At 42.0% G+C, this 144,179-nt stretch overlaps 4 protein-coding genes across 6 annotated transcripts; 1 reads left to right on the top strand and 3 right to left on the bottom strand.

Annotated features, from left to right (window-relative positions):
• Positions 1 to 14,729: 14,729 nt before the first annotated feature.
• LOC147640394 (homeobox-leucine zipper protein HDG2-like) lies at positions 14,730 to 22,337 on the top strand. 3 transcript variants are annotated; one of them, XM_086780083.1, is made up of 11 exons: positions 14,730 to 15,415; positions 15,637 to 15,842; positions 15,945 to 16,062; positions 16,335 to 16,517; positions 16,894 to 17,412; positions 17,536 to 17,637; positions 18,283 to 18,492; positions 18,562 to 18,739; positions 19,265 to 19,521; positions 20,305 to 20,397; positions 21,098 to 22,337. In XM_086780083.1, exons 2-11 carry the CDS (start codon positions 15,646 to 15,648, stop codon positions 21,482 to 21,484), a joined length of 2,244 nt encoding a protein of 747 aa, XP_086636209.1. In that variant the 5' UTR covers positions 14,730 to 15,415; positions 15,637 to 15,645; the 3' UTR covers positions 21,485 to 22,337. The 3 variants fall into 3 exon arrangements, with proteins under 3 accessions (XP_086636209.1, XP_086636200.1, XP_086636217.1); XM_086780074.1 differs by having other exon boundaries at positions 14,787 to 15,415; positions 15,652 to 15,842; XM_086780091.1 differs by having other exon boundaries at positions 14,806 to 15,415; positions 15,631 to 15,842.
• A 22,411-nt stretch (positions 22,338 to 44,748) lies between these two features.
• LOC147640392 (ubiquitin family protein) lies at positions 44,749 to 118,474 on the bottom strand. Its single transcript, XM_086780070.1, has 6 exons — positions 118,150 to 118,474; positions 104,749 to 104,893; positions 47,408 to 47,522; positions 47,271 to 47,334; positions 46,947 to 47,112; positions 44,749 to 45,233 (listed from the first exon to the last, which is right to left on the bottom strand). The coding sequence occupies exons 1-6, from the start codon at positions 118,437 to 118,439 to the stop codon at positions 44,991 to 44,993; spliced, it is 1,023 nt and encodes a 340-aa protein (XP_086636196.1). The 5' UTR covers positions 118,440 to 118,474; the 3' UTR covers positions 44,749 to 44,990.
• Positions 93,321 to 94,534, bottom strand: LOC147640393 (uncharacterized). The gene is made up of 2 exons (XM_086780058.1): positions 94,011 to 94,534; positions 93,321 to 93,937 (listed from the first exon to the last, which is right to left on the bottom strand). The coding sequence occupies exons 1-2, from the start codon at positions 94,520 to 94,522 to the stop codon at positions 93,328 to 93,330; spliced, it is 1,122 nt and encodes a 373-aa protein (XP_086636184.1). The 5' UTR covers positions 94,523 to 94,534; the 3' UTR covers positions 93,321 to 93,327.
• Positions 118,475 to 133,890: 15,416 nt separating the features above from the next.
• LOC147640391 (trihelix transcription factor ENAP2-like) lies at positions 133,891 to 135,662 on the bottom strand. The gene is made up of 2 exons (XM_086780045.1): positions 135,187 to 135,662; positions 133,891 to 135,003 (listed from the first exon to the last, which is right to left on the bottom strand). The coding sequence occupies exons 1-2, from the start codon at positions 135,449 to 135,451 to the stop codon at positions 134,474 to 134,476; spliced, it is 795 nt and encodes a 264-aa protein (XP_086636171.1). The 5' UTR covers positions 135,452 to 135,662; the 3' UTR covers positions 133,891 to 134,473.
• Positions 135,663 to 144,179: the final 8,517 nt, after the last annotated feature.

Raw genomic sequence — 144,179 nt, 5'->3', positions numbered from 1 at the left:
TGACTAGATAATGGATTGAATTAAATATGAGAAATAAGCTGGAAGGTAAAACAATTCACATTACTAAAGAGTGGCTTCTTGGACCTTGGTAATAGTAGTTTGGAGTGAGTGGATTGTTGGAATTTCTAGATCAAATTTCGTAAGGCATAATATGTGCATTTGCTTTAATAAACTGGTTTTAATGCTCCCATTTAAGGTTTAAATGGTCTGCTGGTTTCAAGAAAATGCTAGAATTAAGAGCATGCTAGTCTTCTCAAAAAAAGCAAAAAATAAAAAAAAATGCTAGAATGAGTTGCCTAAGGTTGCAATTGGGACTTGTAATTTGTAAACCACCAAACACAAGACAATGTTTATTGATATTAGCTTATTGAACCAAAAAAAGAAATTAACTAGATGAGCATTAATAATGAAAATTTTCTTAATTTTACCACGGGAATTGAAACCTCAAAAAAATGGCTTGATTTTCGGATCAGATCGTCTTTAATTTTAAGGGATGAAATTTACATGTTTTAGTTATAAATCCCAAAATAAGTATGGTTTTTAGGGGATTTTTAGGTCAAAATCCTGGTTAGGTTTTAGGATTGCCTTTAATTTTCAAGGTTAAATTTTTTATTTTTTATTTTTTTGGAGCACTGCTTCGGATCAGTGTTCGAAAAAAACCCGGGTTTAGTGTAATTTGCACCTGCAACTTCTGAAAATTACCTTCAAATTTTTAACTTGAAGGTACAAAAACCTGCAAAATTTGGGAAATTTTAGAAGGAAAACCTCCAAAATTTGAGAAATTCTTCAATTAATAATTTCCCAAATTTCTAATGAAGGTTTTTAACTTTTTTTTTTTTAGCAGGTACAGGAAATTTTGTAGAAATACTCACACACACCCCCAACCCCCGTATGGTGGAAGGCACCCCCCTCGGGTATGGCACAAGCCGAGGCCGAGGCCGCCCACATATCAACTTTGGACTTATAAATCTCCCAAGGGAGATGATACCACATGAGGCCCCCACAAGATTCGAACTCACGACCTTGGGGATTAGAGTCCAACACTCTAACAGTTAAACTAGCGCTCATTGGTATTTTTTTTATTTTTTTTATTTTTTTTGTTTTTAACTTTTTGGCAAAATTATTTTTTTCGAACACTGCTTCGGATGCCACTCTTCACATGTTTGGAGATACCGCTGACACCACCTCCTGCTGCATTGAAGGGGGGCGCATTGAATTTTATATATATATATATATATAATTCATATATATATAAATTTCCCTGCTTTTATCGGGGATTTTGGTTTTGGATTGTTATAATAAAAAATTTACCAAGGAAAATAAAAACGATTTGAAGAATTACACAATTCACCAATTTCCAATCCAGCACCACCTCGTGCCATGTGCATTAAAGGCAGATGCATTTAATGCGAGGGCCCAAAAGTGGCCTCTCCATAATAAATTCTTTTCACAACTCCCAATCTCAACCCTCGTGTGTGCATTAATAACTTTTTTTTTGGGGGGATAAAAATACAGCTAGCTAGGCCACTTTTGCTGTTACACTCAAGGTGAAAAACAAAACATTTAATTTCCCTGGTATTTATTATATATATATATATATATATATATATGTATCCGGATGGTCAAAGATAATAGCCGAAAAAATCCCAGGTTTTAATGTCAATTCCTTCCTGATCTCCTCCAAGATAGCAGTGTAAATGCCATCATTTATCAGATTAAAGATTCAGCAACTTCTTTAAATTTGATTTTTAATTTTAATTTTTTGCATAGCATCTAATTTATTTTGTTGGAATTCGGAATGCGAATCGCAATGCATTTAAAGCGAGAGAGAGAAAAAAAAGATTAATAGAAATTTTAATAAAAATCTAGTTAGCATCTACTGACTAGCAAGGTGATGGTGGATGATTTGGACGATTTAAAAAAAGGATTAGTTTAAGGTAGGGTTGGTTTAGTTTTTCAAAGCTCGGTTTAGTTTTTTTAAAGCGCAGTGTTAATGGGGCGAGTGGTTTTACTGCTGGGTGGCGGATTGTAATACCGCCGTCATCTCCACAACTCTGGCCAACGATCTTAACTATGGCCTGCAGGCTGCCATGCACTTTCGGCCTTTCTTTTTCTCTTTCTTTCTTGCTTTCTGCAAGGATTTCTGATGCCCCCTTCCATCCATGCACGCTGCCACCTGCAACACATCATTTACATCTCCTCCAGTCATGACCAAGCTGGCTGATATATAGTACAAGTCTAACTGTCTACGAGTCTACACCATAAACCACCACCCACACACACACACACGGATGATTTTTGAGGGGCTGGTTCACCCTTCAAAATAATGGTCTTAGTAGAAATCATAGAAATAATGACTTTTTTTAAAGTAACAATAATAGAAATAATGACCCTTTTTCACAATCTAGTAATCTACCTTATTTTTTAAGACCTCTCAAAATAAGTGTGTATTTCACGGCCAAAATGATGACCCTTTTTTCACAATCTAGTAATCTACCTTATTTTTTAAGACCTCTCAAAATAAGTGGCTATATTTTACGGCCAAAATGTCCAAAAACAGGCATGACGCCCGTCAAAAACCAACCTTGCCCCCCTCTCCCCCTCTCTCCATAACAACAATAGCCTGTCTCCTTACATAAATCATACCACAAGCTCCTCTAGTTCTACAACATACAAAGAGTTGCATCTCCAAGGCTCTGAAAGTGGCCTTTTTCCATACTACTCACACCTCTCTTTTATGGTGGAGACATGGACATGAACCTTTCTTACACGCACGGGAGTACCACAAGGGGTACCTTTGCTAATAATTTATTAATGGCCTATCTTTTCTCAAAGTCTGACCTTTCAACCTTTCCATGCCTATGTAGTGTTGACATAGACACAAACAAAGATAATATGGTGATATTTTTACCAATGGTCGACGATGACTCATATGTGTGTGTGTGTGTGTGTGTGTGTGAGAGAGAGAGAGAGAGAGAGAGAGAGAGAGAGAGAGAGAGAGAGAGAATGCACTAACTTGAGTGCCATATGCATGTCGATGCATAACATGCTAAAACACTAAGGGACAATCTCCCTACAGCTACTTATGTAGTGACATTTGAAATGACTACTCTATCTCATTATTATATAGCTCACATTTGTGTTGGTGATTCACAATTGTTAAAGTCAAAGCTTTGATTTTCTTGGGTCTGGACACTTATGCATGAAAATGCAATGCCCATGGTTTTTTACAGAGGGTAGCTAAGGGTAAGGCTATGGTGAACAAATCTATAAAAATTGATACAAATAGCTTAAAATACTATACGAGCCCAAAAACCATCTACTAGGGCCTCAGAAACTGGCTAGAAAACTGTGAAAAAGCACGATAATTTCGTACCAACAAACAACCTTTCATTCTACAAAATTATCATGCCACATCTTAGCAATAAATGCAAGTTTACTTTCATTTCTATTTCTACATGAGAACATGAACAACAACACTTGCTATGAATACACACATTGGAGGTAGCATGTGAATAACTCCCTTGATAATAAAAGTGAACACCCATAGTACTATATGTACTAGTGTGAAAACCATGAGTAAACACCCTAAATGTTTTCTAAACTATACACCATAGTTACATCCATGTCCTCAAAGGTAGAAAATGCCCTTATACAATATCAGAGTATTCTAATTGGGTGTATAGTGATGTCATTACATGGATGTTATGGAAAGTTGAAGGGAAAAGCAAGGATGCCCCTAAACGACGTGTTAGCTTCATACGGATCCTATAAAAGAGCTTATAGATAAACAACATCAAGGATGCATAAATACATGTAGATGTTGTTTACCTTCTCCATGCATGTATCTATGTGTCACATGCAAAATACAAGCTCATACAAATGAGGGAATCTATGTTGTAGGGCCCAACTATTCATAAAATGATGCAGTAGTTGAGCCGCTAAGCTAAATGGTGGATATATGAAATCATATTACTTTTCTATTTAGTGTAAGCTAGACTTGGAATCAAGTGGATTGTATTGATAGACCCGATAAGTGAGAAAGGAGTATTTGATTCATTCACAAGAGATTATGTATCGCAAGAATAGATGCTTGATATGTCCTGAAAATGTTGAGAAAGATGTTATTTGAGAGCTTGTTAGCACATCCTTTACAAAGGATCTCACATGTGATTATTTCTATGGATGACATAAATGGTGTGGTTGTGCACGTTACATTCCATGCATTTGTTTATACCAGGGTTGTGCACATGCTAGGATTCTACACAATGTCTCGATTTAAGGAGAGAATTAAATTAACCTTAATCTAATAGCTCTCTAATCACTGCACATGGGATTATTCTAGTGCCCATGGATCCATGTGGTAGCCCCCATTAACATCTCATGATTTGTCTTCGTCTTAGCCCTATTTACAATGCTTAATTATTCATAATTTTAAAGCTTACACTTTTCCTTAGATTTTGTAAGTAAGAACCTATTAATATTATTATTTTTAAAGGTTTTTCAACATGGATTATTTAGCCTATCACTTTTTATTCAAAAGTGCTCTCGGAACTATAACGAGCACGGTTCAAACCCACAATCTTTGTATTAGGACTTCGACCCCCTAACCACTTGGCCACACAACAATGGACAACTTAATTTGTATACTAAATTTTGACAAATAGAATGCTCATTTAAAAAAATGAAAGCCATAAGGATCAAGCACATTAATCTTCCTAGGATTCGAGCCATAAATCTAAACATTCTTAGCATTCTTTATTTGTACTAGTGTGTAAACACCATGGCCACCCATCTCTCCACCAGTTTAAGGGGAATATTTAGGTGCATGTGCAAGATACTCCAAAATTATTACAAGAACTTCATGTTTTATTATCTTTCAAAGGCGATGAAATTCCATGACTACACTAATATGGAATGGATCATTTTGTGATATGGGGATGCAATTCCATGACTACTCTAATAATATAGAATGGATTGTTTTATGATATGGGATATCTTATATGGGATGGATTATCATTGCAATAGTATGGGGATGGATCATCTTGCAATATTGGGATGGATTATTTTGTAATGTGGGATTAGAGCATTTTTCTATAATGGCAAAATCCAATAGATAGGACTTATGCCATGTGTCTCACCTTGAGTACATCATGACAAATAAATGAGCTTGTTGATAATGCCTATGAAATCATGCCTTACAAGAGGGAGGTTGATTGATTGATTGATGGAGCTCAACTTGAATATGAAATACCCCTTTACAAAAAGAAATATGGAGCATCACGTAGCTAATGTAAATGAATGATCAAAAGTTTTCACACTTGCACTTACTTCATATGACATATAATGGTTGAAAAAATTTCTTGTTACTCCTATATTGATGCAATCCCCTAACAAGTTTTCCTTTTCTTTTTTGACTAAACAAATTTACCATGTTTAAAAAGCTAAATGCGACTTTTGTTGTTGTCAATCAAAGTTGCTTCTAAGTAGCAGCTTTGGGTTTCAATTGCTACATTTCATGGTCAATATTTATGTGTGTGTGTGTGTGTGTGTGTGTGTGCGTGCGTGTGTGTGCATGCGTGCGTGCGCACACACACACACACACACACACAAACATGCACATGTATATATGTGTGTACCATAAATGTTTCTATCCCCCCCCCACGCAAAAAAAAAAACCTAATATCATCGGGCTGTAGCTCAGTTGTTAAGGTGCTTCGCTGTCAAAACCCAGGTCATGGGTTCGAACCCTGCTGGCTACCCCGATTGATGCCTCACCCTTGTGTACCGATTGAAGCTTGCCCCTGCTTTGTGGGATAAGGGGGGTCCCATGGGTACTAAGCCCGCTTCCTAACGCCCAACTTTAAAAAAAAAAAAAAAAAAACCTAACCCAAAAAAAGAGAGCTCATGAGGTGCTTAACCCTCTAGTGTGGATCTTTTTTTTAAATGTTCACGGCACATATCAGCATTTGCATGCATAGCATGTAAAAGAGGTCATCAACTTTAACATGAGTTTTATTAACAGATTATTTACTTAGTATAAACACCGTATCTTAGTCTCCCTCATTTAATAAAGTTTCACTTAGTATAAACACCATACCTTAGTTTCCCTTATTTAGTACAATTTCAAAACTTATTTGGGGTGATCTCGAGGTGGTTATTTAGGTAGGACTTCACATTGGGAATTATACAGCGGTCACGAAAGGTGTTAAATAGGTGAAAACAATTGTGAAATAAGATGCATTGTTGATTAGGAGAGTTCTTTTACATACACATTCTTAGCCTGTGCTATGCTGTGTGTGTGTGTGTGTGTGTGTGTGTGTGTGTGTGTGTGTGTGAGAGAGAGAGAGAGAGAGAGAGAGAGAGAGAGAGAGAGGAGAGAGAGAAAGAGAGAGAGAGAAAGGACTATCATATTTGCACCTAAGCATACCATGGTCCAATAGCATGCCACCTACTTAAAGCAAGCCTCCTAGTGTCTACGGTTTCTCTTATGGAAGTAGGAGCATAATTTATTTGGTTGCCATTGATTTCATAAGGATTGTTTCTCATGTACAAAAAAACCTCGTTTCATGAATTTTTATATTTAAATCTTGTTTGTTGCCTTTTTTTGGCTTGATACTAGTCCTTAAATGGATCATGCTCATATTAGTATAAATTAAATTGATTTCCTTCAGTGCCACACTCTCGTCATAATTTAATAGGAATAAGTGGAAGAATTAGCTAGCTACTATTTATTGTTTTTACTAGCATTCAATTGGAAGACGGGGAGTCAAGGCTCCATAACCTTTAGATTTCATGACAAAATAGTAATTCTAAGCAATAAAAATAAATAATTTCCATCTGCTTTTTTCAATGATCCTTATAGTAAAAGCACCATATAATCTAATAAAATTAGTTGGATTTACAAAGTGAATTACATGTTATATGTTGAAACCCTACTTGCATTAGTTTTTTCCAAGTTTGGAATTAGTAATTACAATTTCATGTTCATGTATTATGATTCTTTTCTCATGTTACAATTTGCATAAGGCTTTATATAAAACAAACCATCACAAAATAAACTCTTACCCACTTGAGCCACAAAGCTTTCACCTTATTTTTTATTCTTTTAAAGGAAATGCCAAGACAATTTTGAGAGGGAGTGAAGGTGCATCATCTAGAAAGTACTTATATGAAGCAATGACGTCATTTAGGATGTAGCTAAAATTTTTGTCTCTTAAATTTTAAAGAGTCGTTCTTACTAGACACTATTTTCTTTAATTTAATCTATTAATCTATTTTTTGTATTGTTTACGCCCTCTATTATGTGACATGATTATTGAAAAAAATGAAGTATCTTATGCATCCATTTGGTGGAAAGCTTAGTATATTAGGGAGAGTTCCCATCGTAGCATTAAATGAAGAGCATCGTTGAGTATCTCAAATGAGGAAATCTAGCAAATGACATACTTTTGAAGGGGAAAACCCAACTCTACCAAGTTGGGCAATTTTTGAAAAAGCAATCTTCGTTGAACTATGAGGAAACTCCTTTACTAATGGAACATTTCCTAGATCCAAAGAGGACCATTATGTATGGGTTGAAGAAAAGAATGGTGTGTGTGCACATGTGCACCTACACGTGCATTTATTTTGAATCAATTTATGGGGATCTACATCTTTATTACTTAACCCCATATTAGGCAACATGGTATTAAAAAAATCAAGTATCTTATATGTGTTCTACCATGGCTGATCCTTAAGGGCAACAAAATCAAGTTTTTATATGTGCTATGTCATGGATCCTTAAGGGAAAAAGCTTACCATATTACTTATGGAAGTTTCATGGAGCCAATGTCTTATTTAATCGAAAGAGGAATAGCATGCATACATTGAAGAAAATACTAGTGTGTTTGTAAGTCTTTCTTTGTATGAGGAAGAACATCGAACTTTTTAAGTAGTTCTATACATATCAACCATTATAAAGATAACAATTTGCCTCTCTCTTAAGTATTTTCAATTTCAACCTCCAAATCCACGAGTACAAGGATACAACTTGTTTTCCTACCTTCACCTTGCCCAAATTTGCTTATCCTGAAGGATCCACTTGAGTGGTCTACTTTAGTGATGCAAGAAATTCCTTTACGTACAACATGTTTTGTGTGGGGGTAGACAAAAGGATTAAAGCATACATTGTCTAAAAAGACCAAAAAGTGGAACTCTAATTGTAGCCTTGATACTCAATTATGGAGAATCATACTCCTATACACAAAGCCACATATGTTAGGTTATACTTTCACAATACTTAGTTGGTGGCTTTATTGGTATGACCTCAAGTCCTGTTTTTCATTCGGATCCTGCTCAGGGGACATCATTCCAAAATCATGAATTTATTATACTTTATGCACTCTACATATTTGAATGAAGGCTCTCATTTATAAATGAGTGCCATTATGTTTAATATTCATTCACTTTACAAAAACCATTGAAGTTTAGTGTTAAGAATATATCTATCAGTTATGCTAGATGTGCACTTTAATTCCTATACACGAAGCATGTGGAGCTTATCTTGTGATTTAATGTATTTACAATCAACATGATGATTATACACCTTAACATGTAAGTGAACATATGTAACGAATACATACACCTTAACATGTAAGTGAACATATGTAACGAATACATATGGAAAAGAAAGTGGATAGTATACAAATTTTAGCCAATGGCATTACACTCTATCAAGTTCTATGGAACCATCCCAAATATACATTAGGCATTTAGGTTGGCATACACCTATGCAATTTTTGCGAAGTAAAGTTTACATATCTTGATGATATCAATAAAGATTTTAGCATGATTCTGAAAGCTATGGAAAAGCTATAGCATTGAACTTTGTCTATAACGTAGTCTCAAATTCTTATGTCATCTTAAACTCCTCTCTGAAGATCCCATTTAAGGCAATTAAGTGTTTCCACACTTCACTTCATGTTTTAGCACAAGGAAAAAAGGATGTGAGGGATAACATGGTATCACACGTTTTTAGTTTCATGCTTTAAAGTCGATAGGTGGCAAATGATTTAGATGATCATGAAGGCCTTGATAAAACTCATTCTCCTGAACACTTAAGAGGATGGGAAGGTTGATTTGGACAGCCTCACTCCTATGGAAAGCACCCGTGTGTTAGTAGTGTGCTTGTAATGGTTTTAAAAAAGTATGTCTAACTTAAATTCTTATGACATAGTTGAGATGGATGTGGGCACCCCTTGTATAAGTCAAATACACTAAACTAAAAAGTACGTGCATGGAAAATCATGCATTTGCTAGAGAGACACTCTTGTGGGTCTATTTTGTAACACTTAAAGTGCTTTAGCAACCACACCAATTCAACCAATGGAAAAGACTTAAAGCTTGCTCCATGGCAAAGGAAATGGAAATAAAGAGAAATATTCTATTTTTAGACTTAAATGATCAAGTACGAGTAAGCTTATATTGTCATGTATGGGTTTTGCAAAAAGAGGACAGCTCTACCCACAAGGATTGAACAATGAAATAAATCTTAGAACTTATATATAAATAAATGTCCTAACAAAGTTAGTGGCACTACACCTTGAGAACCAATTTTTACGACCTGGTAGTAGGGAACTCGCCCTTTGTATATTTAATATTCTGTTTGTTGTTCTTAACACACTGTACATAAGTACATGTGATGATGCGTCAATAATATCATCAACAAACTTGATTTATCAATAAGCACACTAGCAAGGCAATCACAATGTGTCAGTGTGATAGGTTTTTTGCTCCGTAGGTAAATATAAGTTAATTTTTAAAAGCCTAGGTTTCCTCATTTAGGGACGAGCACTCCTCACACTAACGAGATTCATAGTCCAAAAATGAGACAATCTCACCTTTTTTTTGCGTTAAATTACCCCATAGTCCATATAAATATTTTTTAGTAAAAGGGACTATATATCCCAAGATGGGGCACATTGCTTACACATGTTTTTGGCAACATAATAATTAAAAAAATCCCAGTTCATTAAAAAATCGTGTTTTGTGGGGGCCACCGAGAAATCCACTCTGTAGCAATCCATATAGGCAGACACATAAAAAACACTATTGATAAAATAGAGATTATAGAAAGGACCTCCAAATTAATACTATCAACATGATTTTATTTGCTAGTTTACATGTCAATTTTTGATTGAAACATCACTAATTAGTTTCAATAATGTGTGCACGAGTCATTATTAATAGTTATGTTAACAACACAAAAGCCATTCTGTTAGTGTGACCCCTAGCCACCCTTGAGGCTCTGCCGTATGGTGGAGGGGTTATAATACTGCCTATTTACCTAGCTTTTGATAATTTAATTTGTTTTGTAAAGGAAGGCTGTTTGCATCTAAGTTAAAATGCCATAATAGTTTGACAATTTAAATTTTTGTAAGAGAAGGATGTTTGTGTAATTGTTTGACAGTTTGCCAAAATATTTATTGGGGAAAATAAGGACCTCAAAAGATACTCTTCATGTGGCTAGCTTGGGATAAAGTTTGTCTTCCTAAAGAGTTAGGGGTTTGGGTTTCTTATTTATGCCTATTCATGCCGAAACTAGAATTCTCACCTTTCTTCCTTGATTCCTACTTCAAAAATCTGTTTAGACAAGGTTACTCACTTAAATAGTGGATGGATCTTCGATAAGATGCAAAGGGATCTAGAAGGGTATGACCTGATCTGACAAGGTCTTTTCTCATGCTCCTCTAAAGGTTGTAAAAAAATGGAATGGATCAGTTAGACTGACTAGAAACTCCTCTTCTCTACACTTGTGGTGGCCTCACTTTTTCCTTCAACCTCTTGCTTGGCTACATTAAATCTCTGCAAAGAATCTAAATAACAAAGGACTCTCTTACTTTGGGGACCTGTGGGGAGGATCTCTCACCCAGTTAGAAACATAAGAGTCAACTTAGGGACATGTTTAGCCTGAACAGTAAGGAAGCCAAGTTGGTAAGACAAATTTTGGCTCTTGTAGAAGACCTACACATTTCCACTACATGCAAACAGGTCTACCTGTCTAAAGGATTGGACCTAGACTAGTGGGGCCCCTCTAGACCACCCTAAAACTAGCTCAATTAATAAGTACATTGCTTCTAATAAGAATGTACTATATTGCAATCAGATTTGGAAGGTGATATGGGGCTTCTTCACTTGGGAGAAGAGGTGGAAATTATTGTGGAAGCTTAACATTCCTAAAAAGGTAAGGCTAAGTTCTAATGTGGGCACTTCCTTTGGATTCTAAATTAGTAAAAAGAGGCTTCACATCTGGAAGGTGCTTCATATGTTGTACTATGGAAGATGCATGGGCGCATGCCCATTTTTGAGGGGGTTATGGACTTCATTGAATACGTGGATTTCTCATTCTTTAGCATCAAGATAACTTGGTCCAACTGGTTAATTGGTAAAGAAGGAGTTGAGGGTAAGGAGATCACATTGATAATCACTCTAAATCACATATACATGTTTGCAGAAGTCTAGATTTCTAGAAATGCTAGAGTTTTTTCCTCAGAATCTGTCCAATTGTTACGTTGTGAACATATTAAAATTTTGTGCTAGGCTATTTGTTCTTTATTTGTAAAGTGTAACTTTTTGAATAACAAAGAATTCTTTAATTTGATTCTAATAAAATCTATGAAGAGAACTAGTTGTCTAATCAAATTAGGTGGGACACACTCATATACTCGGGGGCTAACCCATGGTTGTATCTTTTTCCAGATTCCTCCAAAGGTGCAAAGGAAAGTTATCAGCTTCAGAGTTTACAGGACATAAACTCTTTACCCAACTTTGGTCCTAAAACCTAGAGTTGGTATAGAAAGACCAAGTAGCTAAGACCATGCATCCACTGTACATTTTCTTTTCTCTTATGGAGTACCCTGCTAGCACAGGCCAAATGTCAAAGTTTGGATCAAGGAGGGTGTGCTAGAGGAATATAGACCTAAGGGCACTACCATAAAGTCTATGTTGCTGGTTGGGATGTAACTTGGATATCACATTAGCTGCGATTTGTCTAGGAGGATGATATGTGGAACTTCATATGTCAGCCTCTTGTAGTGTTTATACATATCCTAGAAACTATGACATTAAAGTGTTTTGCTAGTATTAGTAATGTATGGGGACTGATGAAGGGGTAACTTGATAGTTTTCAACTGATGTAATTTTTGATATAAAATCTAATGTAATATAGCAATATATACATTTATTTCAAAAAAAATGTTTGACAATTTAAATTGTTATAAGAGAAGGATGTTTGTGTCTAAGTTGAAATTGGGGTGATGTGAGAAAGTGGCAATTTAAGTTCACATTTTCTCACACCGTAAAGCAATTGGCCCCACCATCGATGCTCAATAGAGAGAAAAAAGAGCAAACAAATTTTGAAAAAGATGCAGTGAGCCACAAAGTGCCACATCTGAATATTCCAAAATCCCATTGGTGCTATTTTGAACCCGCCCTCGCAATGGGCCAGCAGTAGTTGAAAAGAATGAGAACAACTCGTTAGATGTAAGAGACTTCTACGAAGTTGTAGCAAGTATTTTTGAGAATGTGTTTTAGGCACACACAAATCAAATTATTGATCCATTATGGCCCTTTTCAACTTCACTACAAAATACATGGTTAGCAGGCTAGTATATGCATAAATGTATCGTGAAATTAACATAACTCCTCCATTATAGATAAGAAATGAGTGAGCAATGCATGCATCTACTTATTTCTCAATGAAGCGTATTACCAACTATTGCCATATTGCTTGAGATGAGTAAACAAAAATAACAATTGTGCTATTTTTAATTCTACAAAGGATAAGTGATTGTTATGGATGGATGAGTTAGAAACTAATAAAGTCCATGAGTAAAGAGTTAAAAGGGAGCTCCTCATCAAGAAAGGGCTATACTAGAGTAAGCAAGAAAAGGGAGCTCTATAGGTATGGGCTATACTTAGAGGCCGGCCTTAATAATGTATAAAAAGAGGATCAAGATAGTCAGAGTCTCATGGCTATTCTAGAGGCCCCTCTTAGGATAATACATAAAAGAGGGAGGATCAAGATAAATTCAGAGTCTCTCATGATGTCCTGGAATTTACACAATTTATTCTCTACCTAATGTGATGTAAATATCTCATCTTTTTGCATTTAAGTCATTGTAGATTCCTGTGTTGAGTGAAGTATTAAAAAAGGCCTTTTGAGAAGAGATGGAGCTCCATGGGAAAGGCTCTAACATTGAGGTCCATCTTAGAACTTAGCATAAGGGGGGTTGTGTTATGTAAATCCACCTTGATGGCTAGAAAATCTCACCTTCAAAGAAATTGAAATAGCCTAAATGAGTAGCACAGTTTTAGTTCTCTCTTAGGGGTACAAAGAAGCTTTAAGAAAAAGGTCTCTTTTTTGCACCGAAAAAGATGAAATCTAAGCACCTCATTTATTATGATATCTCTTCTTTTTTACATGCAGTTTATGTTAGTGCCTCTCTTACATGGCTCATAATTTAGTTCTCCATAATAAGTGGGCGCTCTTATTGGGGAACGAGCTCTAAAAGAGATGTTTGTCATGACACGTGTATGAAAGCTCCAAAGAAAGGATTCTTCCAAATTTTTTTGGGTCTGGCGGAAGGAAGGCCCTAAAGATACCCTTCCTTTAGAGACATTATAGCTCCATGATAAGGGCCAATTCATGCAAAGTAATGAGTTTTTGGTTTTCTTGAAATTGATTGCACCTAGGTTTTGGGAAATTTTTAGAGAGTTGTTTCTCATGAGTAGAGTTGCTATGGACCTTGGAAATAAAGACCGAACAAATGGACTTTTTCATAGTTAGGTTTTAGTATCAACTATCATTATGTGTTTTTCTAGTGTCTAACTACATTAAAGAAGGACATAAAGGGTTCGTTTGCAAACTCTTGGGAGTGAACCGAGATGGCCTATGGCTGCAGCATGGCAATGAACTTTGGGAGGGGTTGAGTTTTCAACCCAAACTTAGAATTCAAAATTGAAGGCCTACAAGGTACATTGGCCTTCAAGTGAAACCCATTACTCAACAAAATGTACTTGGATGACCTTCTATTGAAACCCTACTATCAAAGGTGGGTTTCATAGAAGGCGAAAATGGGCTTTAAAGCTTGTTGCATCCTTCTAAATTTGAGCATTGGGAGTGGCTTGGGCAAGCCAGAACCCAGAAAGTAAATGAGCGCAATTGGTTGCTCAAACAAATTTGTGCCTCTCACCCCACTCGCCCTTTAACATTGGGTGCGTGTGCTAGTGGTTGATGGGGGTGCCTTGTAACCTGGAGGTACCAAGTTCGATTCCCGATTGGACACCCGATAATTTCCTTGCCCTTAGCCAAAGAACCCTAAGAGGGGGGAGGGGGGCTATAGTGGCTTTGGGCAACTTGGCGAGGGCCAAGGCCTTTTTACAATGAGAAAATTAAGGCTGGATAATAAAAGCCATGACACATGCTCTCGCTCTTCCTTGTCCATGGGAGTCTGGGACAAGGGGGGGGGGGGGGGGGGGGTGTACGTTCTCCTTCCTTAATTTCGTTCGGGCTGCAGGCTGCTTGGAGGACGCAATAACTAGCCCCCTCACCCCTTCCCCTCTCTTTCTAGATTCTCTCTCTTGGGGCCATTAGTGATGAGTGATTAGTCCCCTCTCTCTCTCTCTCTCTCTCTCTCTCTCTCTCACACATATGGGCCATCGTCCCTACCACTAGTCAACCCCCTTTCCATGTGAGAGTTGACAGGCAATACCCTTCGTTTCTCCTTCCCCTCATTGTCCCCCTTGCCCCTTCCTTCTCTCTCTTCTTCTCCAGTGCCCTCCTCCCATACCCTTCCCCACCTTCTAATTTGATGAGACGTCTGGGTATATGATCACTTGTTCATTCTGGCTTCTTCGCCTCTCCTCCTTCAATCCCAGTCTCCAGACACTCTCATGTGGCTTTCTGTGTTACTTGTCTCTTCCTCTCTGCTAGTCTTTGCTATCTCTAGCTTCTACTCTATGATTTCTACTCAATCTTTGTCTGTGTAGAAGCTCATGCATTTACACTCTCGGAGCTGGATTTCCTCAGAGCAGAGAGAGAGAGAGAGCGAGAGGGAGGATTGCTAGCCTGCTGAGAATTGGTCATACCCTGTAGCCCCTTTAACTCTCCCTACTCAATCCCTTGCTCTAATCTCGAAGCTTTTTAGTAAATTTTCCTCTCATCTAGCCCATTATAGCCTTACATGGTAGTACGAGCCTTCTCTCCTCGTGAGCTGAGCCTCATTTACCACACATGAAAGCCTGCTTTACTTTAGTGGATTAAAAAATAATGCCAGCTTCTTTGCTTAACCCACCTACTTCACTCGCTCATCTCGCTATGGATATGTTCCCTCCCAGCATTTATTCCTCAGAAAGCCTTAAATCATTGTCTCCGGTGAGCTCCAAATCTTGCATTCTCGAGGACTCTACTTATCTCTTCGAACAGCTTTTTAAAGCTAGCCTAGACTCCATTTAAGTTCATGTTAAAATAAATGCTTCTGTTATGCTAGATTGTCCAAGCATTTTCTAGGCTATGGTGTAGATTTAGTTATTGCTTAATAACAGGTGTTAATGGATGGGTTTATGTGTAATTAAGCTGAGATCTTCTAGGATTAGTGTTGATGGATGCAGACAAACGGGTCAAATGGGAAGGCTCTGAAGGGGAAGGAAGGGGCTGAGCATGAGGGTAAGTCTGGGAGTGATAACAACATGGAAGGGGGAGGCTCGGGTGAGGAGCAGGAGCCCGCGGATGCATCTAACCCTGCGCAGAAAAAGCCGCGTTACCATCGCCATTCGGCTTTGCAAATCCAGCAAATGGAAGCGTAAGCTGAGATTAATTTGCACAATTTATAATTCTTAAAGCTTAATATATGATGCCCATTAGCTTAGCTTAAATGGATTAACCGTTGCCTGCTTGTGTACAGTTTCTTCAAGGAATGTCCGCACCCGGATGAAAAGCAGCGGCAAGAGCTTGGGCGGGCGCTCAAGCTCAGCCCCCGCCAAGTCAAGTTTTGGTTTCAGAATAGGCGAACCCAAATGAAGGTATTAGTAGTATATTCACCACAATATATTGCTTGGCAATAATGTTATTATGATTTTTTATCGAAGCCTTCGTATTAATCCTGGCAATAATCATATATCGTTCCTTTCTATTGTCCAATCCCTTGTTACTGTCGCTCTTGAAGGCATTAATTTCTTTGTAATTAAGCTTGGCGCAGCTATGGATGTATGCCTGTGTTCAGAGTCAGGCAAACGCATGACTTGTTTGTTAAGTATGAGGGTTTTATTATTAATCTTTGGTTTAATCATCTCAGGCTCAGCATGAGCGCAGTGAGAACTCTCAGCTACGCAACGAGAACGAGAGGTTGAGGATTGAGAACATCACGATGAGGGAGGCTATAAAGCATGCATCTTGCCCATCATGTGGGGGCCTTGGAGAGATGTCCTCTGTTGACGAGCATCAGCTTAGGTTGGACAATGTGCGACTTAGAGAAGAGGTAATTTTCATTTTTAACATTAAATACAAATCATTATCTTCACCCCTTAAAATTAATCATTCTATAAACTTCGTCACCTCTTATTTGCGTTTCTCGTTATTTCCAATAATACAGGCACAATAAGCGTTTTAGTGTTTAGTAACCCTGTGCTCATCACAAAAGACATCTTGCTGTATGTCTCAGTCTTCCTTAATCAGAGTCTAATGAGATGATTGTGCTGGTAATTGTACATATGATTAGATTGATCTCTTATTAATCGTAATATGTCGTTACCCAAGACGATAAGCACCTTAGAGATTATTAGGTTTGTTTAATTATCACATTACTTGGAGGTTTAATCCTCTTCCTGCTTAACCATTTTTTGTCTTTCATGCAGTTGCAACGAGTTTCCTCAGTAGCTGCGAGGTACTTTGGAAGGCCCGTCCCTCCGCTCGGGCCAGCGCCAGCGCTAGCGCCGCCACCCCCGCCCCCGCCCCCGTCTCAGCCCCAGCCTGCCCCTTTGCTTAGTACCTCATCCCTCGAGCTTGCGTCAAACGCCGCCGGAACCTCCACCTTCGGAATGCTCAACCCTATCGGAACCGACATCATCCCGGGCCCCTCCGTCGCCGAAGTGGCCCTCCGCCCTGGAGGGCTGACGGAACTCGAGAAGCCCATCGTCGTCGACCTCGCCGTCGCTGCCCTCGACGAGCTCCTACGCATGTTCCACTCCGACGAGCCCCTCTGGATCAAAGGGGGACTGGACGGAACTACAGATATTCTAAATGCGGACGAATATTTCCGCCAGTTCCCGGCAGGGATCATGCCTCGCCCTTTCGGGCTCAAAACCGAAGCTAGCCGAGAGGCAGGCCTCGTCATAATGAACGGAGCGACGCTAGTCGAATCTCTCATGGATGCGGTAAGATAACTTCTAGGAGAAAAATATTACTGTCCTACGTCGTTTCTACCGGACGTAGATGCAGCCGGACGTTTGATTTCTTCTGACCTTTATATCGTTGTCTCCGCCTGCGTTGTTTTGCAGGAGAAATGGACGGAAATGTTTCCCAGTATTGTGGCTAAGGGCGTAACTGTGGAGGTTCTATCGCCGGGCATTGGATCCTCCCGTGACGGAGCTTTGCAGTTGGTGAGTTAAAGACAAACATTGAATGCCGCCGTATTACGGCGACTAGCGGGTCCAGTAACACGTCGGGTGGGTCTGTGTCGGAATCACGTCTCCTTTCGCGGGATTTCCTGGGCTCAACTGTCGGAGATATATATCTTCACACTGCAACTGCCTTCATTAAGATCTTATTTTCAACGCCGGCACTGCCTCCGTTTCTTTCGTGTTCGCGTGTTTGCCGCCACCTGCTCTACGTTGTGCTTTGGCCGGCCGTTGTTGCTGTGTCGTACGTCTACATTGCTACTGCTAGATAAATTTTGACATGGTAGGGAAACTGTCTTAGACTATCGTTGCTGCTGCTGCCGTAGTTATACGCAAATTACGTCACGTGACGCCGGATTTTTTTGTAAAGTTTTATCTATAATTATTTTAGTACGTCTACATGCTACGGTGTTGCTAGATTAGTTTAGTAGCGAGATCTCGTAGGCGCGCGCTGCTTGCTAACGTAGGTGGAAAATTCACGTCAGTTTCTGCAGGGATGACTGGCGTTTTGTCGTGGCTCTAACCAGATTTGATGGACAATTGTCGTAATCTTACGTTCTTGGCGCAGGATTGTGGCAAGTGTATTGATGTTGCTGCCCGAGTTTTTCACTTTTGCTCATTTTGCAGATGTACGCGGAGCTACAAGTAATGTCGCCGCTGGTGCAGACGCGAGAGGTCTATTTCTTACGGTATTGCAAGCAGGCGGGGGACAAAGTGTGGGCGGTGGTGGACGTTTCCGTGGACAGCTTACGTGACAACCCACCTCCGTCGTTACTACGGTGCCGGAGGAGACCCTCCGGCTGCCTGGTGCAAGATATGCCAAACGGATACTCGCAGGTAATTAAGGGCGGTTCAGGGAGTACGTGATCATGCATGGTGTGCTGACGTGGCGTGCTGGCATGGCAGGTGACGTGGTTGGAGCACGTGGAAGTGGATGAGCAGCAGGGAGTCCACGCCATTTTCCGGCCGCTCGTGAGCAGCGGCCTGGCGTTTGGTGCACGCAGGTGGCTAGCAACACTCCAGCGCCACTGCGAGAGCCTAGTCAGCTTGCTGGCCAGTAACATCTCTCCACGCGACCTAGGAGGTGTGTGGCTTATTTCTTTTTCACGTGGCCCTCCTTATATGGACTTTCTATCTGACATTTTTTTCTCTTATATAGAACTAATAAAATATAAGGCCGCACACATGACAGTGGTGCCCACAGAAAACATTTTCCTTATCAATTCAAAAAAACTATTTTTTGTTAAGAATTTGCAAATCTAAAATTGAACTTACATGTCTTAAATTTTACACATTTCCTATAATTGAGAAATAAAATTTAAGTGTCTTAAATTTTACAAATTTTCTAAAATTGAGAACTAAAATTTACATGTAAATTTTGTTGCTGTTGCAAGTCGGTTGTATATAGTGTGTGCTTGTTGTGGCCTATAAGCAATGGGCATTTTTAGCCCAAGAATATGATTCTTAGTTTGTTGCTTCTTACTTCAATGATGTACATTACCTTGTAAATGTTTTTTGAATGAAATAAATGAATCTAGCTAGAATGCATACGACTTCATGTCGATAAGCTTCTTTATGGATTCTTATTGATTTTTCTTTGCAATTTCAGTCATACAAACTCCAGAAGGTCGTCGTGGTATGCTCCGCCTTGCACACAAGATGAGCCGTCAATTTTGTACCACTATTAGTGCTTCCACCTCCAACTCCTGGCTCAACCTCTCTAGTAGTGGGAATGAAGATATTCGCATCATGATGCGTGAGAACCCGGGTGATGGTGTCCTCCTTTGTGCCGCCACTTCTACATGGCTTCCATTCTCTCGCCATCATGTCTTCGACTTCTTGCGCCATGAGCGATCTCGAGGAGAGGTGAAGCTCCTATCTCATGCTTTATTTATGGCCTCTCATGATGTTCTCTCAACTGTTTGCACATGAGAAAAAATGTTAAAGTTGGCATTCTTTAACACGAGTTAAAATTAATTTTCACCACTTTTATTTGTATTATGAGATTATTGTATTGAATTGAGAATTTCGACATCAACATGGGTGTAGCAAAAGGAGGGGAAAAAACTGGGTTCTTCCTATAGGAAAGTAGCTATAGGGGAACACGAGACGAGTGTTAGAGAAACTTTTTTCCCATCTAGCGAGAAAAGAGACAAGTTGGAGTACAACTGGATTCCCCTATTCAAAACCTCATTATTAACTGGTTTTTATAACTAAAAGCCTATATTTTTTTTCAAATAAAAGGCAGATTATATTAAAAAGTTAGAAAGAGTTGCATGAAAAACCTATAAATCTTGTGGGTTTTTGTAAAGAAATGAGTAAATTAAATTGGTTTTTTTTTGAATTTTAACCGGTACAAAATACACTCAAGGACGGATGAGACAAAGGTTAGAGTAAATTAGAAAAAAAAAGCGCGTGCGTGCACCCCATAGGCTTGATTTTTTTACCTTACAGGTTTGGTAAAATATATCAAGTGGTTTTGTATTTTAGTGCAATTTGTGATGGGCTTTTTTCTTGGATAGTGTACTTTCAAATTTGATGGGCATTTTACGGCCCGCCCGCCCGCCGCCCGCACCCAGAATTACTAGGCTTATGTTAGGATTAATTTACAGTCTTGATGTTGAATGTAACTAAGCCTCCTGTGTGCAGTGGGATGTTCTTGCCAATGGGGCCATGGACAAAATGTATCACATAGCAGAAGGGCAGCATCCGGGAAACAACGTCTCTCTCCTTCGTCCTAGCGTAAGTCTATCTTCCCCCCCAAAAAAATTGTTTTTTCGGGTTTTGCTGGGAACATCATTCTCCCCAGGCCAAGGTTAATAATTACAGATACTTGGATTTCTTTTTTCCCAAAGAAAATTTTCAGATAATTTTTACTGCTCCCAAACTCCATAAAACAGTGAACCCGTTAGGCAACGCATTTTATTTAGATGGCACCATCCTTTTATTAATTTCCATATGTGCCCATTAGTGGCGTTTGTTTTGTGTCTGTAACCTCCGTGACCCCTTTATGGGACCAATGCATTTCCTTTTGTTCTTCACCCCATTTAATGTTTTGTATTTGATTTTGTACCTGTTTTTTAAATGACCCATTTATTGTATTGGGATTCTTTTCATGTGATTCTAATGTTTTTTTATTGCATGTAAGATGACCCATTTTTTTTTTCTCCATGTCATTTATTGCATTCAATTCTGCATGTGATTATCAGGACTCCTTCATTGCATTCCCTCACATACATGTGAATGTGATGACCTATCTATAGCATGTGCCATGTAGTCACTTACTGCACTTGATTTTCATCCATGTGATTAAGATGTCTAATCTATTCCTCTTGATTCTCTGCATGTGATTATGATCCAGTGATGACCCATTTATCACTCACCTTCACATGCATGTCCCTAATATGACCCACCATTGACGTTTTTACTCTTATTTTTACAGGGATCAAATCCTAACCAAAGCAATGTAATATTTCTTCAAGAGAGCTGCACCGATGCATCTGGATCACTCATAGTATATGCCCCTGTAGATTTCTCCACTCTCAACATGGTGCTACAAGGTGAAGACCCATTGAGGGTAATGCCGCCCCCGTCAGGATTTGTGATACTTCCCGATGGACCGGAAAGTGGCCCAAGCGGGTTGCTTCTTAATGAATTAGATAATCAATCTTCTGCAGGCTCTCTCTTGACAGTTTCCATACAAATAGCAGTAAGCCATGTTCCATCATCCGGTAAGCTTAACCTCGAGTCAGTAAATACAATTAGCAACATAATTATCAATACAGTGCAGCACATTAAGGCAGCTCTCCAGCGGGCGGCGAATGCGTAAGGGGCCTTAATGTTGGTGATTAGTGCTATTGATCGATCCATCTCCTCATGCTCAATGGCAAATCTATATATAAAGGACAGGGCTTGTGGTTTTCTGATCAGCATATGTACACACTTAAGAGGAGGTCCTCTGTTGTGGTGAGGGGAAATCAACATCCGGGATAAAGCTCACATTGAGCAGGGTGTTGATTTCTCCCTCAGCAATGGAGGGCTATAAATAAAAAAGCAATAATCTAGAAGTGGGTTTTGTTATATGGTGAACTCTATGGAAAGAGGAAAGATTCTATGGAATTCCACAGGAATCAGAGCAATATGTTCCTGACAGATGCAGAAGGGGAATATTCTGAGGAATCCGAGCAGAATCTAGAAGAGGCAGAAGAAGAGAGTCAAGAACGCACCTCACACGCCTCCTTGCCCAGTGGTAAAGAAAGAAGGTTAATGGTAAAATGCTAGCCTAGCTTTTATTATGTACACATCTTAGAGCCTGTCATGCATGCACACTTGTGTGGGGATGTAATTTTCTTCAGAAATCTGAGCGTCCTTTCACACCAGACCTTGTGCATGGGCTTCACCACTCAGCAAGGGTAGTGGTTCGGGTATTGACTTTCTTTGGAAATTATGATACACAGCCCCCATAAGCTTCCATTCTAATTGTAAAACATCTAGTAACTACAAAATGTCTTTCCCCACCTGTCTGCTTTTTCCAAGCTTGTCTTTTTGGCATGTCTAGGATATGCTTTTGCCGCCTGTTTGCCATGAGCAGACAGGGACATTCGCATGTCCAGGCATTGTAAATGTCTGCGTCTATGTAGAGGAAAGGCATATGAATAAAAAAACATTATCATTTTGTCCTTCAAGGTCTATATTGTGGGAGCTGGTGTGTACTAGTTTTCACATTCTTCTAACACCTGCAGGGTTTTACATGCCCTGAGGCCAACATGGGCAGCAGTTAGGTTTTTCTGGCACTTGATGTCTCAAGTTCAAGCGATTATATTGTGTTCTTGCTGTTTTGATCATAACTAATCGGCTTCATTCTGCAGTGTTCACCTTAATCTTCTTGGCTAGGTTTGCCCATTACTATCTCATGCATGACCACATCATGCATTTAAACATTATGGTGAACACATCAGGCGTCACTGGTGGGTGTGAATGACATGAATGGTATGCCATTCTGTGCAGTCTAGTTTGTGTGAAGCTGCATGGAAAGGTGTTATGATAGGGCCAGGCTAGAATTTATCGGCCCCTTGTCTCATTAAAATAGGTTTAAAGTGGGTGTTTGTGAAAAGCACCACCCAACCCCCCTGCCCCCTGTGCGATTGTTTTTTCCTCATAGGCTGTACATTTACGTCCACATAATGTCTATTCTATTCTCACTATTTGCTTCTCCCACCCCACCCAAAACTACATTGCCGCACCTCTACCTCGCCATTGCTTCTGCGTACCAGCTTGAGCATCTAGCCACAACAGCTTAAGCTCCCTTATGGGATCTTCCTGCTTCACTGCTATTCATTGACATGCTCCCTTGGGTTGGACTTTCATATATTTACACTTTCCATGATAGTCTGAGCCCAGTGCATATGTCCCTCATGCCAACCCATCTGACCTTTCACAAACTGTTGTTGTATTCCAAGCAAATCACGCAAGCCACCCCCAACCACCATCATGGTGAAAATTGATGCCTTAGCTTACTATTGAGATATCACCTGCATACTATTTTTGTAGGCATCACTCTGGTATCCTCTTCTCAGACCGGTCCTCATCTTTTTGAAGAGGGTGAGAGACACATCCAAGCTTCAAACTACCATGCTCTAATCATACAAAATTATGCTTGAGAGAGAGGAAGTTTAAGTCTCTGACTCATGAGAGCAATATGAAGTGAAGGTCGTTAAGGCTCTTATGATATAAGCACAACAGGAGCCTCCATTTTCCGCCTCGTGTTGACATGTGGAGCAATAAATTGCACCTCTTCGGACCTTACCTCCATGCTTAAGATGTGCAATTGATATGCTTGTTGATGCTCTTAGGTTGACATTTTTTGCTCAATAGTTTTTAATTATAGGCTAGGTACATGTATGTGAAGTGCACTTATATTATCATTTTCTATGTAAGTAAATTCCTCTACAATCTAGCAAGATTTTACATGCTTAAACTTACTTTGAGAGCTCAACTAACTCTTACATTCTTCTTTTGATTCTTGCTTCTCCCTATTGTGCTATGCTGTCATCAATTTAAAAATTTCATGATGCGTACAAGATCTCCAATTCTTAAATGAGCTCTTGCATAGGTGTTGAGAGAAAGTTGCGAGGCATTGAAGCTCTCTGTTATGTGTAATAATCATGCATATGATTTCTCTTGAGTAATAGATTATCTTTTTGTTGAAGCGTCTCTCTCGAGTGGAGTATGCATGAGAATGACAAGTAAATCAAATTAGTGAGCTTTGAGAGAGAGTAGCTTGAGTGTAGGTAAGAGACCTATTACGGATTGAAAAGTGGGATTGTGTTGCTTGCAAGTGTAAGTCTCGAATGCGAGAGCGATCGCTTATCAATGAGCATTCCATTGTGGTCACATGGAAAGGTTAAATGCACTAGGAAGCATGTTCTTGAAGCTAGATATGCTTGGTAGTAGAGGGAGTAGCTCATTGAACAAAGGTTAAGCTTTCATCCAAAAGAAACACAAAAAATATGCACTCATCTCACTATTTTCGGACTAGTAAAACACACCAAGCCATGGTGTGCATTGTCTCAAGTTGTATTTAGCTCATTGTTGTAATACAAAATTTGAATTTAATTCTCATCAAGGTTGTGTGATTAACATATGAATATATTCACATATACCACTTGTCAAGAAAAGACTAGAAAAGATTAAAATATAACCACCTTACATATGAATATTCACATATACCACTTGTCTCCCACCTTAAGAAAAGACTACAAAAGATTAAAATATAACCACCTTACAGAATGGATGACCACGCAAAAAAAGAAAGGGTGGATACTTTTTAGAGCTTCCAAGCATTTAATGCACTTTTTTTCAACCAAACTTTTCAAAAATTGGGCATGTGTAACGTGTAAAGGCATGAATAAATTATTGACAAAGTCCTACAGATGCACCTAATTTTTGCCGGAACATGTAGGCACCCTCACAAAGTCGTTGAAAACTTGTTTGTTGTTGTTCCCTTTGGAGACCGAAGGAAGGCCTTTGGCTCATGATGATTGGACCTAGGCCAAGTGTGGATCGTCAAGCTTCAAGTCCCATTTCATACTGTTGCGCCCAGAAGCGGCTAACTCAAAATAAAGGCATGATTAATGTAGCTTCATGCGTTATCTGGGTCTAGGGAGACTCGTAGGAAAAAATTTGATCAAAGCCACCATACTTGATTAAAAAGGCCACTTCACTCTACTAATTATTATCGAGAGCTTTAATATCGTTTCAAAATCACTCTAAAAAGAGCTTTGAGATACATTAATTAATAGCTCTATGAGAGCATCTCTAGATCCACACTCTCCTCCATGATTTACTCCATCCGATCCCTCACATAAATCCACCTCTCCTTACATAAATCCACCTCTCCTTGATTATACCTAGCACTTAGAATATCTCCACATATCCTAAATCATCTCATGGTAACTTTTCTTCTCTCAATCACCTTTTCACCTTTTTCCATTTTCACCTAAAAGATAACGTTTCAAATAAACCTTTCCAGATTTGGCCATTGCCCTCGTAAATATTACCATGGCATGTAGCACATACTTGGATACCCACCACCACCACCACTTGTTGTGACCCTCTCAATGATGGCTTTGGGGATTCTGTGGTCTAGTGGTTAGTGGCTCCTTATGAAGAATGATGCATTAGCAATGTTAGTCATGTTTGCTCATGGGAACCACAAGTTCACCACAATTTCAGGAAACCACAAGTTCAGGCAGTTGATGTTGAGGAAACCCAAGTTCAGGAGAGGAGTGAATTTAACTTAGCTTCTAGTTGAAGCATGGGTCCTTTCTTTAGTGGCATTGCCGAAGGTGAGGTTTTCTTTAGAGGGCCTTCTATTTAAGAAGGGCTTTTGTTGTGGAAGCATTGATATCCCTTCTATTTAAGAAGGGCTTCTGTTGTGGAAGCATTGATATCCCTTCTTTAGAGGGCCTTCTATTTAAGGAGGGCTTCTATTGTGGACGCATTGATATCCTTCCTTCAATGTCCTAAGTATGAATTCTTCATCTATCATAAGGATGGCTACTTGCTTACAAGTAAATTGTAGCATTGCAATCCTAGAATCCCAATTGATTTGGCATCTATTGTGCTCCATCCATTCACGTCCAAGAAGAACTTCTTTATGCATGTAGGCCATCACAAAGAACTTCCCTTCCAAGGGGTTAATCCCAATGTGAAATATAGTTGTAAAAGCTCCAAAACATGCAACCGTACATAAATCTACTGCTCTTGCTTATACTCGTATAGGGTTCAATGCGGGTTGGCTTAATGAGCACCAAATCTCATGAGACATTAAATTATGGCTAGCTTTCATGCCAACCAGTGCTAGCTTTTATGTCAACCACTACTAGCTTCCGTGTTAACCGTTGCCAGCTTTTGTTTATTGTCATGCCTAGACAAAGTCTGGTTGGCTTCACTTCCTAGTCTTCTTCCTCCAAGTCTAAAACTTGGGCCATGCTCACAGAGATGTGATGGTTGAACAGCTTCTCTTACCTTGCTTTGGCTTCATGCTTAGCTTCCTATTTCATCTCAGCTTCCTTTTTCTTGTCTTCCTCCTTTAAAGCATTTTTAGGGCCCATAGTGGTCTCTAATTTTGCTACCATTTAAGAATCTTTTCATCTCCAAATCATCAAGTGTCTCATACAAGCTTGGATGTAGAGCGAGCTCACAAACAAGATACGACCGCATTCCCTTACGTGGTAAGCTCACAAAATGAGAAACGGTCCCATTTCCTTGTCTTTGAGATTTTGCCTCTAGTTCTAGGTGATGTATATTCGGACCATAACTGTTACGAATAATAAAATTGACTATTTATCTTGGGTGACCCAAGTGTGATCATCCTATAAATTGTCTGGCTTCTTCTGATGACTTACACTTAAAGAGACGGCCGGAGAGACTGTTACATGTAACCTTTCCTTGACGATAATTCTTAGGCTAGACACTAAGAACTCCATTGGCATAACTATGTTTGTCCAATACATCAAGTGAAAAGGTGTGGTGCTAATGGCTAACTTGTAGGCCATCCTATAATGATATTGCATGAGGCTTCATGCTCGAGGCTTCAACTATCTTGGTTACGATTTCACAAATGATTTTGTTAGTGCTCTCTGACTCACCATTTTCTTAAGGGAGTATGGAATTATGATGCAAAACCATGAATTCCTTTAGGTAGGAAGCCTCCCATATGATTCATGAAGTGGCATCCTCTATCACTTATTACTAGCTCAAGTGGGCACCCGAAATCTAGAGATTTCATTCTCAGAAAAGGATTTTGGCTATGGATCTTGCATCATCCTTCCTAGTTACATATGCCTCAACCCATTTGGTGTAGTAATCTGTGGTAGCTATGACACAATGTGCTAGTGTGCTTCGTGTAGTTGGGACTAATTGGTCCCAACTATGTGCAATAATCTATGGTATCTATGACATAGTGTAGGACTAATTGGTCCAACACAATTAATGCCCCACTTCTCAAAGGGTTGTAGAGAAACAACGCTTATCGTGGTTCTCCCAATAAATTGTTTGCATTTATCGAAGGGTACAAGGGAATTATATCCTTGTCGTGGTTCTTCCAACAAATTGTTCTCTCAAGCTCCAGGTCTTCTCCCGTGCAAGCCCTCTCAACCCTAAACTCTGTTTGTAGATCTTCTCTCTAGCCAAGGCTTTTTTGAGAGTCTCATATGCTCTCTAGTCTACTCAAAGATAATGAGTAATTGATAAAGGGGTCTTGCTATGTCGACATACAAGATTATAAACCATCTATAGTAGCTAATGTGTCCCATGAGTTGGATGCCCTTGAAGTTAGATGGCAAGGATGCATCTCACCTTGCTATCATCATCAATCAATATTTCATGCTTAGAGATGATGTGTCTCAAAATCATTCCACGTTGAACCTAGAATAGGCATTTTAAATGATTTGAGAGAGATTCAATATAACCTACATCTCTCTAGTAGCTTCCTGAGAAGACAATGAAGATGTGCCTTCCATTTAGAAATGACACAAAGGTCATCCATGAAGACTTCAAGAAATTTATAAATGTGTATATTGATTGTGCACATCAATCTTTGAAAGGTTTCTTGGGCATTAGTTAAGCCAAATGGAATAACTTTGTATGCATAGGGCATGTGCCCCCATTTTGTTACAAATACGGTTTTGTGATGGTATTTTAGGACTATCTCCACTTGGTTCATCAAGGAAGTTGTAAGCCTCCTTGCCTGTGACTTGCATATGTTCTATAAATGCCAAGGGATAGTGGTACTTTGATAGCGGTTATATTAACCTTTTTGAGGTTAACACGAGCACTAATTTTTATTTTTCTTTTTGGGCACTATCATTGTGGGGGATACCCATTCTGTATGTTCAATTTTGTAAAGGAATATAAGCCTTTTATTTCCTCAACCATCTAGGATCTAGGAGCACTTGGGATTCATTGAGTATAGGCCATGTGTCTTGAAGGATTAGCTCCTTCTTCCAATGGGAATGGTGTGCTTGACCATCTTAGGGGGGGGCACACCTTTCATCTCCATGTACTTTCATGTGAACAACATGTAACCAGCTCAAAGTTGTTGGAATTAGGGTTGCAGGAAAGCACACAAAGCTTGGAGAAAAAGAAGCAAGAATGCACACAACACACAATGTATTAGATTGTGTCAATGTACAAAAGATAAGTTAGCCCTAGAATGATGGGCGTATATACAAGCCGGGGGAAAAAACCTCCTAAAGAGGGAAAAAGTGCCCCGACGGTCCTAAGTGGGGTTCACACACATCACTGCCTATATATATGGCAACAAATGAGTGATGGTGTGAACGAGAGCTGGCACTCATGTATAGGGGAGTGCCATGCCCGAAGTAGATCAATTCACAAAGGGGAGCAAGCCCAAAGCTTTGCGGAAAGCTTCGAACTTCTCACGAGAGGAAGCGCCTTTATGAAAAGATCGGCGAGGTTATCCTGTGTTGGCACATAGGCCAACTGATTTCTCCTGCTGAGAGTCTCTCCCTGACATAGTGATAATGCACCTCAATGTGCTTTGTGCGAGCATGAAAAACTGGGTTTCTCGCAATTACCAATGCGCTGTGACTGTCAGTGAAGATAGACGTGGCAGACTCCTGTGTCCAACACCCAAGTCAGCCATAAGCCGTCTGAGCCACACACACTCAACCGTAGCTGTGAAAGCTGCCCTGTACTCAGCTTCACAACTAGAAGTGGCCACAGTAGGTTGCTTCTTGCTCAACCAAGATATGCATGAGCTACCGAGCATGAAACAAAAACCACTTGTGGACACTCTTGTGTCATAGCAACCAGCCCAATTTGAGTCCGAAAAAACATGCAAATCTGGCGGCAATGATCCCCCCTTGGGATAAAACAACCCAAGATGTATGGTGCCACTTAAGTAGCGAGAAAGATGCATTTAACTGCCTTCCAATGCTGAGACCCTGGGCTATGCATAAACTTGCTCACCTGTGAGACTGCAAAATGAATGTCTGGCCTCGTAATGCATACATAAATGAGGCAACCGACAGCTGTCTGATAGAGAGTGACATCAAAGTGATCTCCAGCATCATGAAGACTCAATTTTAGACCTATCTCCATTGGAGTAGCAATAGGCTTGCAGTCTTCAAGGCCAAATCTCCGCAGCAACAATGATCTCCAGCATCATGAAGACTCAATTTTAAACCTGTCTCCATTGGAGTAGCAATAGGCTTGCAGTCTTCAAGGCCAAATCTCCGCAGCAACAATGATCTCCAGCATCATGAAGACTCAATTTTAAACCTGTCTCCATTGGAGTAGCAATAGGCTTGCAGTCTTCAAGGCCAAATCTCCGCAACAATGTCTCAATATACTTTGTCGGACACAAAGCAATACCTCCATCACACTGCTTAAATTGTATCCCCAAATAATGATGCAAATGCCCCAAATTGACATCTCAAAAGAGGCATTCAAATCAGCCTTAAAATCAGCAATATGACTTTCATTTGGTCCTGTGAGTAGCATGTCATCGACATAGAGAGCAATGATTAGATGTACATCATCCACACATTTAACATACAAAGTGCTTTCTGTTGGACTATTCTGAAAACCATGTGCAGTCAAATATGCATGTATCTTTTCATACCAAGCTCATGGAGCTTGCTTTAAACCATATAAAGCCTTTTTCAACCTGCACACTTTGTTTTCCTGCCCTCTTTGAACAAAACCACGAGGCTGCGATACATACACCTCTTCATGCAAATCTCCATTCAAGAACGCAGTCTTTATGTCCAACTGATGTACATTCCAACCATTATGAGCTGCCAATGCACAAATGCTACGAATGGTAGTCATACGACAAGTGGGAGCAAAGGTCTCATCAAAATCAATGCCCTTTTCTTGAGCATAACCCTTTGCAACAAGTCTAGCCTTATAGCAATCAACACTGCCATCTGGCTTTTGTTTCAACTTAAAAACCCACTTACATCCAATGGCCTTTTTACCAATAGGCAAATCACACAAAGACCATGTACCATTCTTCATTATAGCATCATATTCACTTTGCATTGCAGCCAACCAATTTTCTGATTTTTGTGCCTCATCAAATGAAAGAGGTTCTTCCTCTTCACACATACTAGACATAGCCAAAGCATAACAATCTGATGCATAAGAGGCATGCTGAAAACCTGAACGAGTACTACTAGATATAGGTGCATCAATTTTACTATCACACGCAAGGTTTGCACCAGCCATTTAGGCATACATCTAGCCTGCTCATTTTCAGCCCTATCCTCAAAAATTACATCCTGTAAATCTGTATCAGAAATAGGTTGATCTATGATGTCGTTTAAAATCTACATACGCTGAATATTTACCTTATTAGGACTTACATTTGAATTCCCACCTGTAAACAGAGGCAACAATGTATCAAATACATCCCGTGAGCTCACACATGTCTCTTTGGTACATGATAACAAGGGTTGCACAGCATCTTCCATGAAAACATCTCGACTAATCAAGATACGCTTTGACTGCGGGGCGGATGATACAATCTGTAACCCTTGCTCTCAGCACTATAACCAACAAAAATGCATTTGACAGCCTTGTCATCCAATTTTTTGCGTTGTTGCACAGGCACTAAAGCTTAGGCCAAGCAACCAAAGACACGAAAGTAACCAATAGAAGGCTTCCTGCCATGCCAAGCTTCATATGGAGTAATAGACTGCAAGGCCTTAGTGGGACACCTGTTGAGTACATATGCTGCACACATGACAGCCTCAAGCCAAAATGCATGTGGCAAAGCTTGGCTCTTGACCATACATCGTGCCATCTCCATAAGTGACCTGTTTTTCCTCTCAGCAACACCATTTTGCTGAGGGGTATTTGGCATTGTACATTGGTGTTTTATCCCACGACTAGCCAGAAATGCATCAAACTCTTTAGACAAGTACTCCCCCCTCGATCAGAACGAAGGGTGCCCACAGTACAATTGGATACATTTTTAACCATAAGAAAAAATAGTTTGAAGCAACAAAAACACTTCGGACTTTGCCTTCAGTGGATATACCCATGCATGCCTTGAGTAATCATCAATGAAAGTCACGAAGTACAAGTGTTTACCAAATGACGGAGTTTGCATAGGCCCACATACATCACTATGTACAAGTTGCAATTTGCGAGTGGCCCGCACAAAACCATCCTTTGGAAACGCAGAACGTTGCATTTTGCCCAAAATACAGCCTTCACAAACATGTTTCAATGGTGCCTCAAGAGGGGGCAATGAAGTAACCATATCAAATTTCTGCAAACGCAGCAAACTAGCAAAGTTCAGATGACCAAAACGAGCATGCCATAGTTTTGCATCTGAAACTGCCTTTTCATCAGAAACTGCATTTGCTGAATCTTCCACACACTTGTCATAAGAATTGAGCCTATACAGCCCACGAAACAAGGTGCCAGATGCAATAATCGTATCACCAGAAGTCAAATCATGAACAGTACATCTGTCATCCACAAATTTGACTACAAGTCCAAGTCTAGCAAGCGCAGAGACAGACAATAGATTCTTCTTTATCCCTGGCACATACAAAGCATCTGAAAGTGTGAAAGCGCTGCCATTTGCAGGAGTAAGCATAATTTTACCAACGCCCTTCACTGGGTAAGAAGCATTATTGGCACATGTGAGAGTATTCCCATTAGAGACAGCCTCAAGAGACAAGTGAACATATCACGATGCAAGGTAATGTGCTTTGTAGCACCACTATCAAAATACCATACATTAGAGTCAACAGAAACTGCCAAACATGCATTATGTACAGATGGGTCATACTGGCAATACACACGCTAAACGCCCATTTTGTATCCTACACAACATTTGCAGAATCTGCATTTGTAGAAGCATCCGCTATTGTGGCTGCATTTGACTCTTTCTTCTTTGCCTCTTTAGCCTTTAGCTTAGGGCAATTCTTAATGACACGATCATTTGTCTTACAATAGTTACACCTGATCTTTTTCTTGCCTTTATCAAGAGCCTTCTCAGACTTATTGTTGCTACCTGTGGAAGGAGAAGAAGTTGCAGACCTACTAATAGGAGAAGAAACAGTGGAAGGGGCTGCCTTACCACTTCTTCTCTGCTCTGCTGGGCAGCAGCAATAAATGCTTGATCAAATGCATGCTACCTGGCCCTGTTTTGCCTGGATTGCGTTTCTTGCAAGAGCTTGTTGACTAAAGTATCATACTTGACAGCATTAGGTCTGTCCTCAGTAAAAAGTCTCCACGTGGAAGCAAAATTGATGTCTCAGGTAAAGCATCAAGAACAGTTTGCACAAGAGAATGATCAGGAATAATCTCACCTGCAGAAATCAACTGTTCTTTGAGATCTTTAATCTCAGCAAGAAAAACATTCATGTCATCATCTTCTTGCATAATCTTCAATTCTAGCTCTTTACGCAGGTAAGAGATTTTTGCCTCGTTACGACCTGCATACAAACCAGCTAGAATATCCCAAGCCTGTTTTGCTGTTTTAGCTGAACGAATATGTGGGGTGATGTTATGTTTGATAGAAAGTGCAATCAAGGCATGAGCCTGTGCATCTTTACCATCCCAACGAGCTTGTTCAGCAGTGGGTAAAACAGTAGCAACAGTAGAGCTGCTAGAACCTGCATCCTCAACAGATCCTAGATCCACAGAACCTAGACGTACATCCATACCCTGCACAATGTTCCATACTCCTTTTGGAACTAAAAGCATCATGTATGCCCAAAGTGGATAGTTGTTGTCTCCATCCAATTTATCATCAGCAAATAACATGCGAAATACATCATTGCTGTTATCAGCCATGTCCACTGACTGAAGCTGATGCAAAAGCTACCTGTAATGAAGCAAAGACTGAACAGAAAACAACTCGTGCTATGTAGCACGGTCCACAATAGAACACGTATGCTTGTTTTGCAGAAAACTGCACTGTCGAAATTTTTGCAGAAAAATGACGAAAACACCTGTGCAAAACTTGAAATGCAAAAACGGAGCCCGAAACGACCTCAGATGCGATTTTTGAGAACGCTAGGCCCTATGAGCTTATTTGCAGAGTTTAGGGACCTGCAAGCGCTCGTGAAAGCTCACCTCAATCGGAGAACATGAGTCGGAGGGTGCCGACGGCGTAGCCCTGGGAACCGATGCCTGCTCTGATACCAATTGTTGGAATTAGGGTTGTAGAAAAGCACACAAAGCTTGGAGAAGAAGAAGCAAGAATGCACACAACACACAATGTATTAGATTGTGTCAATGTACAAAAGATAAGTTAGCCCTAGAATGATGGGCGTATATACAAGCCGCGGGGGAAAAAACCTCCTAAAGAGGGAAAAAGTGCCCCGGTGGTCCTAAGTGTGTTCACACACATCACTGCCTATATATATGGCAACAAAAGTATAGGTGTGGGTGGTCCGTGTTATCTATTCTTAAGCCAACTCTCCATGGTTCGATCATTTGCTACATAGACTACATCAAGATCTTATGTTGATGGTGCAGCACGCAATTCTTTTCCTTTGATAATAGCCTTTGAACGTATACACTATGATTTTTTTCATAGTGTTTGTTTAAGTTATAGAAAGTAATAATATATGATAATCTATCCCATATTATGATTTAGAAGCTGGACAAGAACAACTTCCAAGCATGATGACAAACTTCCTCATGGAAAAAGGATATTGGGAGTTTGTTACAAGTGATGTGAAGGAGTCCAAGCTTCCAGAAGAAAATCCCAGGGCTAACAAGGTTATGTATTGGCTCTCTATTAGTGTGTTTGATTCTATGATTGGTCATACAGAGAATGCAATGACTCCTAAAGATGTGGGGGATATGTATAATGCAAGTACCAAGGGTTAAAAGATACAATTAAAGCAAGAGATAATAATGTGCAAAAGAATAAGCTATATTACTGATGATTACTCTCATTAAAGATTTAAGGGCTTGAATATGCCCTCGCCTCTATTGGAGCAATAGTTGAATAGCTTGGAAAATACTATGATTAGTTTTGTTAGACATCTATCTGAACTCAAGAAATTTTCCCAAACTTTAAGGACCTTATAGCCCTTCTAAATGAAGAGATAAATGGAATAAATCATCATCTAGTAATATGTAAGAGTAGGCCTTCTACACAGACACAAGTAGAGGTAGAGGCAAATCCTCATCTAGAGGATGAGGTATAGGCCGATACGGAAACATAAACCATATGCCCTCGCCTCTATTGGAGCAATAGTTGAATAGCTTGGAAAATACTATGATTAGTTTTTTCAGACATCTATCTGAACTCAAGAAATTTTCCCAAACTTTAAGGACCTTATAGCCCTTCTAAATGAAGAGATAAATGGAATAAATCATCATCTAGTAATATGTAAGAGTAGGCCCTCTACACAGACACAAGTAGAGGTAGAGGCAAGTTCTCATCTAGAGGATGAGGTGTAGGCCGATACAAAAAGATAAACCATGGACAACAACAACATGATTCCAGTTCACACATAGGTGGAAGAGGCCACTCTAGAGGCAAGGGGAGTTAGAGAGGCCAAGGGTGGATGGCAAAGAAATGAGAGTGGAAATGGCATAGAAATCTATTACCGTGTAAACCATAACATATAGCAAAGAACTATTACAACAAACAAAATGACATAAATGGTGGGAAGTTGCAGTAAGAAAACTATGCATCATCAAGTAGGAAAGCTACAGATAGAAGTGCAACTTTTTGTGATCCAATATATGCTTAGTTTCATGACTATAGATCCACTGAATTCAGGAGATATATGATATGTCTATTTGGGTGCCTCTAATCATATGAACAACCATGGTGATTAGTTGAGAGACTTAAGGGATTTAAAAAGCCAGGTTATGTGGAAACATGCGATGATAAAACACGCCCTATTGCACATAGTACAAAAGTCTCTTTGTGTATGTAGGATGGAAAAATGAAGTACCTTGTTGATGTGCTTCATGTGCTAAACATAACAAAGAACCTCATTTCTATTGGGAAAATGATTAAGCAGGGTTAGAAGTGAGGTTTAACCCTTATGGATATTGTGGTGGAAGATTTTAATGACCACCACTGCTGCTTGGTTTTACAAAGGGAAACATAGTTAGAAGAATCTTTACTTTGGATGTAAGCATGCCTGACGTGTGAAGGTTGCAATGTTTGCACATGGTGCATGTGTGATTATAGACATTGATATTTGGCATAAATGTATTGAACATGTCAATATTCAATGGCAATTACTAAAGAATATGCAGGCCTGATTACAGGTTTGCCAACATTCAAAGTGGATGGAATCCATAGAGTATGTGAACCATGCCAATTAGGCAAGTATGCTAAGCATGAATTTTTGCAGGATAAGCATGTTAGTCGAAGACCTTTGGATGATGTTTGGGGACCAACAAAGATGGCACCAATCTAAGGATACAATTATTATATATCTTTCATTGATGTGACCACACTAGGAAAAAGGCATGCATGAGAATATTTCTCCAATGAATTTAATGCTATTTGAGAGAGCATGGAATAAAGAGGCAATTTTACATGTAGGTACACCACCCCACATCAAAATGGATTTACAAAAAAGGTAAACAGGTATATTGTAGAAGTTTCCCATGCATTGATGAAGAAAGAGATGCCTCATTGTTTTTGGGCTAAAGAAACTGTAATTCATATCATGAACAGTAGCAACTACAATTTCCATCATGAACATGACACCCACTACCTGCAACAATACCATTGGATTAGAACATGAGATCGTCTAAAAATATAGATGATGTCTTTGGAGGAATCTACTATGTACAGGTATATAGTAGGCAGCTTGATTTTACATGACTACTATCACCACCAAGCCCGATTTGAGCTAGTTAGTTGGATTGGAGAGTCATTTTTTATACAAGCCCCGAGGAAGTCACATCTAGATATGTCTAGGAGGAAACTTAGGTACATAAAGTCCATAGTACATTTTGGACTTCTCTATAAGGTTGGGATACAAGTACAGGTACATGGGTACATAGATGCATATTTTGGGTTGATAGTGTCTTAGATAAGAGATCTACTAACAGTGAAGATCTACTAGACTTTGTGTTATTGGTGCTATTTGCGCTAGAGCAGCAAGAAGCAACTAATAATTGCTTTTTTAAGAGTACAGAGGCTGAGTACAAGGGCATGTTACTATGACATGTGAGGTAGCATGGTTACAAAAGCTATTTGTAGATATGGGTGAGCCTATGGTGGATAGGGTTGCTGGGTTAAGAAATCCCTCAGTGATGTAATCATCTTTCAAAATAATAACAATATCTTCTATAAGAGTGAGTTTTATATAATGAAAGAGCTTATCTTTTTCAAGATAATACAAATAATTATCTAAATTTTCAAGAGAATTCTTGCCTCGACATATAAATGATGAAGTATTGGACAATGACGTTAAGAAGGCCTTAATAAATCTCAACTTGCATCCTTCTAAGGAGAAGGGAATAGCTTGGCTAAGAATGCGCGCAATTGGGTCAATGCTACGTATGATTATTTTTACATAACTAGTTAAGAGTTATTGAGACCTTAGAAGACTTAACATTCCAAAGTAAGTCATGACACATGACTTAAGATGATATTGGATCAAGTTATCGAGAGGATCATGATAGATTGGAGAAATGTCGTTGAGAGATTCGATGGAGAGGAGAGAATGTTATAATGAGCTTACGAAGGTTTACTCAGTCTTAGTGCGTATTTGATGCATGTTTTCTATACTGATTGTACTAATGATGATCCATGAACCATCGGATGCTGAAAAATTTTCTACCTTTGCACATATTTCCTATCTTGTCATATATTTCTTCTATTACTACAAACAGGTCCAATTTCTCTTTAGCACTATTGTTTCGAGACTACTCCTTTCAAGGCTTCAAAGTGTCATTCTTCACATCTGCTACTTCCTTCAGTCTACATGATTTGACCACATGACCATGCCTGTTCACACAAGAAATACTTTGAGTTAGATTTCTTCTTCTTTTCAAAAGCATTGGGGTGAGTGAAGCTCTTCCCCTTTCTTTTCTTTACATTTGCGGGGAATGTAACATCACTACCATCTCTATCTTTAAGATGCATCTCCTCCTCCACCAACATTTCATTGAACTCCTCAAAAGTAAGAGGCGGGTTACACACGTACATGTCTTATAAAGTCATCAAACTATCATACTTGGGCGTAACACTCTGATGCATCTTTGTGCCAATTCTTCACTGATCTTAGTGATCCCCACGATCGCCATCTGATCTTGCAAATTCTTAATTTATGATATGAACTGCTCTATTGCTTCTCCATCACAATTTCTGTTGCAAGCTGATTCTCAAGGTTTTGAATCCTTGTCTCATAGTGGTTTTTAAAAACTTCACATGCTTCAAAAGCTGTGGTAGTATATATCAAATCAAATTCATCCCCAAATCGATGATGCTAGTGACAATGACATATAGTGTATTTGTATTCCTTTGCCGCCATGCCAAAGCGAGTGTAAGATATGGTAATATGGTCTCTGCAGGGGATCTTTTGGATCTTGAGTAGGACCCAGCTTTGTATCAACCCTGTCTCACAGTTTTCTACAACTCAAGTGAATCAAGAATATTCCTAATCTTGAACTTTCAAAGAGTGTTATTTATCCCGTCCAACTTTCCATCACTAAAAGGTGGAGGGCAGGTACGAGCAGCTATGTTATTTGTAGGTTGGTCCATCTCTCTTAATCTACATTCAAATAGAAAACTGCCAAAAACAAGCTTTTCGTAAGAATACACAATATCAGAAGTACGATAAACACAATACGAAGTAGTGAATTACAAGAAGATGTGGAGTGTAAACAATATTATTGCTTGTAAAACTTGATTTTACAAACTAAGGAGATTTGATGGCAATCTAAATAGATTTTGGATAAAGGATATCTTGCTTACAAGAGTGCTTGAACACAATGAACTTGATGACTAGTCTATATATAGTACGTAGGGTCGGTATGGATGAAGGTTGGCCATGTCGACCAACGCAGAGTCGGTATGGATATAGGTCGTGGGTTGGCCATGTTGACCAACCCACGACTTGGTCCGAAATGACCAACCAACCATATCATTCAACTCGGACTGTATTAGACTACAACTTAGTACTAGCCCCGCAACTCCCACATATATTTGAGATAGCCTAGACACTCGAATGGACCCCATAACCCGAGAATAGTGTGTCCTTGATTTGCTGACCACACCAACACTCACTAATATAGTAACATATCCTGCACAAGCATGCATATATAAGTCGTCTCCTAACCATCTAGCCATACTTGTAATTGTCTAAACTAGGAATTATCGGGGTGGTCAGGTGCTCACCATAATGGCTACTCCTCATAAAAAGGGGGCCTTACAAAATAGAGCATATATGTGCAACTCCCACAGTAATTTAAGACCATCTAGACCCTCAAACGGGGCCCCATAACCCAAGAATAGTGTGTTCTTGGTTTGCTATCTAGCACTCACTAAGGTCGCATAGCCCACACAAGCATGCATCCTACTTGGTAGGGCACCAAGTCTACATAAGCCATCTCCTAACTGTTTGTTCACACTTGGCAAATCATCTAACCTAGGAACTATCATGTGCTCACCACAATGGCTACTCCTCATAAGGGGGCCTTAAAAAATAAAGCATATCCATCACCTCCAAAAACAACACGATGGTTGGAGTATTGAGCAAATGTTTTTCCAACAAAGCATACAAGAGAGATGGACTGAATTCTCTTCTTTCTTCTTCACTCCTCTACAACAAAATATTCAATGTCCATAGTGTGAACCCATTATATGAGCTGATGCTATAACTATACCATAACTCTAGTAAACCAAAGTGACTATAGCCTGTAAACTACAAGTGCCATATCAACCATAATCTCACCAACCATGCCAGTGGCATAAGTGTGAATGTGTCATCCATATCCACAATAGTTGAGCTCGATATCTCAATAGCCTAGCATTAGCTTGCACTAGCTCATCCTTACCTTTGGCTACTTGCCCTTGACACTCTGGATTACCTCCTGGTGTGATCTTTTACAATACCTTCCATTTACGTTTCTACCAATGTGGCTCTGAGGTGTCTGCATGCACCAGCTCCCCTTTCAATTTTGGGCTCTCATGACCTTGCTTAGACAAAACTACCTTTAAGCTCTACCTTTGAGCTTTGTTATATCTTTTTTAGAGGTCCTTGTTTGTCTCTTATAGACCTAGGACCTGCATCTCTTTTTCTAGGTCCTTGTTTGTCTCATGTAGGCCTAGGATATGTATCTCTTTTTCTAGGTCCTTGTTTGTCTCATGTAGGCCTAGGATATGTATCTCTTTTTCTAGGTCCTTGTTTGTCTCCTCTATAGGACTTACATCTCAATCTTAGGGATTGGTGTTGTCTCATGTGTTCTCGTGTAGGCCTAGGACATGTCTCTCTTTTTCTAGGTCCTTGTTTGTCTCCTCTAGACCACCTAGGACATGTATCTCCTTTTCTAAGTCCTTGTTTGTCTCCTTTAGGCCACCTAGGATATGTATCTCTTGTTTGTCTCCTCTATAGACCATCTAGGTCTTACATCTCAATCTCAAGGATTGGTGTGACTTTTGCCTCCAAACAATCCACGCATTAGGGAAAATTTGGGCTCATTTTTTTGAGGCCTTTTAAGGAATTTTTTGGCCATCTTTGCCTTGAAAATGGGAGCCGTGGTGGTGAACATTTTCTATCTTACATTAAAACCCCATCATATGATATATCATTAGAAAGATCATGAAAAGTAGATTTCATAATTTCAAACTCCGAAACATTTGGAGTTGTTAAGCTCAAGATATACCATTTTCCTCAAAAGCAAGTTTAAAGGCTACCGTAACGGTCCACATCATCACTTTGGAACCTACTTTTTATACATCTTCCATGTGTCATATCCAAAACCCATCATGTTATATAGCAATGGAAAGATCTTGAAGAGTAGATTCTATATATTCAACCTTCGAAAAATTTAGTTGATTTGCAAAAGAATTACCATGGCCCAATTTTTTATGATGTGGCATTTCTTAGAGGGCCCAAAAATGAGTCCAAATTTTCCCTAATGGCTGCCCATAGATTTTTCCCTATCTATTTATGGAGTTGAGTTGCACACTGAACATCCCTTTCTCTTAGGGCCTTTTTTAACTTTGGCCCAAATTTATGAGCTGATGCTATAACTATACCATAACTCTTAAAAACCAAAGTGACTATAGCTTGTAAACTACAAGTGCCATATCAACCATAATCTCACCAACCATGCCAGTGGCATAAGTGTGAATGTGTCATCCATATCCACAATAGTTGAGCTCGATATCTCAATAGCCTAGCATTAGCTTGCACTAGCTCATCCTTACCTTTGGCTACTTGCCCTTGACACTCTGGATTACCTCCTGGTGTGATCTTTTACAATACCTTCCATTTACGTTTCTACCAATGTGGCTCTGAGGTGTCTGCATGCACCAGCTCCCCTTTCAATTTTGGGCTCTCATGACCTTGCTTGGACAGAACTACCTTTAAGCTGTACCTTTGAGCTTTGTTATATCTTTTCTAGAGGTCCTTGTTTGTCTCATGTAGGCCTAGGATATGTATCTCTTTTTCTAGGTCCTTGTTTGTCTCCTCTACAAGGCTTACATCTCAATCTTAGGGATTGGTGTTGTCTTGTGTAGGCCTGGGACATGTATCTCTTTTTCCATGTCCTTGTTTGTCTCCTCTAGACCACCTAGGACATGTATCTCCTTTTCTAGGTCCTCGTTTGTCTCCTCTAGGCCACCTAGGACATGTATCTCTTTTCTCCATGTCCTTGTTTGTCTCCTCTATAGGCCATCTAGGTCTTACATCTCAATCTCAGGGATTGGTGTGACTTTTGCCTCCAAACAATCCACCCATAGATTTTTTTCCCTATCTATTTATGGAGTTGAGTTGCGCACTGAACATCCCTTTCTCTGAGGGCCTTTTGTAACTTTGGATCTCCCTTGTGAGCCTTCAACCACAGCCCATTCTGCATCCACCATGTCTCAGAATCTTATAGTTATTGTAGAAGGGACAGTTGGCTATGGCACAAACACTAGGGGTGGCATTGTGGAGACCGGATGATTCTGAAACACCGTTGATCGAGTGGAGCCGATGTGAGCTGGTGCTCTACTACTCTAATTCTGGGAGCCTTGTTGCTGTGGAAGGAGAGGGGTGCGCAGCTTTGAGCTGTGCTGGGCGACATTGCAAGAAAGTGCCCAACCTATCATGAGGGTACAGCTTCAATTTTTCTGAACGTTTTCTTTTACTTGACCCTAGATTTAGCTCAAGACCAGCATGTTATTTATGTCATGTATTTCACACATCATTTTGGCCTTTTGTAAACGTTATTAGAACTCTCTCTCTCTCTCTCTTCTCTCTCTCTCTCTCTCTCTCTCTCTCTCTCTATATATATATATATTGGACAGATTCGCACCTCTTCACATTGGTTGAGAATAGAGACAAGTCGATATGAGGATATATCACTAGAGGACCGCATATGCCAGCCTTGCCATCAGGAGAGGTGGAGTCGAAGGAACACTATATATGTCGTTGTACTATCTACTATGAGATCCGAGGGAGGTACCATTGCTTGTTCCATAAAGGCTTTGGACCTTTGCGTCGGATCATGGACTTTGAGGTCGAAAGGTGCTTAGGGCTCTTCATACTTGAGCTTAGACGCACACAGAGAGAGTCTATTGAGGGACAGGAGGGCAGTGGGACCAGAGCTGCCTAGACAGAGAGCCTTCACAGATTTTTTCAGAGCCAACATTGTAACCCCACCAGCCTCTACTCCCCCCCATCTACAGGCCTACTTGGCAAACCACCCTCCAGAGGAGTCACCCTGGACAGAGCCATTGCCATATGTAGAGTGAGACACCCATGACCACGAGGATCGCATCCACGACTCCCTCTCGACAGATTCGAGCCATCATTGCCCGCCACCGAAGGAGTTTACCACGACGATTCAACGGTTCAGCTTTCAGCTCTTAGCTCTCTTAGGATGTTACTATTTTCATTCTTTCTTTCTTAGCTCTCTTAGGATGTTACTATTTTCATTCTTTCTTTCAAATTTGTTACGATGAGACATCATCATCATCAGTTGTACCTTGTTTTGGTCTCATGGGCCATTTCGACCTTTAGGAGACGTTAATATGTCTTTCTCTCTCTCTCTCTCTCTCTCTCTCTCTCTCTCTCGTCTCATGGTTGTTTCAGTTTCAGTTAGTTGTTTAATTGTTTTTAGCTTCCTTACACAGACATTGTATCAGATCCACCAATTGTTGTAACCTTTTTGGTCTCATAGGTCATTTTGGCCTTTTGAAGACGTTAATATATCATTTCATTTCATTTCATTTTCATTTCTCTCAAGCTATCCAAGCTTCTAGAATTGGATACCTGAAGAACTCACACCAATTCACCTTGAACAAAAATAAGCAGAATTAGAAAAGTAGACATCATCATGGATAGTCCTCCAAGAAGACAACTCTCACTCAAGAATTCCACACCATCAAATGAGCATACTCCTTGAAGGTAGCCGCCATTCAAGACTTTCGAAGCACCTCATGGAAGTCTCGATTAGGTATTTCATTTTCTTTTGATTTGTAAGCCTCAAGGCTCTTAATGAGTGTTCAATCTTTAATTGATGTAATGTGTTTGTATTGATTGGGTAGATTATATATGGAAATTTTCATTTTTCTCCTCAAAATGCTCTAATCACTCATGCATTAGAAGGAGAGTATCCCAATCTACCTAAATCTTGCATAACATATCTAATCCACTCATAAATCAACTCCAATCACACACAATATACACTTACTAAAAATCCACCCATAGAGCCTATGGTAGTATTTTGAATTTCCATGAAGATCAAAGCAAATGCTCGACTTCATGATTCAATAATAAAACAATTAGTACTTAATTAAAAAACTTAGCAAAGCAAAAAACATCTTAAATCAAAGCAATCTACTATTCATGATCATCTCCTTAAATCCAAAAGTCAATAAGTACATCATTTTATAGAGATTTTTTAATTCCACAAGATCTACTCACTAGTGCAAACCACATGACCAATTATACAACCCTTCACCTTCTCTTGCTCCTATTACTCATGCAAGAGAAGGAGAAGTATCTAAAGCTTGATTAGCATATCCGATCAAGCTAAATTACTCAAGAATCACACTATTCACTTATTTATTGAAAATCCGACCATCCTGAATTTTTATGAAAAGCTAGGATGAATAAAAGCAAATGCATACCTTCATGATTAGGTCAATTTTAATAGTTAATTAAAATAAACTTAGGAAATCAAAAATTGTTGATTGTAACCTATTTATGATAGCCTCCTTGATCCAAGAGTCAATGAAGCCTTGAATGAAGAATTTTGGATCCCACATAGATCTACCCACTTGTGCAAATCCTGTGAACACTAATACAATGCATGTCACCACATGAACAATCTTTCCATCCAACAATCACACAACAAATTTTGAAGACCCTTGCCTCCCCTCAACTATTGAATAGGAGAACACGTCTCACCTCAAAAATATCAAATGTGGCATTCATGCCTCACATCAACTCAGGAGAATGCAAACCTAAGAATTTGGACAAACACTACTTGAGAAAACCACCCACTTATAGTTAGTTTTTCATCAAGGTGTGCAGACTAAGAAACGGGCCCTTGAAATATGCATAGGATAAGGCACATGTACCACACTGAATGAAACCATTAATTACCTCCCCCACTCACTCATCAACTAAAAGCAAATCAGACGCAAAAACTCATTGCTCATTACTCATCTACAACTATACATTCTTTGTGGCATTAATAATCCATATGGCCTAGAATTTTTTGGAGCAATCTCTTAATTCTTTAGTCACCCAACAAATGCTGAACCTATATTTACCTCTTTTGATGATCTAGGTGAATCCTTACAATATATCAGTTTTCAAAGAAGAAATGCCATAATTTGATTGAACCCCACTAGAAGCTAACCACATCGGTACACTCACTTTTGCCACAACCAACCATAAAGTCATTCAGATTGCAATAAATCTCCTTTCATCCATGCTTCTACCTTGTGTGTGCCTGCCTTGCAATCACATGAACACCTAGACATGAAGATGGCATCCTCTGTATGGTGATAGTCAGAAATTCATTGCGTTAAAGATTGTGGTGATCAGGGATGTTTCCAGCAGACCCCCCTCTTGATGACTTAAAGCCTCCGAAAGCAAGAAGGTCTACACCTTCCTTTATCTCAACAAGCTTGAACCCCCACTTTTCCCAAGAGGTGCTAAGGTGTTTGAAGTTTTAGCTTCAAGGTTATGTTCCAAGGATCTTAGTCCGGAGTGTGTTGATGTCTAACAGAATAATCAAATGGATAGAAGCTAGAAGTCTAGAGAAAACATTTGAAAAGGAAATGAGCTAACATGGAGCTGGTGTTTAACTGAGCTTAGTATATCAGGCCAACATGGACGAGAAGATGCTTCAAATATCAAGAACTATTGACAGATTGAGACAAGGATAAGCTTCGGTAACAAGGACTGCTGTAGTGACTTTCTCTGAATCTGCAACTTTCTCATTAGAAGCAGTAACATGTTTTGTGACTAGGTGGTGAGGGGTGCATTTACATTAAAGAAATGTACTTGTAAAAGCGAATCACTTCTTAAATGCATTCCTCTATGTAAGGTTTGTGTGTCATATAATACTGATTTCTAATGCCATCAATGAAATATAGCCTAAATTGATTGAATATAAATCCACCCACTTCACGCAGATCTCCGCTTTGAAACCTGCTCAGTGTACTGCTCCCATCTTGCATGGTCTAGTTTTTCGAAGTCATCCAAATCAGCTATGGCGAGAAGGTATTGGGTGAGATCAACCAGCTCCTGATCTTTTGCCCGATTGAGATGAGCTTTTCTAAAAGGCCTAATCACGAGGCCATTTTGAGGATTCATCACAAAATTGCGCTTTAAGTCATCGAACATGATTGTGTTACCTGGGTTATAAAACTGCACACATGGAAACCCACCATTAAAATCAGTGCAAAGATGTAAAAATGTAGGATTATGAAAATTCATGATGATGTTCCACATTTTGTGTAAATCCAGCTTCTTTATATGGCTTCACAAAAACACAACAGATTTTATCAAACAGAAAAAGGTATAATTGAATACGACTGAAACCCTACATGTCCAAGTTTTGGCCAGCTTTCACAAGACAATGGGTCACACTACAAGTTTAGGGCATCTTTCACAAAACAATGTGTCATGCACAGACTTCCACACACCCCACCTGCCCATGGGGAGCCAAGTGCTAAAGGTGCCATTAATTTTGCACATCTAATGGCCCAGAAAATAGACTCCTGGCCATCTAGAAGCTTGATGGTCTGTGAATCCAACCTCTTTGTCTTTCCCTTTGAGTGCAGTGTGCAGACGAGGACAGCATGCACAGCGTTATACATCAGCAAGCTATGTTACATGTCCTGTATCCATATAGAAAGCTGCGTACTTAGGGAATTTAGAGTGCTAGGCCATCAGATGAGGTGGTCAAAGCCCGAGGAAGAGGCCCTAGAATTAATTTGTGTCTCAAGGAGAAGGCCCAAAAGGAGTGTAAACATAAGGAAGAGATTGGCCACATGGCAGCCTCTGGACAAAGGAGGCTTTGATCTAACATGTGAGGAATTACTAAAAAGAGGCCTGATACATACACAAGCCAGAGCAAGTCAAGGCTGGACTTCAAGAAAAAATCCCTTGGCACTCCATGGAGACACTGTATTCAAGAGAAGCAATAAGCAATCAATCGATTGGGTGATTTAGGGTTTGATTGGCATTAGTTGATGTTAAACCCGAAGCCATTTCCTTAAACCTTACACACCATACCTTAGAAATAAATTCAAGCCTAAGCAGGGTCTAGCCTTTAAAATCAAGCTCCATAAGGACTTCTCTGTGAGGTGCCAACAATGGAGAAGATAATAAGATCCTTCACTATGTGAAATTCTCCACAATCCTTCATAAATAGAGAAAAGTCCCAGGCAATCAGCAGGGAGCCAGGAGCCCTTTTACATGGGGAAAAGTGCTGACGCAGACACTTTCCCTGACATCAAGGGCCTGGAGAGCCTACTCCAGGCAATGACAGAAGAGCTTGTGATTGGTGAGGTGGTCTCCTACATTCCGCAAAGAATGGAGTGTGACTGGCGGACAGTGCTGGATCCCTTTTCTGTGCTGTGCGTCTGATCGGAACTAAGCTTAAAAAGATCACAGCAGCAGTTTACACGTGTCTGAAATCCATGTCAGTCCCCGTCACGCTCACCTTCACCACTTTACTCTCGTCATAAATATCAAGAGCGAACCAAACTCTGTGGAGTTTACTATGACAAAATAGCTCGAGATATGTCATTGAATAGACATGTTCTATAAACTTCTCAAACTCTGTGGTGTTTAAACTCTCTAAGACATTATATGACTCCTCCATCTTCAAAATCCTCTTGGTTCTGAAAAGTGATGCGACAGGAACTAGTGCACACATGAACAGAGGGGGGGAACGAGGTATGGTTACTTTGAACATGAAACAAAAAAACTACTCTGAGTGAGTGTGTGTGTGTGTGTGTGTGTGTGTGTGTGTGAGAGAGAGAGAGAGAGAGAGATGCCCAAAAAGTACATTGTTCATGAATTAGGACAAAAGGGAAATGTCAAAGATACAACAAAAAGAATGTGAGCACTTACTTCTGGAAATTTCCCCCATATTAATCCCAGAGGCTTGCAGTCAAACACTCCATGGGATTGAGATTGGACACTTATCATTGCAAGGTGATCAAGCAATGCAGTGATCTTATAGTTGGTATTGTTGAGAACTCCAAGCTCCTTCATTTTAACCTCCACCCACTTCATGCTGAATGCAAAATGAAGTTTACAATTCACAGTCAAATTTTCGCCTACATGGAAGCACAAGCGTGTGTGCAAGCAACACACGCACACACATGGTTGTCAGTTGTCCATCTGTTGTAGACGTATCAAATGGGGGGACCATGCCATGAATCAAGTCCTTACCTTGTTGCAGACCAAATGATGATATCATACTCGCAATAAATGGCTGTTAAGAATTCATGAAGATCTGCCAGTCCACTAACATCAAAAATAATCCTTCAGGAACCCCCTAGAGAATTCAAGGCACTAAATAAACTTACATGGACGCATCAGCTCATGTGGATTTTCAGCTGGGGATCTGTGGTCGAATAACGTGTAATCGATATCCAAAACAACCAGCTTCTTACCCTCACGAGGGGGGTTCAGAACTCGGATCTGCATGGCAACATCCATCTTTCATATTTATCTGAGTGTCAACTTCACATTGGCAGCGAAATCTTTGTAAGCTAACACCTTCGCAATATTTCAGACACATACAAGTACATTCTAGATAAAGAACTAGTTTAGAGAGAACGATGCAAGTTCATCTACAAAGACACTTATAAACATACAGGACAATTATCACTAAACTCAAAGCTCCATCTAATCAATAGATTACTTAGCTTCCAATTCTCTAAGAGTCTACATAGATGTTGGCAACCGATAACAAATCTCTCTCTTCTTTGGATGATTTCTTCCTAAACTCAGCCAACAAAAACGTGTGCATGTAAATGAAGGTCACAATCTGGGTGGCTTGCTCTATGATGGGAGCAATCCACTCCAACTTCCCAATGTCCTTAAGAAGATTACCGAGGCAGTGTGCCATGCAAAATGAGAAGGTGATGTGAGGAAACCTGTCAGTCAACATTCTGCCGACTGTCTTCTTTGCGTTTTCTCCATCAGCTACAAACTGGATCACCTTTTATACACCAACTACCTGTACGACTGCTTTTGCACTCTTTTCTATCTCCGATGCATCATGCGATGAGATGAAGTATGATTGCCCTTTGGAATAGGCAATGACACCATGAATGGATCTAGATTGGGTGTTCCATCCATCTCCAATAAGTGTGACGCCATTCTTGTCCCAAGAGGACCTAACAATCTCTGAATAGCTGCAGCAACTTTGTCCTTCTCCTTTGCTAATAAGGTAGCCCGCAATGCCTCTCATGATGGGGGTGTCACCAGCCTAGACATTTCCCAGTATGAAAGGGGTCTACTCGACTCCAGGACGTCTGAATATTTGGAAAGTACAAGCTTTGGGAATGGGGGATTATCCTAGAATACAAAGGATCACACTCCTAAAATCTTGGGAGGGTTGCTATTTTTGGCCCAACTCCGATGGAAATTCTGTTCGTGTCATTACGTTTGGAATTGTGCAAATACCAAGAGTTGTCAGAGTACCTATGACAAATGGGCTACCAGTTGGGATATTTTTAGAGATAAAGTTTATGGAAAGACTCATCTCTTAGATTGAGACATGTGGCAAGAATGTGAATCAAAGTGAGACAAGTGGCCTCACACTTGTCACTCTGTTGGGGTAAAGGCGTTATGCCCACCCTTATAGTGTGTACAAGCCCATAAGTTATAGTACATAGTACACTTAGTACTTTTAATGTACTAAGTGCACTATGTGTACTAGTGCAATATACATGTGTGATAGGGGAGTCACACACTCATGCTTTCATGAGTTGACTTATCCCCACAACTCTCTCTCTCTCTCTCCCTTGCTTCTCTGTGTATGTCTCCCATGAATGAACTCTAAACCCTAATTCAGGTTTCTCCCCATCAACTGGTATCAGAGCCATATGGTCCCTCCCTCTTCTCCTTGCTGATTTCTGGTCGTATTCAGCCCCATCAACTGGTCGCCTGCTTCCATCAACTGGCTACGTGGAGAAATTAAGCGTGTGCTGTCTGGCTGCGTGTTGAACGCTGGCCAACTGGAGTAGAAGCGAAGGCTGCTGGGCATAGTCGTAAACTGGGCGCTGAATCACACGCAAGGCAGAAAATCGCAGGCACGTGATGCTGTAGCGCTGCTACTCAGCGAAGGCGAGAACCTACTATAAGGTGGCGGGCGTTGCATCACACGCAGGCGAAGGCTAGCGTGGCGTCAAGCGTGGAGGCGATCGAGTGACAAGGCGCATAACCACTTAGGCGAAACGTAAGCAAATACGTGAAGGCCTAGCGCTGGGCGTCGGCTGGCGTCGGCTGGCGCTATTCGAAACGCAAGCGAAGGCGCATCGTAGCGAACCCGAACCCGGCGTCAACAAGCAAAACACGTCAGTTTTTTTTTAAGCGCCGTGTGTCCGTGTGAAGGAGGAAGACGCCATTGCTTCTGTCCATGAAGCTGCTCGCCTTCTTTGACATGGTGCGCTGAAGCTACGACGCAGAGAAGGGTCCTTCAAGACCGCTGGGCTGGAGTCGCAGAGCTGAATGAAAGCCTTCTGCACAAGGCTTGGCAAGACTCCCTTGTGTCCACCTGCACAGAAGCCTGCAAGCAGCAGCATCAACAGCAAAATCGACGCCCTCCTTTCCTGCAAGAAAAATCAGAAATTTCAGAGGTATTTTTTGCTTCAATTTTGCGAATTTCTTATCAATTCAAGCAATTGAGCAGGTACAGGTGCCCAGATTGCTCAATTTTGAGCAAAATTGGCAAAATTGGGTGACATTGGTCACAATCAGGATCAATTTGCAGGAAATTGGTCAAATCAGGATCAATTTGCAGGAAATTGGATGTCGAAATTTGGGGCTTTTGATGTAAATGTGCAATTAAGCACTCATACATGCTGTATGATGTGAAAAATCGCACATTTGGGCAAAATTGCAGCAAATTGCAGCAAATTGCAGTGCAAATCAAGGGGCTTTTGTGCCGATTTGGTTGATTTGCATGCAGGCAATCGCATTTGATGCTGTGGATAATGTGCTGATGCCTTACAAGCACTCAATGTGCCTGTAAATCAAAGGGCTTTCATGTATTTGATGTATATGTGGCCAGGGGGAAGCATCGTGAACACACAGGATGCCTTCATGTGCGCCAATGTACCATGCATGATCAGAAATTGATCTCAAATCAAGGGGCTTTTCAAGTTCGTATGCTTGTTGAGCTTGGCAAAGCAGCAGGCAAGACTTTTATGCCTTGAATCCTCAGAAATCAGCTTGCAGTCAAGGGGCTTTTGCCCAATTTCTGTTCGGAACTGTTGTATGCAGTGTACAGGACTGTAAAAGTCTGATTTTCACTCATTTGGACAGCCAGGAGAGCATTTATTGCTATTGTACCTGCTGGTACAGATTTGGCACAGCTTTGTGCATGTTTTGGCATGGCTGTACACTGTTTTGAGTGATCAAAAGGTTCAAATTCAGCTGCTGAAATTGCCGGTACAGGTTTGGTACATCATTGGTGAGCGCTTAGTACTGCTGTACAGTACTTTGGAAGGGCAAAAGAGCACATTTAAGGTGCTGTCCAAAATCTGCAGCAACCAGATTTTGGTGTTTTCATCACAAAAAGTGGGATAAAAGTTGCATTCTTGCTTCCGCAGTGGGAGATAAAGCTTGGGAGAACATTTGTGAGCACTTTGTGTGCTTTGGGTGCAGTGTTTGCACATCTTTTGGTGCAGTGTTTGCACATTTGCAGGGAGTCAGGCATTACAGGTTGTATTTTGCTATGGCAACCACAGGTGAGAGCTCTTCATTGCTTCACATCAAGAAGCTTGAAGGCTCGCATAACTATGACATTTGGCAAACCCAGTGCTACAATGTGTTGCTCCAGAAAAAGCAGCACAAGCCTATCAAAGAAAGGGGTGTGATGCCCGCTTCTCTTACAGCTGAAGAGTGGGAAGATATGGATGAGCTGGCAAGATCTACTATCATGTTGTCTGTGTCAGACTCATTACTTTTCAGCATTCGTGAAGAGAAGACAGCTTGGGGAATGTGGCAGAGATTGCAGGACTTGTATGCCCAACAAAGTGCCTCAAGCAAAGTGTATTGGTTGAAGAAACTCATAGGCCTTCAGATGAAGGAAGGGGCTTCTATGACAGCCCATCTAAATGAGTTTAATGGTATTGTCAGCCAGGTCATTAATCAAAAGTTGGCAATGGACGATGAGTTCAAAGCCACTTTTTTGTTATGCACTTTGCCAGAGAGTTGGGACACATTCAGGACAGCCACTAGCAATTCGAATGCTATGCTGTCATATGCAGATGTTGAGGGTGCTCTTCTTCAAGAAGAGATGAACAGGAAAAACAACTCTGTTGGAAAGTCCAATGCAATGAATGCACGTGGGAGATCCCAGCAAAGGGGGAAAAGCCAAGAAAGGGGAAGGAGCAAGTCTCGCTCCAAAAAGGATTTGGAATGCCATTATTGTGGCAAAAAGGGACACATCAAAAAGCAATGCTACAAATGGAAAAATGATCAAAAGGAAAAGGGAAAAGGCAAAGACAAAGAGAAGGATGAAGCCAAAGATGTAAAGCCAAAGGGCAAAAGTGGAGTCAAGATCGAAGAAATCAATGTGTCACATGCAGGTGGCAGTGAGGATGAGGTCCTCTTTACGTCTTCACTTGATGCCCATTCACTTCTTACAGGTGGTCATGGTATGCACTCATGGATCATTGATTCAGGTGCCTCCTTTCATGTCACAGGTTGCAGAGACTTGTTTGTCAGGTACACTGCTGGCAATGAAGGAGTGGTTTATTTGGGTGATAACCATGCATGCAAAATTCTTGGCAGAGGTGATGTGAGGCTTGTATTTTCAGATGGCTCACAGCTTATGCTCCATGATGTCAGGCATGTGCCTGAGATCAAGAAGAATCTGCTTTCTACTGGACAGCTTGATGATGCTGATTATGTTACCACATTTGGTAGTGGAAAGTGGAAGATTAGTAAGGGCTCACTGGTTGTTGCCAGAGGCTCTAAAGTGGACACTCTTTACTTTATGCATGCAGGTGTTTGTCACCATGCTAATGTAAATGCAACCGAGCTGCCGGAAATTTCTATGTGGCATAGCCGGTTGGGACACATGAGTGTCAAGGGAATGGAGCAATTGTCTCGTTTGGGTTACTTGCCTTCTCTAAAGTTTTCAAGTTTTCAGTTTTGTGAGCATTGTATTTATGGTAGGCAACTACAGTGCCCCCACAAGAAAGCTCTTGGACAGAAAGATGCTCAGTTAGAGCTTGTGCATACAGATGTATGTGAGATGCCTCAGCTTTCTTTGGGAGGGGCAAAATATTTTGTGTCATTTATAGATGATGCCACACGCAAGGTGTGGGTTTATCCTCTTCGTTTGAAGAGTGATACATTCTCAGTGTTTGAGAAGTTTGTTGCTCTTGTTGAGAATCAAACTGGCAAAACACTGAAGGCTTTGCGTTCCGACAATGGTGGAGAGTATACGTCCAAACAGTTTCAGGACTTTTGTGATGCTAAAGGCATCAAGAGGGAGCTCTCTACTCCTTATGATCCTCCACAAAACGGGACAGCAGAGAGGATGAACAGGACCATACAGGAGAAGGTCCGTTCTATGTTGTCACATGCTGCATTACCTCATGGTTTTTGGGCTGAAGCTGTTATGACAGCCGTTCACCTTATAAACAGGTCACCTAACACGAGGCTTGGTGGGAAAGTGCCAGAAGAAGTATGGACAGGGAAGCCTCCGTCATACAAGCACTTGAGAGTGTTTGGTTGCGTTGCGTACGTGCACATACGCAGGGAAATGCGCACCAAACTTGATCCTAAGTCTCACAAATGCATATTCCTAGGATATGGTGACAGAGGTGAAATGGGGTATAGACTTTGGGATCCCATAAATAGAAAGATCATACGCAGCAATGATGTCATTTTTGATGAAACATGCATGTATAAGGAGCCTGCAAGGCAACAGGAGCCTGGCAGAGTCATCTTTGATGATGATGGACATCATGGACAACAACAAAGGGCTGTAAATCAGCCATTACAGCAGGAAAACCAGCCCTTAAATGGTGCTGAAAATGGTCCAAATGGACAGCCAGATATGGCAGAAGATATCCCTATGGATATACCACAGTTGGAGGAGATACCGGGCATGATATTTCAGCCTTATGGCATGGAACAGGAGCCACCAATGGGTGATATGCAGGCTGGACAGCAACCTGCAAATGATGGTCATTGGGTACGGAGGTCCACTAGACCCTCCAGAGCCCCTGACAGGTTTGTTCCAGGGGTTGACTACTTGATGCTCACTGACTGTGGGGAGCCCTCATGTTATAAGGAGGCTTTACAGAGGGCAGACAAGGCTCTATGGGAGCGTGCCATGAAGTCAGAGATGGATTCTCTGCACAAAAATGGAACTTGGAAGTTGGTGCCTTTGCCTGCAGGCAAGAAGGTTTTGCCATGCAAGTGGGTATACAGGCTCAAAGTTGCATCAGATGCTAAGCCAAGATACAAAGCCAGGTTAGTGGCTAAGGGCTTCAAGTAGGAATATGGTGTGGACTTTGATGAGATCTTCTCTCCAGTGGTCAAAATGACCACACTTAGAGCTGTGTTGGCTTTGGTTGCGCATGATGATCTGGACTTGATTCAGATGGATGTGAAGACTGCTTTTCTTCACGGTGATCTCCATGAGGAGATATATATGCAGCAGCCAGAGGGTTATGCAGTAAGTGGAAAGGAGAAGCTTGTATGCAAGCTGAAAAAGAGTCTTTATGGGCTAAAACAGGCACCACGAGAATGGTATCATAAATTTGATACATTCATGAAATCACAGAAATTCAGGAGAAGTGACATAGATCACTGCTTGTACACCAAGAAAGCTTTGGATGGCAGTCTATTGATTCTCATTTTGTATGTTGATGATATGTTGATTGCCGGGAAATCTCGTAAAGAGATGGATGCTTTGAAGAAGAGGCTGCATGAAACCTTTGATATGAAGGATTTGGGTGATGCTAATCACATCTTGGGTATGCGGATACTTCGGGACAGAAATCAGCATGTGTTGTATTTGTCTCAGAAGGAATACATTGGCAAAGTCTTGCAGAGGTTCAATATGGACGGGGGGAAGAAAGCTAGTACTCCTTTGCCTCCATATGTGAAACTCAGTGCTATGGACAGCCCACAGTCGGATAGTGACAGGGCTGATATGGCCAAGATTCCGTATGCTTCAGCTTGTGGCAGTCTCATGTATGCCATGGTTGCTACTAGGCCAGACATTGCATTTGCAGTGGGAGTGGTTTCTAGATACATGGCCAACCCTGGCAAGAAGCATTGGGAAGCAGTGAAAGGTGTCATGAGATACCTGAAGGGCACACAGGATTTGTGCATTTGCTTTGGCAAACAGGATGCATTAGTGCATGGTTACACGGATTCGGATTATGCCGGTCATCCAGATAACCGGAAGTCTACTACCGGTTATGTATTTACATTCACAGGAGGTGCTGTGTCATGGATATCCAGGATGCAGAAGTGCACTGCCTTATCTACTACAGAGGCCGAGTATATTGCAGCCACAGAGGCTTGCAAGGAGGCATTATGGCTATCTCGGTTAGTGGTTGATTTGGGATATACAGGGGATATTCCATTGTTGCATTGTGACAGTCAGAGTGCCATTCAGTTGGCAAAGAACCCTGTTTTTCATGCAAAGACGAAGCATGTGGATGTGAAGTATCACTTCATCAGAGAGGTGATAGAGAACAAGCAAATTCAGCTTGTTAAGATTCATACGGATGACAACCCGGCTGATCTGTTGACGAAGAGTTTGCCTCCGGAGCGGTTTGCTCATTGCAGACACTTGATGGGCATTGGATGAGGCCATTTTCAGCCTTGATATGGCCTTGTATATTATCATGTACATGCTGATTTTTTTCTTTTCCTTTACTTAAGGGCACTTTGCCTTTAAGTGGGAGGTTGTTGGGGTAAAGGCGTTATGCCCACCCTTATAGTGTGTACAAGCCCATAAGTTATAGTACATAGTACACTTAGTACTTTTAATGTACTAAGTGCACTATGTGTACTAGTGCAATATACATGTGTGATAGGGGAGTCACACACTCATGCTTTCATGAGTTGACTTATCCCCACAACTCTCTCTCTCTCTCTCCCTTGCTTCTCTGTGTATGTCTCCCATGAATGAACTCTAAACCCTAATTCAGGTTTCTCCCCATCACACTCCAGCTATTGCGTGGCTCTTCACTTGTCATTATAGCCTTCTCTTGCCATTTTAGCTCATCAGAGGTCCAAATCTATAAATTGGAGCCCTCTCTCTTCATTAAGAGAGACTCTCTTGCTGCACACTAGCCTCTACCACCGTACAAGATGCCCTAATGATGGCTACTCTCTTTCTCTCTTTTGAACGAAGAATACCGGCTGTTGGGGACTGTTTTGGAGACTTCCATCGTGAAGAAATACTGAAGGCAAGGGTATTTAATCATTTTATTATGATTTCTAACAATTGTACTTGTTGTACCAGCCCTTGTACTTGTACCAGCTACTGTACTGGCTGTACCAACCATTGTACCGACTGTACCAGCCCTTGTGCTTGATGTACCTACTGTACCAACCACTGTACCTACTCTACCAGCACTGTACCAACTGTGCCAGCCACTGTACCCGCTGTACCAACCCTTGTACTTGCTATGCCGACCACTATACTTGCTGTACCAACCATTGTACTTGTACCGGCGAGAGTTGTACTTGCTATACCAGCTCTATTGCATGAAGACCCGTGGTTTTTTGGGAAGAATCAGTACCCACATGGAGGTATATGGTTTATATTGTTGGCTCCACATTTATACAGCCATGTACCGGCTGAATTTTATGGTTGCTTCGTGTTGGGCTTGTTATGGCATTTGTACATGGATAATCCGGTATCTCTTGTGGGGAGAGTAAGGCCCTCAAAGCTTGTACATGATATCTAGCATCTCCCATTGGGAGAGTAAGGCCCTCAAAGCTTGTACATGATATTATTCTCCTTGGGTAATAAAATACTCCAAGAGGGAGGGGGAGAGAGGGGGGGTCGGCCCATTCCCGCCTCTATGCAGTGTCACATGTGCAAGTTCCATTTTCAGCATTTGTGGATGTTTTGTCCAGCTTTTATGTTTTATGCAAAGCGATGATAGATATGTGTGTAGGCTATGGCCATGTTTAAATGTTTTAATATGCATTGATGGTATCAACAAGTGTGTCAAAGGCCCTAGACCCCCGGGCACCGCGAGTTTCATTGGTATCAGAGCATAGGCTTTCTTGGAAGCGGAGGCTTCGTTCTATCAATAAGGAAGAGAAAAGATCTCAAGTGGGGACCACACTTACCATCATTATTGTTAAGCATGGCCAGCCGCTTCATAGCTTGTGAAGCAAAAGCATGAGCTTTAGACAGCTTGTTGATCTAAGAATTTATGAATTCACAAAATTTTATCTTGGAAGTATGGAGTTGGCTTTATGTGCACATGTTTAGCACTCTTTCCATATGCATATTGCGTATTATTTTATCAAGCTTAAAGGCAAGCTATATGGAGATATATCTCAGGATATCTTAAGGATATGGTGAGGAGATATTTCTTTTGGCTTCATAACCTTCATGTCACAGGATCGAACCAAGAAAAGAAAAGCTAAGTACACTTTGAGTTTGCAAATTTGGTGCTTTTGCTATTTACTATGAAGTGTTTTTGATGTTCACTAACACTTGTATAGCCATGCAAGGAGAAAGGTGTTATTGTTTGCAATGAGATGGTTTCAAGGAAACATTGTTTATGGCTCCCTCTATTGGGATGGATTATGTTTTTGGCTACCTTTATTTGCCATGCATTGGACTTATGGAACTCATGGTTATCTCATGGATCAAGGATTTCTATTGGTGGGCCAAAATACCTGTAAAAATTCAATTGGTCTTCTATTTCTTGGCATGGTCTTTGCATACGTAAGCATGGAAGCCAGTGGAGAGTAGCATGCATTTGACATGACATTGGGGATTGGGGAACGAGTAACTACTCCTTGGAGTTGGATTCGACTTGGAATATGGACAAAGAAACATGATTATGATATCTGGACTTATGGGATTGTTTTGTCTCGCCGATTTACTTGGGACATGATTATGATATCTTAACTTATGGAACTCGCCCATTTATTTTGGGACATGATTTTGATATTGGTATTATGGAGACTTATTTAGTCTCACCCGAGCAAATACCAAGACTTGCCACAGTATGACAAATGGGCTATTTTTAGAGATAAAGACCCATCTCTTAGATTGAGACATGTGGCAAGAAAGTGGATCAAACTCAGACAAGTGGCCTCACTTGTCACTCTAGCTATTGTGTGGCTCTCCACTTGCCATTATAGCCTTCTCTTGCCATTTTAGCTCATGTTAGGCCCAAATCTATAAATTGGAGCCCTCTCTTTCATTAAGAGAGGCTCTCTTGCTACACACTAGCCTCTACCACCGTTACAAGCTACCCTAATGATGGCTACTCTCTCTCTCTCTCTCTCTCTCTCTCTCTCTCTCTCTCTCTCTCGAAGGCTGTCCATGAAGAATACTGGCTGTTGGGGACTGTTTTGGAGGCTTCCATCGCGAACAAATACTGAAGGCAAGGGTATTTAATCATTTTATTATGATTTCTAACCACTGTACTTGTTGTACCAACCCTTGTACTTGCTGTAACAACCACTGTACCGGTTGTACCAACCATTCTACCAACTATACCAACCCTTGTACTTGCTATACTTATTGTACTTGCTATACCAAGTATTGTACCTATTGTACCAACCCTTGTACTTGCTATACCACCATTGTACCAACAATTATACTTGTTGTACCAATCATTGTACTTGTTGTACCAATTGGATGGAGAGTTGTGCTTGCTGTACTAGCTATATTGCATCAAGACCCGTGGTTTTTGAGGAAGAATCAGTACTCACATGGAGGTATATGGTTTATATTGTTGGCTCGGCATTTCTACAGCTATGTGCCGGCTGAATTTTATGGTTGTCTCATGTTGCGCTGTGTTACGGCATTTGTATATGGATAATCCAGCATCTCCCGTGGAGAGAGTAAGGCCCTCAGAGCTTATACATGATATTATTCTCAATGGGTAATTGTAATCGCTCCCTACAGGAGGCCTACAAATCGGAAGACAAAATACACATTTTTAGATCACTTAACTAATTCCAACAATGGACATTATCAACAACATTAAAACTGTAAATGACTGAGAACACTTGACACCAGCACTGGGGCCGGAAAGGGCCGGCCCCCCCCCCTCCCTCAATACAGTTTGTATTCCTTGGAGTAGTTGTATGTACAAGTGTTCATGGGCCTCATGGCCAGATTCCTCCATGACATGGAGTGAGAACAATGAAATACAACAAGATTTTGTCGATGAAGAATCAACTATCGTAGTAGACCAAATAACAGACAGTCCCCCACCTTCACTGGGTGAACACCTGCCCTCACTGGTCTTCCGGGATTGTGCACCAACAAGCACGCCCGTACTAACGCCTATGAAGGTGAAACACCGCAGTGGGAGAAATTTCCTCATACCCACATGACGACCACTGGCTCCTCTAAAGGTCAGGGCGCGCTCACGGAAATTATGGAAAAAATCTTTATCCCAATGGCCTTCCAAGGTGTAGGCAGCTGGAGGTGAAGCTTGCCTACACAAAGCTTGCAATAACAATATTTAACTTTAATTTTTATCTCAATTTGAAATAACATATAGAAACAAATACCTGGCAAAGGTTTTCATTCAAATCTCAGCAGAGAAGATCATTCCCTTTTTGTTGTACTCCTAATGGGTGCAAACAACAGGTACAAACAGGTAGAACCGGTACAACAGGTACTGCTGGTACAGATGATGCAAGTACAACAGATACAGTTAGTACTGCTAGTACAGATGCAGGTACAGTAAGTACTAGTAGTACTGCCAGTACAAATGCGGGTATAGCAAGTACTGCAAGTACAGTTCAACAGGTACAGATGCAGGTACAACATGTTAGTACAACTCTGCATGCAGGTACATATGCAAGTACAACAAGCGTGTACAACTTTGCAAGCAAGTACAGATGCAGGTACAACAGTCAGGTGCAGTTCTGCAGGCAGGTACATATCTAGTACAACAGGCAGGTGCTGTACAGCAGGCAGGTATAGATCTAGTACAGCAAGCAGGTGCTGTACAACAGGCAGGTACAGGTCTGGTACAGCAAGCGAGTGCAGCATAGGAGGCGGGTATAAAAACAGCTCCCAAAAATCAACTTCTCTCCCAACTTCTGTAGTCGCCTCCCTTTCATCAACCACCCCCCTCAATATCTACCACGTGTGGGGAAAGAGAAGTTGCCCATGCAATAGATACTTTAAATATTATTAAACTTTAATCAGAGGTTAGCTCATGGGCACCCACACTAGAAAGTGTCCAGACCAAATTTTAAATGTGTGTGAACATCCAACCTTATAAACATTAAGGTTTACATGACTTTATGAATTTTACATTTGAAAAGTCCAACAAGGGCAATACTTACCATCTATTCACACGCCATAACAACTCGTCAGCAGACACCACACCCACGGTACACTGGAGGCGTCCCCGTCCCATGTACTGGCACGTCATGGCAGGCAAACACACGAAAACAAGTCATGCAAAAACAAGTTTATGCATACAAACATAAATGCATGTGCACATGTAATGGACGAAATCTCCCTTTCATGAAACTTGTACAAGGATTTCTTGTCGGGCACAAAACTAGTGCGACAGAAATGTGAAGTCCTGGTTTTTCTATGGAGCGACAGTCCCATAGGCAAAACAAACATCCTGGCACGGGCCTTCCTATGGAGTGACAATCCCATAGACAAGGTCGGCACAAATATCAGTCCTACCATGGAGTGACAATCCCATGGATAAGACGTAATCCTGGTCATACACGGGAGGCATCAAACAGGCTCCCGTCCATATGGCACAATACTGGTCACACACGGGTGGCACAAAACTGGTTCCCGTCCATGTGACACAAGATAACTGACCCTTTCACATGGGACATTGGCCTGGCCACATGTGAACATGGTACAAATATGGCCGCTCTATGGAGTGACAATCCCATAGAAGTGGCTCCAAAAATGGAGATGAACCAAATGGTGACATCCCCCCCGGCTTCTAAATAGTTGACCTCAACTGAAAAGCCTCAAGATATGCCTGTAAAAGCTGTGGGTAGTCAACGAAATAGTCCTCATCTACCCACTTTGATCAATGGGTAAATAGTTTTTGAATTTCACAAGGTATCTCCTAGAAAGCTTCCCATGTGGTAGCTCTCTCCTTGTGAAATACAATCTGCCTTGTCTGGAGGATCTCCTCAAGCTCATCAATCTTGGCCGGATCTTCTGTGACAAGCTCTTCTGGATCTAGCCCCCGCAAAAGACTCACGTGAAAAGCATTGTGAATCTTCCAATGATTGGGTAAAGCAAGCCTGTAGGACACTTCATTGATCTTGTCAATCACTTTGAAGGGTCCATAATATCGAGTAGAAAGCTTTGGATATGATCCCTCTCGTCCTAGCCTCTTCCGAAGCCTTGCTTTCTCAAATTTCAGCAATACTCAATCACCTTCCTTGACTTGCATGTCGCTTCTATGCTTGTCAGCAACCCTCTTATGCTTGTCTTGTGACCTTGCAATGGCTGTCCGCACCTGAGCAAAGGCTACATCCAAGTCACGCACATACTCATCGGCTACAAAAATCTCATTCTTTGTACGAAGGATGGGTAGCAAGACCACTCTGCCATAAATAATCTCAAACGGGACCTTTTCCATGGAGGCATGTACTGTGTTATTGTAGGCAAACTCTACAAGTGGAAGATACTTCTCCTTTGATCCACCACATAACACTTCAATAAATCCAACACAGCAGAATTTGCAGCCTCACTTTGACCATCGGTTTGTGATAAACAGATGAGAACTCAAGCTTAGTGCCCATGTTATCAAATAAAGCCCTCCAAAAGAGGCTCGTAGTCCTAGGATCTCTATCCTCAACAATGGACTTAGGCATACCATGATGCTTGAAGATGTGAGTAAGAAAAAGCTTCACCATATGATCAACTTTAATGGTTTTCTTGACGGGCAAGAAGTGAGCTTGCTTGCTAAACCTGTCAACTATGGTCCAAATGGCATCATTCCCATGCTGGGATCCAGGCAAATCCATAATGAAGTCCATAGTAATGCTTTCCCATGGCTACGAGGGAATAGGCAATGGCTGAAGCGAACCTGGAGGCTTTTGCCTATCAAATTTCACCTTTTGGCAAGTAATACATGTGTTAGACATCATCTCCTGCTTGCTGGCTTCCTATTTGGTGTCCTATGACACAGATCACTTGCAGTGGAGCCCGGGGGTTTCTTGTTTGGATTGTGGCTTTGGAGGCAGTTTGGTACTTGAGGAGGATTCTGAATTTTTGATTTCAGTCAGTGTTTTGCTGATTTTGGAGCATCTGTACCTGTGTTTTGTTCCTAGCCTACACGGTTTCCTGGTTTCTACATGTTCCTTGCCTTTTGTTGGCGGTGGAGTGCTATTTTTGCTGGATAGCAGTGTTTTGGCTGCGTTTTGCTTCCCACAGGAGTTTTCTACACTCAGAGGGGGCCTATCTCCAGCTACTTCACTTGAGGATCAGTTTCGGGAGCTGTTTTGTATCTGTGGAGACTTTCTTTTGTGACAGGAGTTTACAAATTTTGGAGGAGAGCAGTGATCTTTTCAAAGATCCTGAGCAGAGTTTATTTTGTCCGATCTTGTGTTCTTTGCAGTGTTTGCAAAACAAGGAGGGTGTTTTGCCCTTGCGGTGTGATCCTTTCATATGGATCATTTATTTGTTGCTGATTCTTGGGATCTGGTTCTACTTCTCGAATAGTCTTCTACTATCTGTGATGCTTTTGAGGACTTTGTTACCACTACAATTTATATTCCTGCTTCCCTTCCTCATTGTGAGGAGTCTACCTCTGCCTCTCTTTGTGATGCTTTTGAGGATGCCCCTCCCCCTGCCAGTTCTGCAGATTTGTTGTTTTAGAGGATTGTTTTTTGGACCGAGTGGGATGCTTTGGATCTGTGGTTGCTAACCATGCTTGGGACATAGTGGTACTTTCAAAGTTTTTTGGATTTGGATCAGAATCAGGTTGGGCTTATATCAGTCCGACGATATCTTTTTTCAGAGGGCGATGTGGAGTCCTTTCATCTTGTGATGCCCACCTCAGTGGCATGTACTTATGTACAGCGTTGGGCAACTCATGGTGCGGAGTTTGTGCAGATGGACCCCATCTTTTCTACAGAGTCTTTACATCTTGCAATGCCGACCTTTTGAGAGGATGCTTTTGTACAGCATTTGGCTACTATTGGTACAGAGTTGGAGCAGATTGACTATTTCTTTTGAGGTTTCGACTGAGGAGCAGTTTGTTCTCCCAGGATTGATTATATACAGGATCTGATCTTGATTGGTTATGAGATTTTTCATACCTTCTCCAGGCTGGATACACGATATTCGACTTCGGGGAGTGTTCTTACACTTGGGTTTGGAACCATTATTTGGAGTAGCACATCGCAGCCTATATGGTTGTTTTCTTCCAGAGGAGCGGTGTACATGGCAACTTGTTCTATTGCTTTTGTAGCTGAGTTGCTGAGGAGATTGCTTGTGGAGCTTTCTTGGTACCTGTTTCTGCAGTCTTTTATCTTTGATCGAGGACGGCGTCTCTGGCTTCTTGGAGTTCACTCAACATCCGGTGCTAAGAGAGGGTGTTAGACATTATCCCCTACTTGCTGGCTTCCTATTTGGTGTCCTATTTTAGCCTCTAGGACTGACCATGTTAGCTTGAGGGGCTAGTCACCCCTCACATATATTTTACACATATTTATTCCCCATTTTATGGTCCTGGGTATTTTCCTAGTCGTGGAGGCACTTTATCTCCAGTCGGCTGTCTTCATGTAGGCATATATATAGCCGGCATGCCTCCCTCGTATCTCACTGCTTGCCTAGTTGCAGTCCCTCACATACGAGGTTCTCCCCTCTTACTCGGGACATGTATTCCTTTTGGTGATGATATTGAGAGCAGTTTCTCACCTGTGTTTCCTCTCCATCTCTCTCTCTCAATCTCTCTCCTGTTTCCACCTTTCCTTCTTCCGCTGCACATTCTATCAACATGGGCGTACATATGCCTCAATGTCTTTACGCATACTTGGCCAAAAGAAATACCTTTCGATCATGCGTGTCGTAGGTAAAATACCTCTATGACCAGCATAAGGTGAAGCGTGACATTCCTCCATAACCTTTGGACACATATCCTTCACCACACATAAACAGTTATCCTTCATAAGATAACCCTCTTTGATCACATAAGAGGCATGCGAGTGACCAGCCATCAAATCAGTCCATATATGGGAAAAACCAACATCCAAATGATACAAATCACCCATGGCAGATAAGTCCCCATGAGAGGCCGCTGAAACTGTAGCTATATAAGGCTTCTTGGACAAAGCATCTCTCACCAAATTCTTTTTTCCGAAGTGTATACAATCTGAAAATGAAACATGAAAAGAAAGTTTGCCATTCTCATTTGCTTCTCCAAAAGCTTTGTTTGAGATAGAAAATATCTCAAGCTTTGATGATCTGTCTTGACTACAAATTCAGCCCCAAGAAGATAATGCTTCCATATTTTTAGGGCATGAATTACAGCCAAGAGCTTTTTTTCATAAATGTCCATATGCATCTCGGCATCATGCAATCGACGGCTTTCATAAGCAACTCCATGACCCTCTTGATTTAGGACAGCCCTATACAATTCCCACATGCATCACATTCCACCGTGAATGGCTTTTGCAAATCGGAACAATCAACACAGACCCACAAATGATAGCATTTTTGAGTTGAAAGAAGGCATCTTGCTCATGCGAAGTCCATTTAAAGGTGGCTTTCTTCTTTGTAAGATCATGCAATGGCGAGGCAATCTTGGCAAAATGCCTGATGAATCACCTATAGTATGAACATAATCCAAGAAAGCTACGTACTTGATGTACATTTTGTAACTCTGCCAATTTCGAATGGTTTCAATTTTAGCAGGATCCATTCTTACACCCTCTTTGGATACGATGTGCCCCAAATAGTGTATCTCTGAGAGGAAGAACTCACTTTTCTTAGCATTTCTGAAGAGTTTATGCTTTCACAACTCTTCAAAGACTGTAGCCAAACAAGTCTTATGCTCCTCATTCTTGGACAAAACATAGATACCATCAAAGAATATACCTGTGAACTTACGATGGGGTCGAAATATCATGTCTATCATACGGTTGAATGTTGCCGGGACATTGGTAAGGCCAAAAGGCATTGCCAAGAATTCATACAATCCAAAAGCTGTCCTGAATGCAGTCTTATGTACATCTTGGGGTACCACACGAATCTGGTGGTAACCACTCTTTAAATCTATACGGCTGAAACAAGCCGAACCATCAAGCTTATCCAAAATGTCATCTATGCGTGGGATTGGAAACCTGTTCTTGATGGTGAGCTTGTTTAGAGCTCGATAATCCACACACATGTGGAAAGATCCATCCTTCTTTCGCACAAGAAGTACAAGAGAACAAAAGAGTGAAGACCTTGGCTGAACCAAACCCTTTTCTAAGAGCTCATTAACCTGCTTCATAATCTCCTCTTGTTGTGCGGCACTCACAGAATATGCAGGTTTGTTAGGTGGTGAACTACCTAGCACAAGATCTATGCGATGATCCTCGGACCTCTCAAGTAGTAGTTCTCCGGCAATGCATCGGCAAAACAATCTTTATATGCATTAAGAAAATTCAGCCTATCTTGAGTCAATACATCCACATTCACATTAGTTTGTTCAATTTTGTCGCGAACAAAAACCAAGTACGCAGAAAGACTCTTTTTCATTGCCTTATTAATTTGGATGTGAGAAACAACTGGGATGGAATCCCCTTCCTTGCCAGCATCAATGAGATGCATGCGGCCTCTGCACATAAAGGTGATCCTATTGGTTTTATATTCTTTGCGGGGCTCAAGCCTATGAAGCCAAGACTTGCCAAGTAATACATCACATCCATTGAGTGAGACAATCAAGAAATGCTCATGATCCAAATAACCCTGTATATGAATGTGCAACTTTCCAATAAGAGGCGAGACCTGCACCTCTTTGCCAACAAAAGCTGCCTCTGCTTCAATTTGGGGTCCCATGTCCCCAATCTCTATGCCCAAGGCGGCTGCCATCTGTGTAGAGATGAAATTATATGTTGCACAATCTCCCTGATCCTGCTTAATTTTAAGCATCAATTGCTCCGTAGCAAGAGCAGATGCTATGAGCTGCTAAAGAGTGTGTTTCGGGTGCAATTCGATGCCCAAACGATAAGCTGGTTGTAATCCGAAGCAAAACTTTCTCTTCCTTTCATCTTCGGAGAGTTGCATAAAGGGAGTTACCTCAAGCAACACTTTCCAAAACTTATTGACATACTGCTGCACACTTTCATTGTCTTTTTGATCAAGTCTATCCCACTTTTGGTTGAGAGTTTGATCCGCATTAGGGGGCAAGAATTGGGCATAAAATCTGTCCTTGAACTCTTTCCAAGTGTAAATGGGATCTTTGGTGGTCTTTTCAGTGATCCACCAATGGGTACCCCTTCAAGAACATGCTTGCATGACAAATTTTAGACTTCTCAGTGAAGTCTTCATTACTAAAAGCAATGTCAAACTGTGCCACAAAAGCAAGCACCTTAGAGACATCATACTCTCCATGAAAGGCATCAAATTTCAGAGACTTGTCCCCTTCCTTGAACTCCTTGAGCTTTTTGGGATTGGATACATGTTCTTCTCTCTTTCTCTTCCCCTTATCCAACGGGGCAGCCCTCGCTTCATGGGCAACCAAAGATGTTTCAAGAGGCACGGTGGCATGTGCATTATAAATTTGTGGCCCAGATGCATGTGACCTCCCCAAATGATGCAATGTCTCACCACGAGACAACTCAATGGGCAAAGTCTTTCGGCTTGCATGCCGACCACTCTCTCCATGATATACATTCTTTGAATCCACAAGACCATCATGTTGCCCACTAGCTCCAACATGCACATACTTGTTGCCTCCTGTCCCATGAGGAGTAGATGCATGGCGAGAAGTGACTGATACCTCTTCCTTGTGTATAAAAGACCTCAGTCGTTGAGATGTTGGGTCTCCTTGCTTCAAACGAGGTGGATTCTTGAATACTACGTCTCCATCCTCTCCTTCCTTCAGATCACCCTTGCGGATGAGATAGGAGAGTGCCAAGTCTCTTGGCTTCTTGTCCACTTCACGAGCCATGGACTCAAAGGTCATATCCACCATAGCATCAGCTTTCCTTTGCCTGCAAAAGCTTCTTCATGTATTCCAATTCAGCCCTAAATGCATTGGACTCATCCTCATGCATAGACTCTTTTCCACGGGATGGCTGTCCCATGAATGCACTGTCATAACCTCTCTCAAGAAGCTTGTGCCTTCCAAACAATGCATCGGAATCACGAGAAGTACTTGATTGAGCTCTCGAATTTGGCACCTCCAAAGGATTGCCTTGGCTATCCATTGAGTCAAGTGTCTGTGTATGCTTCCAAACTCAAAACACCGTGTCTCCTCTTGAAGAAGAGAGACGACCGGGCTCTGATACCAATGTAACCGCTCCCTACAGGAGGCCTACAAATCGGAAGACAAAATACACATTTTTAGATAAGTTAACTAAGTCCAACAATGAACATTATTAAAACTGTAAATGACCAAGAACACTTGACACCAACACTGGGGCCGGAAAGAGCCGGCCCTCCCCTCAATACAGTTTGTATTTCTTGAAGTATTTGTATGTACAAGTATTCATGGGCCTCATGGCCAGATTCCTCCATGACATGGAGTGAGAACAATGAAATACAACAAGATTTTGTCAATGAGGAATCAATTGTCGTAGTAGACCAAATCATAGGCAGTCCCCCACCTTCACTGGGTGAACACCTACCCTCACTGGTCTTCCGGGACCGTGCACCAACAAGCACGCCCGTACTAACGTCTGGCAAGGTGAAGCACCACGGTGGAAGAAATACCAGGTGCTCCCAAGTCAGCTTTGCTCCCTGTTTTTCCTCATACCCACGTGACCTTCACTGGCTCCTCTAAAGGTGAGCGCGCGGTCAGAGCAATCATGGGAAAAATCTTTATCCCAATGGCCTTCCAAGGTGTAGGCAGCTGGAGGTGAAGCTTGCCTACACAAAGCTTGTAATAACAATATTTAACTTTAATTCTTATCTGAATTTGAAATAAAATATAGAAACAAATACTTGGCAAAGATTTTAATTCAAATCTCAATAGAGAAGATCATTCCCTTTTTGTTGTACTCCTAATGGGTGCAAACAACAGGTAGAAACGGGTACAGCCAATACAACAAGTATTGCTGGTATAGGTGCAGGTATAGCAGGTACAGTTAGTACTACTAGTATAGAAGCAAGTACAATAAGTACTGTTAGTAATGCGGGTACATATGCAAGTACAGCAAGTACTGCAGGTACAATTCAATAGGTACAGATGTGGGTACAACAAGCTGGTACAACTCTGCAAGCAAGTACATATGCAAGTACAACAGGCGTGTACAGCTCTGCAGGCAAGTACAGATGCAGGTACAGCAATCGGGTGCAGTTCTACAAGCAGGTACAGGTCTGGTACAGCAAGTGGGGTGCTATACAACAAGCAGGTACAGATCTGGTACAGCAAGCAGGTACAGGTCTAGTACAACAGGTGGGTGCAACACAGGAGGCGGGTACAAAAACAGCTCCCAAAAATCAACTTCTCTCCCAACTTCTGTAGTCGCCTCCCTTTCATCAACCACTCCCTCGATATCTACCACGTGTGGGGAAAGAGAAGTTGCTTATGCAATAGATACTTTAAATATTATTAAACTTTAATCAAAGGTTAGCTCATGGGCACCCACACTAGAAAGTGTCCAGACTAAATTTTAAATGTGTGTGAACATCCAACCTTATAAACATTAAGGTTTACATGACTTTATAAATTCAAGGGCAATACTTACCACCTGTTCACACGCCACAACAACTCGTCAACAGACAGCACACCCACGGTACACTAGAGACATCCCCGTCCAGTATACTGGCACGTCATAGCAGACAAACACACGAAAACAAGTCATGCAAAAACAAGTTTATGCATACAAACATAAATGCATGTGCACATGTAATGGACGAAATCTCCCTTTCATGAAACTTGTATAAGGATTTCTTGTCGCGCACAAAACTGGCGCGACAGAAATGTGAAGTCCTGGTTTTCCTATGGAGCGACATAGGCAAAACACACATCCTAGCACGGGCCTTCCTATGGAGTGACAATCCCATAGACAAGGTCGGCACAAATATCAGTCCTACCATGGAGTGACAGTCCCATGGATAAGACGCAATTTTGGTCATACACGGGTGGCATCAAACAGGCTACCGTCCATATGGCACAATATTGGTCACACACGGGTGGCACAAAACTGGTTCCCGTCCATGTGACACAAGATAAGTAACCCTTTCACATGGGGCACTGGCATGACTACATGTGAACATGGTACAAATCTGGCTGCTCTATGGAGTGACAATCCCATAGAAGTGGCTCCAAAAATGGAGATGGACCAAATGGTGACAGTAATAAAATACTCCATGGTGGGGGGGAGGGGATTCGGCCCATTCCAACCTCTATGCGGTGTCACATGTACTTTCAGCATTTGTGGATGTTTTGTCCAGCTTTTATGTTTTATGCGAAGTGATGATGGATATGTGTGTAGGCTGTGGCCATGTTTAAATGTTTTAATATGCAATGATGGTATTCCCCGAGCACCGCAAGTTTCAGGGGAGTGTAGGTGGATCCAAACTCTGCAATCTTGTGCACCATGTCTTTGAAGTAGAAGCTCCAAGCAATCTGAAATGCAATGGCGTCATGGTAGAAGAAGTGCCCAACGCTGCATCCATCCTCCTCCTCCTTTGGGTTCCATCTACTCGGAAGTGTACTCTACCTCGAGCGAACACTTCCCCTTGCTCCCACAGGTGCAAACAAACTTGCTATGGATCCCAAAAAGGAAGACATTCCACCAAGAGGACCTAGAGGTTCCAACCGTTTGTCCTGAAGCACCCACATACGAGGTAGCATCTACTCCCACCCCTCCTCTCCGAGCCGAAGGAGATGGCCATGTTGCTTCGTCTTTCCGATGAAGCTCCCCCTGTCTTTGAGTATTGATGTCAGAACAAAACGCTATCTCCTACCCATAGTTGCAAGCATTCTTTGCATTCGTGCATTCACATACGGGTATGCTAAGTATGCTAAGGAATGCTTCAAACCTTGGCAAGGTTGCATTCGTGACCTTATTATGTAAGCATAAAATCATAAAACTTATGCCCAAATTACTAATTATGTGAGAAGAAAAAAGAACACAAACTAAGATTTAAAGCTAGAACTTGCAAGCTAAAAAAAATCGAGGGTTGAGACAACATCTTTAAATCTCAATTTTTTACATGCTGCCCTTACAAGAACCCAAATTTTGGCTAGGCATCCGTTTTTAAACATTGGAAAGAACTGAAGAATGCAAACCTCTGCAATCGCGAGTTTGTTGCATTCTTTGCAAACGTTTGCATATCCTTGCAAACAAGAATGTTTGCAACTATGCTCCTACCCATGCTGATGAAGCAAGTGCGCCCGGATTCGAGTTGCTCTACCTCTCTTCACCAGGTGACAATGTTTGCATGTCCACTTCTTCATGCTCTTGTTTTGTAGACACCCTCCGGCACAACCTCTAACCAAACAAGACCACTGTTTTGTGGTGGAGCCATGTGTGAAAAGGCTGCCAAGAAGGAATTGTAAACAAGCTTTTAAGCAACGAGAAACACAAAAAACGAGATTTGGGAAAAGAAAAAATAGCACACACGAGAATAGACATAATTTTGGCAAGAAAATAAATCATTTTTTTACTAGACATTAATTTTTCAAGAATACAACAATTGTTTTCTAGGCGGGATTGATGTCCTGATCCTCAGGTGTGGCACTTGCCTTAGCGGCCATCTCATCTTCATCCCCAGTCCCACAGTTAGCAGACCTCCTATCTAGACATCTGGACATTATGCTTAGGGACGATCTCCTGCCCAGTCTCCCCGCATCCCGTCCTAACGCCCATCATATCAATTTGGTCCTCGGATTAGAACCTCCTAGCAAGTTTCCCTATCGTCTTTCCAAGACTTTAGAGGGCGATCTCGAAAAGCAGTTATCCAAGCTCCTCCGAGCCGGATTCGCTCGGCCATCTTCCTCACCATTTGCTGCATCCATCCTATTTGTCTAAAAGAAGGACAAGTCTGCACGCCTTTGTGTAGACTAGAGGGCATTAAACAAACACACCATTAAGAATAAGTTTCCTATGCCAAGGATTGAGTACATTTTGGAGCGTTTAGACAATGCAAACTTTTTTCACTAAGATCAACCTCAAGAGTGGTTACTATCAGGTCCGCATTTTTGAAGCTGATATTCCAAAAACAGCTTTCCAGATAGAGCGTGGTCACTACGAGTTTGTAGTCATGCCATTTGGGCTTACCAATGCACCTACAACCTTCAATAAAATGATCTCTGGGATTTTCACAATCCTCATTGGTAAGTGTGTTTTCATTTTTCTTGATGACATACTTATATTCTCAGCCACTGTGGAGCAGCATGAGAAAGATGTGGAGAAAGTCTTGCAACTTTTGTGAGATAATGGACTCTACATTGCCAAAAAGCCTATCTTCGGCATTAGAGAGGTTCAATACTTGGACTATATCATCGGTTCCGCTGGGATTCGATTGGACCCCTCAAAGGTTCAAGAGATCTTCGATTGGGACATCCCTCAAACCACCCAAGAAATCCTTTCTTTCTTCGTAGGTCTTTGCCAAGCTTACAACACTCATATTCACCAGTTTTCCAACCTTGCAGCACCTCTCACCGACTTGCTCAAGGGGGTGAAGACTCGTAGACAAAAAAGCATAGTTATAAGCAAGGTGCTCGATGCATTCCGTGCACTCCAAAAAGCAGCCTCAGAAGCACCTGTTCTGAAGTTAGCATCTTGGGATAAACCTTTCGAGGTCACTACGGATGCCAACAATGTAGCCATAGATGCAGTTCTTCAGTAGGACAATAGACCCGTAACCTACTACAGTAGAAAGTTGGATGTCACCGAAAAAATTATTCGGTTTATGACAAAGAGCTTTTGGGTGTGATCACAACGCTCAAACATTGGAAGCCTTTCCTTTATGGACAAGTTTTCACAGTCAAGACAGACCACCAAGCACTTAAGTGGCTTCAAATCATGCCAAGTGCCTAGTGGAGTGATCGACAAGCCAGATGGAGTCAAATCTTCCAACAATTTGGAGGAATGATCAAGTACATCCATGGTAAGCATAACCCACTCACAAATACTCTTAGTCGAAAGGCCAACATCCAGACCATGCACGAGTCTACCATTCTCGAAATCACTGGGAAAGACTTAGATAGCATGAAAGATTAGTATGTCGTATCCCCTGAGTTCGGTACTCAATACAGTTTGACACTCACCACTGTTTGACACTCACCTCTGAGCCTGGCCATTACTCAGTGCAGAACGGTTGGTTGTTCTATAAGAATCATCTCTGTGTCATTCGGAAAAAGCGAGCAGCTCTTCTCCATGATGCCCATGACTCCTTAGTTGGAGAACATAGAGGTATCAACACTACTCTGAAGAAATTGGAACGATCCTTTTATTGGCCAAAAATGAGACGTAATATTTATTCACATGTTCAAGCCTGTAAGATTTGTCACAAAGTTAAGTTCCACATACGAAAAAGGCTAGGTTACTTTACCTATCCCCGACAGACCTTTCATCGAGGTTTCTAAGGACTTTGTACGGCCTCTGCTAGCATTCATCGGATCTCGTAACACTCAATGTTTTACCATTGTGGATCACTTCAATAAGTTATGCATGCTCATCCCATGCAAACATACGGCCACAGCTAAGGACGAGTTTTTCTCAAGCATTGGTACCCCATTTGTGGTTTGCCTAGCACCATTACATCAGACAAGAATTCCAGGTTCACCTCACATTTTTGGAGCGCATTATTCGAGAACTTTGGGACCAAGTTATAGTTGTCTAGTGCATTCCATCCATAGACAGACGGCCAAATAGAAATCTATAATGAGTCGGCCTTTGATGTCCTCAAGTCATACTGTCATGATGACTAACAGTCCAAATAGGAACATTATCTTCCATTGGTCAAAGCCATCTTGAACGATACTAATTTATTCAGTGTCGGACGTACTCCGTATGAGGTAGCCTTTGGTCACCATTTCGTTGCTCTGGTGAAGGAGTTGTACTCTTGTTCAAGACGGAATTACTTGTGAAAAGCAACATGTTAGGCTTAGGCATGCATATGGATCATAGCAATGTTGACCTTATGCAGTACAATGGCATTGCAACATGTTTGGTGGCTATGTATTCTCTTCTTTTTGCAGCCTGGACATTTCACCCTTCCATGAAGATAAATATGCTCACCAGGGTTTCCCCTTCCACGAGACTTTACTCACCAGGGCAACGACCCTTCCATGAGTTCTTATCACTAGGGTTTCCCTTCCACGATGTTTCTGTAACTACTGCCTAATTTCTCGAGATTCATATTGTAAATTCTCTATTATCCATGGACATGGGTGTTGGACACTACATGTAGCCATGGAATGTTTATGGTTCAGCTTCCCATGTATGTGTATGCTAGCTATATCTACGAGATCCTGGCTGCATAGAAGCATGTTAAGCATTTGATGGATCTTGGAGAACCAAATGCAATATATAATGCCATGAATATTTGATGGACCGTGGAAAGCCAAATACCATAGCCCTTGTAAATATCAAGTACATATAAATAGATGGGGTTTCTTCCAAAATATGTGTTTAAATGTATACATTTGTGTGCATGGCTTATTTTTATTTGCGTGTATTGTTTTCTTTGCCTGGAGAATGCTTGTATTTTATTGCATGAGAAGCTCATGGATCTGGGGACGCCTGGATTGCACCCATGGGTTAGTATGTTGCATAACCTGTCTTCAATTAACTTGTATTGATGGATTTGTACAAGAATAATTGACATTTTGAAGGCAGCCCATTCTTATGCGGGTTTTCTATCTCTATGCATGCACACATGCATGACAGTCTAGCTAAGTATTGTCGATAAACTTCTTCTCCATGATGAGAAAGCTCCATGCATGCGACATGTATACTAAGAAACCCTCATGCATGTAGACTATTCCCAAGATTGATGCCTGCATAGTAAGAAACATGCATGTAGACTATTCCCAAGATTGATGCTGTGGAAGAATCATCTTGGATCCGGTTGCTACAAGTTCTATGCGGGAGAACCCTTGGGAAGTGCTAGGCGTTCTCCTAAGGCTGATTTTCAGCCATTAGGTGGTTGATTTTATTGAAGTTAAGCTACATTTGAAGAGACCGGGATTGCTAGGCAATCTTGGTGAAGGGTGTTGGGCACCATATTGCTAACTTGTAGTTGGGCTACTTGTAGGCAAGTATAGCGTTTGTAAGTTGTTTTCATATTCAATTATTTTGGAAGAAATGGTGGTGTATGGCTGGGCCAATCCACCCATTTTATGTACTTGTAAAATTCTTACTCCCTTAAGGCAATACATATCCTTCAAGGGGGGAAGGGGGGACCAGCCCATCTTCTTACTTCCACATTGTATAATCAATTGTTATGGCTATGTATGTGGGATATGGCAGTGATCAAAGGATGATAAATCTTGTGATTTAAGTATTAAATTATGTATAATCACGCCCCCATTTGTGACAGTTTCACTCACCACGGCTACCACCCTTCCATGATTGGTGATTATACTCACGATTGGTGATTATACTCACCAATATTACCACCCTTCCATGAGTTCATGCAAGCCTCACTAGGGCTACGAGCCTTCCATGAGTTCATGGCGTCACTCACCAAGATTGGCACCCTTCCATGAGTGAATCCATCCACAGTTTGGCGTAGACACAATCCCCTACCAACGAGATGCTAGATTACATGACCCTTGACGTCGACAAAGTCCCCTGCCAATGAGGTGTCATGTCCACTCTACCACACGTACTTCGTGTCAGTGCTCAGAGCATACACTTTGGAGGAGAGGTGGGCTCAAGTTCACCTACCACATACACTCCGTGTTGGTACTCTGACCACACACCTTGGAGGAGAGGTGGGCTCAAGTTCACTCTACCAAGTGCACTCCGTGGTGGTATTCTGATGAGAGACCTTGAAGGAGATGTGGGCTCAAGTGTATAATATAAGATAAGAATGAATCACAGGCATAGATATCGTGGTGCTCCATAAAGATTTCTACTACATATAGTTTTATAGGCATTTCGGCCACCGATAGTTTTACAAGCATTTCAGCCACCATTGATAGAAATCCATAGAACAATCCTCGATCCATGAGTTCCATAAGTCCACTGCATCCCAAATAAAGGGAGCCAAAAACATACGCTATAAGGCATGAGCTTATTCAAAAGTTGATCCCCATATAATTGTCATGTGTTTGCATGATCATAATGAAAAAAAAAACGTCGTAAAAATCCATTAAATCCTCATTGAAGATAAATAGATCCCAAATTTTAATGACTCCCTATCGCATAGAATACCGAAATCGTCAAAAAGTTTAATGGCTTTGTGGCCAAGAATAAATAGCTGGATTGCTCAAAGTATATTTCCTGCAACAAACACAAACAACCAGAGGCTTCTCGTTGCACACACATGCAAGAGTAAAAACATATATCCAACCAACAGAAAGACTGGATATATTTGTTTCAAAAAGATTGCATATACATACGCCAAAGTACTTAGCTGATCTTTACGAGATCAAAGGATACTGGCAAAACCACACAACCGAGGTGTATCCAAAATAGCATCCTCTTTACAACAACATATGCCTTCCATGAGAGGCTGAAGTCTGTCATCAAAGAGCCTATATCTCAAGCGAAGCCTCCGTATCATCATTATGTGTAATCATTGGATGAGGGCAATAGACTGTCATCATGTGACCCACTATTCCACAGTCCGTGCACTTAGGCTGCCACAAAGAAGCACATGGAGATACTATCTATAGTACAAAACCAACATTCTGTTTCACTCTGGCGCAGGACTTCCTAATAAGGGCTACTCTTCCCTCAAAGTTTCAAACCCAAGAGGAAGAGAGGGAGTTGTGTCAGGATCTTCGGTCTTCGGATTCTCCTCAAGTGGTATCACAAAGGAGAAGCGGGGCTTCTTCTCCACAAAACATGAGTGCTCATGCAAGTCCTCAGTAAACGTTTCCTATACTACTCAAGAGGATTTGGAATGAGAAATATTGGCCATTGGCCTACACCTTGATGTCACCATTCTCCCAAAGATATCTAAAGGCCAAATCTGTGGGGTCTTCGGCATACATCTATGCTAAGTCTCCAAAAATGTCTATTACTGACCTGTCACGAGTTACCTTCCAAATAGTAGCTTTGCCACATATGGGTAGCGTTGATAGTGGCTTAACAAAGCCTCACACTTAGTCAACTTCTCCAAGATTTTGTCCAACTATCCGCTATAGAACGCCTTTTGAGCATCAAGGGTCTTCTCAAACCCTGTAGCCATGTGCTCAAACAATGATTTCATATCATACCCCAACAAGGTTGTTCTATCCATGGGATAGATGTCAGAGAAAATTATGAAAATTTTTTGGATCCTTCTAGATCTTTGCTCTTCTCCAATCAATCCAAAGAAGCTGCGCTTTGATACCATTGTAACCGATCAGGGGCCCAGAACAAAAGATAAATACTTCAAATATGCAGACAAAGAGTATGCAACAAGAAGCCACAAGAAAATAGGCAGCACACTGAGCCGGAACGGCTGGCCCCCGTAGGAACTTCTTTATTACGTAGAAGCTTTACAAAGAATCCAAGTTGAGGATGCAGCCATGCACCGGATTTTCCACAGTATACTGAGCAACCTTCCACAAAGCATAAACAAGACTCACGCTTGGCTCTCTTCCCAAAACCAAAGACAAAACAGTCCCAAAAGCTGTCCAAAAATCTGTCTCAAAACAGCCCGTTGTATGGCCAGATCTGAGAGAGAAAAACAGCTACTGTTGTCACGAGTGTGGCTGTATGGCTGCTGTACAACTGACTACAGCCAGTAGAGGCGACCAGCTTGAGCCTTGGCTGTAGGTCTAAGCGCATAAAAGAGAGATCTCACTGCCGTCTGCCAATACACTCATGCGCATGCCTTTTTAAAGTATAGCCCCTCATGCTTTTCACGATTCAGTCTTCCCCTTAAGATAGAGTCGGCCATCCTTTTTTTAGCTATGCTTTTCCTTTTTGCCAAATGTGGCTGCGTTTGCTCAAAATATCCCACTAATTGCTTTTTCCCAACTTGCTCCCCAAGTCTGTACCTAGGCGCCTCCTTTTGTCCAAGGATTCATGCCCAATGTCCGGACAATCTTTAATGATGTCTAAACACATTGATTTATAAACCTTTTAAGTCACATAAAGGATTAAAATCCATTTTACTGATACTTTGTGGCCATCTTTCAGGCCAATCCTTGCCTGTGAATGCTTCAGCTTCCTTCTATGAAAAATCCCTGTTCTCACCTTGGTTCCGTTCTGTGTGTGGGCTTGCCCCAAAACACAGATCAAAGCCGGTGAAGGGACCGAATGGTGACAAAGATGATCAAGTTTGTGAGACTCAACAACGTTTATGAAGACAATCTGAAATTGATATCAAAGCATAGCAATTAAAGGAGAAGAAGGTGATGAGTATTGTTGCTCAGACAGTGAGTTAAGCAATAATTCCACACATCGAACATTGTGAATCGTCTACTGATATGTGAGAGACTCTCAAGCATGTTTAAAAGTGTGTCAAAGTCTCGCAAGATACAACTCAGAGGAGAGTTGCATACAATGGAGAAAAAGAACCTGCCAGTGTTTGACTATGTTGCAAAGATCAGAGGTATATGTAATCAATTGGCCATCATTGATGAGCCAATTGAAGACAAAGAGATAGTAGAGACATGCATTAAAGGTCTTGGAAGAGACTTCAAGATGTTCATAACATCTATTTTATCTTGAGATTGGTTGCCGAACTTTGAGAAACTTGTGACAAAGATGATTCTTGAAGAACAAATACTTGGGGGAAGCTCATCAAAGGCAGATTGGAGTGATGAAAGTGCTCTATATACTAGTACTGGAAAAGCCAGAGGAAGAGGCCAAGGGCGAGGACATCAAGGCCAAAGAGGTGGCAACTTCGGAAGAGGCGGAGGGAACAATAGCCATGAGAACTCCACTAATAGGGGGAGTCGAAGGAACACTCAAAAAGTACGAGGTGGAAGACAATCCTCAAATCAAGGAGACTACAATGGCGGAAGAGGACAAAACAACAAAGATGCTTGCAACTATTGTGGCAAGATGGAACATTGGGCTCGAGATTGCTATTCGAAGCAAAGAGCATTATGAATGGCACTTTGAAGTAAGGCAATTATGCCTCGACAGAAGGAGAAATGAAATGATATATTAACGTCTCTAAGAGGCCATAATGGCCTATGAGACCAAAACTGAGAGTACATCTGAAGTTGGTGTCTCATCAAAGAGAACAACTAAATGAGACTAAAAAGTAAATAAAATGATTGTCCTACAGTTATAAGAACAGAACTGTAAGACTCCGAGATGATACCGAGTAGAAAATACTGGAAAATACTGAAAAATGTATATCAAGTAGATCCATGTATGCTGATCAATTGAAGTGTTGCCCTCTCCTTAGATCAAGTATCTCCGCCATGGGGCTGTCTAGAATGGAGAGGTAGTAGAAGCAAGGGAGGCGCCTCCGATGCCGAGCAATAATGGCTCTGATCTGGCGATGGTGAGGATGTCGTGGTCGGGATCCTGTGGGCGTGGCCGACGAGCACGACATAAGATAACTGCTCTATCAGTGGTGACTCCCTGGGAGCGTGGTTGGTGCCCTGATGGCCCAATGGAGGAGGTTTCAGGAGATGTGTGGGCTGGGTTGCTGGTGCTGGTGCCGAAGAAATCTATCAGGGTCCTCTGTCTAGGTACATCATGGCTCGGCCTCCTGTCTGCCAAGAGAGTCTCTCTGTGTCTCCTGAGCTCAAGTAGAAACAATCCCAGGCATCTCTGATCCTCAAACTCCATGACCCTGCGCAACAGCCCAAAACCCTCTCAAAAGAGGCAGTGATATCTCCCTCGGATCACATAATAGACTGTACATCGGCAAATATAGTGTTCCTCTCTCTCTACCTCGTGGTAGCATACCTGACAAATGCGGTCATCCACGATCTGATGCACATATCGCCCTGTCTCAATCCGCAGCAGCTGGTGTGATGAGGTCTGGATCTGTCCAATGGCACAACGTATCCCATGTGATAGGTGTACATCCATGTACGCCGGGCGGGTGATAAAATCATCCGGTGAGAGGTGTAGAAAATGGCTCTTGTAATGAGCCATTTTCGTGCCCAAGGGCTCAAGGGGGCTAGTCCATGTCCTCTCTGTGTCCACTCTGATGATATTCATCTTGATCACGCGGTTTTGCTCTGAGCGGGTGAGATCCAAAAATGGGCAATACAGACTGTACTGAAAGGGTGGTAGTGCCTCTATCCGCAAACCATGTAGGTCAAACCATGATCTCATCTGAGCGTACCAACAATGAGTATCTCCATCCTCTGCCAACTGTATAGATGAGGTCAATGCCAATCGGGAGTACCTCTGCAGGGAGCTCCCATAGCCACTATAAAAAGGTAACTGCCTGGAATAGGGCCTCGGTTACTACTGGTGGGGCACCCAGCTCAGCCCGAACAATCTCATGTGGTACTAATGATTTGCTCCGAATCATGCGGGCAATCATCATAATCAATGGTCTCTCCATTTGCCTCCATCCCTCATTTGTCCCTCTCTGAGATCTGTGATGTAAACTGGGTCCCCAAATTGGAGCTCCGTACAAGAGGGTCGATGTGAAAAGCGTATCAAATAGCCACAATTTGGTGCGTGGCTCCTGAAATTGTATGTGTGCACATTGCCTCTCAAGTGCCCCCAAGGCTGCATGCCCTCGAGCTAATCTAGCTGCTGCTGCCTCCTTCAGGGAGAAACGCGGTCCTGTGAAAGTAACTCCCAAGTAGACATATGACCTGACGTACTCTACCGGCTCCCCTCGGAAAGTGAAATGAGGCTCTGATCTCATCACCCATGCCTGTGTGGTGTTAAACACCATAACCTTGGTTTTCCCAAGGTTCACTGTCAGATCTCTATCCGCACAGAAAGCTTGTAATGCATCCAGGTGTCTCTGTAATCATCCCTTCTGCCATGTGGCACAGCCACCATATTTAATGGTGGGCACCTCCTTTTAGTGTCCACACACTTATGAGGCCCTGTGTGGGTGCCCAGCGTTTGGGCTGGCCACACTTATGACCTTGGGCCCGGGCACTGAGCCGGTGGCCGGTGGCCGGTGCCCAGCTTTAATAAATGAGAACTGCTAAGGTTATAAAACCTTTGCAATAATAAACAAGGGTTAAATGAATACTTACCACCTATTCATATGCCACAAACCATGTCAGAATAAAGGGCATTCACACGGCTCATGGGTGAGCATCTCCTGCCCGTGACCTGGACACATCATAACATGCATTCACACGAAAACAAGTCACATGAAAACAGTTTCAAACCAGCAGAGATGCATGCATATGCATCATGCAATGGAAATATCTTCCGTTCCTGGAACCTGTAAATAGCAGGTCTTCCCGAGCATGGAACTAGCTCAATGGGAAGCCTAAACTGGGATCTCTGACAATGGGTTCCACGTCCTAGCCACACTACGAGTGACACAAGGCCTAGCCTCCCATAGGTGACGCGAATCCTAGCCTCAGCACGAGCAACACGAAGCTCCTTGGCCTCCCGTACCTTGGAGCGAAAATAGAGGAAGACCACTTGGGCAGCCAAATGGTGACACATGGAGACCACCGCTCAATGATAATCACCCTCCCATCTCTGTACACTGCCCACTTCCCTACCTTCCGCGCTTCTAGTACGCACGGCATGCACTCCCTCCTATGTGCGACATGGGCTGGTGTGTGGTCATCCTCAAGGTAAGTCTTTTCCCCCTTTAAGGTCCACCTTTTGGTGAGGAATGGCTGCTTCGCCTCCAAACCCTCAAACTTGAGGATGAGTGCGGCTCCTTTGTGGTGTCCTTGCCCACCCTCCATGCCTCGACGAAGGGGGTATCAAGAATTCCCATCTTCCTGCATAGTGCTATGGCATCTTCTTTCCGTGAGGCCCCTTCCTTCCATGGCACCACTCTCACATGTGGTGCTCAAATCTTCCGTCTCTTCTCCTCTTCAAGCGTGTCATTGATGATGTTCGGGGTTGAGGGTGGGTTTCATTGTTTCTTGGCAACCTCAATCCAATTGCCCACTTCCTCCACCTGCCTCTGTATCTTTTGGATCATTTCAGCCCATGTGGTTGCCTCACTAGCAATTTTCTCCTCCTCCTCTTGGATAGTCTTCACTTGCACCCTAAAGCATATTCAGCTCATCATCAAGAGTGTGCATGTTTTCAGATTATTGTTTTCTGCTTTGAGTGCGGCATCTTGGGCCTCTAACCCCGTGATGAGCAGGGCTTGTTGGCTATTTTTGGCTTCCACGATCTTAATCAATTCTCCCCGCATCTCATTTAACTGGCTCATCAACTGGACCTGCATTTCTGTTTTCCATTTATCCATTTCCTTTTGCATGGAGGCGTGCCACATGCACATAAGCTCCTCTGCCCCTGGTATTTCTCCAAGCAGCTTCTGCATATTTTCGATTTCCAAGTCCTGCAACTTGCATACCTCCTCCATGGTTGTCATTCCTGCCTTAACATGGGAATCCATGATCTTCTATGTATTACTCCATATTGTATTGTATTTCCTTTCTTTTTCACCTTTGGTGCGTGTGTCTGGAGAGCCCTCCATTCTTGGACTGAAGGGGTCCCCTCTGTGCCGTTTCCTAGACTCTAGTAGTAGAGTGCTAGTGGGTAGGGCCCATGAAGTGGTGTACGGGAGGTATGCAGGCAGGCAGTGGCGTGCTACAAGGAGGTGTTGCTGCCTTGGGGGCCTAAGGTGGCGTGGCGTACATAGAAACAGGCGGGGCTAGGTGTGCGCAGCACGGACTGAACAGGTAGGACTAGGTGCGCAGCCCGAACTGAGCAGAGGCAGCGCGTAACAAACAAAAACGGGCAAGGCAAAGTGCACGCAGCTAGAACAAGGCGGCATGGCGCACAAAGAGAAGATGGGGCGTGCGCATGAGAGAGAGAAAGAAAGAAAGAAAGAAAGCTGTATTAACGTCTACTAGAGGCCGAACTCGACCTATGAGACAAATCAATGTACAACTGTCGATGTCCTTTGGATGTCCAAAAAAAAGGACAAAATGAACATGAAATAAACTATGAAAGTATTGAGCTAGTGGGGGGGGGGGGGGTGATGGATGGAGCACTACTGCTAGAGGCTCAGTATGCAACCTATATGCGTAGGGTATACAAGAATGCAATGCAGATCTGTCTAGCTCCAACCAGTACCATAATGGGGGTGTAATATGTGATACATAGGTGATGGCGAGGCAAAAATGCCTTGTAGCAGCATGATCTCCGGGTGTGAGTGTAAGTGAGCGAGCCGCTCCTAGATATGGTGCTGACATCAAGCCCGTATCTCTGTGATCTTCCTTTGATGTAGTCTGGGAGTCTGGTAGCCTGGTGCTCTCGGTCTCCGTCTGGCTCGGAGGTCTGCAATGCGCTGAAGTGTAACCCCCTCCTGTGTCAGGGTAGACACTGAGATAGATCTCTGGAAGAAATCAGTGAGTTGGAGCTGTCGCCCACCTCTCCCTGTGGTATGAGTCCGTAGCAGTGTCTCTCTATGGCACTGTGTCTCTAGCAAGAACTGGCCAAATCTGCGCTGGTCTGCGGACTCCATGATCTGGCAGAGTGAGGGATGTCCACTGAAGATGGTGTATCTCTCTCTAATGACACTATATGCTCTGCATCTGCATACATAATGCTCCTCACTCTCAACCTCCCCCTGGCATAGTCTACATATCCTCTCTGCTTTGGGGATCCGTGCTGCCCTACCTGCCTCAATCTCAAGTTGGTGTGATGACACTCTGTGCTGGCCAATCGCCACTCGCGCACTGTGAGGCATGTACACATCCATATATCCAGGTCGCTGAATGAATCCATCCGCCGCTGAGATACGCATAAACTGATCTCTGTAGTATAGCGTCTTCGGCGGTAGAGGCTGACTGGGATGAAATAAGAGAAAACAACAATAAACTAAAATTGAAAATTGAAAGCTAAGATCTCAGACTCTGAGATTATACAAGATGAAATATCTAGATCCTACTATGCCAAGTATAGGGTACAATAAATGATGGAATATGGAAGAGATGAATAAAAACAGTCAATCAACCATGTATGTCAGGCAAGGGCCCATCCAAGATGTCCATCATGGGTGATACAAGGCTAGAGATGTCGATAGTCTGCTATGAGGATGAGGCTGCTCAATGGTGGGCCAGGATCTGCTGGATCTGGGGCTGATGGGCGGGGGTGGTCTAGGTCCGATGGGACGAGAGCTCCCTCAAGTGTGTGTGCCCGATCTAATGTGACTACCATAGGCTTGCTACGAGGGGGCACTGTGGTATAGGCTCCCATATCCACTATCATGGCCTTTGGTGCCTCCCTATCGACCCCTCTAGGCTGGAAAAAACTGGTGATGATAAGCTAAGAGGAGGGCTGTTGGGTGCGAGGATCTTTGAGTAGTGACTCTCTGTGTCGGCTGAGCTCTAGTAGGAAGAGTCCAAGGCACCTCTGATCTCCGTACTCCATGATCCGGGATAAGGGCCCAAAGTCCTCTCTGAGAGTGAAATCTCCCTCTAATCTCATAGTAGACTGGGCACTAGCAAACATAGTGCTCCTCCGACTCAACCCCCGTCTGACAAAGTCTACATGTCCTCTCCTCTCTGGGTATCCGCTCAACTCTACCAATCTCTATCCTTAGTCTGTGGGATGATACCCTAAGCTGGCCAATGGCTATCCTCGTAGCGTGGGACATGAAGACAGAGATAACTTGGTCTCTATGTGAAACCATCTGCTGTGAATCTCAGGAAATGATCTTTGTAGTACTACATTTTGGTAGGGAATGGGCCTACTAGTGTGACCCATGTGTTACATGTGTGTAGCCCCAGTAGATTGTATTAGATCACCCGATTCCTATCCTCATGTGTAAACCTAATGTATGGGGAATCTGGATCATACTGAAATGGAGGGAGGCGGTCCATCTGTAATCCATGTGCCTGAAACCAGGTGAGTACTCTGCCATACCAAGATGAATGCTCTCCTCCGGCCACTATCTGATGTGATGACTGTATCGCAAGTCGAGGGAGTCGAAGTGGATCCATCTCCCTCACCCTCTCTATATAAGAGAAGGGCCTCCAGCAACATAGGAGCCCCAGCAAACTCTGCCTCGAAGATCTCGTGGGAATAGATGGCTTGCTGCATATCATCAGTGATAGCATCATGATCTGAGGACACACTATGCGCCGCCAATCTGCGAGGATAAATCTGGTGCCCAAAAGGGAGCTGCATAAATAAGTGCTGGGGTGACTAGGGTGTCAAAAGGCCAACCCTCCATCCTCAGCTCTTGAAAATGCCTGGAAACATTGGCTCTCCAATAAGGCTAGAGATACATATCCTCTAGTGAGTCTATCCTCTAATCTTGTCTCATGGAGAAGCGTGCACTATTGAAGGTAACTCTGAGATAGACATATGAGTGTATCACCTCAACCTTGCTAGAGTAGGAGGTATGGAAAACCATAACCTTGGTTTTCCCAAGGTTGACTGAAAGCCCCCCGTGTGTGCAAAAATCTGTGTAAAGTTGATAAAGTTGTACAATGCGGAAGCAAAACATAGGAATGAGGGAGAGCAAAGGAGAGAGAGAGAGAGAGACATCAGCCAAAGAACATCATGTTATGTAGTAAGAGGCTTTTACAATGGCAATACCAGCCAGCAGATGGTGTAGAACATGTGCCTGACAAGGAGTGAACTCAGTTAATAAGTAAGAAGGGAAGTGGCCTGGAAGGAGTGAAGCTGGCCGACCGCCCTGTGGAGCTGGCCGAATAACCCCATGACCAACACAAATGAGATAAATACATATGTGCGCCAATAAAAAGCCCAATCCCCACACACAGTGAGATGCAGCACAAATTCTAACACCCCCTCTGTAGCTCATAGTGTGCAAAAGTCAAAAGAAGAAAACTGATGAAGAAGATGCGACCATGGACAGCCCAGTATCGGCTAGATACTGAATACACTGCAAAAGATGCACCTACCAACCTGTCTCTTCAAAACAAAATGCCACCCTGAACAGCAAAGAAGTCTGCTTGGCTCTAAATTCCCACACCAGTGTGCAATGAACTCCAGGTATAGAATGATGAGCTGCCGGACACACCGCACCCATTATCCCCAACAGTGGACGCTAAACACGTCACCTCCCAAAAAACCTCGAACAATGAACTTGGAACTCATCTAATCCATAATCTCTCCTACACCAAGCAATAGACTTGGAACACACCCAGTCCATTGCTCCAAAAAATGAACTTGTCTCGCCAGATATTTTACATTCTTGGAACTCCGACTCATGGTTCCCATGCACCAAAAATGGAACTACTAATAGCCCCCTCTCCCACGCACAAACGCTGGCTGGAAACACATGGGGGAGAACTATCTATATAACTACAGAAGTTGACCATCCAGGTCCTCCCTGGCTTGTGAAGCCTTGGGGACACTAGAAGTATTAGAGTCATCCTCCTACATATGATCATTGCCTGTCTTTGAAAACTTGGTCCTGGCATGGGATGTACCTTGGGTCTTGCAATCCTTGGCCAAATGAACTTGCTTTCCAGAGAAGAGTAGCAGTGACACCGTTCTGTCTATTGCACTATAGCAAGTGCCTGATCCTATCCACTAGGAGGGAACCTTACTTGCTCTTGAGAAACAAGGATAGATACCTCTTCCAAGAGGGAACCCATATCCACGGCAATAGCACACCTCTACAAACAAGCCTTCGTGCCACTAATGATCTAAACACTCCACAACCAATCTCCAACACTTCTCCAACGGAACGAGGTATGAGGAGTACGCAGCCCCCTTGCAAAACTGAGAGAGGAAGGAACTGGACAACAGCAAACAGTCCACCAAAACTTACCGGAAAACACCCACGAAGTAGGTAGATCTATTGAAGAAGACGCAGGCTGAAGATGCCACAAGTCTATGGCGCTCCACACGCGAAGAAGAGGACCACCAACTGTTGTCCAAAGATCTGCTCCAAAGGCCAACACCGCAAAAGCACAAGACCGACAGCCCCCTCTCAAGCGAAGGTGTAACCGCTCCCTATAGGAGGCCTGACAAATCGGAAGATAAAATACACATATTTTAGATCACTTAACTAAGTCAAACAATGGACAACACTTGCAACATTAAAACTGAAAATACCAAAGAACACTTGACACCATCACTAGGGCCGGAAAGGGCCGGCCCCCCCCCCTCAATACTGTTGTATTTCTTGGAAGAAATCACCGTCCTGATGGCCTTATTTATGAAGGCAAAACAGGGGGTGATATTTTGCCTCACGAGACTTGTACAAACAACATTGAATTTTAACAATTACTGAATCTAAAAATACAAAGATAAATACCTAACAGATATTCAAATTCAATTCCCAGGAGAGAAGCTCATCCCCTTTTTATTGCACTCCCAAATTGTAGACAGATCCTGGCAACAGTAGATATTGGAAAGCAACTGGTCCAACTAAGGGTACAATCAAGTACATGCTCGTACAACAAGTACAACCTGGTACAATGGTGCTGTAAGTACTACCAAGTACTGCGGGTACAACACGCAAGTACAGCAAGTACAAGTGCAATCGAATACAATAGGCGGATACAGCAAGTACAGGTGCAATCGAGTACAACAGGCAGGTACAGCAAGTGCAGGTGCAAGCGGGTACAAGTACAGGTGCAATCGGATACAACAGGCGGGTAATAACAAGGCGGGTACAGGCTAATAATAACAAGGTGGGTACTTTCCTTCAATCCACATGTGAGGGAAGAATAATTACCTCATGCAATAATACCTATAAATGTTATTAATAATGTTGGGCACCCACATTAGAGCAAATGTCCGACCAATGTTTAAATGTGTGTGAACACCCAACCTTATAATTATTAAGGTTGACATTACTTAAAGGATTTTACATTTGAAAAGGCCAAAAAGAGTAATACTTACCACTTGTTCACATGCCACACCAACTCATCAGCAAACAGCACAGCCACGGTACACTCGAGGCGTCCCCGTCCAGTGTACTTGCACGACATAGCAAGAAAACACACAAGAACAAGTCATGCGAAAATAAGTTTATGCATGCAAACATAAATGCACGTGCACATGTAATGGACGAAATCTCCCTTTCATGAAACTTGTACAAAGATTTCTTGTCGGGCACGAAACTGGCGAGACATAAATGTGAAGTCCTATCCCAAAGGCAAAACACAAGTCCTAGCACGGGCCTTTCTATGGAGTGATAATCCCATAGACAAGGTCGGCACAAATATCAGTCCTACCATGGAGTGACCGTCCCATGGATAAGACGCAATCCTAGTCATACACGGGTGACAGCAAAGAGGCTCCCGTCCATATGGCACAATACTAATTAGACACGGGTGACACACAACTGGTTCCCATCCATGTGACACCAAATGATTGACCCTTTCACATGGGATACTAACCTAGCCACATGTAAAGATGGTACAAATATGGCCGCTCTATGGAGTGACACTCCCATAGAAGTGGCTCAAGAAACGGAGATGGACCAAATGGTGACATCCCCCCCGGCTTCTAAACAGTTGACCTCAACTGAAAAGCCTCAAGATGTGCCTGCAAAAGCTGCGGGCAGTCAACAAAGTAATCCTCATCTACCCACTTTGCATCAATGGGTAAGTAGTTCTTTAATTTCACAAGGTATCTCCTGGAAAGCTTCGCATGTGGTAACTTTCTTTCCTTGTGAAATACAATCTGCTCAAGCTCATCAATCTCGAGCGGATCTTCTGTGACAAGCTCTTACGGGTCTGGCCCCACATACTTCCGCAAAAGACTCACGTGAAAAGCATTGTGAATCTTCCAATGACTGGGTAAAGCAAGCCTGTAGGACACTTCATTGATCTTTTCAATCACTTTTAAGGGTCCATAATATCGAGTAGAAAGCTTTGGATACGATCCCTCTTCTCCTGGCCTCTTCCGAAGCCTAGCTTTCTCAAATTTCAGCAATACCCAATCACCTTCCTTGACTTGCATGTCCCTTCTATGCTTGTCGGCAGCCCTCTCATGCTTGTCTTGTGACCTTGCAATGGCTATCTGCACTTAAGCAAAGGCTACATCCAAGTCACGCACATACTCATCGGCTACAAAAATCTCATTCTTTGTACGAAGAATAGGTGGCAAGATCACTCTGCCATAAATAATCTCAAACGGGGCCTTTCCCGTGGAGGCATGTACTGTGTTATTGTAGGCAAACTCTACAAGTGGAAGATACTTCTCCCAGGCACTCTTTTGATCCACCACATAACACTTCAATAAATCCAATACAACAGAATTTGCAGCCTCACTTTGACCATCGGCTTGGGGATGATAAGTAGATGAGAACTCAAGCTTAGTGCCCATGTTATCAAATAAAGCCCTCCAAAAGAGGCTCGTAGTCATGGGATCTCTAATCCCAACAATGGACTTAGGCATACCATGATGCTTGAATATGTGAGCAAGGAAAAGCTTTACCATATGATCAACTTTAATGGTTTTCTTGACGGGCAAGAAGTGAGCTTACTTGCTAAACCTGTCAACTATGGTCCAAAGGGCATCATTCCCATGTTGGGATCTAGGCAAATCCATAATGGAGTCCATAATAATGCTTTTCCATGACTGCGAGGGAATAGACAATGACTGAAGTGAATCGGGAGACTTTTGCCTATCAAATTTCACCTTTTGACAGTTAATGCATACGCGTACATAAGCCTCAATGTCTTTACGCATGCTTGGCCAAAAGAAATATCTTTCTATCATGCGTGTCGTGGGTAAAATACCTCTATGACCAGCATAAGGTAGAGCATGACATTCCTCCATAATCTTTGGACGCATATCCTTCACCACACATAGGCAATTTTCCTTCATAAGATAACCCTCTTTAATCACATTAGTGGTATATGAGTGACCAGCCATCAAATCAATCCATATATGAGAAAAATCAACATCCAAATGATACAAATCACGCTTGGCAAATAAGTCCCCATGAGAGGCCACTGAAACTGCAGCTATATAAGGCTTCCGATACAAAGCATCTGCTGTAACTTGGTTGAACACAATGCTAATCAATACACTTAAATATACTAAGATTTGAAGGACACTTGCTCAAATACAAGAAGTAAATTGCTGAATTGACAAGAGACACACAATGAGCCGGAACGGCCGACCCCTCCCTTGAGTAAATTGTATTACTATTGGAGAAATTCAATACATAGCTTCACGGGCATCCATTGCCAAATCCTCCATGCCAATGCATATGAAATTCAGTATTTAGAAAACAATGGTATGTCGATGTAGATCACCAAGGAGCTGCCTTGATGCCCGGCCCGACTTCAGTGCCCATATTCTCTACCATTGGCTCTATGTTCTACCAAGCAAGGTAGCAACATCTTCAAGAGCACATAGGACAAGAGAAATACTACACAGGGTGGCTAAACAAGGAGTCCTGCCCTTCTACTAAGTAAGTAATGACAACACGTTGTCCAATTAGCTTACCAGTCTTCATAGAAGTTGTTGCAAGCGGAAGCCTTCGCATTGGAAGCTTTAGAAGTGTGGATATCTTCGATTTGCCGCAATCCTTCGCGACAAAAGTCTTCAAGAGGATGAAGGGAACCCTGGGAAAGCTTCCCCTATGGTTCAACTTGAGAAAGGAAGGCTGAAATTAGGGTTTTCAGCAAAAAGACCAGAAATTACAACAAAAATGAGAGCTGTTTTGCTGAATTTCAGTCATTGGGAGTGAGGAGGAGAGTGATTAGCACTTGGAAACACTCTTGGAAGCTTTGAAAACACCCTAGCAAGTTGGGTATGGCTATGGAGAGCTTGGAAATGGAGAGAAATGGTGGAAAAACAGAGTTTTCAACCTCCAAAAATCCTCATGAAGAGAAAACACGAATTTCTCTTAATAAGTAAGTGAATTGGGGTCCAATTAGGTGAAGGGACATGGGGAGATGCCCATTTATGAGTAAAAGGGGAGGATCAGGTCCTGGACATTGAGTCTTGTCCGCCTCGGGACTTCAGTGAGTGTGAACTTGGAAACGGTCATAATTTATAAGTGACTTTTGGGCGCCCAAACTTTAATGAAATGGGAACGCACTCACTTATAAATATTGGCTAAGTCCTAAGGGCTATTTGAGCCTAGATTGGGTAATACTTACCACTTGTTCACATGCCACACAACCATGTCAGCAGACAGTTTCACACGCACGGTTCACGGACGGGCGCCCCCTAGCCCGGAACTACACATAGGTCATGCAGGCATGAAAACAGCATGCAATTTCATTTGCAGGCAAGCACATAAAGATGCTATGCAATGCAGCATTGGCATGAGCAATTTCCGTTCATGAAACCATATAAGACCAAGCGTTTCTAGACAAGTATATGCAATACTAGACCCAGTGGAAAGCCAATCCTCCAAGCGTTTCCGGGCATGTACACAAAGGCACAAGTCCCAGCGGAAAGCCAAGTCCTCCAGATATTCCGGGCATGATAACATCAAGTCCCAACGGAATATCATATCCAACTATACAGCATGACACGTGTCACTCACCTGCATAGGCATATTCCATAAGCCATGGACACCAATCCAATATGTACATAGTGTGAAAGCAAGAGTGAACCATTTGGGTGGCCAAATGGTGACATTCCCCCCCGCTTCAAAACAGTTGTCCGCAACTGAAATGCATCCAAATATGTCTGAAGCACATGCGGGCAATCTTTGAAGAACTCTTCATCCACCCATTTAGCATAAAATGGGAAGATAGTTCTTAAACTTCACAAGGTAACGCCTCACAACTTTGCCTACAGCAAGCTTGCGTTCCTTGTGATACACAATCTGCTCTGGCTGCAAGATCTCCTCAAGCTCATCCACTTCGGGTGGATCCTCAATGACCATTTCACTAGGCTCCGGCCCTACATACTTGCGAAGGAGACTCACATGAAAAGCATTGTGTATGTGCCAATGACTAGGTAATGCCAATCTGAAAGCCACTTCATTGATCTTCTCGATCACTCGAAAAGGTCCATAGTACCTGGTTGCAAGCTTAGGATATGCACCCTCTTTGCTAGGCCTCTTTGCAAGTCTTGCTTTCTCAAATTTCAGCAATACCCAATCATTCTCTTTAACATCCAATTGCCTTCTATGCTTGTCAGCAGCCTTTTTATGCTTGTCTTGTGACCTTACAATGGCTGTCCGCACCTGAGTAAAAGCAATATCCAAGTCTCTTACATACTCATCAGCTGCAAATATCTCATCCTTTGTGCGAAGGATGGGTGTCAAAACCACCTTACCATAAACAATCTCAAACAGGGCCTTTCCCGTAGATGCATGCACCGTGTTGTTGTATGCAAATTCCACAAGCGGTAAGTACTTCTCCCAAGAAGACTTCTGATCCGCCACATAACATTTCAAGAGATCCAACACGGCTGAATTTGCAGCCTCACTTTGCCCATCCGTTTGAGGGTGATAAGCTGATGAGAAGTCCAATTTGGTGTCCATATTATCAAATAAGGCCCGCCAAAAGAGACTTGTAGTCCTGGAATCTCTATCCCCCACAATGGACTTCGGCATTCCATGATGTTTGAACACTTGTGCAAGATATATTTTAACCATATGCTCAGCTTTGATGGTCTTTTTGACCGGCAAGAAATGAGCTTGCTTGCTAAACCTGTCCACAATTGTCCAAATTGCATCATTATCCTGTTGGGTACGTGGCAAGTCCATAATGAAATCCATTGTAATACTTTCCCATGGCTGCGTGGGAATAGGCAATGGCTGAAGCAAACCTGGTGCCTTTTGCCTATCAAATTTGACCTTTTGACAGGTGATACATGCACGCACATGTGCCTCTATGTTCTTCCGCATACCTGGCCAAAAGAAATACCGCTCAATCATGTGCGTAGTAGGCATTATGCCTCTATGACCAGCATATGGAGGAGCATGGCACTCATCCAAAACCTTTTGCCTCATGTCAGACACCACACATAGGCAATTATCTTTCATGAGATAACCCTCTTTGATCACATATGAGGCATGTGCATGACCAGCCATCAAATCAGCCCAAATAGTGGCAAAATCAGCATCCGTATGATACAAATCACGCATGGTAGACAAGTCCCCATGAGAGGCAACCGAGATAGCTGCTATATACGGCTTTCGTGACAATGCATCGGCCACTACATTCTTCTTTCCTGGGGTGTGCAAGATCTGAAAATGAAACATAGAGAGGAAATTGGCCATCCTCGTATGCTTCTCTGAAAACTTAGTTTGAGTAAGAAAATACCTCAAACTCTGGTATTCTGTCTTCACAGTGAAATCAGCCCCAAGAAGGTAATGTTTCCATATAGTAAGTGCATGAATTACAGCCAAGAGCTCTTTCTCATAAATGCCAAGAGATAGCTCTGCATCATGCAATCTACGACTCTCATAAGCCACGGCATGTCCCTCTTGATTAAGGACAGCCCCTATGCAATTTCCAGATGCATCACATTCCACACAAAAAGGCTTTTGCAAATCCGGAACGATCAACACTGGACCATGAGTAGTTGCATCTTTCAATTTGAGGAATGCATCTCTCTCTACATTAGTCCATTTGAACACGGCCTTCTTCTTTGTCAAATCATGCAAAGGAGAAGCAATCCATGCAAAGTGCCGAATGAACCTGCGGGTAGTAAGAGCATAATCCAAGAAAACTACGGATCTCATGCACTGAACTCAATTCGGGCCAATTCCGAATTGCATCAATCTTTGCAGGATCCATCCGCACTCCATCTTTGGACACAATATGCCCAAGATAATGTATCTCTGACAAGAAGAACTCACTCTTCTTTGCATTTATGAAGAGTTTATGCTTATGGAGCTCTTCAAAAACAATAGCCAAATGAGCTTTATGCTCTTCTTCGGTCTTCGAGAAGACTAGGATGTCATCAAAGAAGACACCTGTAAATTTCCTGTACCCACGGAATATGCGATCCATCATTCTATTGAATGTAGCCGGGGCATTTGTAAGACCAAAAGGCATAACAAGATACTCATAAAGCCCAAATGCTGTCCTGAAAGCAATTTTGTGTACATCCTCAGGCACTACACGCACTTGATGATATCCACTCTTGAGATTAATTCGGCTAAAGCATGCCGATCCATCCAACTTGTCAAGGATATCGTCTATCCGTGGAATCGGAAACCTATTCTTGATGGTAAGCTTATTCAAAGCTCTATAATCCACACACATATGAAAGGATCCATCCTTCTTTTGAACCAAGAGAATGGGTGAACAATATGGGGAAGAGCTTGGCTGAACCAAACCCTTCTCAAGAAGCTCATTCACTTGCTTCATGATCTCCTCTTTTTGGGATGCACTTACACGATAGGCTGGTCTATTAGGTGGTGAGCTACCCGGCACAAGATCAATGCGATGATCTTCCGGTCGTACAGGTGGTAACTCATTTGGTAACTCATCAGCAAAACAATCATTGTGCTCTTGCAAAAATTTCAGCCTATCATTACTAAGAGTGTTTACATGTACATTATTTTTCTCAACATGATCTCGTGCAAAAATCAAGTACGCAAAAACACTCTTTTTCATTACTTTCTTAATTTGTACATGAGATACAAGGGGAATGGTATCACCCTCTTCACTAGCATCAATTACATGTTCTCGGCCAAGGTGATCCTGTTAGTCTTGTAAGCCTTGCACGGATCAATACGTGTATGCCAAGGCTTTCCAAGCGGCTGTCCCCAAGCTTTACATACAACCCTATCTTTGCTATCATGTGAAGTGTTGCCCTACACATCCGGAACCATATGCACATTAGGCTTCGGTACATTAGCATTTTCAGCTTTGTTCTTCTTATTTGGACATGCTCTTGCCATGTGCTCAATGCTGCCACAAGTAAAGCATTTGCCTTCACGCATATATTGCTCCTTCTTCTCAGCACTAAGACCAAAGTTTGCCGGCTTATAAGGACGCTTGTTAGCAAACTTATTTTCAGCTTTTGGATCTGATTTGGCTTGGTTTTGGTCCCTTTTAGGTGGCTGTCCATCATTTTGCAGGTTTTGGATAGCCCTCTCTTTGCCTTGAAATGAGGGTTTAGCCTTATTGGATCGACTCAATTTGAGTTCCAATTGCTCGGTGGCGGTGGCGGCTGCGATTAATTGGTGTAAGGTATGACCAGGATACATTTGTAATCCCCCTTTGTACACGGGTTGCAATCCCGATTGAAACCTTCTCTTCCTTTCCGCCTCGGTGACATGCATAAATGGAGACACCTCCAAGAGCACTTTCCAAAACTTTTGTACATATGCATTTACCGATTCCCCCTCATTTTGCTTTACCCAATCCCACTTCATTGTTATCTCATTCAATGCATTGGGAGGCAAGAATTGAGCATAGAACCTCTCCTTGAACTCAATCCCACTTCATTGTTATCTCATTCAATGCATTGGGAGGCAAGAATTGAGCATAGAACCTCTCCTTGAACTCTTTCCATGATCTAACAGGATTCGGTGAGAGCTTCTCCGTGAGCCACCAATGGGCAGCAGTGCCTTTCATGAACATGCTTACATGCCGGATCATGGATTTCTGAGTGAAATCCTCATCACTGAAAGCAATATCAAACTGGGCAATAAAAGCAAGTGCCTTTGATGCATCATATTCTCCATGATATGTGTCAAACTTCACAGATTTGTCTCCGGCTTTGAAGTCACGAGACTTTGATGCATGTGTGTGCATCTCAACATGTTTTCCCCCATGTTTGTCCATTGGGACAGCTCCTGTGACTGGCATCATTTTTGGACCAAAAGGTGATGCATAAGGCATAGATACATGTGCCCTGTAAGCATGAGGCATGGCTGGCCCCTCAACATGCATTGATACATTTTCAGCCATAACTTCTCCCTCACGAGCACACTCGAAGGCATGAGTGGCATGAGAGATACGTGGAATACCTGCACCAACAGAAAATTGCAGCCCGTGTTGCATGTGTTGTGCATGTACATTTTCAACCGACAATGGCATTTGACATACATTTTGACCACTGCCATAAACATTGTATCCTTCACGGGCTACATGAGGTATTCCTGCATGGCGTGAAGTCACTGATTGTTCCTCTCCCATCGCATGGAGGTTCATCCTCTTAAGACATAAGTTCTTGTTCGGGTACTTGTGGGGATTCCAAGACATGTGGGATGGTTGCCTTTTCTACATAGGCATCCTCGGTACAAGCCAAGTATGCACGTGCTGCATCCCTCGGTTGCATGTGCAACTCTTGAGCAATCATTGCCATTGCATGATCCATATAAGATTCAGCTTTCTTGGCCTTCAAACGGTCATGTACCAATGGATCCTCGCGGCGATAGAGATTCAATTCTTCTTGTTGTGCATGGAGAAGAGCCTGCATACGAGTAAGTTCAGCTCTCAAGACTATGGACTCTTCTTCTTGCATCTTCTCTTTGCCACGAGACGGGTGTCCCACATATTCATGTTCCCTATTGTGCACCACATGAGTTTGCTCATCCTGTAAAGCATTGGAGGCATGCATTTCATTGTCCCTGCCTCTTGTATTAGCATCTCCAACATTCATTGTATGGCTGTCCATAATGTTCTAAGTGTAGAGATAGCTAGTGTTCACGGTGATCGTCTCTCACGATAGAAGTGAAAGAGAACCGTATGCTCTGATACCAATGTAACTTGGTTGAACACAATGCTAATCAATACACTTAAATACATTAAGATTTGAAGGACACTTGCTCAAATACAAGAAGTAAATTGCTGAATTGACAAGAGACACACAATGAGCCGGAACGGCCGACCCCTCCCTTGAGTAAATTGTATTACTATTGGAGAAATTCAATACATAGCTTCACGGGCATCCATTGCCAAATCCTCCATGCCAATGCATATGAAATTCAGCATTTAGAAAACAATGGTATGTCGATGTAGATCACCAAGGAGCTGCCTTGATGCCCGGCCCGACTTCAGTGCCCATATTCTCTACCATTGGCTCTATGTTCTACCAAGCAAGGTAGCAACATCTTCAAGAGCACATAGGACAAGAGAAATACTACACAGGGCGGCTAAACAAGGAGTCCTGCACTTCTACTGAGTAAGTAATGACAACACATTGTCCAATTAGCTTACCAGTCTTCATAGAAGTTGTTGCAAGCGGAAGCCTTCGCGTTGGAAGCTTTAGAAGTGTGGATATCTTCGATTTGCCGCAATCCTTCGCGACAAAAGTCTTCAAGAGGATGAAGGGAACCCTGGGAAAGCTTCCCCTATGGTTCAACTTGAGAAAGGAAGGCTGAAATTAGGGTTTTCAGCAAAAAGACCAGAAATTACAGCAAAAATGAGAGCTGTTTTGCTGAATTTCAGTCATTGGGAGTGAGGAGGAGAGTGATTAGCACTAAGAAACACTCTTGGAAGCTTTGAAAACACCCTAGCAAGTTGGGTATGGCTATGGAGAGCTTGGAAATGGAGAGAAATGGTGAAAAAACAGAGTTTTCAGCCTCCAAAAATCCTCATGAAGAGAAAACACGAATTTCTCTTAATAAGTAAGTGAATTGGGGTCCAATCAGGTGAAGGGACATGGGGAGATGCCCATTTATGAATAAAAGGGGAGGATCAGGTCCTGGACATTGAGTCTTGTCCGCCTCGGGACTTCAGTGAGTGTGAACTTGGAAGCGGTCATAATTTACAAGTGACTTTTGGGCGCCCAAACTTTAATGAAATGGGAACGCACTCACTTATAAATATTGGCCAAGTCCTAAGGGCTATTTGAGCCTAGATTGGGTAATACTTACCACCTGTTCACATGCCACACAACCATGTCAACAAACAGTTTCACACGCACGGTTCACGGGCGGGCGTCCCCTAGCCCGGAACTACACATAGGTCATGCAGGCATGAAAACAGCATGCAATTTCATTTGCAGGCAAGCACATAAAGATGCTATGCAATGCAGCATTGGCATGAGCAATTTCCGTTCATGAAACCATATAAGACCAGGCGTTTCCACGCAAGTATATGCAATACCAAACCCAGTGGAAAGCCAATCCTCCAGGCGTTTCCGGGCATGTACACAAAGGCACAAGTCCCAGCGGAAAGCCAAGTCCTCCAGATATTCCGGGCATGATAACATCAAGTTCCAGCGGAATATCATATCCAACTATACAGCATGACACGTGTCACTCACCTGCATAGGCATATTCCATAAGCCATGGACACCAATCCAATATGTACATAGTGTGAAAGCAAGAGTGAACCGTTTGGGTGGCCAAATGGTGACATCTGCCACTACATTCTTCTTTCCCGGAGTATGTAGAATCTGAAAATGAAACATGGAAAGAGTTTGCCATTCTCATTTACTTCTCCGAGAGCTTTGTTTGAGATAGAAAGTATCTCAAGCTTTGATGATCTGTCTTGACTACAAATTAAGCCCCAAGAAGATAATGTTTCCATATTTTTAAGACATGAATTACAACCAAGAGCTCTTTTTCATAAGTTTCTAGATGGATCTTGGCATCATGCAACAAGCAACGGCTCTCATAAGCAACTGCATGATCCTCTTGATTTAAGACAGCTCCTATACAATTCACACATGCATCGCATTCTACTCTGAATGGCTTTTGCAAGTCAGGAACAATCAAAACGGGTCCACAAATGATAGCATTTTTGAGTTGTAAGAAAGCATCTTGCTCATTCAAAGTCCATTGGAAAGTGGCTTTCTTCTTTTTAAGATCATGCAATGGCGAGACAATGTGCCCCAAATAGTGTATCTGTGAGAGGAAGAACTCGCTTTTCTTAGCATTTATGAAGAGTTTATGCTTTCGCAACTCTTCAAATACTACAGCCAAATGAGTCTTATGCTCCTCCTCAGTCTTGGAGAAAACCAAGATATCATCAAACAATACACCTGTAAACTTACGATGGGGTCAGAATATCCTGTCCATCATACGGTTGAATGTTGCCGGGACATTGGTAAGGCCAAAAGACATCACCAAGAATTCATACAATCCAAAAGCTGTCCTGAATGCAGTTTTATGGACATCATGGGGTACCAAACGAATCTGGTGGTAACCACTCTTCAAACCTATACGGCTGAAATAAGCCGAACCATCAAGCTTATCCAAGAGGTCATCTATACGTGGGATTGGAAACCTGTTCTTGATGGTGAGCTTGTTTAGAGCTCGATAATCCACACACATGCGGAAAGATCCATCCTTCTTTTGCACAAGAAACACAGGAGAACAAAAGGGTGAGGAGCTTGGCTGAACCAAACCCCTCTCTAAAAGCTCATTAACCTACTTCATGATCTTCTCTTGTTGTGCAGCACTTACACGATATGCGGGTTTGTTAGATGAGGAACTACCTAGCAGAAGATCTATACGATGATCCTCTGGTCTCTCGGGAGGTAGCTCTCCTGGCAATGCATCGACAAAACAATCTTTATAAGCATTAAGAAAATTCAACCTCTCTTGAGTCAATACATCCACATTACCATTATGTTGTTCAATTTTGTCACGAACGAAAACCAAGTACGCCGAAGAGCCTTTTTCATTGCCTTACTAATTTGGATGTGAGAGACAACTGGGATAGAATCCCCTTCCTTGCCGGCATCAATGACATGCATGCGGCCTCTATGCATACAGGTGATCCTATTGGTTTTATATTCTTTGCAGGGCTCACGCCTATGATGCCAAGGCTTGCCAAGTAATACATCACATCCATGGAGTGGAGCAATCAGGAATTCCTCATGATCCAAATAACCCTGTATATGAATGCGCAACTTTACAATAAGACAAGTGACCTGCACCTCTTTGCCAATAAAAGCTGCCTCTGCCTCAATTTGGGGTCCCATGTCCCCAATCTCTATGCCCACAGGGCGGCTGCCATCTGTGTAGAGATGAAGTTAGCTGTTGCACAATCATCAAACATGAACAAGGCGGGCTCATCCTTGATTTGTCCCCAAGCTTTACATACCACTCTCTTTGCCATCATGCTCAGTGTTACCCTGCACATCGGGTATGGCATGCACATTTGCCTTGGGTGGCTTGTCTTCATGCTTTTGCTTGCGGGTAGGACATTGCCTAAACATGTGCTCTTTACTACCACAAGAAAAGCATTTCCCCTCTTTGGCATATTGCTCCCTTTCCTTAGGGGTCAAGCCAAACTTATTCTTCTTTGGTGCAATGTCTTTGGATGGAGTACTTTCAACTTTACCACTCTTTTGGGCTTCCCGAAAGCTCTTTTTAGGTGGTTGTCCACCTTTTTGCAGGTTTGGGACAACCCTCTCTTTGCCCTTAGAACCTCCCTGATCCTGCTTAATTTTAAGCACCAATTGCTCCGTAGCAAGAGCAGATGCTATGAGTTGCTAAAGAGTGTGTTTCGGATGCAATTCGATGCCCGAACGATAAGCTGGTTGCAATCCGGAGAGCGAAACTTCCTCTTCCTTTCATCTTCGGAGAGTTCCATAAAGGGAGTTACCTCAAGCAAGACTTTCCAAAATTTGTTGACATATTGCTGCACACTTTCATTGTCTTTTTGCTCAAGTCTATTCCACTTTTGGCTGAGAGTTTTTGCTCCGCATTGGGAGGCAAAAATTGTGCATAAAATTTGTCTTTGAACTCTTTCCAAGTGCAAATGGGATCTTTGGTGGTCTTTTCAATGATCCACCAATGGGTGGCTGTCTCCTTCAGAAACATGCTTGCATGACAAATTTTAGACTTCTCAATGAAGTGCTCATCACTAAAAGCAATGTCAAACTGTGCCACGAAAGCAAGCACCTTGGAGGCATCATACTCTCCATGAAAGACATCAAACTTCACGGACTTGTCTCCTGCCTTGAACTCCTTGAGCTTTTTAGGATGTGATTCATGTTCTTCTCTCTTTCTCTTCCCCTTATCCAACGGAGTAGCCCTCTCTACATGGGCTTCATGGGAAACCAAAGATGTTTCACAAGGCACGGTGGCATGTCCATTATAAATACGTGGCCCAAATGCATGTGACCTCCCCAAATGATGCAATGTCTCACCACGAGACGACTCAATGGTGGGCAAAGTCTTTCGGCTTGTATGCCGACCACTCTCTCCATGATATACATTCTTTGAATCCACAAGGCCATCATGTCGCCCACTAACTCCAACATGCACATACTTGTTGCCTCCTGTCCCAAGAGGAGTAGATGCATGGCGAGAAGTCACTAATACCTCTTCCTTGTGTATAAAAGATCTCAACCGTTGAGATGTTGGGTCTCCCTACTTCAAACGAGGTGGATTCTTGAATACTAATTGTTCATCCTCTCCTTCTTTGAGATCACCCTTGCAGATAAGATAGGAGAGTGCCAACTCCCTTGGCTTCTTGCCCACTTCACGAGCCATAGACTCAAAGGTCATATCCACCATGGCATCATCTTTCCTTGCTTCAATGACACTTTGTACATAGGAATCTTCATGCAAGAATTTCAGCTCTTGCTCCTTTGCCTACAAAAGCTTCTTCATGTGCTCCAATTCAACCCTCAATGCATTGGGCTCATCCTCATGCACAGGCTCTTTTCCACAGGATGGATGTCCCATGAATGCACTGTCATAACCTCTCTCAAGAGATTTGTGCCGTCCAAGCAATGCATCGGAATCACGAGAAGCACTAGACTGGCCTTTGGAATTTGGCACTTCCAAAAGGTTACCTTGGTGGTCCATTGAGTCAAGTGTCTGTATTTGCTTCCAATCTCAAAACACCGCGTCTCCTCTTGAGGAAGAGAGACGACCAGGCTCTGATACCAATGTAACCGCTCCCTACAGGAGGCCTGACAAATCGGAATATAAAATACACATATTTTGGATCACTTAACTAAGTCAAACATCGGACAACACTTGCAACATTGAAACTAAAAATAACAAAGAACACTTGACACCATCACTGGGACCGGAAAGCCCCCCTCCCCTCCCCTCTCCCTCCCCTCTCAATTCTGTTGTATGTCTTGGAGTATTTATTTGTACAAGTGTTCACGGGCCCTAGGCCAGATTTCTCCATAACAAGGAGTGACTACAACTGGTAAACAATGAGATGTTGTCCGTGAAGAATCAGTTGTCGGAGTAAACAAAGTCACAAGTAATCTCCCACCTCCACTGGTTGAATACCTGCCCTCCCTGGTCTTCCGAGACCGTGCACCAATAGGCACGCCCGTACTAACGGCTGGCAAGGTGAAACACCGCGGAGGAAGCAATACCTAGTGCTCTTAAATCAGCTTTGCTCCCAGTTTTCCTCATACCCCAAATGACCTTTACTGGCTCCTCCAAAATGTGAGACGCGGTCAAGGTAATCATGGGAAGAAATCACCGTCCTAATGGCCTTATTAATGAAGGCAACAGGGGGTGATATTTTGCCTGACAAAACTTATACAAACAACATTGAATTTTAACAATTACTGAATCTGAAAATACAAAGATAAATACCTGACAAATATTCAAATTCAATTCCCAGGAGAGAAGCTCATCCCTTTTTTATTACACTCCCAAATTGTAGGCAGATCCTGGCAACAGTAGATGTTGAAAATCAGCTGGTACAACTGAGGGTACAATCAAGTACAACCTGATACAACTAGTAAAACAAGTACTGCCAAGTACTACAAGTACAAGAGGAGATGTAGTCGGGTACAACATGCGGACACATCAAGTACAGGTGCAATCGGGTAAAACAAACGAGTATCAGTACAAGTGCAGCCGGGTACAACAAGTGCAGATGCAGTCGGGTACAACATGCAGGTAATAACAAGGCGGGTACAAGCTGATAATAACAAGGTGGATACTTTCCTTCAATCACACTCCCACCAACCATCCACGTGTGGGGAAAGAATAATTACCTCATGCAATAATAACTATAAATGTTATTAATAATGTTGAGCATCCACATTAGAGAAAATGTCCAGCCAGTGTTTAAATGTGTGTGAACACCCAACCTTATAATTATTAAGGTTGACATTACTTAAAGGATTTTACATTTGAAAAGGCCAAAAAGGGTAATACTTACCACCAGTTCACACGCCACACCAACTCATCAGCAAACAACACATCCACGGTACACTGGGGACGTCCCCGTCCAGTGAACTAGCACGACATAGCAAGCAAACACACGTGAACAAGTCATGCGAAAACAAGTTTATGCATGCAAACATAAATGCATGTGCACATGTAATGGACGAAATCTCCCTTTCATGAAACTTGTACAAAGATTTCTTGTCGGGCACGAAATTGGCGCGACAGAAATGTGAAGTCCTGTCCCAAAGGCAAAACACAAGTCTTGGCACGTGCCTTCCTATGGAGTGACAACCCCATAGACAAGGTCGGCACAAATATCAGTCCTACCATGGAGTGACAGCCCCATGGATAAGACGCACACACGGGTGGCACACAACTGGTTCCCCTCCATGTGACACCAAATGATTGACCCTTTCACATGGGACACTGGCCTGGCCACATGTGAACATGGTACAAATCTGGCCGCTCTATGGAGTGACAGTCCCATAGAAGTGGCTCCAGAAATGGAGATGGACCAAATGGTGACAGAAGGCAAGGTTGAAGCACACAAGAAGAAACATCTCCACTGCTGCCCAAGGCTGAAAACACAGCCCACGCACCACCACCGACAATGGATGACAGAGAAGACAACATAGGAGAGAGAGAGCTGCTGCCACCACAAAAACACAGCAACCAAAGCTAAAGCACAGCACCCTAGAAGAAAATGCAGCCACCAATGAGAAAACACAGCCTTCAAGAGGAAACACGCAGCAGCCAAATAAAAACGCAGCCACGCAATGGTGAGGAAAACAGCCACATGGAAAATTGCACAAAACGCAGCCCTCTGCTGCATATGTAGCAAAAAACGCAAGCCTTCTTCTGCTCCCAAAAACGTTGAACTTCTTGCAGGAAGGAAACTAACCACCGCTGCCTTGAAGTGTCGGTCACCTAAGCGACTGATACCATGATCAAGTTGCACAATGTGGAAGTAAAACATAGGAGAGAGGGAGAGCAAAGGAGAGAGAGACACATCAGACAATGAACATCATGTTATGTAGCAAGAGGCTTTTACAATGGCAATACCAGCCAGCAGATGGTGTAGAACATGTGCCTGATAAGGAGTGAACTGAGTTAATAAGTGAGAAGGGAAGTGGCCTTTATAATATATATAGGGAAGGAGTGAAGTTGGCCGACTGCAGCAAATAACCTCACGACCAGCACAAATGAGATAAATACATGTGTGCCAATAAAAGGCCCAATCCCCACACACAATGAGATGCACAAATTCTAACAGAAGTATCCATGTGCTTTTCTAGCCCCTCCTCAGAATCTACAATGAGTACAATATCATCAGCATATAAAAGGATGGAAACAAGAATACCTCCTAGAAAAGCTCCTCCGCCTCCGATTCAATGAAGCCTGAGATCTCATCTATGTAAAGTCCAAAGAGGGTCGGAGCTACTAGGCATCCTTGTTTCACTCCAATGGTGCTACAAACCTCCTCGGATGGTCCTCCTGAACATCTCACCCTACCAATAACTAACTCATATAAAGCAATGATAGCCCAAATCATGTCAGACAAGACCCCGAGATGCTGTAAGCACTATAGGAGACGGGCCTGAGGCACTGTATCAAAAGCTTGCGGAAGTCCACAAAGCAACAATATAGTCGGTGGCCATCTGCCTTGGCGTGCTTGATGGTAGTCTGAAGCATGAATATGTGATCCAACGTGGAGAAGGTCCTCCTGAATCCTGTCTGCCATGATGCCATGTATCCCTCTCTCTCTACCAGTGTGCTAAGCTCAGACTCAAGTATAGATCCATAGAGCTTTGCCAAGATATGGCCGATCATGATGGTTCTATAGTTATTAGGATCCATGGGGTCTCCCGCCTTACGGATAGGTGCACTAATGTGTGATGACCAGGTGGGGGGAAAGCCCTCTGAGAGGGCCCTATTAAACATATGGGCTAGGCGGGGTGCTAGGGTGTCGCCTGCATAAGAGAGAGCTCAGCCATAAGCCCCTCATGATCGAGTGATCGGCCGTTCTGACGCCTGCGTATAGCCTTCACCACCATGTCTCCTATGAAAAAGGTGGATGTGATGGGATGTGCGTGAGGTAGATGTGGGATGTTTACAACAATGTGCTCGTTTCTTGCGCCGGCGAGTAAGATACCAGTGAATCCGTTCAGCTTCACGCTTTTGGATTTGGCCGGTAGCTAACTCACGCAAAAGACATGCATGTGTGATACGGCATTCGTCATCATACCAACAATTCTGAGGCATGGCACCTGTGCAAGCTTTGGCACGGTGGACCGACGGGTGTGTGGAAAATTGTCGATGGTGGATGTGTGGATGATTATTGTGAGTTGTGAGGGGTGCAAATGGGTCTACATCTAAGAGACGACGGTAGAGCTGATTTGCATAGATAAGACCACAATCATGGGTCAAATGGATTTGGGTGTAGTGTGTGATGGATGGTGCTTATGCTGGGGTAGGTGGTGTGCAGATGTGGGGCGAAGGTGAGATAGCTATGGTCGGCACCAAGCAGGCATGGTGGGATGGTAAAGTAAGGTATCAACGAGGCTAGTTCCGGCGATCCCATAAGATAATCGAGGCAATCCCATAAGATAATCGACCATGCTGTGGTGCCCCCCTTGTACAGAAAACTAGTAAGCCCTCCTAATGCAAGCCACCATGCCATCCCATTATAGATAGCAAGGATGTGGCATGAGCCAAGCTCTAGGAGGCATCTCCCATAAAAAGTGATGGCTCCATGGTCCTGAGAGAGAGAGAGAGAGTGTGTGCACACATGCACCAAGTTTATATGTGCAAAAGTTTGTTGTGTATAAGAGTGATTGGGTGAGTTAGATGGAGTGATTGGGTGAGTTAGATGGAGTGTGATAAGATTGGGTGATGTAAGCAATGATATCATGATAAGCCTTTTTGGCTATAACTGTTGTACTTGGCTTCCTTTATGTGAGAGTTTCATGGAATAGATTTGGTGTGATTTTATAACTCCTTATCTTGCTTTCTTTGCTTAATCCACTCCTTAATTAATTTAGTTATCATCAACAAGCTCATCAAAGAAACAACATGACTGAGCTGCTTATATTGCTTGTCTTAAACTTTACAAACCATTTGAGAGCTCAAAAACTAGAACAAAGTAGCTACTAGCTAATGAAATCATCTTACACCCACCTTATATTGCTCAATACGCCTCCTCAATTTTAACTTGTTGACTTCCCTATCTTTGATGTCCAAGCTATCAACCTCTTCAAACTCAAAATCATCCACAATTTCTGGAGCATCGACCGGCTCCACAAGTAATTCATCTTCAACAGTGCTGAAAATTGCAAGTGAGAACTCCTCATCAACCAAGACAAAACAATCTAGACATCCATGTAAAGATAATGACTCATTATTTTAAAATAACAAACTTCTCATATCCATTCTTAATGAGTTGCACTGATTGTACCAAACAAAATGCAAGTGAAACATTCTTTTGAAGAAATCAGGGTAAGTGTTCTTTTGCTTTATTTCCAACATTGATTCAAGAAATAAAGTGAAAGCAATGTGGACATACTTTAATCGATAAGATAACATTTGGCCATGGTACTTAGTGTTAGAATTGTGCATCTCAGTGTATTTATGGGGTTTTCCTATTTATGGGCTTTTATCATTTTCTCCTATTTTTAGTAAGTCGTGGGCAGTCGGCCTGTTTCTAGAGGCAATCGGCCAGTTCACATATGCACTAAAAAAGGGGTCTTTTCTCATATTCACTTGATGTAGTTCATTCCAAGCACAAGTTCAACACTACTTGCTGGCTATTGCCATTGTATAGTTTCTTGCTATTATAAAAGGTGATCTTGTCCCACAAGCTCTCTCCTTTGCTCCCTCTTCTCTCTCTTGTGTTGTCTACGCAGCATATCTCCTCTCACCATTCATTGCAAACCTATATTGCCTTGTTCCTATAGCATCAGTACGATGTGCCATGCTGAGAGAGTCATACATATAGTTAGTTCTAGCTTGCAAGCATTGTCCCCAATAATGTTTACGTAAATTCAAGACCATTCCACGATCTACAAGTTAACATTTCTTTTCACAACAATCTATGGTGGACAATAGGGATACTATGTCGAATGATATCCTTGTAGAGGAACCTGCTATTGTCGACAGCTCCTTACCCTTCCTTTTTACCATAAAATATCTTCTCTTTTTTATAAGCAAGGAAGCAAGGCTCCCATTGAACCCATTGTTGGCTATATGCTCTACTTGCATTTTTTCATCCAATAATGGTGATCCATCTTCGAAGGTAAGTCTTTTGATAGGCCATCTCACAAGGTTAACACTTTCCATTGTAGGCAATGTTGAGGAGCTAGTTTCACATGCCTACTCAATAACCACACCCACATCTTCTTCTCCAAGCACTTCAAAGTTCACTGCCTCATATGGAAAGACCAAAATAATGACTCATCTGTGCATACTCCAACACTTAGTAGCTAGTTTTGTAAAGGCTATGAGCCTTGACTGCCGCTTAATGTAATATAAAGTTGTCCCTTTTTTCCCCAAAAAAAAAACAATTGGCTTTTTATGTGTTTCGGTCAACTATGTAGGGTGGGTTTGGGGAAGGCTTGTTGTTAAGTGTTAGCATATTCATCCCCAGTTTCTGCCCATGTTTGGTGTCCCCTTTTGATCCCTTTTATGGCCCTTGGTTGTGAGCTGGCCACCCCTATTTTTCTGGCATTAGGTCAAGTGACTTTTCTCCAGTCGGCCAGCTTTGGTTTGTCCAGTCGGCCAATAGCTTTGCTCCAGTCGGCCAGCCCTCATGACCTATTTATAGGTGGGCTTGCCTCCTCAATTTTTCATAGCTTGGTCATCTTTTGTATCCCTCACTTATGAGACTAGGTTGTCTCTTGCTCGGGATTGCTTTCATTGCAGTATATTCAGCATAGTTGCTTCATATCTCTCTCTCTCTCTCTTGCGCTTCTCAGATCAGCACACTCTAGTGATTCTCTTTCTTCCGCTCTGTGCACTCTTTCATGGTATCATCGCTCTAGGTTCAGAGTTCACTCTGCTGCCCCTAGTCTATGCCCTGTTTTCAGCACCTTCACTTCTGCGTTTTTTCCCCAGATCTGCTGCTGGTCGGCCTGCCTCTTCCAGGCACTTCACCATTTCAGTTTAGCGCCTTTTGACCTCTGGGACCCCTGTACAGCTGTTGGCCTGCTCTGGTTTCACAGCGGCAGTACTGTAAGTGCTGCATTTCCTCTTCTATAGGTGTTTTGCAGATATTGGTTTGCTGTGGCACCCGGTACCTGTGGTGGACCCTTCTTCTTCTAAGATTGTCCGTTTTTTCTTCTGAGATTGAGCCCGAGCTTTGGTGATGGCTGCCCCAACTACTCTTCATATGTTCTCTGAGTCTGCAAAGTTGGATGGCTCCAACTCTACTTTATGGAAGGTGAAGGTGAAGGTGAAATCGGCCTCACGAGGAGTGGATCTCTGGGACTGGCTTGTTACAGCTGCCAATGCCACCTCTCCCACCCTTTCTACCGTTGGTGTGACTCAGAAACAGATTGATGTTTTGCGGGCAAATGATCGTCGTGCTTTCTCCTTTCTGATGTTGAATTGTCAAGATTCTATTCTCTCATGTGCGTACAGTAGATGCTGCACATGAAGTTTGGAAGGCATTTGCAGATCTTTACGAGATTAAGTCTTCAAGTCGGATTTTCGCTTTGGAAAAGCAGCTTATGAATTTGTCAGTTTCTACCTTTCCATCTTTATCTGCTTTCATCTCGAAGATTAAAGATCTCCGGGACGATCTTGTTGTTTGTGGGCAAGGATATCTCTACACAAGATATGGCTATTCGCCTCCTCTCCAAGCTTCCAGAGAGGTTTGATGGTTTCTTTCAGTCTCTTGTTTCTTCTCCTCGTCCTATTCCAATCACTTGGGAAGAAGTTCTCCCCTCCATTATGCAAATTGAGTCTCGCTTTGAGGAGCGGACTGGCACCTCTCATGGTACTGATGGAGCTTGATTGCTCAAGATAAAGGGAAGAATCGACAAAAGAAAGGGAAAGAGGATTTTGACAAGAACTCCAAGGATAACAACAAAGATAAAGACAAAGACAAAAATAAATCTTCTAAAAACAAGGACGTGGAGTGTCACTCACTGTCACGAGAAGAAGCGAGATGAAGAAGCAAAGGAATCTACTTCTACAGCGGTGTCTCAAACCAAGAAGAATGATGGTATTCTTATATTAGACGGTGCTTGTCGTGTACTAGCTCTTGTGACTTCTCAATCGCGGTCTTGGATTGTGGATAGTGGTGCTACTGCTCACATGAAACCTCACTGGGATTGGTTCGAGGACTTTACTGCCAAGACAGGCAATATCACTTTGGGTGATTCTTCTTCCGTGCCAGTTCATGGACGTGGCACCATCCCCATCTTCCGCTCCTCCAAGGACAAGAGATACTTCTCTGACGTTCTGTACATTCCAGATTTGGCATTTAACCTTTTGTCAATGAGTGTTGTACTTCTCTGACGTTCTGTACATTCCAAATTTGGCATTTAACCTTTTGTCAGTGAGTGCTCTTACAGCTCAAGGTGCGGAGGTGATCTTCTCTCATTACGAGATTACTATTCGTGACAAGGAGACTGGTAGCATCTTGGCTCAAGGAGTCCAAGATAGTGGCTTATACAAGCTAACCGCTTTGCTCTCTATTGGTTCTTCTTCAGCTCTTTGGCATACTCGGTTTGACCATTTGAGCTATCGGCTTCTACAACGAGCTTCGAAGGATGGGTTGGTTGAGGGTTTACCGACCATCAAGGCTCCATCTTCTGTTTGTTCCTCTTGTTTACAAGGAAAGTAGCACCGAGCCGCCTTTCCGAAGGAGGCAACACAGATCTTCGACATCACTTGCTCTTGTTCATGCAGACTTATGTGGTCCTATGAGTACCGCGTCTTTGAGTAAGCCGTTGTACATGCTCGTGATGGTGGATGACTTCTCCAGATTTACTTGGGTCTTCTTTTTGAAGTCCAAGGATGAGGCTTTTCAGCACTTTTGTGATTGGAGGGTTGAGGTGCAAAAAGAGACCAGTTTTTCGGTCAAGGTTCTTAGGACCGACAGAGGGGATGAGTTTACATCCCAGGAGTTTCGACAATATACAATCAAAGACAGCTTACTACAGCATATACTCCATCACAGAATGGAGTTGCAAAGAGAAAGAATAGGGCCATCATGGAAATGGCCCGTGCTATGCTTGAGCATTCTTCGTTACCTCGACGTTTCTGGGCTGAGGCAGTTTCTACTGCTATCTATATTCAGAACAAGTCTCCTATTGCTGCTCTTCCAATAAAACTCCATATGAGGCTTTCCATGGTGAGAAGCCCTCTGTTGTTCATTTGCAGGTATTTGGTTGTTCAGCGTATGTACATGTGCCTAAGGAGCATCGCTCCAAGTTAGACTGGAAGTCTCAGCGCATGACTTTTCTCGGATACAGTTCTATGTCCAAGGCATATCGTATGTATGATCAACAAGCCGGCAAATTTGTTATGAGCCGTGATGTGGTGTTCAACAAGACTCCTGCATCTTCTGAGGGGGGTGGTGAGCTTCTTCTTCCTCCGCCTCCTCCTTCTCCTCCCCGCGCTTCTATTACACCTCCAACTCTGGATTCTCAATCAAATGATGATAATGACTCTTCTCCTCCTCTAGCAAGTTCAAGCAGATCGGTGCTTGGATGGTATTTTCAGACAATTCGTGATTTTGGGTTACGAGAGCTTCCTTCTACTCCTCTGCTTGGTTCTCTCAGGCGATCTTCCAAAGTTTCAAGGAGACAAATTCATGAGGGCAACATGTTTGTTAACTATGCTCTTATGTCCTCTATTATTCATGGTCCTTCAAATCCCACTTCTATGGACGAGGCTCTTTCACATGAGCCTTGGCGTCGTGCTATGCAGGCAGAGCTGGATGCTATTGAACAGAATGGCACTTGGATTTTGGTGCCTAGGCCACATCAGTGTAAGGTGATTAGTGTGCGGTGGATCTTCAAAACGAAGTACCGAGCTAATGGAAGCTTGGACAAGAACAAGACGAGGTTGGTTGCCAGGGGCTATGCTCAATGCCCTGGAGTCGATATCAATGAGACCTTCACTCCGACGGCCAGGATAACTACTATTCGCACCATTCCTACTCTTGCAGGACATCATAGATGGCCCGTATTCCAGATGGACATCAAGTCGGCTTTCCTGAATGGAGAGCTTACACAGGAAGTGTATGTTGATCACCCTCCGGGATTTGAGGTTCCAGGAAAATAGGATCAGGTGTACCGATAGAAGAAAGCTTTGTATGGTCTAAGGCAGGCTCCGTGAGCTTGGTACCAACGGATTGATGAGTTCTTTCAGAAGCTTGGCCTGCGCCATTCTCATGCAGATTCAAACCGTTGTTATCATTGTGGTCTATGTTGATGACCTCATCTTCACAGGTTCTTATTCTGTGAGGATCTGTTCAGTCATGGATGCTTTGGAGACAATAGTTTGAGATGATGGATCTTGGCCTTTTACATTATTTTCTTGGCTTTGAGATTTGGCAAACTCCTAAGGGTATTTTCTTCTCTCAGCAGAAGTATACACAAGAGATACTTGACAGGTTTCAGATGACAGGATGCAAATCAATATCTTCTCCTATGGATACTAGTGAGAAGCTCTCTTCTTGATGCTTTACCAGGGATTGATTAGGGACAGTATCGGGTTCTTGTCGGTTGTTTGGTTTGGTTGACCTACTCCCGATTGGACATTTGTTTCACAGTCAGCTTATTGTGGTGTGCTCTCAGGGTTCTTCGGTACTTGCGTGGGACTTTGGACTTTGGCATTTCTATGTCCAAGAGTGCACTCTTCTTGGATGGTCTGATTCAAATTAGGCTAGAGATCCAGATACTCGGTGTTTGACCACATTTTTCACTTGGGTCAGCAGCCATTTCATGGAGCAGTAAAAAAGCAACCTATTGTGGCGCTTTCCTTTATAGAGGCGGAGTATCGTGCAGTTTGTTATGCTACATGTGAGGCGATTTGGTTGCGGAGATTATCGGGAGAACTTGGCTTTCCTCCTACCGGATCTACTCTTCTTTAGTGTGACAATCAGAGTTGCATCACCATCACCAAGAACCCTATGTTCCATGCTCGTACGAAACACATTGAGATTCGGTATCACTATGTTCGTGAACGGGTTCTTGATCCCTTTTATGGCCCTTGGTTGTGCGCTAGCCACCCCTATTTTCCTGGTATTCTTCCCGATTTTCGTGGTTTTTTTTTCCAGGTCGGGTGACTTCTCTCTAGGCGGCCAGCTTTGGTTTGTCCAGTTGACCAGCCCTCATGACCTATTTATAGGTGGGCTTGCCTCCTCATTTTTTCAAAGTTTGGTCATCTTTTGTATCCCTCAATTATGAGACTAGTTTGTCTCTTGCTCGGGATTGCTTTCATTGCAGTATACTCAGCATAGTTGCTTCATTTCTCTCTCTCTTGCACTTCTCAGAACAGCAAACTCTAGTGCTTATCTTGCTTCCGCTCTATGCACTCTTTCATTAAGACCATAGTATTAGACCCCCACTTAGAAAGCATGTACCTTCTTCCAAGCAACATGTGTACACATGGGTAGAGAAGAATTGCAGGTGTGAGTTGCCGCAAACCATTCCATACATTGCGCAAACCGATTTGTGACCACCATCAAAAGTCTCATGTGCAGCTGGCCAGCGCATCAGGCTGAGCACTACTACGTAGAAAGCTGTGTGTTAGCTGCTATGCGGGCTGTACCAATGGTTTTCCTTGCTGAAGTACTATTGTGTATGGGCTCATGTACCTCAGGTTGTCCTTGCGGAGTACTATTGTATGGGCTCCCAAGAAGCTGAGCGCTCCAAGAAGGGCTGGTTGCCGTCCGCACGGAGATTAGATCCATTGAGGATAGGAGGGTGGAGTACAAGTACCATGCCAGAGCTTCATTCTAGATTCAAGCCGATGACAAAGTCACAGGGAATTTCTTTGAGATAGCCGGCCCCCACAGGAGGAGAGATGGTATTCGTAGGTTGCGTGGTCAGGATGGAACTATCGTTTTTGATCCCCCCCATGAGAGAGCCCTCGCCGCTGATTTCTTCCGATCTCTTCTCACTGGTGCCCCATTATCCCCACAGGTGATGGACGCGTGTGAGAGGGTCTGACGGCACACGAGAGAGGTGGCTCCCCCCTCTCTTCGGTCTTTATTGACCCCATTCACTGCGGAGGAGTTGGCAGAGGCGTTGACAGCACTACCCAGGGGAAAATGCCCGAGAGCAAACGGGCTTCCAATCTCTTTTTTCCTTCATCACTAGGACCTCATGGAAGGCGGCCTTTGAGTTGCCTTCAATGAGATTATGCTCACAAGGGGCTCTCAAAGGGTTTGATACATTTGATTCCTAAGGAGGGTGGTGAAAGATTGGAGATCCGACAATGGAGATCCATCACTCTTCTAGGGACCGCCTATAAGATCTGGCCAAGGCCATCAATAAGAGACTTCAACCTTTCCTCCCTGACTTGATTCATGACACTCAGACTAGCTTTGTTCAGGATCAGAGCATCCTCGACACCTTCTGGGAGGCGACGACGTCGGCCAAGATGCGACAGCAGACCTCATAGTGCTACTACTAGATTTTGAGAAATCTTATGTTAGGGTGGATTGGAGCTTTCTGGAGAGCACGATGAGCCAAATGGGATTCCCCATGGAGTGTATTCGTGGGGTTTCAGGACTCTACTTAGCCTCGCACAACCAGGTTCTCATTCAGAGAGCTGTGGTGACAAATTTCCCCTTTCTCGCTCGGTACGACAGGGCTATCCTCTGGCACCTTACCTCTTCCTATTCGTTGCCGAGGCCATGAGTAGTTTTCTCTCAGATCAGGAGACTGGGCTTCAAGGGTTGCGTCTCCCCTTCCACCCTCAGGAGGAGCTACTTGACTCAGAGTTTGCAGATGACACAACAGCTTACCTTTCAGGAGATGTGGGGAATCTCCAGAGATTTGCAGATGCAATCGAGATCTTTTGTCCCGCATCAGGAGCACTGATCAACTGGCACAAGTCGTGTGGTTTTTGGGAAGGCTCTACACCCGCCCCGACTTGGCGCCCAGTTGAGGCTTTCCATTGGATCCCGAGGGACACTCTAGTTCACTGTCTTGGATGCCAAGTGGGCATTGATATTTCTCCTGAGCAACAGCTCGCCCCTCTTCTTCTAAGTATTCAGAAGAAGCTTTTATATTAGAGTTCTATGAGACTCTCCCTTGCAAGTAGAGTGGTGGTGGCGAACCAAGTTCTTCTTGCCACTATGTGGTACATCACTTCGTGCTGGGCCTTCTCTCGAGCTTGCATTGGCCACAAGTACAACGGTTGATCCGGAACTTCTTATGGGCCAACAGTGAGGAGAGGCCTACCAAGGCCAAGGTGGCATGGAGAGTGATCATTCAACCATGACGTAGATAGGGACTAGGCCTCATTGACCTTGCTATTTAGAGTCGTGTCTTGCTGGGCAAGCTGATTGTTCGAGGACTCCTTCCCGGTGGTGAGCCTTGGAAGGACTTCCTCTTGGCTCGGATCTCAGCCCGCGCCCAAAGTCCAAGGGACCCTTGGCCGCAGAGTACCAGATGGATCTTCACAGAGATGCGGGCCCGTGGTTTTAGTCCAATTTTTGAGGACAGATTTGTAGCCAATTTTCTTCGAGCTTGGGGCCACCTCAAGCCGGCCCTTAGGCAGATAGCTCCGATAGCCTCGGAGGAGCGGCTAAGGCGTCTGGAACCCCCTGATCGGTTTACCCAGTGGCCACATGTTGGGGGCCCGACCTCATGTATCATGGGGAGCGTTGAGCATAAGACCTACCAGGTCCCTTGGAGACTAGATTGCACACAGATAATTACCTCGAAGGTGCAAGAGAGAGACCTGACAGGGATCCGGGGTAGAGACAGGCTCAGCATCGACATCGACTCAACTATTCCTCGGGAGTGGCTGACTCCTATCCCAGACCCGACTCCCCCTATATGGCTAGGCATGTTTACCAAGCATGATATTCTTGTGGCAGTCCATGAAGCAGATGAGGGCACTGGCCTGCTCACCTTTTCTATTGGATCCCATGGCAGATTAGAGAGATCCAAGCTCCCCTTAGAGGATTTCAGTGGCTGCACCCTACAGAGGGTGAGGGTGATTGGATTTCAAGCACGGGAGTGGCACATAGATCCACCACCAGCCAAGGTGGCCAGGGAGAGATTCAAACGACTAATATAGGAGTACCAACCTCTCACACACCTACAGCGGGACCCAAGCGAGTGGACTTGGCATGACCCCACTGATCGGGAGGAGACTCTAGATGCCCCCTTCTTTGCATATACAGCGCAGCTAGGCCGCAGGATCCAGATGCCAGAGATAGATGGCACCCTGACAGCAGCAACACATCGGCAATCACAAGGCCTCTCACAACGTTTCCTCTCAGATTTTTGGAAGAGCAAGAGCCTTTGGGACAGTTTTCAGCCTAGAAAGATCACCCTCTTTCTTTGGTTGATGGCACATAGAAGCTTGACGGTCAGCACTTGGTTGGCAGTTCAAGGTCGGCCAGCAGTTTGCTTGAGGTGTCGCCACCCTCAGGAGCCTCAACAACATTGTCTTTGGGATTGTTCGAAGGCTCAGCAAGTTTGGCGGCAGATTCTCCGCATCTTCACTATGGACAAGGCATCAACCCGGATCATTACATGGGGCACTATCACCTGGGCCACAGAGACTGAGATGGTTAGGGCTTACGAGGAGGATGAGAGAGGGCTAGCCCTTCAGGTCTCTCACCACTGCATTTCGACAGTACCAATCACAGCCCCACCTACAAATCACTAGAGACTAGGCTCATGCCAAAGATGGGAGATTTGCAGTAGCATTGTAGCCTGGCACATATGGCGAGCTAGATGCAGAGAAGCCATTGAGAGTACCCACACTCCGCTAGCTAAGTCTATCATGAGCATTTGGCTCAATATCTACGACATTTTCATATCCTAAAGGGTCCTTCTATTGTACAATGATGCATTGATGATGAGCCATCTTGTCACCATGCACTACAATGCAAAGTGCATGTGGCATGCTATGACTGGCCTAGCTTTGATGTGCATAGAAGAGAAAAATCATAGGTTGAGATCTGCCCTAGTGTATACACGAGAGTATCCAAAAGAGACACCCTCTTGGGACTCCACAAAGACTCTATATGTGTTGTCCCCAAAAAGCGATGTACACCACCAACTCCTCCACAAGCCCAAAGTATTGTACGGCAACTCATGTACAGCTACCACGTGGTAGTCCACACAATGTATGGCCTGCTACCCAAGACTATGTGTTACACACTACTACCATCCTATCATCGCTTTGAATCAGCCAAATCCTTCATGCGTGTGCTATCGCCCTTCAAACAAGTGCTTGGTCCTAAGCATGCATGTCTAGCACAAATGCAGCTTATAGGCACATTTCCACACACCGACTTCAGCATGCAGTCCATGTCCAACTCATACAAGGCTTTTCCAATCCCAACAATAAGCACCTACATAGGCCGGCTCTATAGGGTTTCTACACGTAAGGTTCCCTCATGCAAAAACGACCATGGGACACACATCTCTATTGCATACACCCTCTCTCTCTCTCTCTCCTACCCTCCAAATCACACATTTCAAGCATGCGTGACACAAAAACTACAAACATGATCATTCCTTTATAACCGAGTTCAAAACCTTAGCAAATACCACAAGAAAAATACCTGGGATTCTCGACATACTTGCAACCATGCGTGAGACATGCAAACCTTGCTTTTCTGCCTCCGTGTTTAGGTTCGCTCTGATACCAACTGTAAGATCTCCCTAAACCCTAAACACAAGACAACAAGATTAGTACCAACAAATCAAAGGGGTGCAAGCTAGCTGACCTCCCAACCGTAGGTCTAAATCCATAGACCGCCCCTGAGCCCAAAGGCTAAGGCTTCTTTGGACTATGTCTCAAACCTAGGCCCGGGCTTTCTGTCATCCGAGCACACCGATAGGATACAATACAATAGAACCCAACCACTTCAATAGGCTCATCCCACTTATATAGCCTTAGACCATCTCTAAATAGCCATTGACTCATAAATAGCTATACTTTATGTGATAACACTTATAAACACCATAACTCTTGTAATCACAGCCTGCTACACTAATCCTCAAGGTCCCCTAACCCTAGATTAGGTCCAATCAACCATATGATTAGCATCAAGCACTACTTGTCAACCACAAAAGATGGACAAAGCGAGAGAGAGCAAATTCAACTGTGCTTGATATGTTGAAATACACATTATGTGTGCATATACTAGGAGGCTAACCCACATTAGGCTTGTGAGCATAGGAGCATGGGAACAAGCTCTAGTGGAGCATGGGTTAGGACTAACCTTAAGGGTTAAGGTTAGGGTCAAGCATCCAAGGGTCACACATGGGAAATGGAGAGTCATGAGTCACTTGAGGATCCTCCTTTATAATAGGGGCATGGGGCACACTCAAGGGAGGCTTGGGAGGCCAAGGCTATGTTATCTTGAGGCTTAGGCTATGGTCTCTTGATGTTAGCTTGAGGCTAGGTTATGTTATGCTCTCTTGTGTACAGGATCATAACTACCCACCTACCATTTCACACTATAGCTACATGCTATTGGATTGGAGTTATACCTCTTGATGGTAGTGGCTGAGCAAAAATCACCTTGGAAGAAGTACTTACCCCTTGTTTGGAGTTTGCATGCAATAACACGGTTCACACGCCCACTAGCAACTCTCTCGCCGTGTGGTATTACCACCCATCCTTCGGATTCAGGATGAGATTTTGCCATTGATGAGTATGCAAGCAATCTTGATACTACATTTGCACAAGTGCAAACAGCCATAGAGAGGTCTCATGCGAAATACAAGAAGGTTACATCATAGACGCTGAATCTCAAGGAAGGTGATTGCATATTACTAAACCTTGAGAATGCTAGACTTCAAAAGCAACCAGATGTATACAAAGCTTTCTACAAGTATTATGAGCTGTTTAAGATCACGCTAAAGATAAATATAATGAATCTCAAGATTACATTACCTCGTCAACTCAACTGGAGGATACTAATGCTTTTCATGTTAATGTCTTGAAGAGATATGTGGGGCCTGAACCCATGAAACCTTTTTTTGAAAATCCGCTGAATGTGAATAAGCTTGAGGAGGTATGACAGACTGGGCAGATTGTATTTCATAAGCAGAGGACAGTCACCAGTGGCAAAGTCCTAAGGCACTACCTTGTGAAATTTAAGAATTATCTAGCCACTTACACAAAACGGTTAATGAGAAATACTTCAAAGAGTATCCAACACTTCTTGAAGCATATTTAGAGACTTTTCAATCATGAACAACAGTTACGAAGCCGGAGGAATTGGCTGATTGTCCATGTGAGAACCCCCGTGGACGCGTGTGCATAAATTTGTTTGGACTTGTCATAGTATATTCTATGTGTTTTGCACTAGACAAGTACTAATTTTGATCTGACTAATGTGAATGGTGCAAGTTCACACTACATTCAAAACCCGAGGACAAATTATTAAAAGGACCACCTTCTTATTAATTGGGTGCCCCTTCATTGATGAACTCTAGGCTATCTCAATCCGTGGCCATGTAAACGAGCATGGGAAGGTTCCACAAGCCTGAGACAAGTGACAAAACCCATGTGCAAAGGGTATGGTAGAGCTGGGCACTCCCTCCTTCCTTCTTCTCTAATGCAATTTCAAGCTTATATTTTTTCTTCTTCATTGTTTTTGCCTACCTCTTCATAAGAAGCTGTTAGGTCTGATTTTTTACCTCTTATATGAGCTACACCTCTCAACAGCTTGCTTTACTACTACCCAGAGATGTACCCATGAAAGTCAGCTTATTTTATGACGATCTTTTACTTGGCGAATGATCCGGCATACCCCTTGTTATATCGAAACGGCTACATTTCTAATCACTCAACTCTAGCTAGCCCTGAGGTATTGTGAAAGAACCTGCTCGACTTACTCTATTGATGCTTTACAACTACGCTCTCCCGATTGAGAAAATTCTTTTTATAGAGGAAATGTGAGATCCTCTTCTCCGAGAACTGCGTTATACATTTGTTTTGTTTAGACTTCATTATCCACTACAACATTGTTGCTAAATCATCTCTTTGTTTTTTTCATGAGATAGGATATGGCATGTTACAGAATCTCTCATGCAGAGGGGGTTTTCTTGTGACAAAGCTAGTCCAAGTCTCCTCTCTTTTACTACAGCCAGCTTAACCTTTGTGACAAGTGTTATGAGAAATATGTTTGACCATTTGCCTATAAGAATTATAGCAACATTATATTTGATCATGCATGAAGTCATGATTGTGTGACACAATCCGATACAACACAAATGTATGCTATATTGGATAGGAGGAGTCATGAAGATGATCAGGGATAACTAGAGTCATAATCATGTATCAAAGACATAGGTGGGGGTCATCATCATGAATGACATATGGGATGTATGATGTGATCAAGATGATGATGAGAGATCTTACCCGAGCATCATGATCTTGACGTTGGGTTTGAGGGGAAGTTGGGAGAGGAGGGCAGAGTCTTCGGCGGGCTTGGCGCCCATCTTGAGGTTGAGGAGCTTCTGGCGCTTGGGGAGGACGTTGGTGACCTCGCAGATGCGCCTCTTGAGCTCGCCCACCGTGTCGTCTGCGCACACGCGAACCGTGTAGTCTTTGCCCACCCACTTCACACTCAGAGTGAGCTCCTCCTCCGAAGCCGCTGCGCCCGCGCTGCTGCTGCTGCTGCTGCTGCTGCTGCTGCTGCTTGCCGCCATTTTTCCGTTCTTTCTACAAGCTTGCGTTGGTCTTAAGTCGTTAGTCTTAAGTTATAGATCGTTTTCCCATTCCCGGCTCTTGGTTTCGGGCACCCAGCTTTTTGATTTTGGCCGCCATGGAGATTTTGGAAGAGATAGATGGGGATGGAAAAAAAAAATCCTGTGGCTCTAGGAAGGAGTAGAGTAACATTGCATAAAACACTATTAACCATTTACAAAGGGGGAGGCTTCATTTATAGGAAAAAGTGAGCCTCTAACCAAGCAAACTGATTCTAGAATTTTCCAGATCAGTTTGGTCAATGTTTAATCATTTTTAGGTCAGTTTAGCTTACTTTTTGGATCTAGTTGAAGCAGGAGAGAGGAGAGATGAAAATATCTCATTATTTGTGAGTTTAAAACTCAACCACACATGTGAAATAGGCGCCTCCTTCATGAGGGGAATTCCCCCACACCACTGAGGTGTCAAAAAATGCATCATTTCTTCTAAATATCTCTTCTTTTTTAACTAATAACGTTGTCCTTAGTCAACTCTTCATCTTATGTGAGTATTTACTCATTTTTGCGGGGATTTTCTTTTATTCTTCAATTTATCTCCTCCCTACATTTGGATTAATCTAATTGGTCCATAGGAACCTTAATTCAAAAATTTCAGAAAATCTGGACCCTTAGGCTAAGGTCCTTTTTACCTGATTTCAACTTTTTCCAATTGCACATTGGAAATTTCTTTTTGAATATCTGTTTCAAGGAAAATCATTTTAGAAACTAGGAGGATTTTTATATCAAAAAATATCTCAATTTTGAATTACCTCTCTCTAGACATTTTCTCTCTCTAGGCCAAAATAGGGTAAAACGGGATCTTTCTTTTATTTCAGAGAGGAGAATAATTATAAGATCAGAAGGGGAGGTTTTTACACCTGCACACCTGAAAAGCCGGAGGGAGGAATCTTACATTGAGTCTATTTTGTAAGGCCTTCTATATAAGGAATAAGCTGTTATGTGGTGAGCACTCAAACACACCCGATAATTTCCAATTTAGACACTAGATGGTGACCAAATGTGGCCAGGTAGTAAGGAGATCGTTTTATAGAGGTTTATGTAAACTTGGCACTCTTATAAAAAGTAGGATGTATGTTTGTGCGAGATATGTGACCACATTATTAACGTTGGATAGCAAACCCAAGGACATACTATTCTCAAGTTATTGGGCATGTTGGAGGGTTTGATGGTCTCAAAGAGCCATGGGAGCAATGCTAATGTCCCATCTTCCATCTAGAGTCTATTTATATTGCCATCAAATCCCTTTACCTAAAGCACATATGTGGGTGGATAGCCATCAGTTTTTATAATCAATGTTTGCAAAGCAGTAATATTGTTTACTCTTCACTTCTTCCTACAATACTCAGTTCTTTATATTGTGAAGCTTATGTTTCCACTACTGTGTTTTCTTACCCACCATGTATCAGAGCTTTGGCTCTATGCAAAGATTGTTTTAGCAGTTTACTATTTAAAGGTAGATTTGGAGAGATGGCCCAACTTGTAAATAACACATCCACTCACACCCGCCCTCCACTTTTTTGGTGGATGGGACAAATTACACTCTTTAGAAATTCAAGATTATGTCCATTCCTAATTCATATGAGTTGCAAGAAATCATAGGGTTGATTCAAAGCTAGGTCTTACTATTAAAGACTATACTGCCAGATCTTGCTCTCAGTATGGCATGCAGACGAAGGGATGCAGATATGTTGTATGTGCCATCACCAACCTCACTGATTTGGTGATGACCCTCATTCAGCATACTACCACAGCTTCTGAAGCATGGCGAGCTCTTAAGAACCAATATGAGATTAGGAATTAGACAAGGATACAAAACCTTGAGAATCTATGAGATCAAACGGCGATGGTGGGGAGGATCACCAAGATTGATGAAGAATCGACACACCAAATTAAAGTTTTGCTCTTGAAGTAAGACAATTCGATGACCTCACCAAACACCTAGATGCATAACTCACCTCTTACTTTTGAGAAATTCAATGCAATGTTGGTGGAGGAGGAGGAGATGTACAATAAAGCCAAAGATAGTGGTGATGACAGTAAGAAAGCCAAGGGAAAAAGCTCTAGCACCTTTAAATTTGACATGACCTTGGTGCATTTATTAAAAAATCCCAATCCAAATCAATGCCACAAGTGACCACTATGCATCATTATATTTGCTTTTGCACAACACTTGAATCCCTTTGCCTTTCTATCTTCAATCCCTTTGCCTTTATATCTTCAATCCGATTGTAGTTGATGAAGCACTTTGTGCTTGCCGATCTCTCAGGCAAGCCTTCTCACCCTCTTACCAAGTCTAGTTCTCAAGGCAAGAGTTGGGGCCAAGTTTTTAGGCCGTGTACCTAGTGTACATAATCCTTCATCTATCTACTTTTCCAAGGCACTCATGGTGGATAGATGGATTCAAGACACACACTACCCTTGTCCTCTCCTCTAATATGGTAAGAGCACCCGCACACAATCTAGATTCTAGAAGGAAATGTGAGTACAATGTGATTATGTGGAACTTGTGTAGAATGTTTGAAAAGATTGGATAACTTCACTTACAAGATTGTTTGCATGAACTCATGCCAATATCATAATGCCATATATCACTTAGCATGGACTCATGTCCTTCTCCACCACTGTATAACTCCAAAGGTATCAATTAAAACACATGGGGCATTTACATAGGTGTGTCCAAAGCATGGGCATTCAACACCTCCACATACATGTGTATTGAGCATTCACATATGCTTAACATCTTCATGAGTCTTAATTCAACATTTTATTACACTTCAAATGGCATCCAAGAGCATCACTTGCATTCCAAATGCTTGCATTGTTTGATTGCTTCTCAAATGCTTACAATCTTTTTTACGAAGCATGAAGAGTGTCAAAATGCTTCAAAGAAGTGTTCAATGCTTCAAGAAAACCATCAATGGTGTGTAATGGTGCTCTAATCATACATGTTTAGGTTCTAGTGGTGAGAGCTATGCATTATGTCATGGAAATGCTTCAAAAAATGCCATAAGTATAAATCTTGAGGTTTCTTTTACATGAAGAAGCTTCAATAGCGTGTTCTCTTGATCGTGAATGACAATCTTTTTTATGAAGCATGAAGAGTGTCAAAATGCTTCAAAAAAACCATCAATGGTGTGTAATGGTGCTCTAATCATACATGTTTAGGTTCTAGTGGTGAGAGCTATGCATTATGTCATGGAAATGATTCAAAAAATGCCATAAGCATAAATCTTGAGGTTTCTTTTACATGAAGAAGCTTCAATAGTGTGTTCTCTTGATCGTGAATGACAAGCAATGTATCATTATCCCAATGGTGTAGCAATAGGCCAATGCTTACCCGAATGTCACATTAAACACTTAAGCATGCATTAATCTCCAATTAATGTGACCAATGGCCATTAATGAAGCCACCACAAGGCATAAAATCCATCACCAAGATATAGAAATAGGCCAATGCTTGCCTCAATGCCACATATTAGTTGCATTAACCTCTCATTAATACAACTAATAGCTATTAGGTACTTGTATGGCGAGAGGAAATGATCAATTCCCAAAAAAAAGGGTTGCTTGAAGGAAAGCCCTAATTATTGAAGAAGAATCCAAGAATTGCCAAAAAAATCCTTTAAATGGTTCAAGAAAAACTTGTAGCAACATACCAATGACATGAAGGTAGGGTTAATGCTTGAACTTAATGAAGATTTTTCTCCTTTTTGAAGCAAAAACGTGGACCTCCATTTTCAGCTTTGTAGCCCTCCATTCAGCATGAAAATGCAAGGAGTAGTCATAAAAAAAGAGGTAGAATCCTTAAACCCTTGAAAGAGAACCTTGCCAATCATGTAATGGTCATTTCTTGAGCCCCCCTCTTGCTAATTTTCACCACTCCCCCCTTGCTAATTTTCATCGCCGTTTGCTATAGATTTCACCTCTCTCATCTTACCCCAGGGCATGGCTAAGCTGTTATATGCACATTATGTGTGCATATACTAGGAGGCTAACCCACATTAGGCTTGTGAGCATGGGAGCATGGGAACAAGCTCTAGTGGAGCATGGGTTAGGACTAACCTTAAGGGTTAAGGTTAGGGTCAGGCATCCAAGGTCACACATGGGAAATGGAGAGTCAAGAGTCACTTGAGGGCCCTCCTATATAATAGGGGCATGGGGCACACTCAAGGGAGGCTTGGAGGCTTAGGCTATGGTCTCTTGTGTAGAGGTCCATATCTACTCACCTACCATTTCACACTATAGCTACATGTTATTGGATTGGAGTTATACGTCTTGATGGTATGGGACATCAAGGTAGAGGTATGATGTATTTCATTTATAATTCATGTGTGCATCCCTTGGACTAAGGAGTGGTTGGGTGGTTGAGTTTATGCTTGATTTATGCATGTTTATGCATAACAATTATCTAGAGAGATCTTAGGGTTTTAACAGTGGTATCAGAGCAATCTCTAGTAAATTGTTGTTGATTTTTATTGAAGTAAATTGTAATATTTACTAATAAAATATCATTTTGTTGATGATTTGCACGTGGATTGTCAATATGGCGATTGGAATGCATGTTACTACTATTCAATGAACGAATCGATGCTGCGGGGGAATTCCGTGAGTTTAATGCTATTTTTTATGGTTTAAAATAAGTATTAATGATTTTTTTTAAAACAAAAATACCACATATTTTATTGTGGATATTTTTGGTAGAATGGATTCCCTAAATTTTTAGAATTTTTAGGAATTTTTTTCTAATTTTTAAGAATTTTTTAGAGTATTTTTATGGTTAAAAATATATTTTAATACATTTTTATGGGTTTTTCCGACGGGTATGCGATCAAATTTCTGTCGATTTTTTGCTAAAATACAGCGGTGATAGCATGTTGATGCATGAAATGATCTCCCATGTGCGTGGGACTCTCAATTTTGATTTTTCCTTCCTTTTTTCATGAGAATTTCTCTTAAAAGGGATTTTAAAAAAAATTAAACATTAATCATAATTAATGTTAATTATGATTAAGTAAAGTTTAATTAAAAACTTTAATCAAAAGATTAAAGTTAATCTCCCTGTTAACAGAGGAGAGAGGGGAGAGGAGGAAGGTGTATTGGATGGAGAAGGAGAGGAGAGAGGGGAGAGGGAGGATTCCATCTCCCTCTTCTTCATTAGGCGCAAAACATGGGGGGGGGTGTGCACTGTAGCCAGCCAGCCAGCGAAAATCGCCCCCCCTAAAAAATTAAAAACCTTAATAAGCTAAAAGCTTATTATTATTGTTTTATTTTTTAAAAAAATGAGTTTTGTTTAAAAAGAGCTTGGAAAAAGCCAGAAAATGTGAAATTTGAGATAAAAATTCTCTGAAATTTTTTTGGAAATTTATTCTTGAAACCTTTTGGCTTTTCATCTTCCGGAAAACCTTTGGCTTTCCGTTTCCCCAAAACCTTCTGGCTTTCCGAATTCCGAAAAAACTTTTGACCTTCCGTATTCTGAAAACTTTTGACCTTTCACATTCCGATTTTGTTGTCTTTTCATTTTCCTGAAACTTTTGGCTTTTCGAATTCCGAGAAAACCATTGGAATTCCAAATCTTTTCGATCGTTCGTATTCTAAATGCGTTCGGGGTTAATTAAAAATTTTAAAAAATTCTTAAAAATTAGTGAAAAATTAGACAAAGGTTATTTTAAATTTCGAGAAAATGTGGGGTTGGTGTTTGGCATGTGGTGTGTCCATTCGGGCGCCCGTGACCATTCAAATTCCTTTAAAAATATATTTTTGACCAAAAAATTAGAAAATCTATTAAAATTAAAAATTTTCATTAGATTTGCTAATTGTCGGGCAGAATTGGAAATTTCATGAAGGATGGGATTCTCAGAAAAAATTAGGAATATTCTAGAAATTATTTTTAAAAATCCTAAAAATTGGTATTTATAAAATATCATGGTATTTTGGTAAATTAAATTGTTAGTTTTTTTTTGGAAAATTATAGGTTTGGAATGCCATAAGATAAGTTTGGTGGAATTCAAAATTATTATATTTTGAGGCCCTAGAAAATTAGGAAAAATTAGAAAAAAATCATGATATTTTTTTTCTTGAGAATTTAATATTTTTGAGGGTTATTTAATATTGAAGTACGTTTTCTCGTGCTGACATTAGATAGATGCGGATTATTTGCATATTATTAATACGATTATACCTCGCATTAGTAGATATTTTGTTCGGATTAATTCTGAACGATGTTTTCATGATTTTTTACCATTGTTTAGCCATTCTTTTTTTTGGACATGTTCCTTAATTTCTTTTGATAGCTATAATCTGCACGTTGAAAGTGTGTTTCACCTTTGACACTTGTCCATGATAATTTATTTTGTACTTTTTTAAGTATGGTTTGTGCTTAATTTCTTAAGCCTAAGATAAATTCTATCATGGGTTAGCTGATCGGTTTGTTTTGGTGGATTTTATTGGATGTTTTCCAAGTTTTATATGGACTCATTAGGTTTTGCCTAGATCACTTGTGTCTAGGATTTTCTTATTGAGTGCTACACACGTGTTTCACTTGCTTACTTTGGAGTTTTGCTTGAACGACATCACGTTCATATACTCGGATTGATGAGTTGGCCACTAATTTTAATGCTTCTTTTGGCATGATGAATGTCCATTAGATGGTATGCATTGATTTTTATGATCAACTATGATTTTTATGGATTCGAGGAGCTTCTGTGCTTTTATCCATGGTTTTATAAGGATCTTTTGATCTTTTGAATAATATCATGTGCTTTGAAGGTAGCATTTGCCTTCATTTTTTGCACTTAATTTTGGAGTATATTGCTTGTACTCTTGTACATATTCCAACTTGGATACCTAGTTGCTTATGTATCTAGGCGAGTTATTTTTCTACCCTAACTTTATTTTTTATTGGATAGTTATCATTAGAAAGGCGCCAATAATTCAATTTCTTTTCTAAATGATGCACTCGGAAAGAGTTATTCCTTGATGTGGTCTCAGGTATATAGATACAGATTTTACTATGCGAAAGTTTGGGATAAGGCCATTTTATTCCTTTTATACAGGATTTTATTCATATTTCTTAGACGGCATACTAGGGAGTTTTCAAATTGTTAAGGTATGTATGGGTGATCTCATGGTGGTATGGGACGCTCATATATTATCTTATGGGATAATTTGGGCTCAAGATTATTGCTTTGCTTACATCACTGAGCATGTTGACCTCAACATTCAAAGACAATCTCATTTTCTAAATTCACTAGAAGTTATACTGTGGGCATTCTCTAGATAAACTTCTTTTATCTATAGCCTGCATGTTTTGATGAGGGTAATCTCATCGGCATTTTCACTTGTTAAAATCTCTTTCTTTAGAGTTCAAATAAGTTTATCTTGTTGTGTTCGGATTAAGGAAATTTGGATTTTTCCTTTGTTGGCATTTCGTTCTCTAGTTTCGTACTTTAGGTGATTTATACAATCAACCTGATGGTTTACGGATGGACATATGTGATTCATCGTCGAGACGCTGATGAATCTCTATGTTGATATGAGTAACTCGAGATGACGTCGATTATTCCATATGCAGATGTGGGTATGTCGGGGCGCCGATGAATTCTTGGTTTCTGCTGTTATAATGCCATGTTTTCCTACTTTACTCTGAATGGTTTACAACGAGGAAGTTACTTTGAATGTGAATTGCTCCGATCATCCGCAGTCTGATGGGCAAACAGAGTGTATGAATCAGATTGTAGAGGATATGCTTCGTGCATATGTCTCTGGAAAAGCATCAAATTGGGAAAAATATCTTCCAATGATGAAATTTGCCTATAACAATTTTAAATATACGGCTATTGGTTTTAGTCCGTTCATGCTTATGTATGGGTATCAATCCAAGGCACCTATTGATGTCGGTCTTAAGGACATCGAGCTTGATGCATCGAGGGATTTCTTGCGAGATATGTAGGAAATGCTGACCGAAGCTCGAGATTCTATCAGGATTGCTTAGGATAGAGTACAATTTTATACTGATAGGGGATGCTCATCTCGGTCTTTTGAACCAGGAGCGTTGGTTTATTTTAATGTTCCTAAAGATTCTCAGACTTTGTTAATAGAAAAATGCTCGAATTTATCTCCTAGATATTGTGGTCCATTTTCGAGTTAGACATCGGATTGGCACGGTTGCGTTTGAACTTAAAACTACCTCCACATGTTAGAGTTCATCCAGTCTTTCATATCAATAGATTGAAAGGAAAACTGGGAGGTGAGGATAACACAATTACTCCTTAAGAACTCATTGAAGTTGAAGATTTATCCTATGTTCCACATGAACCCAATAAGGTACTTGAATTCGGGGAAAGGAAACTTTCTAGTTGACTAAATCCCTGAGGTTAAAATTAGGTGGAAAGATAGAGGAATAGAGGATTCGACTTGGGAGTCGGTTGATATTGTTCAGTGCAGTTTTTCTTCTTTTCATTGTAAGAGTGCAATGTTTTGAGAGAGGGGAAGTATGTTATATGCACATTATGTGTGCATATACTAGGAGACTAACCCACATTAGGCTTGTGAGCATGGGAACAAGCTCTAGTAGTGGAGCATGGGTTAGGACTAACTTTTAGGGTTAAGGTTAGGGTCAGGCATCCAAGGGTCACACATGGGAAATGGAGAGTCAAGAGTCACTTGAGGGCCCTCCTATATAATAGGGGCATGGGGCACACTCAAGGGAGGCTTGGAGGCTCGGAGGCTTAGGCTATGGTCTCTTGTGTAGAGGTCCATATCTACTCACCTACCATTTCACACTATAGCTACATGCTATTGGATTGGAGTTATACCTCTTAATGGTATGGGACATCAAGGTAGAGGTATGATGTATTTCATTTATAATTCATGTGTGCATCCCTTGGGCTCGGGGGTGGTTGAGTTTATGCCTGATTTATGTATGTTTATGCATAACAATTATCTAGAGAGATCTTAGGGTTTTAACATAAGCCTCTTTTCTTGGATAAGCTTTAAAGCTTGGTTTTGGACACCAAATATCAAGTGAAAATGGTGCCACACAGTAGCAACCTCACAACATCAAAATTTGTCAACAAGAAGCTCAAAAGGTTGTTAAAATTCTTTCATAACATCGCCCTAATCAATGGAGAGCACTTCAAGAGTTTTAGGGTGAGATTTGGCCACCATGGAAAACATCCATCAAAGGGGGAAAAGGCAAAAACGTGAGTAGTAGGAAATTTTTCAAAACCTTGCCCTAAATTTGGACCCTAATACGCTAAACTTATTCAACTTGGCCCCAAATGTGGTCTAGAATACATTTGCTACCCCTAACCCTCAAATTTTTAGCCAAAAAATACAAAAAGAGACTCAATCCAAGGTCTTTCCATCACTCTTGCATGAGAGGAAAATTTGCAACCATGGATTTGTGAGGAAATTCATGAAAATTACCCAAGAAAATGGATCAAAGATCAAGATCAATTACCATGATCTTCATGTCCATTAACCTCAATATGATTAGCTTGAAGTCTTTCGTGCATGATTCAAGATTCCAATAAAATTAAGAAAATCAAGAAGATCAAGAAAAATCAAGAACACACATAGCTTCCCCAGAGGGAGAGCTCAACATGAAAGCTTGCTCTAGGCAAGAAGATGACAATATGTCAAAAAGACATACAAACTTTTCCAAAAGTGACTTATATAGTCACTTACTCCTAGGACCTTTCACACATGGGCTGTCCATAAACCCGTCCTATGTCCCATATCATGTGCTTAGGCCCTCATCCACATGTGCATGTGCAATACATCCAAGCACATAATTTTCTATGTTACAACACTTCTTGGTATTAGAATATATTTTTACACACACTCTACATAGTTCCCTTGAGATCGAAGGACTATGGACGATTGCCTTCATTTGATATAGTATAGAGTGGCTAATCCCAAATAAACAGATTGTTGCTGATGCTTTCAAACACAAGATTATTAGTGATATCCAATCCCTTTACAGTTCACAAAGTCCTCTCAATCAGTAGGTCTTAGTTGGTATACTCCCTTTCATGACTTAATACACATGTTCTATGAGCTATCACCACAAACCACTCCAACAATGTTCATCTGTAAGAAATTGCATTCTAAACAGACGAATAGCTCATTTGAAAATGGTTGGGATACAGTGCAAGGGGTACTTATAGATGAAATTATAATCTAAGCATATATTTGAAAATGGTTAGGATATAGTGGAAGGAGAGCTTGCAGAGTTGTGATTTCAAGTATCACATGTAGAAACTTGAAAGCACGCTTAAATTTATATATGCAATTCTATGAGCAGGTTGAAGAAAAAGGGGGAGTGGATACCATTGTAGTCATGTGTGGGTGTTGATTCACCCATAGAACTACTAATCAAACTACCTAATGGCTCTATTGACCTTATTAATGTAAGGAATGGAGCTTAGCAGATGTTCGACTCAGGCACGATAATCAATGGATTTAAGGGTGTATAAGAAGCAAGCTTCAAGTTAGTAAACTCTTAACGATTAGGAGTAAACGTTAAGAGTTTACTGCTAATGTTTTTTCCTTTGTGATTGTATACATCAGGAAACGTATGGAGAAGCATTTCATGGTTCATGATTCCTAGAGGGATGGTGGTGTAGAATTGCAAGTAGGACTGTAATTGGACCTGTCATTGTACTTTGATTTTATCCTACACACCCAAGAGATTTGTTTTTGCACTCTCATTGCCATCCTCATGGACCACTCCATTTAGTATGAGAAATTTCTCGCTTTCCTAGAGAGAACCAAGTGTTAGCAAGAGTTATTTTGCATATTCTCTCGCACCACCATTGACTTTGAAACTAGTTTCCTCCTCATCAAATAGGATTTGAGACCCTCGAGTACATGGATACGTACTTGAAGCCATTTGCAAACCATGCCCAATAGTGATTGACACCCTTTAGGTCCCTTGCAACCTCCTACACTACATCAACAACAGGGATCCAAACTATTCCAAGAGGATGCGTCTAGGTACTAGCAAGTGGTGCAAGAAGATGGCCACTTCAAGGAGCTCACCACACTAAGGAAATGGTTGCCCTTGGTAAGGGCAACATCGGCACTCAATTTTTGCTATGGATCTCCACACGTCCTTATATTGAATGAGAAGGAGCATGATGATGAGGTTGAGGTCGGTGAAATTACAACCATCAACAATTTTGTCAAGGACAAGGAGGTAGATCTCAAGCTCAAGCTTCTTGATCAAGTAGCCACCAAGCTTTGGTCTTAGTGCTCCATCAAAAAGGAGGAAGAGGAAAAACAAGTTGAGGTGACAACATTATGGATTGCTAGAGAACGGTTATCAACAACGACTGTGGGGGAAATGGTTGCTGTTGAGGAACCCGAGGATGCAAGGGAATCACCAAATATGCCCAAGCTGGCACAATACACTTAGTTTCGTAGTGGTGGCAAAAACCATTGAGCAACCAGTTTGATACCATCTGATGGACTACACTAGGTAGTTTAATATTAATGGCATAAATGATTACTAAAATATTATTTCTCTGTAGCATGTCATAGAGCTAGATGCTTGGGCATATCACACAAGAACGTCTCAAGCACCCCTTTTTGGGAACAATTTCAAGCACCCCTTTTTGGGAACAATTTAGCATTGGTCCGATACATGGGGCATATTCTAACTAAAGACATTGTGGTTGTGCACAATACATTTAGCCCAATGTGATAGGATTTCAGCTCCTTGCCCTCAAAGCACTATCCAAAGTCTTGTACCTTTCTAGAACCCTGTGAAAGAGATTCTTCACAAGAGAGGGATCAGAAGCCACTTTCTTTTACCTCAATATAAAGTTTTATTGGTGAACAATGCAAGCGTAAGATCCATTATCAATGTGAGTATTTCCATGTTACTAGGGGGAACAAAAGTTTTAGAGGACAAATCAAAGGATGAAATCAAATTAGTATATATGATGGCTTCGACAATATTTTCAAAGTTTCTCATGAAGTTTTGTATGATTTTAACTTTCGTATTGATCACTCGAAATCAAATAACACGTGCTCTAATAATGTGTTCCTCCTAATCATAGAGTCTATGAGAGCCATCTTTTTTGTATTAAAGCTAGATAAGTGCCAATATCTCAAAGAATGTAGATTCAAAAGAATGGATCTTACACTCAGAATGAAAAGAATGGGGTGTACACTCATGAACAAGGCGATGGCACATGCAAAGGACAAGGACAAGGTGCCTTCTTTTAGTGTTTAATCCCAAGAAGTTAGGAGATTTTGAGGTGCTGAAGGATAATAATTAAATGTTGGATTGGATGCTTCAAAGATGACTTTAGATTGCTACATTCATTAAGCAACAAATAAGTGGTAAACAATGTGAAGTTCCAAGTGTGGATACCTTTGCAATGGATTGGCATTTAGGAGAAGATTTGAAAACAATTAGATGTATGCTTAGTTATAACACAAGTGCTACCTCCTTACTTGCTCTCTATGTATGAAGAAACCAAGCACGAGTGTAAGAAGGAAGACTCACTGCGATGGATTAATTGAAGTCTACTGAGGATAAGTCTATTGATGCGATTGCTACTTTTTGCTTAATCAATTGAATGAACATTAGCAAATGGGCTAGGGTAGAGACCAACAAGGTCACCCCATCTCTTTATGTATAGAGATATGCCCACACTTGAGGCAAATACCTATTTTGTATCAAGCACATTGCATACATGTGGAAAATCATGAGTTTTTTTAATAGTAGTGAAACTAGTTCACATAATTACGCTCAAAGCGAGTTCATGTCTCTCTCAGCCAACCACCAAGGGAAGAATTGACTTTCCCAATACTTGCACTTCAACTTGCAGTAGCAATTGCAAATGCACCCCAATATGGACAAATTATACCCTAGAGTGGAATTCAGGGTTAGAGAACTTAGCCACACCAACTCTATGTATCACTCCAATAAGCCACGGTTGGAGGTAGGGTTCAAAACAAGAGTATGAAGTGATCAAAATGTTGAGAATTTTTTTATCTTCAAACTTTAATCCATTTCAAATCCCAAACTAAATTTGTAATATAAGTAAAATTCAAAATAATGTCATTGAAAAAAACAATTGAACATGCCATATCTCATGACTCTTAAAAACATGCCATAAAGGACGATACACTCACGTCTCTTTTAATGAAATAAACAAACCTAAATCTAAAATTTAAAAATTTCTATTGCAAAATAATTTGGTCCTTTTATCACAATCAAAGACAATATCATAAACAATAAATAGTCTTACCCACAAACCACAAATAACATAAATGAGCATCCCTACCAAAGACAATATTGAAATTAAAAATAATGGTCAAGCGTCCAAAACTACTTATAATTTAAACATCTAATAGCTAATGTGGCGTTGTATTCTCTCGAGTGCTTGTATTTTGAGTTTCTTCTCCTTCTTCATTCCTTACTAGTAAAGTGACATTTCTTTCAAATAGTTATAGCTCCAACTTCTTGGTCTTTATCAAAACACTTCTCATTTGAGAAGGACCACAATGATTAGAGGAACAAGAATATTCTCACTCACTCCAAACCTACCAGCACTTCTCATTTAAGAAGGACCACGATGATTAAGAACAAGGACCTTCTCATGCACTCCAAACTCTCTAATAGTGTGTGAACCATGTACTTAAATCAACATATATCACTTTTTGGATCTTCATAATTCACATGAAGTAACCTTGCACATGATTTTGGGTTATCTAATAGTTTTCCTTGTAGTCTATGCTTAAATTTTTTCCTAGATGAGTAAAGAAAAAAATCCTTTTATGTATCATATAAGAAAGGCATCGTTCATGGTTGGGAAACATGAGATTATCCTTAGTGGAACCACATGCATCTAGGAGAGATCTCACTTTGAGAAGCATATGCAAGCCAACTTTGCTGCTTGACTAGGCTAAAGTCCTTCTCAAAAATATATTATGCAGGAAGGAAGTAATCTATTTGTTTATTTCGAGATTTAGGCCTTACCTCCATTGACATCTCCGCTATCCTCCATCGTGTTCTTTTCCTTGATTTTTTCACTTGAACTACAACTTTCTCCTCTTAAGTGTAATTTGTTGTTGATGAGAGGGTGGTGAATTTGTTAACTTTGATACCCAAGTTCTTAAAGAACTCTTATGCATTTTCCCACTGTCAAGTAGCTTAGGCATTGTGTCCCATCTCTAGTGTTGATAAAGACATCCCAAGTTTTTCTAGGAGGCTCTAGCACCTTCACGCTTTCACCAAAATCCCTTCTTTGTTGATGTAGTAGAATGATTTCCACTTGAGACAAGAAGTGATCCAGCTCGTCAAAACTTGTAGATTGGAAAAGATATTTGTTGCGATGCTTTATTGCTAGCTCATACCAACTAGGTCCTAAGACACTTTGTTGGGCTTCTCATTGACTATGATGGGAGGCAGACAATCATAGAAACTACCTTGAGCTTCTTTTTGAGTGTGATAGAAGGTGGAGAATCATATTGTTGGTTCAAAGGCTCAATTGGAGAGGGCTCCTTACTTCTTTGATTGATCCTAAAAAATAAAAAAATAGTAAGATATTTAATAGTACACAAGTTGAGCAAAAACAACTAAGATAAGCATAAAATAACGAGAAACAACCAAAAGAACCATGCCTACTACTCTGTTTATGAAAAGTCTAGTAAAAAGTTAGCTACACTTATTAAATTGAAGAAAGTTGCAAGCTATATCAAGTACTTAATAACATTAAAAGTGTCTTAGAATGTAAACTTAAGAGAAATTATGGAAAAATTCCTTGAATTTTATTTTGCAAGACTAAAGAGATACAATCACATCTTTCTTGGTATCATGGCCAAACGAAAATTCTTTACATAATCTAATCAATCTCCTTGAAATCTTGGAACCAAGTTAAAATATATGAATAAAAAATGAACAATTTAGTTTTTGCATTGAGTTGAAGCTTTGTTTTTATTTTTTTGCTTAGGGGGAACTTTTAGCGATGCTAGATCTATTTTAGATTAAGTGTGCTTTTCGGGCAATAAAATCCCTCTTTAAAAAGAGGAAGTAAAATCATTTCACACTAGATGTAGGATTGGTCAAGGTAGGGCTATTGACACTTTCTAAGTAGCTTCATAACTACATGCCTGCACCTCAAAAAGCAAGTAGAAGCCATCTCATGTTAGATTTTCTACATTAGGAGATCCACAACCACGTAAAGGACCTCGGAGATTTCATTGCTTGGGCTCATTATTCAAAACTTGGCAACTATAAACCATCTCATGTTGGAATTTTGATATCAATTGGCATCCACGATCATATCATATGCACCTAAGTGAACATTCAAAGACCACAAAATCAACCGCACACTAAAACTTAGTGCTTGCAATGAATTCCAGAATTGAAATGGGGTTCATACAAAAATTAGTGCATTTTTGGGCAAAATTGATAAACATATACATATAATTCGATCGCCTAAGTAAATCCTAGGATAGAAAGAATCCACAAAAAAACAAAAACAAGATCTTTAAGATGTTAAGCATCGCTCAGAATCCCTGCTTTATCCTCTATTCTTGGCCTCACTTCCTACTAGCTAAGATTGTGAGCCCCCCCATTGCCACGAAAAGCCATGATAGAGCAGCCAAGCCGCTTGACATTTAGTTAAAACACCACTGGATTGTTGGAGACATGTGAGGAGCAGTTCACCGACAAACCAAACCATTTGCCGATGGGATACACCTGCATTCATTTGACATTGCAGGTAGGGCTTGCCAATCCCTGTGTACATGCAGCCCCACATAAGCCTTCATGCCATGTGTCCGTAAGGATGTCTTACAGATGCATCACAGCCCACTTTGCAGTGTCTTGTAGATGTGTCACATTCCACTTTGTTAACTAAAATGTGTTCAAACTTAAACAATAGATATGCTTCATGGTAAACTTCTCAAAGTGTTGCTGCTATATGATACAATGCAGTGTTCTCTGCTATAGAAAGTTATAGGCAATATTCCAATGGCACGAGGCAAGTTGCAAATAACCTAGCACTCATGTCACCAACAGACGGGTCTGTATCATCTGATGCTTCCTTGATCTTGGCTAGCTCCATCTGCGTCTGCAAAAGGAGCCGCCATTTCTGCAATTCAAAATTCCTTGTGGCCACCATGCGTGTCTTCTCTAGATCTAAAGCCTGCTGCTGCTTTGCTGTCTCGATCTTCTCGTATATTTCAGTAAACCGCTTGATGGCTTTAGCTAGGACCCGACATGAAGCGTCCTCAAATCTTTGTTTCTTTGCCTTGTGGTGTTCGTCATGCTCGTTTTCCAACAGATTCGGAGAACTCTGAGACATTTCTGAGCTGTCATGCAGCTCACAGCTTGCTGAGGCGATGTCAGGGGCATCCTGCCCATGGTTTCTGTTTCTCCGTGCACAAGGATCTGCACCTGCCAAGGTGAGGTTGTAAAGGGTATCTTCCCCATGCTTTCCATCTCTCCCCACACAAGGATCCATTTCGATGGCCTGCCCTGCAACTATTACACATGGAGGGCCGGTTGGCTTGGGGGCAGTGTTTAGGAAAGCATCCATGTGCTTGTAGTACGGCCAGCTGCTAAGGCCCCCACCCATGGTGGCTTGCTTGTGCTTCTCACGCTTAAACTTCTTTTTCAATGTATCAATCCTATTCCTACATTGCGTTTCAGTTTTGGATGTCTTACCTGAGAGAAGAACCTGCTGTGCGATCAACCCCCAGTCCTTTCGGCTCAAACATCCGCGGTCTAGCTCCAGGAACTTGCCTCCCCATGCCTGGAGAAGAGCTAGGGTTGCGTCTTCATCCCACACATCATCATGATGTGGCAGATGTCTTTTCGGGGGCTTGTTGGTAGCCTTGGAAGGGGCATGGCCAGCATCAGGAACGGCACGGCCGGGGTCACCTTGCAGCGGCGGAGGCGGCAGGGGCCCTGAGAGACTGGCTGGGGCCATCTGAGCCACAGGGATGCAGGATCCAAGTGTTGTGGTGAAGATCTATGGATTTGGCATCAGAGCTTGTAAAGACGGCTATGCCAATGTGATTCTCTTCACCATATCGTGCATCCTCAGTGTTTTGGTTGAACTGTATATTTCCTTCTCCACCTCCTCTCTCATGCTCGCGGTCGCCGGCCGTCTGATGTAAGGACATGGTTTCCTTAAAAAAATTCACACCATTTAAAAAAAATCTTTTTTTTTGGCACAGATTAATGCCTCCTTTTCCCTTTAAAAAACGGACGGGGATAAAACAACTTCCTACAGCTTGCAAAAAAATCCAGGAGAATTCCTATGGAGTTGTTTTTTGGTTGGGTATGGTCGCTCTAGAGTTGGGCCGAGATATATATATGGAGAAGGCAACTAGGAGAGGCTCGGCCGATTGCAAGGCAAAGCCTGCAATAAAAAGCACAAGGGAGGAGGTGAAGGCAACATGGAGAGGCTTGCCAATTGGAAGGCAAGGACACTAAAAAGCACAAGAAGGGAGGAGAAGTTTATGGGGAGAACTGGTAGAACCGTCGGGTTCCTTGATGAGAACTCAAGTTCGATACCTAGGGGCTAGACAACGGACGGCAACACACATGGCACGCACAAATGCACCCTCTCGAGGAAAAAAAAGAAGTTTATGGGGAGAGGCACTTATAAAGCGAAGGGGGTGGGTCGACAATGAGGCATGATTGACTAGCTGGTGAGCCTGCAGGTGGGGATGGTCACCAAGGGAGCTCGGCGGAGGGAGCTTTTCTTGGCTGCCCTCCTATGGAGACAGGTACTTGACTTAGTCTTCAAGATGCAGGAGACTCTTTTGATGCTAGTTTGTATCAGCAACAAGCTATTGGATCCCTTCTTTATGTGTGCAACCCGAGGCTAGATATAATATATACGGTCTCACAATTGAGCACATTTATGCATAGCCCATGTACGAAGCATTGGCAGGCTGTAAAGTGGGTTTTTCGCTATTTACAGGGCACTCAGTATTTTGGATTATTTTATCCAAAGGGGGGTGAGTCACAACTTCATGCTTTCAGTGATTCAGATTGGGCTGGATGTTATAACACAAGAGTGTCCACTAGTGGGTTTTGCTTTCGCCTTGGTGATTCATGTATATCATGGCTCAACAAGAAGCAGCCTATAGTGGCCACTTCCAGTTGTGAAGCTGAGTGTACAAGGTAGCTTTTATAGCTACAGTTGAGTGTGTGTGGCTCAAACATCTTATGGCTGATTTGGGTGTTTGACAGTCATTTAGCATTACGATTTTCATTGCTAGAAGCAAGAGCGCATTAGCAGTTTACGAGGAACCCAATGTTTCATGCTCGCACTAAGCACATTGAGGTGCATTACCACTATGTCAAAGAAAGACTCTCTACAGCATAGATCAGCTTGGTCTATGTGCCTACACATGACAACATGGCAGATTTATTCACGAAGGCTCTTCCTCATGAAAAGTTCAAAGCTTTTTGTAGAACCCAATGTTTCATTGCTAGAACCCAATGTTTCATGCTCGCACTAAGCACATTGCTAGAACCCAATGTTTCATGCTCGCACTAAGCACATTGAGGTGCATTACCACTATGTCAAAGAAAGACTCTCTACAGCATAGATCAGCTTGGTCTATGTGCCTACACATGACAACATGGCAGATTTATTCACGAAGGCTCTTCCTCATGAAAAGTTCAAAGCTTTTTGTAAAGCTTTGGGCTTACTGCATTTTCAGGATTGATCAGCCATACCCTGTACATGTGCACATCATCACTCCAGGGGGGAAGCACATTGAGGTGCATTACCACTATGTCAAAGAAAGACTCTCTACAGCATAGATCAGCTTGGTCTATGTGCCTACACATGACAACATGGCAGATTTATTCACGAAGGCTCTTCCTCATGAAAAGTTCAAAGCTTTTTGTAAAGCTTTGGGCTTACTGCATTTTCAGGATTGATCAGCCATACCCTGTACATGTGCACATCATCACTCCAGGGGGGATTTGTAGCATTATATGGTAGTGATGTGTGTGAACACACTTAAGACCGTCGGGCACTTTTTCCCTCACTAGGATGTTTTTTCCCCCGTGTGTATGTACACCCTCTTATCTACTCATTTTGGAGTGTGTACTTATCTTTTGTATCTGGCACACATTTGTTGATCCTAATCTAGTGAGTTTGTGTGCTCTTAGGCTTCTCTATCTTGTGTGTGTGCATTGTTGCAACCCTAACCCTAATTCCAACATCTCTCTCTCTCTCTCTCTCTCTCTCTCTGCATCCTTCTCTTTACTCTCTCTCTCTCTCTCTCTCTATCTCTTCGCTCACTCTCTATCTCTTCGCTCACTCTCTATAGCTATCTCCCCTAATTCCAACATCTCTCTCTCTCTCTCTCTCTCTCTCTCTCTCTCTCTCTCTCTCTCTCTTTGCTCACTCTCTAGTACTTGTCACTTCTTGGCTCGCTTGTCTGGCAGTTATTCTCTTTACACGTTTTACACGCTTTGAATGTGGGTTTTCCTTTGATTTGGATCAATTTAAACACATGGACATATATAAGACAAATTGCTCTTAAAAAAACCACTAAAAAAGAGGAACATTGCAAAGGTGGAGAGAGATAAAACAACACTTACGCAATCTCTTGCTGGCCATACAATTATGTAGCCTTTGGTTTGATTTAACTTGTCGATATCACCATCTTTGAGGAGAAAAGGAAGAGGTACTTCTCTCACTTGAACATCTTCTATATCGACACACCAACATGACCAAGCAGCAAACGAACTCCATGGACAGTATCCACAATCAGGTCTATGTGTAAAACGGTCCCAGTTAGCTGCCTTGGTACCGTTGAACATCAAGGACACTCGTGTCTCTCTTTCGAGTTGGGGAGACGCCATGTAAAAAAGAGGACTAGCAAGAAGCACAAGAGAGAAGAAAGAGATTGCTGAGTATAACCACTTGGAAGGAGATCGAACAAGAAAGAAAGAATCCTAGAAGATATAAGAAAGAGAAGAGGAGATATAAATAGAGCAAAAAAGAAAAAGATATAAATAGAGGAGATATAAATAAAGCAGTACATATAAATAGAGAAAAAAAAGATAAATTTAAAAAAATTAGGGTTTTGAAAATGAAACGTTAGAGAGAAGAAGGAGAAGAAAGAGAGAACAAAGAAGAAGAGAGGAGAGGGAGGGAACAACGAAGAAAAGAGAAAAAGGAGAGAGAGAGAGAGAGAGAGAGAGAGAGAGGAAAAAGGATAGAGAGAGGACGTGTCTGTGGAGCGAGCACAAGTTAGCCGAGCAGATCGTGTTATTGATAACTTACCAGTGTGTGAGCGAGTAAGAGTGAGCGAAAAGATGTCTAGATATGTACAAATGTAGTAATTAATCATAAAAGAATATATGCTGATATTTCTATTGTCACAAAATAGTGCTATACTAAGGTATTCTTGGTCTACCAAAAAGGAGTACAACATAAAAGGAGGCAAAGGAACTCTGGCCTAATGTGAAGTGGAAGGGTGGCTCCTTAAAAACAACTTTTGTGAGCATGCCCTTCGAAACATGTTAAGCTATTTTTGCTTGATGGATGTGCATACTGTTATTCACATCTTGCCCAAGCACCATAAAAAACACAAAATATATATGCTTGCAAGCAAGATATGTCTTCTTATTGTTTACCCTTTCCATAAATGCACCACATGAATAGCAGGGTTGCTTCTGTATTATCACTTCAAATGGTGGCATCCCTTGCTCATCAGCATCCTTTGTTTTCACATAGAACATTTCTTTGACACTAGCCTTGTATACGACTCCACCACCAATCTCTGCTTTCATGTCCAATGCTTACTGAATTTGTTCAAATGCAGCTTTAGATATACCTCTTCTATAGGAAAAATGACTTTTTCTCTTCAGTTCCAAGATTGCTTCTATCCCTTCACCTTGTGGTCGATTAGTCTTTCGACTCTGCATGACCATTTGCTTTAGCTTGCACAACAAATATATTCATAAACACCGTGTTTTGAAATTTCCAACTATAATTCATAAAAGTACTAGGAATCACTTACTTGCTAAACTTCAACAATCCTTGGACCTCTTGTGCCATCTCAGAAAACTCTTTCTCAGACGTGTTCTCCCACCTTTTTATTTTCATATGTAAATGCTTTCAAAATTAATTCCCTAGCAATAATCATCTGAATCTTTCTTGGACCTGCATTGTGATCCATGCTAACTACTCGAGCAACAAGGTTTTTTGTGTTTCTTAAAGCTGATCTACACATCCCCTTTAGTACCTCATGTGTATGCATCCCTCGCTGTATAAATAGTCTGCTATGGGAAGAGTCTTTGGGCATTAAGTAGTATACACACACTGAGCATATCCCCACACATAAGAACATGCTTACAAAAGAAGCACTCCAAGTTCCCAAAACTACCCATTGCCAAAGATCCTTTTGGAGAAGTCTTTGATAATTACCCTTTCCAATAAACTCTATTTGGAACCTTTGAAAGAGCAAGGAACAAACATCTTTCATTCATACACTGATAGGTTCCACCATAGAAGCTTTTCCTTAGAATAAATGTTTTGTTGGATCTGGTTTGTGTCTGTGGTTTTGTCCATGCATTTACATTGTACTTTTGTTCCATTCCCTCCATCCCTTTTTCATTTATCAATTCATAAATAGAATTCTTGACACAAAGCTTGGGTAGATCATTAACTTTACTCTTGTATTCACATTCTTCCACCAATGGGTAAGAGTGGAGATCAATACGGGGAAGAGCCTAAATTATTTGGAATATTAACACTGGTTCTTAAAATATAATCTTTGCTTCAATATCCACGACACTATTTTCATCGCATGACCCTTCTTGTCTGACTTCCTCATCAATTACTTTATGAAAGAATCACTCTATCAAAATTTCTATGGCACAAAAAGTTAAAAGTTCCACTTTATTACAGAAAGAAAAAGTTGAAGAGTTGGAGAGTTTAAACCCCCACTTTGTTGTGTTACATTGGTGTTGTAGTGCGACCTAGAAGACTCTGGGTTGCTTTGATCTACTCTTGCTAAAAAGCAAGAAGATAAACTACATTCAAGTATAAGATGTTTCTCACTGTCAATCCCTTTATGTATAGGGATTGGACAAAGAACTTGATAAACCCCATCCATTTCAATCAATGCCTCTAACACCACATCATTATTGCAATCCAGCTTTTCTTATGATGTTTTATGTAAAGCCACAATCTTTCCATCCATGAAAGGAACTTAAATAAAAGTTGCTCAAACATTTCTCAAGAAAACCTTTGCAAACCTACAACATTAATAGATTAATGGTTTATTTACTATTTTACATTCACTTTTATTTCATTTTGATATCTTATAAATCTCACATATATTATCGATTAGTTATAATTCATTTAAAACATTGCTATATGTTATGTGCATCAGGGGAAGCCATCTAGAAGGGTAAAAGGGTAGACAAAGTCTAACTGGGTTGAGAGGAAGTGGTGGTTGATTGGGTCTGACAGCTAAGGTCAGTTTGAATCAGTTAGACAATTGGATGAAAGTTTGAATCAGTCAGACAATTGGATGAAAGTTTTCTAGAGTTAACTGAGTGTAAGCTGTTATCAATTTTAGGATTGTTAAGGCGAGTCTTTGTGTGGGCTAGAGTGTCTAGGTGTTTGTTATATGTTAAAAGATTTGAGTCAGCCAATCAGTTCATGCTATAGAGGATTTAGTCAGTTGTCAGTAGCAGCTGATCATGGAGAGATTTATGTGTCTATTTGGTTGGATCTATGTAGGATCTTGAGTGTTTGAGTGTTTGGATGAGTTGGAGGACACAAGGGTGAAGAAGTTAGAGTAAGTTGGATCAGTTGAATCAATTGTGTCGTCTGTATTAGATTCAATCAACATTTAGTCAAGTGGGAGTCAATAGAAGGTTAGTAGAGAGTTACTAAGCGGGTCAACAAGGGTTTGAGACAAGGTACTTGAGCTTTTTGGATGATGGAGGAAAATCTGTAGGGTTGGAGGACAAAATCTAATAGTGGTCAATAATAGGGAACTGAATTAAGTTCCAGTCAAATTGGAGCCAAGGTCAGTTGGAGCCAAAAGTGCATGGGAAAGTTATCTAGAAGGGTGAAAGGGTAGACATAGTCTAACTGGGTTGAGAAGAAGTGGTGGTTGATTGGGTTTGACAGTCAAGGTCAGTTTGAATCAATCAGACAGTTGAATGAAAGTATTCTAGAGTCAGTTGAGTGTAAGCTACTATCAGTTTGAGGGTTGTTAAGGTGAGTCTTTGAGTGGGCTAGAGTGTCTAACCCCCATTATTGGTTGGCAACCATTAGGAATTGCAACAAGCTAGGCAGCACAAGGAGTGGTTTCTAACCTAGTTGGCCAGGGAAGCAACATACAAAGCGATTAGCAATTGGCTAAGGTTGTCACATGTAAGTAAAGCAAACACTCTGACTTTGTCACATGTAAGTAAAGCAAACACTCAGACTTTGAGGATTCACATGCAATAAAGTCAAGGCATGCCAGTTTTGAGGGTTTCATATGCATACAAATAACCATATACATAGTGAAAAGAACAACAAGCAAATAGGGATGGAATCGGCCATCCAACAGCCAGTTTGGGAATCAAATTATCAAGCATTTTACACAGTTCATTTACAACAAAAGAATACTTCAGAATTGCAAACATTCACAACAAGGAATCACATATTTTCTATCAAAAAATACAACCACCTAATCGGCAAAGCTAACAATTCACAAAAATCAATAATTGTATACAGAGTAAACAAAAGCTTACAGTTTATCACCAAAAACAGCCAGACAACAAGAAAAAAAAAACAGTTGCTCTAGCCATCATGGAGACCAAGGGTCTCTAGGCATCATAGAGCTGATGTGCAGAAGGTGTAAGCCTAGCCATAGCCATCGTAGCTGCAGTCAGGCGGTGAGAGGGACCAATCTAGGTAAGGGAGAACCCGCAACCGGTGGTGATAAAGGGCAACAGTGCAGAACTTGCAGCCGCCGGTGATGATGAAGGGCAACAGAACAAGCAATAACAAGCCTATGTGCCACGATATTCACAATAGTTCAAGGTTCTTGATGCCTTCGGAATCACATCAGATAGGCTTAGCCAACCTGCTAACATTTGGGCTTCATTGCTTTAGGCTCAGCCCACACCACTCAGCAGTCATCAACATGAGTAGCTATTCACGACATTAGCAGCACAGTGTGGTTAGCGTAAGCAACTAGCAACCGCATCACAGCTCATGGTCGCCTACTCGTATGCAGCAAAGAGAAGCCAACATCTCTCTGGCATACGCGTACACATTGTTGACTGTATACAGCATCTATCTCCATCTATTAAGTTTGTTTGGGGCGGCTCAGCCTTACAAGCTTGCACATCACAGTATTGTTGGCTAGCGAATCAGCCGAGTGTTTCCTTGGTTCAGGCATGTAGGAGGAGTGGTCGTACGCTTGAAGAGCATGGCTAACATCATCAGACTCAGGTGCAGACTCCCTTCATAGTCTAAACAATGTAGTGCAAACTGTAGTAAAGTAGCGAGCATCTCATTAGCAGCAAAGAAAAAGGGTTTTGCGTAGAACAAAAAGTTTTCTAGGCAAGGAAGGCATGTTCCTGTAGGCATATGGAGGACATATTCATCAACACAGGCGGCATTCATCTCACTAACAAAATGAGCTATCAGCATGCCGCTTGCTTAGACAATCCAAACTGATGGATTTCCCATGTGCTGCAGAAAAACACAGTAAAGCTGGATTGTGAAGCAAATCACATGGCAATGCAGTGAAGAGGTGATCATCGGCGTTCAACATAGCATATTTGTCAACACATGCAACAGATCTACAACTATGGGCGACACAAATCAAACACGTCTGTGATGACGAGCTGCATACGAAGGCATCACAGTCGTCAGTCTCGCCGCTCTGTATAGCAGCAACCACAAGAGGTCATAGCGACCACATGCCCAGCAACATAGCGGCTCGTCTCTTAAGAGAAACACAGGCCCAGCGCGCACCAGCTCGTCTCTCAGGAGCAACATAGGCCTAGCGCACAACAGCTCCTCTCATGAGCATTATAGGCCCAGCGCGCAAGTCCATCAGTGGACAACGACTAGATGTGGTATCACAGTCGGCGCTCTGAGCTTGTAGCAAACAAGCATCCATAACAAGTGCCTAACAGTTCAGAAAGCCTCTTGCTCTCACCAGCCAACGACTCTTGTGGTTGCTAGCCAGCCTCTTCTTCTTCACAGGGAATGCGAGACGTAGACTGCTGACCTTTCCCGAGATAATTTCAGCAGCTATGGCTAAAGTGTAACACCTTGTCCGTGTTCAAGCGCAGAGCAATCGTTTCACCTAGATTGTTCACAGCAGGCACAGCTAGCGTATCATTAAATATATATATATATATATCTTTGGTTTTGTGTAGCCGAAAAACGCAGCATCACCGCGCTTAAATGCTCTCAGTTGGGGTGACACAGAGGGAGTGAGAAAGAGAGAGATCTCTCAGTTGTGGCTGCAAGGGAGAGGTGAACATGAAGGGCAAGTATGAAGCATACGTGAGGGAAAAGAAGACTATTGGGCTTTATCTTTTTAGCTTTATTTTCACACCATCCAAATCCTACATGAAGGGCAAGTATGAAGCATACGTGAGGGAAAAGAAGACTTTTGGGCTTTATCTTTTTAGCTTTATTTTCACACCATCCA

Source organism: Cibotium barometz, chromosome 3, assembly GCF_041138505.1.
Source record: "Cibotium barometz isolate CiBa-2024 chromosome 3, ASM4113850v1, whole genome shotgun sequence".
NCBI lineage: Eukaryota > Viridiplantae > Streptophyta > Polypodiopsida > Cyatheales > Cibotiaceae > Cibotium > Cibotium barometz.
The sequence above is the reverse complement of the archived record's forward strand: the minus strand, read 5'-3'. Positions and strand labels throughout refer to the sequence as shown.

Excerpts from the sequence above, each read along its gene's own strand:
- LOC147640394 (XM_086780074.1), top strand. The coding sequence starts at position 15,311 with ATGCCAGCTTCTTTGCTTAACCCACCTACTTCACTCGCTCATCTCGCT. Across the intron at positions 16,063-16,334 it reads ATAGGCGAACCCAAATGAAG|GCTCAGCATGAGCGCAGTGA; the intron begins GTATTAGTAGTA and ends TAATCATCTCAG. Across the intron at positions 19,522-20,304 it reads ATGAGCGATCTCGAGGAGAG|TGGGATGTTCTTGCCAATGG; the intron begins GTGAAGCTCCTA and ends TCCTGTGTGCAG.
- LOC147640393 (XM_086780058.1), bottom strand. The coding sequence starts at position 94,522 with ATGCAACACGGGCTGCAATTTTCTGTTGGTGCAGGTATTCCACGTATC. Across the intron at positions 93,938-94,010 it reads TGGAAAGAGTTCAAGGAGAG|GTTCTATGCTCAATTCTTGC; the intron begins GTTCTATGCTCA and ends GTTCAAGGAGAG.
- LOC147640392 (XM_086780070.1), bottom strand. The coding sequence starts at position 118,439 with ATGGCGGCAAGCAGCAGCAGCAGCAGCAGCAGCAGCAGCAGCAGCGCG. Across the intron at positions 47,113-47,270 it reads ATCATTTGGTCTGCAACAAG|CATGAAGTGGGTGGAGGTTA; the intron begins GTAAGGACTTGA and ends TTTTGCATTCAG. Across the intron at positions 45,234-46,946 it reads TATGGGGGAAATTTCCAGAA|TTTTATAACCCAGGTAACAC; the intron begins GTAAGTGCTCAC and ends CCATGTGTGCAG.
- LOC147640391 (XM_086780045.1), bottom strand. The coding sequence starts at position 135,451 with ATGGCCCCAGCCAGTCTCTCAGGGCCCCTGCCGCCTCCGCCGCTGCAA. Across the intron at positions 135,004-135,186 it reads ACAGCAGGTTCTTCTCTCAG|TTGCAGGGCAGGCCATCGAA; the intron begins GTAAGACATCCA and ends CATGTGTAATAG.